General features: G+C 39.3%; 9 protein-coding genes and 1 pseudogene across 10 annotated transcripts; 7 read left to right on the top strand and 3 right to left on the bottom strand.

Moving 5' to 3' along the window:
• Positions 1–14,827: 14,827 nt before the first annotated feature.
• Positions 14,828–15,736, top strand: LOC121043869 (olfactory receptor 140). The gene has a single exon (XM_040495869.1). The coding sequence runs from the start codon at positions 14,828–14,830 to the stop codon at positions 15,734–15,736; it is 909 nt and encodes a 302-aa protein (XP_040351803.1).
• A 10,373-nt stretch (positions 15,737–26,109) lies between these two features.
• Positions 26,110–27,018, top strand: OR4C3 (olfactory receptor family 4 subfamily C member 3). The gene has a single exon (XM_040495868.1). The coding sequence runs from the start codon at positions 26,110–26,112 to the stop codon at positions 27,016–27,018; it is 909 nt and encodes a 302-aa protein (XP_040351802.1).
• Positions 27,019–34,362: 7,344 nt separating this feature from the next.
• Positions 34,363–35,307, bottom strand: LOC121043867 (olfactory receptor 4C45-like). The gene has a single exon (XM_040495867.1). It carries the CDS (start codon positions 35,290–35,292, stop codon positions 34,363–34,365), a length of 930 nt encoding a protein of 309 aa, XP_040351801.1. The 5' UTR covers positions 35,293–35,307.
• Positions 35,308–44,972: 9,665 nt separating this feature from the next.
• LOC121043866 (olfactory receptor 4C5-like) lies at positions 44,973–45,965 on the bottom strand. The gene has a single exon (XM_040495866.1). It carries the CDS (start codon positions 45,900–45,902, stop codon positions 44,973–44,975), a length of 930 nt encoding a protein of 309 aa, XP_040351800.1. The 5' UTR covers positions 45,903–45,965.
• Positions 45,966–60,137: 14,172 nt separating this feature from the next.
• Positions 60,138–61,357, top strand: LOC121043865 (olfactory receptor 4C12). 2 transcript variants are annotated; one of them, XM_040495865.1, is made up of 2 exons: positions 60,138–61,046; positions 61,340–61,357. In XM_040495865.1, the coding sequence occupies exons 1-2, from the start codon at positions 60,138–60,140 to the stop codon at positions 61,355–61,357; spliced, it is 927 nt and encodes a 308-aa protein (XP_040351799.1). The 2 variants fall into 2 exon arrangements, with proteins under 2 accessions (XP_040351799.1, XP_040351798.1); XM_040495864.1 differs by lacking the exon at positions 61,340–61,357 and having other exon boundaries at positions 60,138–61,067.
• A 5,448-nt stretch (positions 61,358–66,805) lies between these two features.
• LOC121043864 (olfactory receptor 4C46) lies at positions 66,806–67,738 on the bottom strand. Its single transcript, XM_040495862.1, has one exon. It carries the CDS (start codon positions 67,733–67,735, stop codon positions 66,806–66,808), a length of 930 nt encoding a protein of 309 aa, XP_040351796.1. The 5' UTR covers positions 67,736–67,738.
• Positions 67,739–89,371: 21,633 nt separating this feature from the next.
• On the top strand, positions 89,372–90,286 carry LOC121043863 (olfactory receptor 4C12-like). The gene has a single exon (XM_040495861.1). The coding sequence runs from the start codon at positions 89,375–89,377 to the stop codon at positions 90,284–90,286; it is 912 nt and encodes a 303-aa protein (XP_040351795.1). The 5' UTR covers positions 89,372–89,374.
• A 10,549-nt stretch (positions 90,287–100,835) lies between these two features.
• Positions 100,836–101,768, top strand: LOC121043862 (olfactory receptor 4A47). The gene has a single exon (XM_040495860.1). The coding sequence runs from the start codon at positions 100,839–100,841 to the stop codon at positions 101,766–101,768; it is 930 nt and encodes a 309-aa protein (XP_040351794.1). The 5' UTR covers positions 100,836–100,838.
• A 26,962-nt stretch (positions 101,769–128,730) lies between these two features.
• Positions 128,731–129,657, top strand: LOC121043860 (olfactory receptor 4A47-like). Its single transcript, XM_040495859.1, has one exon. It carries the CDS (start codon positions 128,731–128,733, stop codon positions 129,655–129,657), a length of 927 nt encoding a protein of 308 aa, XP_040351793.1.
• Positions 129,658–130,484: 827 nt separating this feature from the next.
• Positions 130,485–131,609, top strand: LOC121043954 (POU domain, class 5, transcription factor 1-like; annotated as a pseudogene).
• Positions 131,610–132,029: the final 420 nt, after the last annotated feature.

The raw sequence follows: 132,029 nt of genomic DNA, 5'->3' as shown, positions 1-132,029 counted from the left end.
AATATAGGTCATAAACCTATGGGTAATCTAATCCTTGGTGACAAAGTGCCGGAGCCAAGATCTCAAGTCACCAAGGCATGTCTGGCATGAGCTTCTTTCCCCAGCAGCCCAGTTTGGCCGACTCTGGAAACATCCTCTCCCCGCCTGGGCTTCTGAGCTCTGCTCAGCTGTCTGCGCAGAAACTACATCCCAGGGAGATGGAGAACTGAGTCGGACCACGTTATTGTTCATTTTCTCGCCGGTGTATCGTTTTAGATCTTGCTCCTCAGGCTTGCTCTGCTTGTGTTATGAACAGGAATCTCCTCTCTCTGCGTGACCCCCACTCCCATTCTGGAAGCCGGCCACGGGTGGGCAGCAGGAGAGAGGAGAGTGATGCAGGTGTTGGGAGGAAGCCCTGGAGCCTGGTCTAGTCCAAGCTCTGCCCAAAGGGCCGTGTGATTCTGGGTCCAGATTCCTCTTCTGTGGAAGGAGGATTCCATGAGCTTCCTTCCAAATCAATCAGCTGATGGTGGCTCAGTGAGGGAGCTAGCAGGAGAGGCCCGACTTGACGCCTCTGGTGAGGGCTATTGTTGGAGGAAAAGTGGGAGAAAAGGATGCTGGAAAAGGCTGGTCAGAGCAATATTATTTGTCAGAATCCACAGAAGGAGGAGTTCCATGGCAGAAAGGTATAATGAGAAGTCATGAGGTGGGGCAGATATATTGTGGAGATTTAAAAAATGTTCACTGAAGTTGTTTATCGGGGCCACTGTGTTTAGTATTTCTTTTTCTTGTTTTAAAGTTTCTTTATTTATTTTTGAAAGAGAGAGAACAAGTGGGGGAGGAGCAGAGAGAGGGGGAGAGAATCCCAAGCAGGCTTCATGTTGTCAGCACAGAGCCCAACGTGGGGCTCAAACTCACAAACCGTGAGATTGTGACCTGAGCCAAAGCCAAGAGTTGGACACTTAACTGACTGAGCCACCCAGGCACCCCCCTGTTTAGAATTTCTTAACCATAAAGCCTGGAAAGGTGTGGTTACTTGATGTTTAAGAACACACACTTGTCTTTCAGAGTCCCTTCCTTGGCCCTGCCAGTTAAAGAGTCAGAATTAAAGTCACCCTGCAGGTGACATGTTACTGCACTGTGAATGGTTTACTGGTCTGATGACCTCTTTATGCAATTACCTCTCGAATGTTTGCCATTTTGATTTAGAGTTTCATTTTTTTAAGTTTTTTTTTTTTTATTTAAATCCCAGGCAGTTAACAAAAGTGTTAAATTGGTTTCAGGTGTACAATGTCGTGATGCAATACTTTGATACATCAACCAGTGCTCTTCACAAATGCCCTCCTTAATCCCCTTCGCCTATTTTGCCCATCCCTCCCCCCACCTCCCCTCTGGTAAACATCAGTGTATTCTCTACAGTTAAGAGTCGGTTCCTTGGTTTGTCTCTCTCTCTTTTTTCCCTTTGCTCATTTGTTTTATTTCTTAAACTACACATATGAGTGAAATAATATGGCATTTGTCTCTGAGTGACTTATTTTGCTTAGTATTATACTCTCCAGCCCCACTCACATCATTGCAAATAGCAAGACTTTGTTCTTTTTTATGGTTGAGTAATATTCCATTGTATAATATACCACATCTTCTTATCCATTCATCAATCGATGGATAACTTGGACCGTTTATATAATTTGGCTATGGTAGATAATGCTGGTATAAATATTGGGGTGCATGTATCCCTTTGAATTAGTATTCGTATGTCCTTTGGGTAAATACTTAGTAGTGTAGTTGCTGGATCGTTGGGTAGTTCTATTTTTTTTTTTTTTTGTCTCAGACTTCTCACCTTTTATTTTTGATTTTTTAATTTAATTTTATATTTTTTAAAATTTACATCCAAATTAGTTAGCATATGGTGCAACAATGATTTCAGGAGTAGATTCCTTAGTGCCCCCTACCCATTTAGCCCACCCCCCCTCCCACAACCCCTCCAGTAACCCTCTGTTTGTTCTCCATATTTATGAGTCTCTTCTGTTTTGTCCCCCTCCCTGTTTTTGTATTATTTTTGTTTCCCTTCCCTTATGTTCATCTGTTTTGTCTCTTAAGGTCCTTATATGAGTGAAGTCATTATAACTTTTGTCTTTCTCTGACTGACTAATTTCACTTAGCATAATACCTTCCAGTTCCACCCACGTCATTGCAAATAACAAGATTTCATTTTTGATTGCCGAGTAATACTCCATTGTATATATATACCACACTTTCTTTATCCATTCATTCATTGATGGACATTTGGGTTCTTCCCATACTTTGGCTATTGTTGATAGTGCTGCTATAAACATGGGGGCGGGTAGTTCTATTTTTAACCTTTTTGAGGAACCTCTGTACTATTTTCCAGAGTGGCTATGCCATGAAGTTAATAATTATAAATGGCCCATTATTGTTAGTATTTTTTGCTCCTGTTTATGAAATACTGTGTTAGGTCAAGGTCAGGAAGATATTAATGGATATTTTATTTCAAATGTGTAATGTGCCTTTTTCATTTAAATCCTTATTCCACTTAAAATTGATTGTTAGGGATTATGTGACGAAAGGCTTCAATTTTATTTATTTTTTCTTATATGGAACACCAAGTGTTCTATCATATCAGATTTCTATATTCATATGATTCTGTTTGGGGCCAATCCTATACTCTCTTAATTACTGTAGTTTATGTCTAGATATATGGTAGGGCATGTTTCTCAAGTTTTTTTTTTTTTAAAGAATATCTTGTCTGTTTTGAGTCCTTTTATCTTCTAGACAGTTTTAAATCTAAATTGTTAAATTCCACAAAATAACTTACTGGGATTTTGTTTGTATTGTTCTATAGATCATGTTGGGAAGAACTTATGCTGTATGAGATCATGTCATTATTTTCACTGGTATGAGATAAGCCTGATTTGGTTATGTGTTACTGTAAACCAAGTCCTCTGAAAAATATAAAGATACAGAGTTCTGTGACTGACAAGCGACTTATGAAACTTTTATTCCCAGGGAAACTGTTAAGGGAGTAGAGGAAGCAGAACAGAGGAGTAAAATATAAATAGAATTCAGGTGAATTCTAGCAGAGGGTCACTTTAGACTGATTTTGCAGAACTCTGGAGTGTAAATTATGCCTAGAGTTTGATTAGAAGCAAGTGAGTGGAGTTTTGATATCCAGACTATTAATATATATTTTTAAGTTTATTTATTTTGAGAAGGGGAGAGAAAGAGAGAGGAAGAGAGAGAGAGCACACATGCAGGCAGGCAGGGAAGGGGCAGAGAGAGGGGAGAGAGAGAGAGAGAGAGAGAGAGAGAGAGAGAGAGAGAGAGAATCCCAAGCAGGCTTTCCATTGTCGGCACAGAGCCCGACACAGGGCTCGAACTGTGAGACTATGGCCTGAGCCAAAATCAAGAATCATATGCTCAACCAACTGAGCCATCCAGGCACCCCGATACTCCCAGATTCTTTAGACATTAGCTAAGGGCTTCTCTGGGTTTGGGTTGGTTATAAATTCCCAGACACTTTAATACAGGGAAAATGGACTCTAGTAGCCCAAGGGCAGCATGTGCTAGCTGTTGACAGTAAAGACACATGAAGTTCATGGGTTAAAAAAAAAAAAAAAAGAGAAAGCGATATGGACAGGGATATGGGCAGACCTTTACATTCTTTGTCATGCTCTCCTTTATTTTGGTGCTCTTTATTTTTATTATTGTTTTTAACTTTGGTGGTTTTTAAAGTGTTAGAGACCACCGGCTCCTTTGATTAAATTTATTCTAGGAAACTTATGGTTTTGTTGCTATTGTAAATAGGGTCCTTAAGAATTGCATCTTCTAGGCACCTGGGGGGGGGGTTAGTCGCTAAGCGTCTGACTCTTGATTTCAGCTCAGGTTATGATCTCATGGTTTGTGAGATAGAGGACCGAGTTGGGTTCTGAGCTGACAGCGTGAAGCCTGCTTGGCATTCTCTCACTCCTTCTCTCTGCCCCTTTCCCACTCACTCTTTCTCTCTCAAAATAAATAAAAAACATTAAAAAAATCTTTAAAAAAAGAATTGCATCTTCCAAATTATGTCATATAGAAATGTGATGATTTTTTTTTGTTTTTAATTTATATTACCAAAACTTTATTATTGCTAATGATTTTTCTGTAAACACTTTAGGGTTTTCTAGTAGACAATAATATCATATGGGAACGCTACTGGTGTTCTATCTTCCTCTCTATTTTTTTGAAAACATCTCTGGGTAAGAATTATAGCACAATGTCAGATATAAACAGTGATGATAAGATTCTTGTTTTTAATTTTAAGGGGACTATTTCTAAATTTCCCCATTACGAATGATGCTTGATATAGATATGGACCATATGTGGCTTCCACGTAGTGTAATGTTTTCAAGATTCATTTATATTGTAGCTTGTATCATTACTTCATTTCTTTCTATGGACCAATAATACAGGGTTACTGGAGGAGTTGTGGGTGGAGTTGCTGTTCCCTTGGCTACCCCGGTTCTAGGGTATGAGGTATATGGTAGGTAGGCAGTTAAAACTTCACAGCCCTATATTACAGCAAAACAACTGCCTCATTCCTCACCAAGCTTTTCCCTGGCGATCATTGGGTTTTTACTAAATTCCAGGGTTCTGCAAAACCAGTTTTTACCATCTCATTAGTTGTTCCTGGTGGTAGGGGGATTGAGTCCTAGAGTTCCCTGCTCTGCTATTTTCAGTGATACTACTCTTGTAATCATCATAATTCTCTAATTCAATATTATCTCCATTTTACCAGTGTGTACGCTGAGGCACAGAGAGGTTAAGTTACTGGCTCAAGATCATAGAACTATAGGGGCACTTGGGTTGCTCAGCTGGGTAAGTGTCTGACTCTTGTTTTCAGCTCAGGTCATGATATCACAGTCATGAGATCAAACCCCATGTCAGCTCTCACATTGTGCATGGAGCCTACTTAAGAGTCTCTCTATCCCTCTCCCTTTGCCCCTCTCCTGCTCTTGTGTGTTGGTTCTCTCTCTCTCTCTCAAAAAAAAAAAAAGATCATAAAGCCATAAATAGTGGAGTCTGGGTCTAGAGGATGAAATTTCTACTATACTCATGCTAGTAGTTTCTTGATAAATATTTATGACTACAATATTGCAGGATATGGACATTAAACTTTCTTTTTGTGTGATAATGATTTTGACTCTGGTTTTTATTTGATCATGAAGGTCTACTGAGATTCAGAGGCTTCTTGAGCAGAGTAATATATAAATTTTGAAGGGAAAAGGGGAAGGAAAAAGGCCAAAAAATGAAGAGGTATGATTCAGACAATGTAATGTGTTTATCAGATCATTTAATTTTTTTCTCTTGGGCACACAGACTACGTTTCCTAGCCCCCTTACATCCATGTGGGGTCTTATAAATAATGGGTAGAAGATGTATCCCAGTTTAGGCTTGATTCATAAAATGTCCTCAGTGATCCTTAATCTCTGTGTGGTCATTGGCTAGGTGGGTGTAGATGACCTAGAAGATGGTCCTGAAGTTTCAGGAGACTGGAGGCATCACAAAATGGGAATGGGTCTGTATGCGGGGTTCATGGCTTGGTGGAGAGTTGCATGTGAGACATTCCTGATTAGCCCAATCTGTATTGGATTCAGTGTGAATGACTTTTACTGGGATTATGCCACTGAGATTTGGGGCTGTTCTGTATTATTAAAGCATTACTAACACGTGCTAATTAATACAGAGAACTAATAGATAGGGTTCCTAATGAATTTATTCAAGAAGATGAGGGATGGAAGAGGTAGGGATGGGGCCCCTATAGGGGGGCTGGATGAATGGACCATTCTCAGGAGCACTATGCAGGGGGCCAGCTGTCCTGGGTAGAGCCCCTGCCATACTGTACCTCAACCTCAGGATCGCACTGATCGCCATCCTTCTAACATTGTGGATACCTCCCCACAATGCCCCCAGCCACCTGGAGCCCAGAGGATGTACTCTGCACACAAATACTGCGTTAGGGGTGGAAGAATATCACGACTTGACTTGGGGGGGGGGTTCTGAACTTAGGAAACTTGAGATCCCTAAGCTGGGTGAGTGGTTAGTGGAGCAGCTGCACATTATAGAATAAATGAATGTAAAATGCTGCTAATTACATCTGCTCTGTCTTCTACATGGCATTCTGATGAACGGAGATGGTAATGGATGAGAAAATCCTCTGTAAAATGGAATGCACGAATAAGAGCAAACACAATTCTTCCTGTTAACGGTCTTCAACTCTAGGCTGCCCCTGAGTTATGTTGTTGGATTACTGAGAAAGCTTCCCGATCCTACATCATATTCTCAAAATGAATTGTTATATCTCCTAGCTTGACTGTGCCATGAGGTAAGGAGATATGTTGTGTGTGAGTGTGTGTGTGTGTTTTCTATTTAATTTTCCTGAATCCTAAATCCCGCCATGCATAGTGTTCAGCTCAGTGGTGTTGGTTCTCTTGGATGGAAGAACGGACAGATGGACTGAAGGCCAGAGAGGTGAAGTGGTTTGACAAGCCTGTAGATTTTTTGAGCTGGATCCTACCTCTTGATTTCCATCATTCCCCACCACCCGTCCCTTTCATCGACTTCTCTGAGCTGCTATTTTCTTTCTGTGAAAATGATGCACTAGATCTATATAAACTTTTCATCCTCCTTACCAGATTTTATATTTCATGATTTCAAGAAAAATTTAATAGGTTTCCTAGAGTTTCCTTCTCACAGTTCTCTTATGCACCCTCTGGGTGATGAATGACCAGTGGGAGGAAGAAATAGACAAATGCATGAAGCAGGTGACACCATGCTCTAGCACACTGGAGTTTAGACCCAAACCTCACAGAGCTTCATTTAAGAGTTGGGGTGCTGAAAACACTGTGGAGGGATGGGGGCCACTGGGTGCTGTGGGGGAAGGTTAGGGTAGGTGAAGGGAAAACTTTAGATTTTTGGAATCGCACCAGAAAAAAATGACACCTGAGTCTTTTCAGCGTACTAAGAACAATGGCAGAATTCATCTTAGGCTTTTTAAGAAAAACATTTTCCTAATCATTTGATTTTTATAAGGCAAGGTTCTGAGTCTCTGGAGAGGAGGAGATTTAGGCAGAGGAGAGAACGAAGTGGCTTTACTTAGTAATGTAAATGAATATAAAACAATAAAAGGGTGACTCTCATGAGTGAAGAGTTGTAGCGATGCTGAGTTTTGCTCTCTCCAGTGGGCTTGGGACAGACATCTGGGGCTCTGAGTAGGGGGGAGGAGAAGACCTGGCAAATGGATGGACCTGAGTGGAAGCAGGACCCCGGGAGATGGAGGCAAGATGGTCCAGAGACTCCCTGGCAGGCATTTGTGAGTTGGTGGCCACTGGGAGTGTGGGTACCTGCTATTGCAATTTAGGATTTTCCTTATAGCTGTACTTCCTTTATGACATCCTCAGTTTCTGTAATTCAGCCAAGTGTCCGGATGCAGAAGAGAAGGAAGGGAGGCACTGCAGTGGCACAGGAGTGGTGATGAGGTGGCTGGATGCACGTGGTTAGGGAATAGTGACCTTGGCAATGATAATGATGGTGGCAATAACAGTAGTAGTGATACCAATACCTACACAGCACATGCTTGCATACTACGTGCCGGGCATTGTTCTAAGCATTTATAAGTGAACTCATTTTATCCTCGTCTTGGCCTTATGAGGTAGGCACTCTTTTTTTCCATCTTTCCTGAGAGATTATTGACATACGACATATGTAAGTTTAAGGTGTACCACGTACAGTATGTGATGATTTGATATATGTATATGTTGAGAAGTGATTACCCCAGTAAGATTAGTTAACACCTCCATGCCCTCACATAATTACCATGTTTTTGTGTGTGTATGGTGATAACACTTAAGATTTACTCTCTTGGCAACTTTGAAGTATATAATACAGTACTGTTAATCATAGTCACCATGCTGTACATTGCATGCCCAGCTGGACACTATTATTAGCTCCATTTTACAGAAGAGAAAACTGAGGTAGAGAAGACTTAGGGTTAAGTAATTTTCCCAAAGGGGAAAACCTGAGGCAGAGAACTTGAGAGGAGTGACTTCCTGCTGGCACCCAAGATAGTGTGGCAACCTATTTGTCCTTGGTTACCTGTGGTAGCCAAGTATGCCCTTGGAAGGCTTGAAAATCTGGATCCAGAGTTTCAACATTTGTGACAAACTTTGTCCACTTCTCTGTATTTCCCCACCTTGGCTCTGGGCCATGTCAGTAGACCTGGTTAGCCTCTGAGACAGGGTCTCACAGGACTATGGTGTTTAAACTCCTGGTCCAGTGCCAGCTACTTCCAGCTGGCTGGGAGGAGAGAGTCTCTTTCAGGAGCCAACTCTCCAGCTCAGACACTCAGGGAAGTCACTTTCAACTTGTTCCAGTTTTCAGGGCAAGAAGGACGATAGGATTTAAGTGTTCCCAATATGGTTGGGACATAGTTTTTGATTTCATCCAAAAGACCTGACATCAGGGCATTAGAGGATCATCTAGGGGATGGAGCAGCCATCTCACCCTGTCACCCGCCTCCCCACTCTGACCCCAGAGAGCCATCAGGGACATAGGACCCACTTTAGGTGAGTTCAGTGCTATGGTGGTTGCAAAATGTGGCATGTCGGGATCTGCTCTTACAGGTGGAATCCAAAATTTCAACAGGAATTTCAGAAATTTTAAATCCTCCTGATTTTTTCTAGAGGAAAGGTCCAAGCAAAATAATAAACTGCACATTATTCAAGTACTTCACCTTGGCTGTACAAGTAAGTTTTCTCAGTGTTGATTTATTTTCTGATAAATTCAAATTTTCTATTGTTTTCTATGTAAAGAGACAATGAAATAACCCACTTGATTTTTGGTAATGCTCCTAATTTCATCCTTCTTTTTTCTGAATTTTGATGAAGCTTTCCAAAATCCTACTTATTCTTGGTATTTGGGTCTGAATTGAGAACAAAAGCCTTACAAATAATAACAACTTACGTTTTTTCCCTGGAGCTTTATAGTGTCCACAGTCTGTTCGTTTACTTTCTTATCTGACTTCTCAACACCCTTCAGATGAAGTATTGACATCACTGTTTTAGAAATGAAGAAACTGAGGCTCAACGTGGCTGAGTGGAAGAGCTGAGACCTCCACGGTTTGTTTGATGGCAATTTCAGACTCTCAGGATCCAGTAGCGTTAAGAACATGCCATCAGACCCAGACCCAGAATGTCTCAATCTTGTGTCATGAGTCCCCCACCCATTTAGAATTGCAATAAATTTCTTTTTTTAAATATAATTTATTGTCAAATTGGCTTCCATAGAACACCCACTACTCATCCCAACAAGTGCCCTCCTCAATGCCCATCACCCACTTTCCCCTCTCGCGATAAATTTATTTTACGTGATTTCTTCACCTGTCTTCTGCCAACCCTTTTTATTCATAAGACTATAAGACTGATAACATGGAGTATTCTTAAGCTCTTTCCTAGAAAGACTCAGCTTCTTTTTAATAAAAAATATATCTTCAGTCACCGTTATCCACGAGGATCAATGGGTTTACCTGGCAATTGTACGGCACTTTCTTCTGAGATTCTGCAGCCTTCTGAAAAAGTAACTCTTTTGATTTCATTTGACTTTCTCTGCTCACAAATCTCACAATTATGGTTGGGGAATGGAAGCATCAGCACTGGCCAGTGTGTTGAAATTTACAAGCCCTAATCAATAATTTAGATGTCAGGACTGGAGCTTAGATATCTAGAAGGACATTGCTGAACTTGAAATACAGGGATCCAAGGTCAGGAAGGCTGGGCTGGGGTGGGGAAAGTCATGGAGCAGAGGCATATCAGTGGCGGGGCAGGATGGGGCCGATGGTGGGGAGGCCTGAGCGCTACCAGTAAGGGGCCATGAGGTCGTGGGTGGCAAGGGGCCCAGGTGAACGTTAAGCTTATCTGTGCAGTGTGAGACTGACAGTGTGTGGTGTGAGGGAACTGTAGGTAGCATTGTGACAACTGAGGGTGGTTTCCACCCTAAATTGCATTCAAGTTAGGGTGGGGCTCTTCTTCATGTTCATAGAATTCCTTGGGCAAATTTATCTGGATACCATACACTCTGTGAGAATGGGGACCATGCTTGCTTCATTTGCTTCCTCAGCCACCAGCCTAATATACCTGACGTAACACTTGTTGATTGAATGAATGAGTGCGTGGACCCTTAAGCCTGCTGTGAATCCAGGGACCTGAGGATGTACTCCAAATTTATATGGCTCACAAATAATTTGAATGTAAGAGTTCCTTCATGGGATAGTAGCTCGTCTTTGAAGGTTCAGTGGGTTGGTGGGCAGGACCTTAAAGGAGTGATCGGGACCACAGAGGTCCCTGAGGAGCATTTCTGTGGGGATAGCTGGGGAAAAAGTGAACATGGATTTTATTCTTCTAGATAACATACGGAAGAGGAAATGAAGTGTAAAGAGGTTAAAAACCAGCTCGAGTTCACATCAGTAGGAAGTGTCAGATTATGGGGAGGTTGTAAAGGGAGAGCAGCGGCTCACAGATGGCAAGGGAAAAGTTGCGTTTGCTAACAGGCTCAGCCAGTTACAGCTGACAGCGCTGTTCCTCACCTCCAGCTCTCCTCACTTGACAGGGGAGAATACTACGGCTCAGGAAGATGATGTGAATTTCCAAAAGTCTCACAGTTACCTTATGGAAGAGTCAGCACTAGAACCCAGACTTCCCGACTCCTGTTGTGCTACTTAGGAAAGAAAGCAGCTAGAAACTCTCAGGAGGTTTGACTAATGTTCATAGAATGGTGCAATGAACAGTGTGTAGGTTTGAGGTCAGGCCTGGCTGTGGTCAGATTCTATTTTCTACCACCCACAGCCCTAGGATAGTATGTAGGAAAAGAAAATTCACTGACATTTGATTTTATGTGCTCACATTCTGTTCTACCACTTATAGCCCTGGGATAGTAGGTAGAAGAAAATTCATTGATACTTAATTTTATCATCTATGAAATTATTTTTCTGCCTCATGTAATGATGAAACAGTATGGTACATAATAAAGCACTGAGTTTTACATTCAAAGGGACCAATTATAGGAACATAAAATTTTCTCTACCAGTTCCAACAACTTCTTTGACAAGAACCCTCAAGAGCTGGCATCTAAGAGACTGAGATTGAGAAACACTGATCATCCACAAGTGACTTCTCAGTTCCCTCTAAATTACTCTTTATAGCTTTAACAATTTCTGAAAGGGAGAAGTATATTGGATAGAAAAACATGGGAAGTTGTTCAACATTAGCCGTGGTCAAACAAATATAAATTTTAAAAAGTCAGATGAAATTTAGCCAAAAATAAATCCTGATATCCATTACTAGCTAGGGCGAAAGAGGTAACCTCCATTTTGGTGTTAGTTATGTAAACTGGGGACTGTCTTTTTGGTGAGAGGTATCAAAAGTCTTTATAATATCTATACCTCATTGTTTAGTATATACATCTGAGAAATTATCCTAGGGACCTAGAGATGACTTAGTGCATGATTAAGTTTTCTGTGGTATTAGAAAAAAAAATGGACTTGTTATTAGATACATCTACTTGACAGAATAATAGGCAATCATTAAAAACAGTGCATTATAATGATATGGGAAACATTTAAGTTATATTGATCAGGATAATATATAAACATATGGTGTGATATGTGTTATGGTGTGATAATATGTAACATCTATAGATGGAAGAAAGGATAAAAGAAAAATACATTAGAAAGTAAGTTTTTCTTTTTGGATGGTACTACTCAATAATTGTTTCTCCTCCTTTAAATATTTTCTAAGGGGCACCTGGGTGGCGCAGTCGGTTAGGCGTCCGACTTCAGCCAGGTCACGATCTCGCGGTCCGTGAGTTCGAGCCCCGCGTCAGGCTCTGGGCTGATGGCTCAGAGCCTGGAGCCCGTTTCCGATTCTGTGTCTCCCTCTCTCTCTGCCCCTCCCCCGTTCATGCTCTGTCTCTCTCTATCACAAGAATAAATAAAAACGTTGAAAAAAAAATTAAAAAAAAAATAAATATTTTCTAAACTCTGTCTCATCACCGTAGGTTATGTTTGTAATTACTTTCCCCTCCTTTTCCTAAGAAGATCCGCTGATACCCAGCTTAGGCAAAACCCTGGAGCCAGCAACTGTGTCTTTCCTTCTGTTGCTTTTGTCTGCTCTGTGTCTGAGTAATCTGGGTTTTGAAGGACACAATGGGATAGGAGAGAAGGACAGACTGGGGAGTTAGAAGACTCCCACAGACTGGGATCTGTGTTCAGTCTCCCACAACCTAACTTCTGAGTTGGGTTTGCTCTTTAATACCTCTAGGGCAAAATGTTAGCATCTGAAAGTCAAAGATCTTTGCACCCGCTTGTATAAAAAACCCCATCCTTAATAGCTTTTTAGCAAGAAAAAAGGTACTCTTATAGTTCATAAATGGATAAAATTCCTTATTTGGCTTTTGAACTCAGGTCACTTAGGTTTGTGGGAATTTTCCAAATCAGAGAAGAGATTATGAAACATTTTTTTTTTCCCCTGCAGGAACTTTCTTTAATCCTGTCTAGGCATTCAACATACGCATCATTCAGAGCAGCGGAAGGAGGACCAGATGATGCAGAAGGAAGGACCAGATGACATGTGATAAGAATACTATTGGTTCTGTTAATTTACCATGTTAGAATGTAAGTAATTCTGATAAGAAGCTATCGACCTCCTTGGATCCAGGTATTGTACGTTTCCTATATTATTTGGTTTTATTTTTTTATTCATTCAACACATAGTCATTGACTACTGTTCTAGGTCTGGCAATAATGACAATAGACACAAAGAATCTTCTTTCAGGACACTCTAAGTGTAGGGTGGGAAGGTGGAGGGAGACCAATACAACATAGTGTGTGCAAAGAGCTAGGGTAGAGATGCAATCTGAGTGCTGTAGGAATACAGTGAAAGTCCTTGTAATCTAGCCTGGGTTGGGGGAAGAGGCCATCTTCCTTGTGGAGATAATAGCTGAGCCTATTTTTGGAGGATGTATGGGAGTAAGCCAGGAAAATTGGGAAAGATTGGAGGAATAGCATGTGGATGACAATGAGGTGTTGGTGAGCATGACTTGATCAGGGGATTGAGAGTAGTTTCATATGGTTAAAGCACATGGTAGTGGACAGGGATGGATAACATGGTAGGGCAGTAAGATCCAGGGACTTGCAATGAGACTAAAATGCTTAGATTTTTATCTTGAAGGTAAAAAGGAGCCATTGGAGGATATGATTGAATGATTGAATTTTATGTGCAATACTAGATGCAGTGTGGATGATTGAGCAGGTGTCTGCATGAGATATGAGGTAGGAGAGAGGGATGACCTTGTTGGAGCAACCGTCAGATTATTTTGCTAATTGATCTCAGTCTAGTGCTGAGAACTATGGTTGGGGCATGATAGGTGCTCAAAATGTTTCTGGAATAAATAAATACATGAATGAATGAAAGGATAGATGAATGTTAAGGTGTTGCAGACTCTGAGTCTGGAGTTCTCTCTTGTCCAGCAAGAGAGCAGATGTAGAATCGAGAGAGAGGCTAATGTCGCGGAGTGGACAAGAACCCCGAGTAAGGGTCCTTGCTCTGTTTTTATTAGTGTCAGAAGGCTTACACACGTGATGGATGTGCAGAAAAAGACAATGAATCCGTGAACATTAACTCGTGTGTTAGAGAAAGGAGGTTTCGAAGATACCTGGTGTTAGGGATGTGGGTCAATGCAAAACAAAATCCTGGCTCTGGGCAGATGGCTGTTTAAAGCAGGCACTAAGCACTGCCTACGGTTATCTTATCTTGCCTCAGGGATAAGACAGATAGAGCATGCTACCTCAGGGTCAAGAAGGCACCTTTCTTTTGCTAATTAGCTCCCCTCTGGGCAGCTTCTCCTGCTGTGGTCTATAGCCCTGTTTACCTGTTTACCTATATTGGTCCTTCCCTCCTGTGACAGCAGCTTTCTGCTTCTGTACTATGTTGGCGGTGCTTCCCCCCAGTTTTCCTAATCTTGGATGCTTTCATCTCGTGGCTTCCTAATCCTATGCCTTTGTTCTAAACTGGGGGTGCTTTCGCCCTGTTTACCTAATCTTGGATGCTTTCATCCTAAACCTTGTTAACCCATGGGTGCAAGCTCAGGAAATTCCTAAACTTATTCCCCCCAGTAAAGAACAAGACTTGATAAGGTGTGGTGACTAATTTTGCAATCATGAGGTGGACTAGTGAAGGGAGAAGTCAAGGATGACTCACTCCTGTGTTTGTAGCGGGTGGTGGAGGAAATGCGGAAGGGGGAGCAAGAGCTGAGTTGGGCTTGAGATGAGGAAGTCGGTGCCCATGTGCATTGAGGAGTACAAATGGGAGTTGGAAGTGTAGCTCCAAAAAAGCAACTGTAAAAAAAAAAAAAAAAAAAATTAGAGGGATTATTTTCCCAGAAGTGGTTATTTTCAGTGAACTAAAATTTATATTATCCTTTTATCACAAAAAAACTTCCATGAAGGTATTTTCAGTCAGAAAACAGAATTCATACTTATCGGTTAAAATGCAAGAGAGGTAATATTTCGGGAGTTGTTTATTTTATCTGCTATTTAACTTTGTACTGTGTCAAAATTATTAATTAGAAACGCAGAAAATGATTTTCAGTATTAACAGGTTCTTTCTTTGGGATTCAGGATTTGGGATAATGCTATTCCACAAACACTGATTTCCCCCAACTTGAAAAAATTTCTTGAAAGAGGCAGTAATACATTTTTCTTGGGAAATCTCTTTTCACCCAAGTCCTTGCTCATGGATTCATGGATAGTCCACGAAACATCACGGAATTTTTCCTGCTGGGACTCTCGCAAAACTCTGAAGTGCAGAGAGTTTTGTTTGTGTTCTTTTTGATTGTCTACCTTGTCTCTGTTGGGGGCAACCTACTTATCATGATCACCATTATCTTCAGTCCCACCTTGGGCTCCCCTATGTACTTTTTCCTCTCATGTTTGTCCTTTATTGATACTTGCTATTCCTCATGTATGACCCCCAAACTCATTGCAGACTCCTTGTATGAGGGGAGAACCATCTCTTTTGAGGGCTGTCTGATTCAATTCTTTGTTGCCCATTTACTGGGAGGAACTGAAATCATTCTGCTCACGGTCATGGCCTATGACCGCTACGTGGCCATCTGCAAGCCTCTGCACTACACGACCACCATGACCAAGCATCTCTGTGCCCTGCTGGTGGGGGTGGCTTGGCTGGGGGGCTTCCTGCATTCACTGGTTCAGCTCCTCCTGGTCCTTCAGCTGCCCTTCTGTGGGCCTAACGTGATCAATCACTTTGTCTGCGACCTGTACCCCTTGCTGGAGCTCGCCTGCACCGACACATATGTCATTGGCGTCCTGGTGGTGGCCAACAGTGGTGTGATCTGCCTGTTGAACTTCCTCATGCTGGCTGCCTCCTACATTGTCATCCTGCGTTCCTTGAGGTGCCACGGTGCCGAGGGGAGGCGCAAAGCCCTCTCCACCTGTGGGGCCCACTTCACTGTTGTTGCCCTGTTCTTTGTGCCTTGTATATTTATTTACATGCGGCCATCGTCTACTTTGTCCATGGACAAAATAGTGGCTGTGTTTTATTGTATTTTGACACCCATGTTCAACCCCCTGATTTATACACTGAGAAACGCAGAGGTGAAAAATGCCATGAAAAACCTGTGGAAAAAATGAGCAATTGTGGATAGAAGATACAGGTACCGTAAGGAAAGAAATAATGAGTCATTCTCAGTAAAAGTTCATATTTTCATGATGAGAGCTGAGAGACTATTAAAAATTTCCAGAATAAAACTGACTTGAATGTTTGAAATTATGTCTAGTCTATCCATGTCCTGTGATACTGGCCAGACAAATTATTATACACAACTTCAATTTCTTTTAAACAGTTTACACTGCATTGCAGAACATGGAAACACCAACTCTCCCTCACCTTTGTCTGAGCTGGAGCCTTCATCAGCCTGGGCTAGTAAGAGTCTGTGATGAGTAGGACCCCTTGTTGGAGTGAAAAGTATGACCCCTGGTCCTCCAACTCTGCACATCAGAATATGATCAGAGTAGTTACTGATGGTTCACCTATGCCTGATTCTATCTACAATTTTTTTTGAAATTTTACTGAAATGGAGTTTAATGTGATTTTATTCCATTTAAAAACATTCTGCTGTTTTTAAAAATGTTTGTTTATTTTGAGAGAGAGAGAGTTAGAACTTGAGTGGGGGAAGGGCAGAGAGAGAGAGAGGGAGACAGAGAATCCCAAGCAGGCTCTGTGCTCAAACCCATGAACCATGAGATCATGACCTGACCTGAAATCAAGAGTTGGACGCTTAACCAACTGAGCCACCCATGTTCCCCCTCCCATTCTGATACACTTACAAAATTGCCAGGAGTCCACAGCAGAAAAAAGGTCAAGACCAGCTTTATCTGGCATGTTCCAGACAGAGGCTGCTCCACTGGGTGGGTCCTGGACAGAAGACCACAAGGCACAGACTGACTCTGGGGGACACTGGGAGGGGTTGAGCAGTCTTCAGTTGCCCCTGAGATGGACATTGTCCTCACAGCCTAATCTATATTCTCTATCTGCCGTGTGGATTCTTAGACAGTGGTCCAAATCTTTTATGCCATAAGTAGTTTTGAAGCGGCATCTTGGATAGCAGCAGTTGAATGTCCTTTCTCTGAGAGTCCCTGTTTGCTTCTTTGGCTCTGAGGGAAGAGCCAAAGCAGGGGCCTTCTGGGCATCATTGGGGTCCATGAAGGGATGAGTTGGTTTTGGAACAATACCGGAAATAATCTATAGCTTGGGACTATGAGAATGCAGCAAATACAATTAGGAATTACTGAATTCAAATCCTGGAAGTGCACAGAATAGGTTTACACTAAAATGAATGTAACTATAGTATGTTGTGAAATTATGCAATAAATATCTAAACGTTGTGTACATGTGACCACACACACACACATGCGCGCGTGCGCACAAATAATTGAGCATTGGTTTGGTGCATCAGCTTAGAAGTAGGATCTCATATTCTCATAAGAAGTTGACATGGTTTTATTTTTAAAAATGAAGAAAATGTATTCACAGGGGCTGATTTACTTAGCCAAGAGTGAGCTGGAATTTAAATCCGTATCATTCTGCTTTCAAGTATGATCTTGCCAAAATGCACAGTGCTTTACTATCTACTGATCTTCCTCTGCATGTTTTATTTTGTGTTTCCTGCTTGTGAGCTTCTTGTTATCAACGTCCTTATTGTCAATCTCTGATATGAACTTGCCCAGATTTATTTAAAATCTGAAGTCACTATCCAGTATATCATCCGGGAGGCTTTGATTCTCTCTAATCCACACGGTAAAGTGCTTTCTCCTGGTCACTCGTTACTGTGGGATGGCTTTGCTTTCCATTCGTATGTCTTAGAACTTCAACCTTTTGGGTCCTCTGGTCAGGTGACCCCCATATTCCGTTTGAGGGCTGCATTTTATTGATAACTCATTGCCGCCTACATTGGGTACATGTGGGAAGACCTCCAAGAGAACCTCTTCTCTTGTTGGTCAGACAAGTGGGCTAGAGAGTGAAGGGGTGGATACTTTCCTTTTCTTTTTCTGTCTTCTTTTTTTTTTTTTTTTTTTTTTTTTTTGTCTTCTGTTTTTTACTCTCCTAGACCCCAGACAATCCGATGGCAGAGAATCAGTAACAAGGGTAATAATGGTGGTGTGACAGGTGCCTTAAACTCTCAGGGAGTGAAACTTTTTATTTGGCCATTGGAGCTGTGATCTCAGGTGCCTGGAACAAATCCTTTTTAGTCTCTCTGTCCTCCTGAATCTTGGCCATTGACACAGACTCCGTTGTGGGAAGTGTGTAGCACGGAGAAAAAAAAACAACCAAAGCCAAATTTCCAGGGCCAAAGGCACCAGGGAGATCAAGGAGAGGAAGGGCCCAAGACAGTCCTCTCATTAAGTTGTGTATGAATTCCAGGGCTCTCCGCCTTGAAGCTGCAAACCCGTGGATCTGAACTCAAGCAGCATACCAAGGTCTTTGAGACCAGCATTACAGGACAGACCACTATTCGAGTCCCAGACTGGCCACTGGGTGGCGTATATGTGGGACAGAGCTGAAGAACACTGCAACGGATTTGGTAACTGAACTGACATTGGAACCACAGCCCACAGAAGATGGGTTAGAAATTGGGACCTGAAACTAGCAAAGTTAACTGCCTGCTAAAATTAAAAAATCCAACATTCTCAATTTAAAAAAGATAGAGTATCATTACATGATATTCAAAATATCCAGGATACAAGCTGAATTTGCCCAGTATATGGAGAAGCAGAAATCTCAACCTGCCAAGGGAAAAATACGACCAGCAGAGGCAATGATACAGATGTTGGAATTTTCAAAGACTTTAACCATTATAATCATGACCTATAAGTAAGGGTAGGCATACTGGAAACAGATGGAAAGATAGAAAGTGTCAGCAAAGAAATGGATATTATAAAAAAGAATGAAATTGAAAATGGAGAACCAAAAGATTCAGTGGCCAGAATAAAAAAAATCTCTGGCTGGGCTCAGTGGCACAGTAGAAATATAAAAGAAAGGTGAACTTGAAGGTAGATTGACAGAAATTATCTAGTCTGAACCACAGAGAGAAAAAAAAAAGATAAAAAATATTGGATAGAGTCTCAGGGCTAGTGAGACAATACCAAAATGTCTAACATCCATATTATTAGAGTCTCAGAAAAAGAGGAGAGACAATATGGTTTAGAAATACATTTAAAAAAATTTGGTGACATATATAAACTGATAGGTTCAGGAAGCTCAGCAAGTCTGAAACTGGATGATCTTAAAGAAAACCACCTGAGGGATGCCTGGGTGGCTTAGTCGGCTAAGCCGACTAACACAGCTTAGAAGTAGGATCTCATATTCTCTCATATTCTCATAAGAAGTTGAGCTTGTGTTCATGAGTTTGAGTCCCGCGTTGGGCTCTATGCTGACAGCTCAGAGCCTGGAGCCTACTTCGGATTCTGTGTCTCCCTCTCTCTCTCTGCCCCTCCCCCACGTATTCTCTCTCTCTCTCTCTCTCTCTCTCTCTCTCTCTCTCTCTCTCTCTGAAAAATAAATATTAAAACAAAATGAAATCCACCTGAGACACATCATAATCAATCAAAAAACCAAGACAAAGAAAATCTTTACATTATAAAGTGGAATACCTATGTAACCGTGAAGCAGTTCAGAAGTAGATTTTTAACTCTCCAGGATCCCTCATGTCTCTTTCCAATCCTACCTCTTTCTCTCCCTTGAAGGTCAACACTAATGTGACTTTTATGATAAAACTTCTTTTCTTTTTTAAAAAATTTTTTTAAAATGTTTATTTATTTTTGAGACAGAGAGAGACAGAGCATGAATGGGGGACGGTCAGAGAGAGAGGGAGACACAGAATCCGAAGCAGGCTCCAGGCTCTGAGCTGTCAGCACAGAGCCTGACGTGGGGCCCGAACTCACGGACCATGAGATCATGACCTGAGCTGAAGTCGGATGCTTAACCTACTGAGCCACCAAGGCGCCCCTTCTTTGCTTTTCTTTATACTTTTTACATTTACCACCTATGTACCCGTCTCTAGATTGGCCTATTTGACATTTTAAATAAATGCAATCATACTGAATATAATCTTTTGTGTCTAAATTCTTTGGCTCACCATTGTGTTTGTGAGATTCCTGTTCTTATATCTGCCATTCACCTACTTTCATTCTGTTAGTCCATTGTATAAATATACCAACCTTTTTTTATACATTCTGTTAATTATGGACATTTGAGTTGTTAACACTTTTATGCTGTTACCAATAGGTCTCTTGACATTCTTGGTGATGTATCTTCCGGCGTATGGCTACATAACTTTCTCTTGGGTTTATACCTAGGAATAGGGCTTCTGGGTCATAGGTTATGTGTATATTTATGTTTATCCAATGTATACTTTGGAAAACTATTATACATGGTCACCAGCAGCATACGAGAGATACTGTTCCTCCATATTGACAACAAACACTCAGTATTGACTGTCCTTTTAATTTTAGGCACGTAGGGGAAGGATTGCAGTGGTATTTTATTGTGCTTCTGTGTCCTATTTGTCAGGTGATAAAAGAGGGGAACGCTACTCCCTAAGATGTTTACTGACCACTGGATGGCTTCTTTGCAGAAATGCTGTTCCAGTCTCATGTGGTTGCTTTTGTCTTATTGATTTGTAAGAGGTCTTTATATGTTCCACATCAGTCCTAGTTCTCTGAGAAGCAGAAGCTAAGACAGAGTCGATGTGCAAGAGATTTACTGGGTGAAACACTGGTGAGGGAAAGTGGGAGGGGCCGTCCAGAATGATGCAGCTCCCGCTGCTGTGAAAGAGAGCAGAGGAAAGGAAGGAAAGAAGTTCATGGACTGCAATGTAGCTCTAAGAGACAAGACCCAAGGAGTTCTTGACTTAAAACAAGAGTAGAGATTGGAAGCTGGGGAAGGGAGTTTTGAAGAAAGTGAGGTTTTATTAAAAATGTTTTTAATGTTTATTTTTGAGAGAGAGAGAGAGAGAGACAGAGGTTGAGCAGGGGAGGGGAAGAGAGAGAGACACACAGAATCTGAAGCAGGCCCCAGGCTCTGAGCTGTCAGCACAGAGCCCAACGTGGGGCTTGAACCCACGAACCCTGAGATCATGACCTGAGCTGAAGTTGGACACTTAACCGACTGAGCCACCCAGGTGCCCCTTGTTTTATTTATTTAAAGTTTATTTATTTATTTTGAGAGAGGGAGAGAGTGTGTGTGCATGTGTGCCCCCTCCCCCACCATGAACAGGGGGAGAGAGGGAGAGATAATCCCAAGCAGCCTCCACACTGGCAGCAATGAGCTTGTTGCAGGGCTCAAACTCATGAATCACGAGATCATGACCTGAGCTGAGATCAAGGGTCAGATACTTAACCCACTGAGCCACCCGGGTGCCCCAAAGGTGAAGGTTTTAAATGGTCCTTGCGGAGAATTGGAAAAATGTGTCGATTACAGAAATAGAGTAGGATCCCTGGGTGATGTTGATGAGCCTTTCGAAGGTGGTTACGTGGATTTATAGTGGACTAAATTCTCCCTGTGTTGTGACTCTTGATAGAAACTTTCAGGAAACTGGTTGGGGGAAGGCTTAGAATAGGATTCATTCAGCCCTGGGCAATTGCTGAGCACATGCCAAGCAGGCAAGGGTGCTGGGAAGGCAAACGTTTACAAAATGTTATGGAGGAAAACTTGCCCCACACGTCAGTTAAGTATTCTACATGTGCATCTCTGTCAGTATTTATCAGCGTTAAAAATATATAAAATGAACCCAACAGTTCCATTTATTTGATTTTGATTTGGTGATTCTATTTGTTTATGCCCCTGCTTTGTTTTGGAGGAGGCTACTGCTCCATGTAAATATAAGTTCCATGCTGCCAAGGACTGTGTCTGTCTCACTCACCAGGGTACTCCTGACATTTAGCAAAGTACTATCTGTTATTAAGTGGGCCTGGAAAAAAATCCTTATTGAATGATTGAAATGGCAGAGGTACAATTCTGATTCACATCATTTTGGTCTTTTGGCACACCACGCAGGAGAGGAATGGATGAAGGACAGTGATACTCTTCTCTCAGCTTTAAGGGAGGAGATGAAAGGCCCCCCCTTCTGAGCACAGAAGATGCTCAGTAAATGCTGTTGATTCTTGTTGGTGTTGTTCAGCCAGCAATTTCTCTAAAGACGCTGACCCTCCAGTGTCAGTTCCTGAAATACCCTAACTCCCCTTTCCTCCTGACAATTTATAGTTTCTCTGTTGAGACACTAGAAGGATACTGGGCACTTGTAAGAGGCACAATAGAAGCCACTTCCTTGTGAGACCGAAATTGTAGTCGGGAGACTAATTAAATGATGGTGTCAACGTTGTTCTGACCTGTGAACGAGGCACAAACTCCAGTGAGTGATCCCCATGAGGGAGAATTAGTCTCCCCTAGAGAGGCAGAAAGCACATGGCACTGACTGTCCCTGTGCTGTCACTCCCAATTCCCTTATAAAAACCCTGTCCAGTGGAAGGAAAAAGCTTTTCTCGGAGACTGTGCTGGTGAATATCCTTAGCAGAAAGCAGAGTTAATGAACCGGTTACTCTGTCTAAAGAAGGCAGACAATGGAAAGTGGTGGTTGCATTGGAAAGGGCATAGGCTGGGGTGAGGTGTGACCTGGGTTCCAGCCACACCTCTGTCACGGGTCACCCATGTGACCTTGGCTCAGTGCATCTATATCTAAGATCTCTCTGAGTCTGAAATTCACCATCTTTAAAATAGAGAATTGGAAACGATGATTTTAAATCCCATCAGGTTCTTAGGCAGACAAAAGGGAAATGGATGACAAAACAATTCCAGCTTCTTGTAAATGAATGACCATCATTTGTGTTTTCACTTCGTACTATTGTAAGAAACCTTCAGGGGCGCCTGGGTGGCTCAGTTGGTTGAGTGTCTGACTTTGGCTCAGGTCATGATGTCACAGCTTGTGAGTTCAAGCCCCGCATCTGGCTCTATGCTGTCAGCTCAGAGCCGGCTTCAGATCCTCAGCCTTTCCCCCTGCCCCACCCCCCGCATCTCAAAAAAAAAAAAAAAGAAACCTTCAGCTCAGATGAGTTTCGGTAATTGATAGCACCTGCTTCGTCTGTGCTTTGCCTCAATGTATAAAACATGCTAATCTCATCCAGCAGTTTAATCACATGAAACAGTGAAATTTGGGATGATACATTGGAGCTGATCTGGATGATCCTTTAAGAACTCTTCCAGATCCACCTTTCTGTGATGTTAGGAGGTAAAAACAAAGCACAACACAACACCTGGAGACCTGTTGTTGTCCTCAGATCCAGTCAATGTAAGTTTTCTGTAATCTGTTTTTGAAAACTAAAGAAAAATGCAACTCAAAACTGTGGTGGGATAATTTTACTAAAATTCTCATTACTTTCCACACAATAATTTTGTTTCTCACAGGAGACTTTTTTTTTTTTTCTGGCTAGCTTTTTAACAAATAATTTATTTTGTATTCCCACAAATTGCAGAGAAGAATCAGCTTAACATTTTTATTTTTGGGCTGAATTCTGTGCTATTCATACCAATTTGCATTTTCTCTATTGTGTTCTGTATGGGGATCAGTATTAGCTCATTTTTTAAAATATTTATAATATTATAGTTTTGAATATAATTAGCTATATTCAATATAACTAATTTAGTTTTGAACGTATCCACTTAGGTCCTTGGGTATTTAAGCCACATAATGAGTTTGTTGTCCATGGTGTTAATGATGGTGATTTTAGAGATGCCATTTTTGAATGTATATTGCATCCAGGCTCTGTACAAACACCCGGCATGCCCTGTTATCATTTACTGCTCTCTGCAACTTCAAGGTATAGCAGTTCTTTTGTTTTCATTTTATTTTTATCTATTTATTAAATTTTAAAAATGTTTATTTATTTTTTTAACGTTTTATTTATTTTTGAGACAGGGAGAGACAGAGCATGAACAGGGGAGGGTCAGAGAGAGGGAGACACAGAATCTGAAACAGGCTCCAGGCTCCGAGCTGTCAGCACAGAGCCCGACGCGGGGCTCGAACTCACAGACCGCGAGATCACGACCTGAGCCGAAGTCCGCCGCTCAACCGACTGAGTCATCCAGGCGCCCCTAAAATGTTTATTTTTAAGAGAGAGAGAGAGAGAGAGAGAGCGCGAGCGAGCGCCTGAGTGGAGGAGGGGCAGAGAGAGAGGGAGAGAGTGAATCCAAAGCAAACTCCAGGCTCTGAGCTGTCAGCACAGAGCCTGACGCGGGCTTCGAACCCGCAAACTGTGAGATCATCACCTGAGCCAAAGTTGGACACTTAACTGACTGAGCTACCCAGGCGCTCCCATTTTCATTTTATAAATAAGAAGATTGAGGCTTTGAGAAGTTGTTCGCAGAGGAAGGCAGAGGAAGGATTCACACCCGGATAAGCCTCCGTGACAGTATAGTGCGGTGAAGCCCACAGCATCTATATAGTAAGACTGCCTGGGTGCAAGCCCCAGCTCGGCCACTTCCTAGCTGAGCATGCTTCTGTGGGTTGCTCATATGTGTTTCACTTTCTTCCTCTGCAAAAGGGGGGTGAAAACAGCAGTCTACTTCAAGGGGATGATGTGAGGATTAAACGAGCTGATATACGTAAAGCACTTAGGAACGTGCTTGGCAAAAACTGCATGCGACCCAGGGATTTGCTCTTATCACCCCTGTCTGTGTTCTTGGCCATCACGTTTTACTCTGAAAAGGTCCCCATTTGACTCGTCACTTACAGAAGCAACTTTGCCTTCTTGAACTAAAACTGGGAGAGAGAAAAGGAGGGGGCAGCTTCCAGATCAACCCAGGAATCTACTCCCCAGTATTTCTTATATCTCGTATATCTGGCTGTCTCTTCCTCTGACACTTAAACGTTCTCCCTTAATTCTTATCATACTGAACATCAGGTTTCCAGCAAGCTGGAAGATTTAGCTACTTTAAGGAGGCCTATGTTTCCAGGAGAGTAATAGATTGCTGGTGGGTAGGCTTAGTGTCAGTTTTTTGTTTAAAATTTTTTATAAATGTTTATTTTTGAGAGAGAGAGAGACAGAGAGAGAGAGAGAGGGAATAAGTGGGGGGTGAGGGGCAGAGAGAGAGGGAGACACAGAATCCGAAGCAGGCTCCAGGATCTGAGCTGTCAGCACAGAGCCCTATGCGGGGCTCAAACCCACGAACCACGAGATCATGACCTAAGGCAAAGTTGGACGCTTAACTGACTGAGCCACCCAGGTGCCCCAGGTTTTTGTTTAAAACCAGGGTAGGCATAGGCATTTTCTTACTATCACTAAGAGAAGAAAGGGTGAGTAGGAATATTCTACCTTGTAGCTGGTTAAGAGGGAGCATCTGTTCTTCCTGCCCCTGGAGCTTCCTTTAGTGAATAGGCAGATACTCAGTACTTAATAGAATCTTCCACAGATGCTCAACAAACTTTTACTTTAAAGGAAGTCCTTCCTACAGATGCGGAAGGACTAGTAGCTTTTAACTAGAAGGATTTCACTGAGCCCAGGGAAAGCAAAACCAGAAGCATATAAAACGTGTAAAGCAAGGGGGCAAGAGTAATTTAAGTTTGGCCTCCTGGACATGATGCTGCCCACAGCACGGGTTCTGAGTGGGAGGGGTGAGCAGGGAAAGAACCAGGAAGTTGGGGAGGTCTTCAGCTGCAGCCAATCAGCTTGTCTCAGATTTGCTTCTGTTTTACATCGGTTTGTGTTGCCATCAGAAACACTGACAGAGGGGCGCCTGGGTGGCACAGTCGGTTAAGCGTCCGACTTCGGCCAGGTCACGATCTCGCGGTCCGTGAGTTCGAGCCCCGCGTCGGGCTCTGGGCTGATGGCTCGGAGCCTGGAGCCTGTTTCCGATTCTGTGTCTCCCTCTCTCTCTGCCCCTCGCCCGTTCATGCTCTGTCTCTCTCTGTCCCAAAAATAAATAAACATTGAAAAAAAAATTAAAAAAAAAAAGAAACACTGACAGAAAGTGTAGCAAGCTTCATTGAAAAGTTCAAGAAGAAAGACTGAATTCAAAGGATGTGGACTAAACATGCAGAGTTTTCAGGAGATCCTAAATGTTCATGGTTTTCTCAGGTGCCATTGCATCTATGTGGAACCATCCTGAAAATTGTCAGAGGCATACTGTAGTGGAAAATCATGGTCTGCCAAATGTTCAGTTTTAGCAGTAATGAAACTAATATTTAGTTGTTTTCATGTAAGAGCTTAGAAATCTACTGCCCAGTGATGCAAAAGTCAACAATAGGCATATGCTCATATTTTGTGGTTAACAAAGTGAATTGATACAAAAATATTGGAATGGAAAGAGTTAAGAGGGACAAAGGGAAGCGAGTGTGTCTGAAGAAAATCTGGAAGCACCTTCCCCCACCCTGTAATTAGTTCTCTTATGGTTGTGTTTTTCTCTTGACTTTATAGGCAATACCGTACCTGCATTCTCATTGTCCTTGGGCTATATGGAAATGCCACACAATATCACAGAGTTTTTCATGCTGGGACTCTCACAGAAGCCAGAGATACAGAGAGTCCTCTTTGTGGTTTTTTTTATCATCTATGTGGTCACCATGTGTGACAACATGCTCATTGTGGTCACCATTACCTCCAGTCCCACCCTGGCTTCCCCCATGTATTTTTTCTTGGCCAATCTGTCCTTTATTGATACCTGTTATTCTTCCTCTATGGCCCCTAAACTCATTGCGGACTCCTTGTGTGAGGGGAGAGCCATCTCTTTTGCGGGTTGCATGGCTCAGCTCTTTGGGGCCCATTTCTTGGGAGGTGTTGAGATTATTCTGCTCACGGTCATGGCCTATGACCGCTACGTGGCCATCTGCGAGCCTCTGCACTACACGACCACCATGACCAAGCATCTCTGTGCCCTGCTGGTGGGGGTGGCTTGGCTGGGGGGCTTCCTGCATTCACTGGTTCAGCTCCTCCTGGTCCTTCAGCTGCCCTTCTGTGGGCCTAATGTGATCAATCACTTTGTCTGCGACCTGTACCCCTTGCTGGAGCTCGCCTGCACCGACACATATGTCATTGGCGTCCTGGTGGTGGCCAACAGTGGTGTGATCTGCCTGTTGAACTTCCTCATGCTGGCTGCCTCCTACATTGTCATCCTGCGTTCCTTGAGGTGCCACGGTGCCGAGGGGAGGCGCAAAGCTCTCTCCACCTGTGGGGCCCACTTCACTGTTGTTGCCCTGTTCTTTGTGCCTTGTATATTTACTTATATGTGGCCATCGTCTACTTGGTCCATGGACAAAAACATGGCAGTATTTTATGGTATTCTGACGCCTATGCTGAATCCACTCATTTACACCCTGAGAAATGAAGACGTGAAAAATGCCATGAGAAAGCTCTTCGTTCAGTAAGAAACTACATGTATGTAATGAGTGGTAAAGCAGGAAGTAGAAATGACTTTATTTCTGTAAGTGTAACAAACCAAAACTCGTTCTGACTGCTGAATATCACCTTATTCCGTTATGTCTATCTGTTCATCTTCATAGGCTTTTAGGGTTTAGTCTTTTTACCTGAATTGCCTAGTTTGGTTATAAAACGACGGCATAAGACGTATGTGGCATGGATCATTATTATCCCTGTTTTAGAAATGAAGAAACTTTGTCTCTTGATGTGATTGGTTAATCAAGGTTATCTGGCTGTGAAGTACCTAAGCCAATACCCCAAATCGGTTGTTTTTGGTCCGTCATTCAGCTCTTTCACTAGCGATCCATGGTGTATCATTCCACTATGTGTGATAATGGAGCTGTAGAAATGTGAGGCAAAATACAACGTAAGGCAAATAACTTCTTGCTTAGCTGTGGCTAGCAGTCTGTATGCATCCAGGCAGGCTTCTCTTCCTTCTTATCACCCTGTATGACATCCCTGGCATAGCTGCTGTTCTAGAAGACCTTCACTCTGGAGACAGATCAACCTGAGTTTCTGTCCTATTTCCCGTTCTTACTTGTGGCACGACCTTGAGAAAGTGACTAAATATCTAGCAGCCTCTGATGCCTGTCTTTAAAATAAAGATATAGATAATACATATCTAAAGTGTTACTGTGAGAATTAAATTAGAAAATCGATGTCAAATTCAGAATCCAGTTTCTGGCACATGTTCCCACAACGTTTTATTTTATATGTTCCTCAACCTTTCCCTAATCTTCCATACAGAGGCTGCCTTCCTTCACTTTTCTATCTCTGCTAGGTGTGAAAATAATGCTGTGCTTAGAGTAGATGACTTTGTTTTTGGCCAGTGATTATTTTTCCTAACTCCCTGTTTCAGATTCCAAGGGATGCTGGGGTTCTGGAATCTGAAATGTACATCCGTGTTTGCTCTGTTCTTTTCCTAGTTTTATGAACTCTGATGAGACCCTTTCTCAGGCTTCATTCTTTAAGAGTGTAGGCTCTCATAATTTCCAAAATGCTTTTGTTTCACAGTATGTAATTCACCGTGCTGCAACATACTCACTTTTTATGCTTGTACCAAAAAAGAAACTAGAAGTTAATATGAAAGTTTGTCTACTATAAGTATGCACAATTAGTCTCCAAGAACTGATTCAGGAGCTCATTAGGAAATAGTTATTGCTTTACCCTCAAACTTCTATGTCTCACAAAAATAACAGTTGCCGAGTTCTTAGGGAAAATAAATGTTGCCTTCTTTCATTTTGTCCCATTCTGATAGTCTAGTTAAAAAATTACGTATAATGAGGGGTGCCTGGGTGGCTCAGGTCCGGCTTCGGCTCAGGTCATGATTTTGTGGTTTGTGGGTTTGAGCCCCGCATTGGGTTCTGTGCTGACAGCAGAAAGCTCAGAGCCTGTTTCAGATTCTGTGTCTCCCTCTCTCTCTGCCCCTCTCCTGCTCATGCTCTGTCTCTCTCTGTCTCTCAACAATAAATAAATGTTAAAAAAAATTTAAAAAACTAGGTATAACGAGACCTTGAACTTTATACCTATTCATTTCTGCTGTTAAGATAATAAAAGTATGATTGAGCCTGTATTCCAATTAGCTAATAAATATGAAACCATGGTGAGGGTCACTAAAAACAGCCTATTGTTTTCTCGAATTTGCCACAATTTTATCTAAAGGAGACTTTCTAGAAAAGCATACTTACTTCAGTTGAAATTTGATAAGCACCTTTTAGTACAGTTACCAACTAGCATAATGAATTGATCCAAGTGCTCCCCCCACTTTTTTTTAATCCCTTGTTTTTATTGTCTGAGTCATGATTAATAATGGCCCAACCAACTTACAAGTGCTGCTTATTTCTGAAAACATTTCAACTTGCTAGAATAAATACATGAATAAATATCACCAGAAGTTTTCTATATGATTTCAAAATTATAACTAATCTTGTTCACAAAGGTAGCGGTGTCTCCATCTTGGAGTCTATGATAAAACCTCTTTCTCCCCAAATACATATTTATTTTAAAATTCAGAATGTAGGAAAACAAAGGTGAACAATACACACATGTGCGCACACACACACACACACACACACACACACACATGCATGTGTAAATCCACCTATAAGACATTACCCAGTGAGAGTTGCCATCAGTGTTTTGGTAGATATCCTGGTTGTCAGCTTTTCCTCCTCCTCCACCTCCTCCCTCCAGTCTTCTATTAACTTGGTTAAGCCTCTGCCATCCTAAAGCGTACCCTCTGGGGCTAAATGATTTCTTTGTTCACTTATAAGCCATCTTAAACTTTTCGGATCCTTGGTTTCCATGTCCAAGAATAAGCATTTTAATCCTTAGTGCATGCCCTTGTGAAAGTACCATGTGCGTGAAGACCACAGCACCTGACAGGTTGATTGGCATCTAATAAATGATGGTGCCCCTGCCAGCGGGCAGCAGAAGAAGAAAGGCTGGAGCTAGTATAAGCTTCCAAATTTTAAGTACTGTTGAAAATATCCATGTGGTGTCAAAACAGAACTGCATGTGAGATTTTATTCCACAGCTTATTGTTAGTACTGGCAAGCTACTTAAAAAAGTAGTATTTTGGGGGCGCCTGGGTGGCTCAGTCGGTTGAGTGTCCGACATTGGCTCAGGTCATGATCTCAGAGTCTGTGAGTTCGAGCCCCGCAGTGGGCTCTGTGCTGATGGCTCAGAGCCTGGAGCCTGCTTCCGATTCTGTGTCTCCCTCTCTCTCTGCCCCTTCCCTGCTCATGCTGTGTCTCTCTCTGTCTCAAAAATAAATAAAAACATTAAGAAAAAAAAAGTAGTATTTTGGGGCCTTTGGGTGGCTCAGTTGGTTGAGCGTTCACTCTTGATTTTGGCTCCAACCCTTTGTTTCCTAATTCATGAAACAGGGAAATCAGGTCATGATCTCATGGTTTGTGAGTTCAAGCCCTGCCACGGAGCCTGCTTGGGATTCTCTTTCACTCTCTCTCTCTCTCTCTCAAAATAGACAAAATAAAAATAACAATCATAATAAAAAGTAAAAAGTACCAGGTAAAATTAATTAAAAAATAGTTTGTCACCTCTTGAACTTTCTTCCCTCAGTGAAGTTTTTCCTTTTTAATAGATGACAGCAGGATGAGTACATATTCATATCAAACATATTTACTATTTTTTATCTATTAGAGGAAAGTACTACTATATAAGGCACAAGCCACTCCTTTATGTACAGACTATTGCAGATGGAGGAAAAAATAATTGCAAAGAAATTTCCTGTTATGTGGGAATCAAAACACTCACGTGGTTACAAATTATTGACCAGTGCTTAGCTGGTTCTTTGTGGACTCGTACATTTTCAGCCTGGCCTATCTATGAAGGCAAGTCCACTTTCAAAAGAGTTGGACTCTGCAGTTACAGACTCCCTCAAAAGAGTTCAAACAATGGAGGCCAAATGGTTTCAAGAGGAAAATTCCAAATATTAGAATAAAAATTTTAGTTTGTTGTCTGGTTATGTTAAAGAGATACAAAATGGCTTTGGTAACACACAGAGGCTGTGGGTCAGACAGGCTTAGATATGAATTCTGATTCAAGCAAATTTTATTTATTTATTTATTTATTTATTTATTTATTTATTTATATTTTTAAATTATTTTTAATGTTTTATTTTTGAGACAGACAGAGACAGAGCGTGAGCAGGGGAGGGGCAGAGAAAGAGCGAGACACAGAATCGGAAGCAGGCTCCAGGCTCTGAGCTGTCAGCACAGAGCCCGATGTGGGGCTTGAACTCACAAACCGCGAGATCATGACCTGAGCCGAAGTCGGACGCTCAACTGACTGAGCCACCCAGGCGCCCCGGATTCAAGCAAATTTTAGCTAATTGATCTTGAGCTATATAATTACCCTCTCCAACCCATGGCTTCCTAATTCATGAAACAGGGAAATCATTGCCGTTACAGGGCTGGAGTGAGAATTGAATAACAAAATGTGAATACAAAACACTTTGCACCTAGTAAGCAGTCAAAATGGAAAAACCTGTCACAATTATATACTAGAATTGTTTTATTGCTGTTCACACCATCCTGTGGGTAGGGTCACCATTGTGTTCAAATTATGAATTGTTTCAAAAGTGGGAAGTCCCACAATTTGAGGGCTAAAATAAATTGACGAAAGAAAGAATGGCAGAAATTTGTTGCCTCCAAAACATAAAATGAGTCCTTAGGTCAGGATGTTATTCACAGAAGGTGCTCAATAAACATAAGCTGTCATCACCATCATCCTCATGAGAATCGTCCTCCTTATTTTTACTTGTTCCTATTCCATCCCATCTTTCTTGGGAATGACAGCTAGATCTTTAAAAGAGAAGTTTGACATTTTATTTTATTTTATTTTATTTTATTTTATTTTATTTTATTTTATTTTATTTTTTTTCAACGTTTATTTATTTTTGGGACAGAGAGAGACAGAGCATGAACGGTGGAGGGGCAGAGAGAGAGGGAGACACAGCATCGGAAACAGGCTCCAGGCTCCGAGCCATCAGCCCAGAGCCCGACGCGGGGCTCGAACTCCCGGACCGCGAGATCGTGACCTGGCTGAAGTCGGACGCTCAACTGACTGCGCCACCCAGGCGCCCCGAAGTTTGACATTTTAAACATACCTATTTCTTGCATATATTTACAAGTTGGTCACTCACAGGAAACTATGGCAAACATCTGTTTTTTATAATTTACTGTTGAAGAATAACTGGAATACAATGTTATATTAGTTTCAGGTATACAACAGGGATTCAACAGTTCTGTACATTACTCAGTGCTCACCACAGTAAGCATGGTCACCATCTGTCACCATACAACAGTATTGCAATATTATTGATTATATTCCTATGCTGTACTTTTCATCCCCGTGACTTATTTATAGCTGGAGGTTTGTGCCTTTTATCCCCTGTACCTATATCACCCTTCCCCCACCCATCTCCCTTCTGGCAACTACCACTTTGTTTTCTTAAGAGTCTGCTTGTTTCTGGGCACTTGGGCGCCTCATTTTGTTAAGTGTCTGACTCTTGATTTCAGCTCTGGTCACGATCTCACAGTTTGTGGGTTTGAGCCCCGCATCAGGCTCTGCAGCGACAGTGAGGAGCCTGCTTGGGATTCCTTGTCTCCCTCTCTTTCTGCCCCTCTCTCACTCACGCATGCTCTCTCTCAAAAATAAATACATTTTTAAAAAAGAGTCTGCTTGTTTGTTTTGGAAAAACATTTTTTGAAGGCCTGCATATAGAGTGAGATCTGACCTGATATAAAGTTCTGAGAACATGAGAAATGTCAGCATCACACGATATTCGAATCCCTGATTGTGAAATCACCTTCTGAGGTCAAGTTTCTGAGCTCTTCCTTGGGCGTCGCAGGCTCTGTACAGAGATAGGTCTGTTGGTCACTGCCGCTGGGCTCTCCCTTCTCCGTTTTTCAGAGCACAGGGTCCCTCATTAGTGAGAGCATTTGAAATAAGTTCTGCTCAGGCATCTCACAATCGCTCCAACCGGCTCCCCTATTTGTAACTGCAGAGATGTTTAAGGGCATTTTTATTCCAGAATAGGGAGTCGGTGGTGGGCTAGCTTCTAGTGTCCAGAGATCCTCACCGGTCCTGTTAGTTTCCTTGCTGGGATGGTAACTCACCATTATGCTGTCCCTACTCATAAGTGGATGCCATTTATGACTTATTTTGAAGTAACGTGGGGCTGCGGCTGAAGTACAGATGTTTGGTCCTCCTGTGATCATGGTTGGTGAATGAAAGTGGCGGTGTTCTTGGGCTCTGGTGAGCAACTGTAGTCCCTGGCACACTTTCTGTGCTGGTGACATCTCTGAAGGCTGTAACCGTGTCTGAGCAATTTCACTAATTTTCAGCTGACTCTTTTTTTTTTTTCAACCGAAATCATTTAATGCTTACAATTTAAGAAAGTATGTAATGTTTTTTGTCCATTTTACAGGCCAAAAAAATCAGTAGAGAGATGAAGTAACTTGCTTCCATTTACAAGGCTAATTAACGCAGCAGACAAGATGAGAAATCAAGCCTATTTGATCTAAAGCTCTTAATCTTTGATTTCAAATCATCTGACTATTTCTGAATCTCTCTTAGAATTTCATTATGTACATGTTATGAATTCTTTTCTATAATCTGGATCTGTGGTCATTGTTGTTCGGTTTTGCTACACAAAGTTGGTTCATATATCACTGGTAATTTCCTGCCACAGCTGTTCAAAGTCATCGTTTCCTTTGTCCACATCTAAAAGACAACTTTAGGGGCACCTGGGTGGCTCAGTCAGTTAAGTGTCTGACTTTGGCTCAGGTCATGATCTCAGAGTTCATGGGTTCGAGCCCCGCGTCGGGCTCTGCACTGACAGCTCCGAGCCTGGATCCTACTTCAGATTCTGTATCTCCCTCTTTCTCTTCCCTTCCTTCACTTGTGCTCTCTCTCAAAAAATAAATAAACATGAAAAAAAACATGACTTTAATGTACAGGTAATTTCTGCCTTAACTCTACAGACTTGATCAATTATATTTCTTTTGCACCAGCCAATTTTTCCTCCAATTGTTTCTGCAGACCATTGTATATTACAGAAAATGGTGGCAATGTAATTTCTCAAAAGGTACCTTTGTGTGCCAGTATTCTCTTCTTGGGATTGTGATAAGTAAAGAGATTTTTATTGCTGTGGTGAGAGAACATCTCTGAACCTCTTAAATTTACTACGATAAGAAAAAGTATACTTGGATGAAAGTACTTGAAGACTCCCTGCTGTTGAATACTTTTTTTCACATGCAGTTTCTTTTTGTCTTTTAAACTAAAACTTCATTCTAGCTGTAGCACTGGCTGTAAAGAGTGTTCAGGACTATTGACACTGATCTGTTTCACACCTCCGATCAGGGCAACATTATGACTTCTGTGGCCTACTGGTAATTTTGTCCTCATGAGCCCTCCTCCTCCATTAAAAATATTAAAAATTATATTTTATAACTCCATTGATATAAAGATGACTATAGTCCAAGTTGGATTTGGATTACATTCATTGTTTCCTTATTTTAAAAGAAATTGAACATTTCAAAGGCTCCTAAAATTATTGTAGGCCCTAGGCACCATGCCTACTGTGTCTTAATGGGTATGTCGACCCTGCCCACGACATACGTGCTCCTGAAGAAATCTGATCCAGGCAGCAAAATTGACTGCCCCGAGTTTGATCAGGGAAATAAATCTCTATTTATTTAAGAAAGGGAATAAATGTCTATAAATCACCACTAGATATTTTTAGGTAAAGACTCTAATCACAAACTTCATTTATCGCTGTTTTTCATTATTTGCCCCCAGAGTTTCCTCATGACATTTTTCACTTCTGCATTTCTGAGGGTGTAGATTAAAGGGTTCAGCATGGGAGTGACTATCGTACAAAACACAGTCACAGCTTTGTCAGAGGGGAAGGAGGTCACGGGTCTCAGGTACAGGAGCGAACAAGGTACAAAGAATAAGATGACAACGGTGACATGAGAGGCGCAGGTAGACAGGGCTTTGCGACGCCCTTCAGAGCTATGAGTCCTCAGTGAGTGCAGGATGACGACATAAGAAGCAACCAGCATAGAAAAGATGAGCAAACACAGTGATCCACTGTTGGCAGCAATCAGGGGCCCCAAAGTGCGAGTGTCTGTACAGGCTAGCTCCAGGAGAGGTATTAAATCACACATAAAATGGTCAATAACATTGGGGCCACAGAACGGTAACTGGGCCATGAACAAAATCTGGATTCCTCCATGAAGAAAGCCTAAAATCCCAGCCATTCCCACGAAGAAACCACAGACAGGTCGGCTCATGATGGTCATGTAATGCAAGGGCTTACAGATGGCTACATAGCGGTCATAGGCCATGACAATTAACAACACGATCTCAGCTCCAGCGAAGAAATGTTCTGCAAAGAGCTGAGTCATGCAGCCGTTGAAGGAGATGGTGTTCTTCTCAGAGATCAGGTCATAGATCATTTTGGGTGCTATGGAAGAAGAGTAGAAACCATCTATAAGAGACAAGTAGGACAGGAAAAAGTACATGGGAGAACCCAGGGCTGGGCTGATGAAGATGGTGACGGAGATGAGCAGGTTACCTGCCAGTGTGATCAAGTAGGTGATTAACAACACAGCAAATAAGAATTTCTGCAGTTCTGGATTCTGGGTCAAGCCCAGCAAAATGAATTCTGTTACATTGCTCATCCTTTCCATGGATTCAGCTTGGGTTGTGAGCACATGGTCCATCTGGAGAGATCACAGAATTTCTGAGTAATATGTTTAATTCAACACTAAAAGTTTCCATCACCTCTGTAGTCCTGGCCTCTGGGATTGATGGAACCACAGCTTCCACTCACCCCTGCCACTTCGGAGACAGTTATAAAGAAGATTAGAAAGAGGTTAGATTTCTCTTATTCATATAAATTGAATATTAACAATATGTTACAAACACCAGAATAAAAGCAAAGTGTTAATATGTATGTTGACTTATGATGGACTTCCAAACTCTCTTTCTGGGTCTAAACCCTCACAGGTGGCTTTCTTTCTCTGTTTTTGGACAAAGTTTGTCAATAACAATTATTTTGAAGTTATATTTGCCCAGTGGCACGAATATTTATAGATATATGGACACAATATTCTTTAAAAAGTCAACTGTATATCAGATAGGAAAGTGCCAAGCCTTACTATATCTGTACCAGCAGTGTTCTTTGAGGTATGATTCCTTTCTGTCAAATGAATGCACGTACACACAGAGAGCTGCAGATGGGGTTTTCCCTCTTCAAAATGCCAAGGAACTGTCTGCATAACAGCTCATTGAGCAGCATTTCCTCAGTAGCCCTGGATGTTGTATCTGGCTCCAAATGGCTATTACACAGTCACCCTTCCCACATCTTTGGATATAAATATACAATTGGTACAAAGTTCCCTTAAAAGTTCTCAATATTTCTTAAATGGATTTTCTGTGTAACTGGTCTTTCATTACATAAAAAAATGAGGCTCTGGATTGGATATATAATACCACTCACATTTTACAAATGGAATTAGATGAGTCATAAAGTTTCCCTGGATTTCCTATTGATGAGACAGAAATGTTAAGGTCGTCTAAGATAATACAATTTTTTTCTTTTGGCATAAGTTTAATCAATTAAGATAAATTTGAAATTTTCACTGCTAATTGGTGGAAAAAGTGGAATATATACAAGCATATATTCTTTTTTTTTTTTTAATGATCTGTACATGGATTTTCAAAAGTGATTCCATGTTACAAAAGATCACAGGATATCTTATTCCTTCTCCCCCTCTTTTTCTCCTTTCTCAAATCCCTGCCAAAAAACATAACATATTTTTCCTCAAAACTTTCTGGACACAGAAACCAGCATCATGATCATTCAGCTTCCATAAAGGTGAGGAAGGATATCTTTATCTTTAGTTTTACAGAACGCTGTCTCTTTAGTCGTTTCTTCTCTACCCAGGGCTCCTATAGGTGGTAACTATGTGCCTAATCATTCTTAATTTAATTCACAAATTCTAACTTCAATGTGGCAACATGGAAGTCACGAAAAGGGGAAACAATTTCAAATAATCACATATAAAACCTACCGAAGCAATCTATTTCTACATACACGTTGACCACAATGTTGTTACAGTGACCTTAAAAGACTCTCAAAAGACGCTTAAAAGACGTCTTAAAAGATGTCTTAAAAGACGCTCTCAAAAGCGCCTCGTCTGGCAGCATCACAGATCGTGTTTTCTACTGCTATTTTCATGTCATCAAGCTCAAATTCATTTTTAGAGAATAAGATTACCTTCAGTTCAAAGAATCTAATTGTAAAACCTATTCAGTGAAAATAATTTGGCTTAATTAAGTTAACTCTCAAAATTTGGGGAAAAAGATTTAGTTATTACTGACCTGGATCTAGTTGAGTGTGAATTCCAGTTTTTAGATTGAAGTCAGTCATTGTTTTCTTCCCCTGGGGGCATAGCCCCCCAGCTGCAAATGCACTCTATAAACTAACAAGTGGGACACTGGAATTCTCTCTCTAGACAGCTCTTCCAGTCTTGGACATTTTCATTTATTTTCGTTCCCATTATCCATCTGAATTTACTCAGAAAATGGGCTGTTTGAGTTAGGAAACTGCAGTGGCTCTAGATTTAATTGCTATTCACGTTCTTGGCCTCCTGTGGAAGTATAAACACATCTCCAAAACACATAAGTTTTTCAGATCTCAGAACTGTGTTCAGTCTGTATTAAAAACAATGGGAACAATGAAAAATTCTTCAAATCAGAAAAAGCGAGTGTATGAAATTATTAAATGTATAAGTGCATCAGATCCCGTTGATTGGATGTTGTTTTTTTCCCCAAATCCTGCCAAATTTATGTTTCCCAAGAAGTCCATGAACAGTGTGGTGAGAATTCTTTCTATTCCTGATTTAAGCTCTCCTTTTAACCCTAAGGGTGGGAACAGTGTCTCCCATATAGACCTTAAGTCTATTAGTTAACGTGCTTGGCTGTTGTCATTTACTTAAATCTCCTGTAATTCTTCATTGACTCTAGAGAAATATTTAAATAGACATTCACAACGGGCAGGATTTGGTAAGGCATTGACCTCTCAAGTCCTCAGAGGATTCGTAATTGGTCCTGTTGGAATCTTCGCTGGAAGCAAAGCATCCACAAACATCATTAGAGGCCAGTTTATTTTTGTATCTTTGTTTTATTTTATTTTTTCTCCAACTTTTTGTTTAAATTCTAGTCAGTTAACATACAGTGCAGTATTGGTTTCAGGAGTAGAATCCAGTGACTTATCACGTATAACACCCAGTGCTCATCATAACAAGGTCCCTGCTTACTACACTTCACCCATCAAGCCCATCCTCCACCCACCTCCCTCCAGCAAGTCTCAGTTTGTTCTTTCATTTTCGATCTTTAAGGGTCTCTCACAGTTTGTTTACCTCTCTTCCCCCCACCACCATATGTTCATCTGTTTCTTAAATTCCACATATGAGTGAAATCATATGGTATCTTTCTTAATCTGACTTACTAATTTCGCTCAGCATAATACACCCTAGTTCCCTCTACACCACTGCAAATGGCAAGGTTTCATTCTTTTGACGGCTGAGTAATACTCCATTATATGTATATGTGTGTGTGTGTGTTTATATATATATTTGTGTGTGGGGCGCCTGGGTGGCTCAGTCGGTTAAGCGGCCGACTTTGGCTCAGGTCATGATCTCGCGGTCCGTGAGTTCGAGCCCCGCGTCAGGCTCTGGGCTGACAGCTCAGAGCCTGGAGCCTGTTTCAGATTCTGTGTCTTCCTCTCTCTCTGCCCCTTCCCCATTCATGCTCTGTCTCTCTCTGTCTCAAAAATAAATAAGCATTAAAAAAATATATATATATATTTGTGTGTGTGTGTGTATATATATATATATACAGATATATATATACACACACACATACATGTATATATATATGGTGTATATATATGCCATATCTTCTTTATCCACTCATCAGTTGATGGACATTTGGGCTCTATCCATAGCTTTGCTATTGTTGATAATGCTGCTATAACCATAGTGTTTCTGGCTATAGTTTAGGACGAGAGTGATAAGGTAAGTTGGAAAGCTTCATGATAAAACTTTGTTCTTCATTTTGATATTGGTGAGCCTGGCACAGGATAGGGGATGGTTTTAGGCACAGATCGGAGTTCAGAGAATGGATTTCTCTCTGAAAACCTGACTGTTCTAACTAATATGGTTGTCCTAACAATGGAAATACCAATTTTCAAGGTTATGTGCCATGTTACCCTGGGAAACTGTGCCATTTTTAATTCTCAGCTACCAAAGATTGGGTAAAGATTGTCATGATGAGTTCAGGGGAATATAGCTTTTCTCTCTACCCCACACAGAAGGAATTGTGGAGATTTACAGTAAAGTATAGTGCCTCCACATGGTAGCCATTGAAAAAATCACACTTAGCCAAACATTATGTATAAAGACATTCAGAAGTAAAGGTTAGAAACACTATAAAAAGGAGGCTCCACTCTAATCTCTCCCTCAGCTTCTGAGGTGTTGAAGAGTTGGCTGAAATCCTGCACAGAATCACCTTTTAAAAAAATCAACCTTTACCTTCAAAGCAAGCTGATATGCTCCTGAAGTCCAGAACCAAAAAGGGAAGCAGTGCCTTTAGCTCTGTCCTCAGCAGCTACTTTTGTTCCTTTGTTTCCTGCCAACCTCACTCACAGTCTGTCCCTCTCCCTTGTTTTTTTTTTTTAATTGTGGTAAAATATACATAATATAAAAGTTGCCATTTTAACCATTTTCAAATGTACAGTTCAGTGGCAGTAAGTACATTCACACTCTTGGGCAAACATCGCCATCAACCATCTCCAGAACTTTTTCATCTTCCCACACTAAAAATCCATCTCCATTGATCAATCACTGCTCATTTCTTCCTTCCCTCAGCCCCTGGAAAAACGCTGTCTGCTTTCTGCTTCTATGAGTTGAACTATTTTAGATATTTCATGTAAATGGAATTAGGCAGTGTTCTATCACTGGTTTAGTTTACTTAGACTAATAACCTCAAGTTTCATCCTCAAGTTTCATTTGTCACAAATGACAGAATTTTGTTCCTTCTAAGGCTGAAAAGTATTCTATGCAGTATATCTATACTACATTTCTTTTTTTTTAAAGCATTGCCTCTCTTGATGGACATTTAGGTTGTTTCCACATCTTAGCTATTGTGAACAATGCTGAAATGGACGTTGGGGTGCAAATAATTTCTTGAGATCCTGATTTCAGTATTTTTGGATAAATACCCAGAAGTGGGATTGCTGGATTATATGGTATTCTATTTTTAATTTTGTGAGAAACCTCCATACTGTTTTCCATAGTGACTCTGGCAATTTATATTCCTGTCAGCGAACAGAGGTTTTCTTTTCTTCATATCCTTGCCAATACTTGTTATCTCTTGTCTTTTTGACAATAGCCATTTTAACAGGTGTGAAATGATATATCATTGTGATTTTGATTTGCTTTTCCCTGATGGTTAGCAATGTTGAGCATCTTTTCATTTGCTTATTGGCCATTTTTACAAATTCTTTGTGGTAATGTATATTCAAGTTCTTTGCCTTTTTAAAAATTGGGATATTTTTGCTATTGAGTTGTACAAATTCTTTGTATATATTTGACATTAACCCCTTATTAAATATATGGTTTGCAAATATTTTTTCCCTTACGTGGGTTGCCTTTTTACTTTTTTGTTCCCTTTGTTGTACAGAAGATTTTTAGTCTGCTGTGGTCCCATTTGTCTATTTTTTGCCTTTGTTGTCTGTTCTTTTGGTGTCATACCCAAGAAATCATTGCCCATCCCATGTTACAAAGATTTTCTGCTGTGTTTTCTTCTAAGAGTTTTATAGTTTTCGGTCTTTTGTTTTAAGTCCATTTTGAGCTGACTTTTGTGAAGGTGTAAGATAAAGATTCAGTTTCATTCTTTTGAAAGTGGTTATCCAGTTTCCCCAGCACCATTTATTAGGAAAACTGTTCTTCCCCCATTGTGTATTCTTGGCACCCATGTCGAAGATCAGTTGACCATGTGTATATGCATGGGTTTATTTGTAGGTTCTCTATTCTATTCCATTGGTCTCTATGTCTTTATGCCAGTACCATACTATTTTAATTACTATAGCTTTGTAATATAGTTTGTGATCAGGAAGTGTTGTGCTTCTGGCTTTGTTCTTCTTCTTTCTTTGTCTACTGTGGTTCCATATGAATTTTAGGATTGTTTTCTCTACTTCTGTGAAAAATTCCATTGGGATTTTGATAGAGATTGCACCAGTGCTTGATTGCTTTGGGTAGTATGGCATTTTGATGACACTGAATCTTATAATCCATGAACACAGGATGTCTTTCCGTTTATTTGCCTTTTTTTTGTTTTTACCTTCTTTCGTAAATGTTTTGTGGTTTTCAGTTTACAAATTTTAATCTTTTTAGTTAAGTTTATTCCCAAGTATTTTATTCTTTTTGATACATTTGTAAATGGAACTGTTTTTTTTTTTTTTTTTTTTTTTAGTTTCCTTTTTGGAAAATTCATTCTTAGTTTATAGAAATAACTGATTTTTGTATGTTGATTTCATATTCTGAGACTTTACTGAGTTTGTTAAATAGTTCTAACAGTTTTTGAGTGTGTGTGTGTGTGTGTGTGTGTGTGTGTGTGTGTGTAATATTTAGGCTTTTCTACATATAAGATCATGTCATCTAAAATTAGAAATAATTTTACTTCTTCCTTTCCAATTTGGATACCTTCTATTTCTTTTTCTTTCCTAATTGCTCTGGCTAGGACTTTCAGTATTATGTTGAATAAAATTGGTGAGAGGGAGTCCTTTTTTGTTCCCAGTGTTAGAGGAAAATCTTGTAGTCGTTCACTTGTTGAAGAAAGAAGTTGTTCACTTGTTGAGTATGATGTTTCCTGTGGGCTTGTCATATATAGCCTTTATTATGTTGAGATAATTTCTTTTTAATCTTGGTTTATTGAGACTTTTATAATAAAAGGGGATTAATTTTGTCAGATGCTTTTTTTTTGCATCTGTTAACATGATCATATAATTTTTATCCTTCATTCTGTTAATGTGCTGTGTGTCATTGATTGATTCTTGCACGCTGAATCATTCTTGCATTCCAGGAATAAACCCCATTTGGTTATAGTATATGGTTTCTTTAATGTGCTTTTGAACTCAGTTTGCTAGTATTTGTTTAAGATTTTTGCATTTATGTTTATCAGGGATATTGCCTATAGTTTACTTTTCTTGTGGTATCTTTGGCTTTGGTAACAGAGTAAATCTGGCTTTATAAAACAAGTATAGACATGTTTTTGGGGTGCCTGGGTGGCTCAGTCAGTTAAGTGTCCAACTCTTGATTTTGGCTCAGGTCATGATCTCGTGATTTGTGGGTTTGAGCCCCACTTAAGGCTCTGCACTCAGTGCAGAGCTTGTTTGGGATCCAGTCTCTCTCTCTGCCCTCCCCTGCTTGTGTGTGCATGTGCACTCTCTCTCTCTCAAAATAAATAAATAAATAAATGTAAAAATTAGAAGTGTTTTTTCCTTTTCAAATATTTGGAAGTATTTCAGGATTGGCATTTATTCTTCTTTAAATGTTGATTGTAAATTTCATCAGTGAAGCCCTCTGTTTTGGGGCTTTTTTTTTTTTTTTCGTTAGGTTTCTAATTATGGATTTGTTTTCCTTGCTCATTATTTGTCTGGTCAATTTACCTATTTCTTTATGCTTTAGATTTGGTAGATTGTATGTTCCCAGAATTTATATATTTCTTCTAGGTTATCCAATTTATTAGCGTATAACTTTGTATGAGTCTTTTATAATTCTTTTATTTCTGTGACATGAGTTCTAATGTTCCCTCTTTCATTTCAGATTTTATTTATTTGAATTTTTTCTCAGTGTGGCTAAAGTTTGTTAGTTTTGTTTTGCTTTAAAAAAACAAATCTTAGTTTCATTGATTTTTTCTATTGTTTTTCTAGTCTTTATTTAATTTATTTCTGCTGTAATCTTATTTATTCCTTCCTTTGCTAATTTTGGGCTCAGTTATTCTTCTTTTTCTCATTTCTTGAAGTATAATGTTAAATTGCTTATTTGAGATCTTTTTAAATGTAGGTGTTCATTGCTATAAAGTTCCCTTTTAGTGTTGCTTTCGCTGCATCCCATAGGTTTTGGTGTATAGCTAAAAATTTTTGTTTTGAAATGTTTCTTTTTAAAAAAATTTTTTTTTCAATGTTTATTTATTTTTGGGACAGAGAGAGACAGAGCATGAACGGGGGGAGGGGCAGAGAGAGAGGGAGACACAGAATCGGAAACAGGCTCCAGGCTCTGAGCCATCAGCCCAGAGCCCGACGCGGGGCTTGAACTCACGGAGTGCAAGATCATGACCTGGCTGAAGTCGGACGCTTAACCGACTGCGCCACCCAGGCGCCTCTGTTTTGAAATGTTTCTGAATCCCCTTTTGGTTTCTTCTTTGACCCATCGGTGATACATAAATATGTTGTTTAATCTCCACGTATTTGCGAATATTCCAGTTTTCTTTCTGCTTTTGATATCTAGTGTTACTTCATTGTGTTCAGAAAAGACACTTTGTATGATTTCAATATTCTTAAGTTTTTCAAGACTTGTTTTGTGACCTAATATATGATCTAGGCCGCATAATCTTCCATGTGCACTTGAGAAGAATGTATATTCTACTGCTATTGGATGCAATGTTCTATATGTCAGTTAGATCTATTTGGTTAATAGAGATGTTCATATCCACTGTGTTCTTATTGATTTTCTGTCTATATGTTCTATCCATCATTGAAAGTGGAATATTGAGGTCTGTTACTATTATTTTATTGTCTATTTCTGTCTTTAGATCTGTCGATATTTGCTTAATACATTTAAGTACTCTGATGTTGGGTGAAATCTATCTATCTATCTATCTATCTATCTATAGATATATATATTTCTAATTATATCTTCCTGGTAAATTGACCCTTTATCATTATATAAAGTCCTTCCTTACGAGTTTGTGTTTTAAAGTCTATTTTGTCTGACATAAGTATAGTCCCTGCCCTCTTTAGGTTGACATTTGAATGGAATATCTTTTTCCATCACTTCACTTTGAACCTACGTGGTCCTTAAATCTTAAGTGAGTCTCTTGTAGACAGCATATGGCTGGATTAAAAAAAAAAAAAAACATTTAATCACTCTATGTCTTTTGATTGGGGAGTTTAACCCATTTACATATAAAGTAATTATTTATAGGTAAGGACTTCTTCTTGCCATCCTGTTTTGTGTCTTATAGTCTTTCCCTCTTTTTCTTTTTTACTGCCTTCCTTTGTATTTTGTTGATTTTTTGATGTTGATGCTTTGATGATTTTCTCTTTTCTTTCGCAGGGCTTCTGTCCTGGGCCAGAGCTGGATCTCCTTGTATTTGAATTCTTTCTCTTAGAATGGCACTGTGTCTGTATCTCAAATTACTTCCCATTGCACTGGTCTGCAGTTAGCCTGAAGGTTGCCATTCAAATTTGAATGTACAGACTTTCTGTCTTACTCCAATTACTCAGTTATTATTAACTCCTTTTTGTACCAGATACTTATGTTCCTATCAGCTAAGGCATAAATCCATATAATAATAGCTACTGCAGAAGTGAAGTGATGTATAGTACGTCTTTGACCGAAAAAAATGCTCCACCTTCTGCCTGGGAATCATGTGCGAAATTGCTCTATGGCTGTACCTCGCAGAATTTTATCCCTTTTTGTCTTTAGGCAGAGAAAATAACTTATTCTAAGAGGAGCCCAGATCATAATGTAAATGGTACTTCTGGAATTGCACAACAGGGCAGCATTAATCTGGGGATGAGTCCTGCTTTGATAACTCTCTTGTTCCTCAAAACCTGTTCATTTCTGGTTGATCTTTATTTCTTATGATAACGACTCTACTTTGGCTACGTGGTTGGGATTGAAACTATGCATTTTCAGCAAAATAATTCGCCATTAGGCTTTTTGTTTAAATATTTTAATTGTCCTGTTGGCTATATAATCTGGACCCAAAGCTTTACAGAGAATTGTTCCACTGAATACATAAACTCCGAGATTTTCTATACATTGTGACATTTTTATGTTGTTCAGCAGTGTCCCTTTGATCAATAATTTGTTAATGCAGAGAGGTTTCTAAATGGAGGAGACTTTCATCATTTAATTCAATATCGCTGTTTTATGAAAGAAGAACCATTAAAGATTAGAGAAAACAAGGGGAGCAAAATATACTTAAGCTCGTATATTTTGATTTCAAGACCATTATCCTTTCTATTAGTCATACTTGTTCTTAATATATGAATAAATTTTGTTTTTTCCCTTCTCTAATCACATGAATTGTTACCCAAGGTTACCGTATGGCTCCAGAGTTTCCTCATGGCGTTTTTTACCTCCGAATTTCTGAGGGTGTAGATTAAGGGGTTTAACATAGGTGTTATCATAGTATAAAACACAGCCGCTGTTTTGTCAATGGGGAAGGTGATCATGGGCCGCAGGTACACAAATATACAGGGTACAAAGAACAGGACGACTACAGTAACATGGGAGGCACAGGTGGAGAGAGCCTTACGCTGTCCTTCAGGGCTGTGGGTTCTCAGGGAGTAAAGGATGAGGAGGTAGGAGGTGATAAGAATAGAAAAAATGAGCAGACACATCAGCCCGCTGTTGGCGGCAACAAGAAGTCCAAAGATGTGGGTGTCAGAGCAGGAGAGTTTCAGCAGAGGGAAAAGGTCACAGATGAAATGGTCAATGACGTTGGGGCCACAGAAGGGCAACCAGACTATAAAAAGAATTTGAATCAGAGCGTGAAGAAATCCCCCGGCCCAGGCCGTGGCCACCAGGAGGCCACACGCTCGCCTGTTCATTGTGATCGTGTAGTGCAGGGGCTTGCAGATGGCCACGTAGCGGTCATAAGCCATGACCGTGAGCAGGATGATCTCGACTCCCCCAAAGAAATGCTCTGCAAAGAGCTGAGTCATGCACCCACCGAAGGAGATAGTTTTCTTTTCTGCGAGTAAGTCAAATATCATTTTGGGAGCCATGGCAGAAGAGCAGCAGCTGTCTATGAAGGCCAAGAAAGACAGAAAAAAATACACGGGGGAGCCCAGGGCTCGGCTGGTGGTGATTGTCACAACAATGAGTAGGTTGCCTGCCATGGTGAGAAAGTAGATGACTATAAACACAGCGAACAAGAGTTTCTGTGCGTCTGGGTTCTGTGTCAGGCCAAGCAGGATAAATTCCGTCACGTTGTTCATTCGCCCCCGTGAATCTACCTCGGCGTCTGGATGATTGATCTGTCTGTAAATAGCACAGGGACTGCAATTGTGGCAGATACATTTTGACCAAGCAAATCATTTCTTTCAGGAGTGTTTTCCGTCAGACTGATGGAAACCCCAAGCAGATGAACTCAGATTTAAAGTTGGACCTTATTGCCAGTTACCTAAGGAACTCGTAGCCTCTTCACCCTCTCACGTCCACAGACACACAGACACTTGAGCCCACACATTCACGGATACACTCGTCCACTTTCACAAGTACGGTTTGATGACTGCAGGCCCCTCCCTGTAATTGTACGCGGGCGGATATTCCCTGAACGACTGCCATAGTATTTTCTCCCACAGAAAAACAGGAATGAAAGGAGGGCCTGTGAGGAGCAGGAGGCTTGAATTCAGGAGAGGCTGCTGCCCTGTGTCTTTTCTCTTGTCACCTGTGCTGATGAGGCTAATTGGCAGTTTCTGTTTGGTATTTAAAAAAAATTTTTTTTCTTTAACGTTTATTTATTTTTGAGACAGAGCATGAACAGGGGAGGGGCAGAGAGAGAGGGAGACACAGAATCTGAAACGGGCTCCAGGCTCTGAGCTGTCAGCACAGAGCCCAACGCGGGGCTCGAACTCATGGATTGTGAGATCGTGACCTGAGCCAAAGTCGGCCGCTTAACCGACTGAGCCACCCAGGCACCCCTGTTTGGTATTTTTAACTTGTTTCAAGTCGACTAGAAAACATCAGGTAAATTCAATCTGAAATTAAGAATGATGTAGTGACATCTCAGAAAAAAAAACTGAACTCAGTCAATGTTTGAGGCTTCAGTAAGATTTGTGGCAGTTAGATTTGTGAGCTTCTATTACTTTGAAACTGAATTGTCTAAGAATATCATCAAACCGGAAAAAGGAAGAATATCCTGAAGGGGATGAAACAGCCAGCCTGATGCAATGCAAAATTCTCCAGATTTATTTGAAACTTTGGAATTCACTGGAGGATTTATGTTTAGTTTTTAAGGATATTTTGCATATAAAAACTCTGTTTAAAGAAGACTATGAAAAATTCTCTGGATGCATTCAGAAAACATATTTTAAAGGTGAGGAAGCAAAAGCGCCATAATTTGTTGGGCAGAGTACGTTTGTTATAGTCACATAGACTAGTTCTTTGCTCTGCTTTCACGGATTAGCTGCCATGTAATGATATGTACACACCATAGTCTTACTGCGTCTAAACGTTCTCATATATGAAATAGGAAAAATAATGAATAACAGAGAGGAATTGAAAAATATCATTATTATATAGACCAAAGTTTTATCCCAAAGGTAAAACACACAGCTTTCCACACAATCCAAATTCTTGAAAGGAGAATAAAAATGAATCATTATTCTTATCCTTGAAAGATCTGATTGTTATAATATTAAGAAAGAACATAGACGAAGAGAAAAATGAATTAAATATTCAAGAAGTTAAAAAATAACCAATTGATTCAGAAAAAGTTGAGTGTAGCAATCAGTATATCAGGCAACAGAAAAATATTAGACTTGATAAATACATTAAAAAGTTATTAAAGAGTCTCTTATGGTTTGCTTCTCTCTCTCTCTCTTCTTAAAAATTTTTTAATGTTTATTTTTGAGAGAGAGAAAGAGAGTGGGGTAGGGGCAGAGAGAGAGGGAGACACAGAATACGAAGCAGGCTCCAGGCTGTGAGCTGTCAGCACAGAGCCCGACATGGGGCTTGAACTTATGAACTGAGAGATCATGACCTGAGCCGAAGTCAGTCGCTTAACCAAATGGGCCACCCAGGCACCCCATCTCTCTTAAATACAGAGAACAAAATGAAGGTTGCTGGAAGAGAGGGGGGTGGGGGATAGGCTAAATGGGTGATGGGCATTAAGGAGGGCACTTGTTGGGATGAGCACTGGATGTTATATGTAAGTGATGAATCACTAAATTCTACTCCTGAAATCATTACTACACTATATGTTAACTAACTTGGATTTAAATAAAATTTAAAAATTAAAAAAAAAAGGAAAAAGAATTTTTTAGTATTTCAAAAATATAAATATAACTAAGCACAAATATAACTGATGATGGGATAAGCTTAATAAGAAGCAAGTATGGTCAAATTGCAAAAGAACATTATTTTTAAAGAATATTTAAAAGAATATAGTTCATAAAATATTTGTCAACAACTGGATAAGTATTTTTCAAAATACAATAAATCTCTTCATGCCATCACTGAAAAGAAAAAACAAGAAAGAAAAAAAGAAAAAAAAAGAATAGAGTGTCTTAAAGCCTTCAAATAAAATATAGATTTGTTTGAAAACAGAAAAACAAACAAATACGTACCTAATCTCTGGATGGGAAAGAGCGTGTTAGGCAAAATGCAGTGGTATGAGATACAGGACAAAACTAATTGATTCAATTCCATAAAGATCCGGAACACATTGGAAAAATACTTGCAACAAGTATAACAAGTAAACATCATATAATGAAATGGTTTTTACAGAAAGGTGTACTCCTAGCATTATAAAAATAAGGGCAATACTAATAAAAAGAAACCTCCCAGGAAAAAACATTAGACATCTAAAACAATGCTCTGTTGGACAAGCCATCAAAGAAATACCATTTAAAAACGGAAATATTTTCAACTGGCAAATTGGCAAAGATTTATGACTGCTATATTACCCAGTGCTGATGGCTGTGTGGTGATCTGAAATATTCTGGAAAGAAGTTTGACTTCATAGGATAAGGGTTTTATAACTGGTCATGTCCCTTGGTCCAGTAGGCCTTAGGCTTGGGAATCTACTCTAGTTAAAAAATACGGACAAACATGCATACATTGTTGTATTCCACAATTTTTATGATAATGAATAATTAAAAATCGAAATGTCTGTATACAAGAGGAACAATGACAGGAATTATATTTATGAAATATCAGGTGGGCAGTGAAGTATTTGCCACAAGAATTAATAGTTTGGAAAGCGGGCGCCTGGCTGGCTCAGTCGGTTAAATGTCCTACTCTTGATTTCAGCTCAGGTCATGATCTCACGGTTCGTGAGCTTGGGCCCCACAACAGGGTTTGCACTGATGGTGTGAAGTCTGCTTGGGATTCTTTCTCCCTCTCTCTCTGCCCCTCCCTCTCTCTCTCTGTCTCTTTCCAAAATAAATAAATAAACTTAAAAAGCAAAAAAAATAACATGGATTCTTCCAGTATGAGTGGAAAACACAAGATATAAAACAGTTTACATATTATGATCAAAATTGTCCAAAATGGCATATGTACATAGAAAAGTATCTGAAAAAAAGTACACTATAAAGACTAATAGTGCTTACTTGAATTATAAGTAAAGGGGAATTCTTGTGTTTAAAAAATGTTTTTTGATTGAAGTTTTCTACAAAGAGAAAAGATTACCTTTGTAATTAGTGAAATAAATTAGTAGAAGAAATATTTTCTTATATCAAATATTATTTTCTTATATATTTTCTTATACTATTATATTATGGGTGCATAAATCCTAAGTGACTGCTTTTCTTAATAGACTAAATATGGTCATTGCTCATAAAAATTTGTGACAGTAGATATACATATTTAAATCTAACTCACCTTAAATTGGAGACCCTCGTATCACCTTGAGAACAAAACACTAATAAAGAAATCACCGATTGTACCTACCTTTCTGAATGCAGTAGAGAAAGAAGTAGCAGATTCATTCCAGAACAGGTATCTTATTTGAGAGCACATTTGGCGTGGATGTAGCAATCACCCATTCCTAGCGGCTGCTTTGCAAGTTCATCCATTTTTCACTTAGTGACTTGCAAATGATTGCTGAGAGACATCCTAAATAATTCTTGGTTCATGGGCTAGGTTTAGTTTTGCTTCCTAGGGTCACACTTCCCTGTGAATGTAACACACAAGCATCCCAGCTCAGATAACAGATTTCTTCCTTAGCTTCCAACGTGTTAGGCTTCATAAGAAATTGATGGGGAAAAAAACCCTAACCGTTGGAGGACATGTCTCTCCAAGCCACACATTTGCCAGTATTTTTTGGTGACAAGATGAGGTATATTATAAAAGCCACTTGATCTGAGATCTACACTGATTTAAAGCCCTGAAGATAGCAAACTATGTTAAAGCAGAAAAATTAGGGATTGAAAGTACCATACAATCAGCAAAAATGGAAAAATGCTTTGGAGTAGCAGGCAAGTTAGCTAAAGTTAGCTCTTTTAAGCCTTTCTCTTAGGAAGCCCGTGCTTAGCCCAGAGATATTTCCTTTGGTCCTTGGGCATCTGGATCCAACTCTGTTGGAAAATCAGAACCAAACAGCTTCTGTCATGTGTGGCTGGTTACTGTTATGTGGTCTTCCTGGGTCCATCTACATCAATATTTTCATGTGTGGTTTCAAGGGAGTATTTAAATGGTCATTACTCAGGTGTAAGGAGTTAAGGAGGCTCTGACCTCTCAGCTCCCAGAGGACTAGAATTAGCAGCTTCAACCAAGATGGCAGCCAGACCAATTTGTCATTTCTCTCTTGTGGCCAAGGCATCTGTGACCAAGGAGGTGGGAGAGAAACAGCTGGGTTGGGTTAGGAGTCCCTCTGTGACTGTGTTTAGGAAGTGATCTTAGGGTCTGGGATGTAAGGCACAGAATGTTCTAGTCATGGGGGTATGGGTGCATGAGCCAGTCAGAGTCAGTAAAATAGCCTAGGTAACACCTCTCTCACAGAGCTCTAGGGGAGATTGAGCAAGATAAAAGGGAAAACCTCTAAGTCAGTGAAAAACTGCTATTCTACTGCTAATGCCCCAAGGATAGACAAATGTAGGCTAGAGAAAGTGCTCTTAATAATAAAAAATCTGAATCATGCTGAAGAGAAAGAGTTTGGTTGGCTGCTGTATCTGCTAACTGTGTGACTGGGCAAGTTACTCAGCCTCTTTATGTGTGAGTTCTCATATCTATAAAAAAGGGAGTGATGATAGCACCTATCACAGGACTCTTGTGGGGGTTCTACAAGAAGATGCATGTGAAGTGCTGAAATGGTGCCCAGCATACAGCAAAGGCTCACTGCTGTCCTTTGTCATTTTCTGTACAGAACATCAAAGCTGGTGTGACCAAAGTGGTGTGACCAATTTGGTTTTCTGGAAAGAATTGTCTCTATTTCTCTCTGTCTCTCTGTTTCTCCCTCTCTCTGTCTCTGTCTCTCTCTGTCTCTGTCTCTGTCTCTCTCTCTCTTATGGTTGCTAGAATCTGGCCACATACAGAAAGGAGAGAAGTAAGTTTTAAAGTTTTAAAGTTTTAAAGTATTGAATACTGATTCATAAGTCCTTGTAATTCCAAAATCTTTCTATGAATACTTGATCTTGTGACTAAAAAACCTGACAGTAATGTTGGGAGTCCTTGAAACGGTTGTAGGAGTAAAGGAAATGTGTTTACAATGAGAACTGACCAACAATAAATTTATGTCACTCTTCTAGGTATGGTATTTCATACAATTCTTACATAATCCCCATGAAGAAGGTATTAATAATTCTCTTATGTGTAGGAAGTTGATGCTCACTGTGAGCATCACTTGGTCAAGATCAGAAAAGCTAATATTTGGTGGAGCTTGGGTTTAAATACAAATGGATCTAATTCTAAGCCTGAGCTCTAACAATTATGCTATGGTAGCAATTAGACACTGACTCTGTCATGTGTCTCATGTATTAGGAATGATAGGCAAGGGGGTTCTGATTCAGACCATGGTGGATTAGTTAGAGGCTCTAGTTCTAGTGGTAGGCATTACACATTCCTCAGACAAATCCTATGTGCAGCAGTGACCATAAGAAGAGCCACAGAGAAAGGAGAAATTTTTTTCTTCCTTTCCCGTCTTTGGCCCTAATCTGGGAGATCTGCCTGGGTATTATCTTGGAAATGTATTTCTGGAAATTTACTTATGCCTGCAGAATAGAAGAAGGAAGACCAAGCAGATGTTAAGACTTAGGACCAGGGACATCCTCTACACAAATGGGACATGGTAGGGTCCTAGAGAAATAATACTCCAAAGACATGAACCTGGGTACGATACCCAATTCTATTTACTACGAGATTTTGTGCATGTCACTTCACTTACTAGAGCCTATGAAACAGCCCTAAATAAATTGGAATTATTGGGAAGAATACTGAAAGATTGCATATAAAAATCATCCAACTAGTATGTTATGCATAGAAAATAGTTGGAAAATATTTTTCTGAAATGAGAGAAAGTTTTGCATTTTTTACTACTATGATACTATTGGCTATTATTTATTGAATCCTGCCTAAGCTGTGTGATCTTGGCTATGTTACTCACCTTCTCTGTGCCTCAGTTTCCTTTTCTGAAAATTAGAGATAATATCTCATAAAGTTTTTATGAGGACCAAAATAGTCACTGAGGGGGACATGGGATTAAGGGTGAATATTTTTCAGGATGGGAGAACCTTGATCATGTTTAAATACCAAGGACAGAGCTAAGAGAGATAGAGAAGGGTGGGGATAGGAGAGGCAGAGAGAGATTGATTACAGATACAGGAGCAAAGGGAGAGTAGTTGGTGGAGGAACAGTAGGTGTGACAGACACTCACCCGGAGCGGGTATTTCCTTGCTTCTTTCTTTCTAATAAAACACCCTTCCTCTGCTGTTAGGTGACCAGGTGTTTGGGGGGGTGGGGTGGGCAAGTGTGGTCCATTCCTTGACCATGGATGTGAATCTGGATTAGTCTAAAGCAATTATGGTAATGCTCTTCTCTTTTGGACAAGAATTTTAATCCCATTTGGTCTCCAGCTCTAGATCTCACTCCACGTGAATATATATCAATACTTTTCATAAAGTTTAAATTTTGGTGGTGGTAGGAGATAAAATAACCAAATTTGAGCGTGATTGTGAAAACATTAATACATATTGATCAAATTGTGTTTGTTCCAAGAAAGAAAGATGGTTTTAGTTTTAAAAATGTAATCAATATAATTTATCACCTTAGTAGAATAAGTGAGAAAATATGTAGAATTATTTCAATAGATGTGGGAAAAATGTGATAAAATTAATGACTGTGATAAAATTAATGACTGTTTTAGATTAGAATCTTCAGCAAATACTAGAGATTTATAAATGCTCCAAATGGCGGTACTTGGGCAGGAAGAAAAAAGGATGAAGAAATAAAATGAACTGAGCCTCAGACACCTGTGGAACACCAGCAAGAGTACCAACAGGTGCATAATGGGAATGCCAGAAGGAGAGAAGAGAAAGAAGCAGAAAGAGTATTTGAAGAAATAGGGGCTTGTATCTTCCTAGAGCATTAATCTACAATTCAAAATACACTAAAGTCAAAGTAGGGTAAACTCAGAGATATGAGATCACAGTCAAATGACCAGAATCCAAGGACAATCAGAAAACCTTGAAAGCAGCAAGAGGGAGGCAACTCACCATGTACAAGGGAATTCTCATTGACATGAACAGCTGATTGCTCATCAGAAATGGGGGTCAGAAGACAATGGGATTATACATTCAAAGTGCTGTCAACTAAGAGTTCTATATTTAATAAAAGTGCCCTTTAAAAATGAAGGAGAAAACTAAGCAATTCTGAGATAAACAGAAGTGGAAGGGTCTCATCACTAGCAGACTTGCTTTGCAAGAAATACTGAAGGAGTCCTTCAGGCTGAAATGAAGTGACACTAGGCAGTAATTTGAATCTACATGAAGAAATCGAGAGCTCTGGTAAAGGTAACTACATAGGTAAATATTAAAGATGCACTTTGTATGGCAATAACAACACAAAGAAGGAAGGAAGGAATAGAGCCACATAGGAGCAAAGTTCTTATGCAGTATTACAATTACTATTCTTTTAATCTGAAACTATATTAAAATTAAAATGAACTGTATTAAGATCAAAACTGTATTGCTATAACTTAAGATGTTAATTATATTCCCCAGAGAAAGCAAAATAACTTAGTTATAAAAATAGTTCAGTTAAAAAAATAACTGAAAATAAAGTAAAAGAAGCAATAAGAGAATTAAAATAGAAAACTATGAAATATCTAGTTAGCCCCAAAAAAGCAGTAATGGAAGGATAAAGAAATAAAAAAGGACAATAGAAAACCAATGGCAAAATAGATGTAAATTCTATCTTATCAGTAATTACATAAAACATACATTTTAGAACTCCAATTAAAAGGCAGAGATGCACATTACAGTTGCAAATATATGATCTAAATACAGTTAACCCCTGACCTACATGGGTTGGAACTGTGTGGGTCCACTTATAGGCAGATTTTTTCAATACAGTACATTTCATAAATGTATTTTCCCATCCTTATGGTTTTATTAATAACATTTTCTGTAGCTTACTTTTTTAAGAGGACAGTATATAATGCATATAACATACAAAATATGTGTTAATGGACTATGTTGTCAATAAGGCTTTTAGTCAATAGTAGGCTCTTGGTAGTTAAGTTTTCAGGGAGTCAAAAGTTATACATGTTTTTTTGATCGTGTGGGGAGGGGGTCAGTGTCTCTAACACCCAACTTTGTTCAAGGATTCAACTGTATACTTTGTTGGTAAGAGACATACTTGAGACTCGTAGACACAAATGAGTGGGAAGTGAAAGTATGGCAAATGTATACCATACAAATGGTAATCAAATGAGAGCTAAAGTGGTTATAGTTCATCTTATAGTAATATAAGACTTTGAGATATAAATTATTACTAGAGACCAAGACAGGCACTTAATAATAATGAAATAGTCTATCTGGATATAATAATCATAGATTTATGTGCAGCTAACAACAGAGCCCCAGAATTCATGAACACATGTGTAATACTGACACAATAGAAAGAATATATAGACAATTCAACAATAATAGTAGGGGACTTTACTATCCCACTTTCAATAATGGATAGTCAGGATACCACAAGTTGAACAAACAAACAGAAGACTTAATGCTATAAATCAACTACACCTAACAGATACCTAATAGAGCACTTCAACAACAGCAAACTATAAATTCTTCTCAGCTTCACATGGAACATTCTTTAGGTTGGGCCATATGTGAGCCCATAAAATAAGACTCAAGAAATTTAAAAGTATTGATCATACAAGTATATTCTCTGACCACAGTGTAATAAAATTGAAAATCACAAAAGGAAGAAATTTGGGAACTTTACAAACATGTGGAAACTATACAACATACTCCCAAGTGACCAATGGGTCAAAGAGGAAATCGTGAGGAAAATTAGAAAATACTTTGAGATGAATGAAAATGAAAATGCTGCATACTGCGACCTATGGGGTGCTTCTGAATCAGTGATTATTGGGAAATTTGTACCTGTACATACCTATATTAAAAAAAGAAGAAACGTCTCAAATCAATAATCTAACTTTTGCCCTTAAGACACTTGAAAAAGAAGAGCAAACTAAAACCAAAGCAAACAGAAGGAAATAACAAAGATTAGAGCAGAAACAAATGAAATAAAGAAGATAGAGAATAGAAAAACAAACAAAACCAAAAGTGGGGTCTTTGAAAAGATCACCAGAATGACAAACTTTTAGCTAGACTGATTTAATAAAAAAGAGAGACTGAAATAACTAAAGTCAGGAATGAAAGAGGGGACATTACTATCAACCTTACATAAATAAAAAATATTATAAGGGAATCCTATGAACAGTTCTATGCCAACAATATATAATTTAGATGAAATGAATAAATTCTTAGACACGAACTACTGACTCGAGTGAAATAGGTGATCTGAATATATTTCTAACAAGTAAAGAGATTGGATTATAATAAAAAAAATTCCACAAAGGAAAAAACAGGCCAGGATGGCTTCACTTTGAAGTGAATTTTATCAAACATTTAGGGAAGAATTAACACAAATCCTTCACAAACTTCAAAAAATTGGAGAAGAGAGAACACATTCTATGATAGTAGTATTACCCTAGTATCAATAGTAGACGATGACATCACAAGAAAACTGTAACCAACATCTCTTATGTACATAGACACAAAAATCCTCAACAAAAATACTACTAAAACTGCATCTGGTAGTCTATAAAAAGAATTATACCAAAAACAATTGAGATTTATCCCAGGAATGCAAGGTTGGTTCAATATATGAAAATCGATCAATGTAATACAACCGAAGTAAGGGAAGAGGGGACATAGTGCTCAGTAATGATAGCTGCTATTACTATTTTTCCCAGTCTGCCATCTACTGCCTAGCTGTATGTTTAAATACAGCAGCAGCTTCAATTCTCATAAGTGATTCAATTCTCATAATGGTGTGTGTTTGCAAGATGGCAGAATATATTTGGCTGTTCCAATCTCCACTGTCCTGAGGATACTATGTATGATGAAAATTTAAAGATATCTGTTTTCCTAGGTAAGGCTTCTTTTGTCAAATGGCCAGCAGAATTGCTAGATTTCTAGAAAGTCTTTGAAAAGGCATACAAATCTATCTTTTTAGATTTCTATATCAGACAAGTTGGACAAGGATTTTAACCTCCATTTGGTCTCCAACTCTAGATCTCACTCTGCCTGAAAATATATCAAGTCCCAAGGTTCTTACAAACAGAGTATATCCTTATGTGTTTATAGTACAGTTGAGAGATTAACTCAGTATCTCAACCTCCTGTGGTGACCTCAGCCAAGGAGGAGATTTCCTCAGGGATATGCAATCTAAACAAAATCCCATGTTATTTTTACAGCAGTTAGAATCCTTCATGTTCCACTTGGTGATACCCAAGGGTGTGGAGGAGGAGTGCTTTATCATATAATTTTCTAGACCAGGAATGTAGGCTGTTATTACATAAATTTAAGTGCAGGGAAAAGAGCCATTCAAATAAAGATGTGTTGTTCATGGATGAATTCTCCCAAATATCTATTTGTAAGGCAAAATCTTTAAAAAACAGGGATAATTAATTCCTGAGAGAGCAAAGCCTTAGATGGAAAGAGAGTTCCTTTGATGTTCTCAGTATCATCTCTAAATGTTATGATTCAAGAGGAAGCTCTTCTCATTTTAAGGGCAGAATAAGAGGGGGATGTTAAACGATAGAAATATTTGTGTCTTTCATTCTGTAACCTTAGAGCCAGGTGCTGAAGATCAGAAGATTCACTTTAGTATCTAAGGACTTTGGATTCCAAATCCTATGTAGCATTTTATTTTCCTTTGACTTGAATTTCTAAGGCATTGGAGCTTTGCAAATGCCATCGTCCAGTCAGTGGGGACTTGAGAAATATACATTTATATGGCATGGTGTTTGAACAGTTACATATAATGGTTATTTCTTTTTCCTGACTACATTGGGCATTCTCCTTAACTACAGAGGGAAACCATGGTAAGTTAACTAGAATTGCTGATTTTTAATCCAGTTTCTTACATTTCCATTTTCTCTCAAGGGGTTTGTAACTAAAATCATTGAAGCATTACCTTCTGATATATTATGGGGGATCCCTTTGAGATGTTTTAGGATATCTTGCAGAAATATTTGTTCTCACTATATATGGATATATTTATAATACACCAGGGATAAATTTACATTTCATGGATTCTTGAGTCAATTGGTAGGCTTTTGAATATGGGGACAGTGCAGTAGGGCAGCAGGTGGGAGCTGGATGGTCACTGAGGGTTTCCTTCAGGGATAGGGTGCATGGTGTAGTGGTTTGGATAGTTAGAGATTATGTGCAGTCACTCATTTCCTTGAGGCAATGCTCTGATTTTGATAATTTCCAGGGTTGAAGGGGAGACAAATGTTGTAGTGATAGGAGCAGGTATGAGAGGCAACTGAGCAGAAAGAAAGACAGATGTGACGTGAAGCTGAGAGGGTATGTGACTTTCACTGTGGTGGTCAAGATAGGTCAGCATGGGAGAGAGAAGAACAACATTAGGATTCTCTTTCTTGAAGGAAATCTTCAGCCCCAGAACTGAGATCCATAAGGAGAATTCATTAATATGTAAGATCTGCAAGAAACAATGTACCTCCTGCTGTGTTTGGAAAACTATGCTAAACTCCCGGCTTAAGGGCACTTTTATTCTGATTCCGTTCAATTTTCTTGGATTTTGTTCTAACTAGGTAAGGCGTTACTTCTGCTATCATGGATGTAATCCCAACGATATGATAGAATTTTTGCATCCCTAACTCAGCCCATTTTCTTTGAGATCCAGGACAGGTTTTGCTAAAGATAAGAGATGAAAGTTAATTCTCTTTGTCACCTTATGGTGATTTTTCCTCGTAAATTCATCTCAAGGCATCTTAAGGGAGGCGAGACGTGATGGTGGGAAAAAAAGTCACTGTATTGGGCCTTAGAAGACTTTTTCTTATGGTCTGATACTAATCAATTAGCTGTTTTCTTGGACTTCAGTGTCCTCATCCCTAAAGAGCGTATATGTTGATAAAATGCAAGGTACTGGAACATTTTCGGTGTACAGCAATTCTAGGGTCTTGTCCAATGGACCCTTGAATTCATTAACTTCTGACTCTACATTTCATAGCTTAGCAAAAGAACTGCTATGGAATTTATATGGCCACAGGTGGTGACTTTAGGTACCAACCCACTTGTCCAACCAACCTCTGACATTGGCTGATTCCCAGAAGTAAATCGGATCTGCCCTGGAGGGGCACTTAGTGCCAGACAAACATCCTGGGTATAAAAAGTCTCCTCTGTTTGTTTGTTTTTAATCACTATTACTTTGAGCAAGTCCTTTACCTCTTCTTAAGCAGAGTTTCTTTTTATTTAAAACATGGATAATAGAGTACCTAAGTCATAGCACTGTTGTGAAGATTAAGTGAAAGAATAAATCTCTGCATGCTTTAAGAATGGAGAAAACCGGAGCTATAACAAAAGTTTCCATTTGAAAATGTCTGAGTATGTGGAGTTTAAACAAGTTAACAAAGATTTCTGTGCTTGGAGGAAGTTTGGCTGCTTAGGTCCTTACTTTCAATTGCAGTCTGAGGGTTCTTTTATGGAAGATCAGGGTCATCCTGCTAGATCAACACTTCTCTCCATTTCTCACGTATCCCCAAATATGGATTTTAGAGGGTTTGAGTGGTAATAGGTACACTATTGGTCTTTGGACTAAGACAAAGAAAGAAACTGACCTGTGCTTGAGTCCATCAATTAATAGAGGACATCAAACACATCAATTCTGACAAAAGACCAAGTTGTTTTGTTTGTATATTTATTTCCACATGGTATGAAACACAAAGGGGCAGAGGAACATTGTAAAAGGGAATCATTTAAAATATATGCTCAAATTCAAGATCTGCAAGAAACAAATAATAAGGGAAATAGTGATAATGAATGAGTCAAATTTGGAGTTTTCTGTCTGATTTTGATCATAAAACCCAACTTTTGGCCTAGACCTTCAGGAAGCTATCAGAACATATTAGTTCTTGGTTCTCCCAAAGGCCATCTACTCTAGAGAAGAGTTGGCAATTAGAAGCACACTTAACTTTCTTCTTAAGGGTTCTTGTCCCTGGAAGGATTCTCTGATGCATTGGGCTTCCAGAAGGGAGACTACTATCTTGGGGCTTGGAACTCTAAGGCTAGTGAATGCATTTGTGGGATCGTATGGAAGAGGTATCCTTTCCATATATCTTATTATGAACCTTGCCCAATGTGTAACAGGGACAATGTGTCTTACCCTTCACTGCCTTTGTGGTTTAAGAATACATTAAAATACAGAGGATAAAGCAATCTGAAGTCCAGGAATAAGTGAGGATTAATAATAGCAAAAGTTAGATTTAAATACTATATTGAAGTTTGAGTGCCCACTAAGAGCAGTTTTTTAAAAAGTTTGTTTGTTTGTTTATTTATTTATTTTGGTGTGTGTGTGTGTGTGTGTGTGTGTGAGAGAGAGAGAGAGAGAGAGAGAGAGAGAGAGAGAGAGAGAGGCACAGAGAGAGAGGGAGAGAAAAAATCTCAAGCAGGCTCCATACTGTCAGTGCAGAGCCCAACACGGGGCTTAATCTCATGAACTGTGAGATCATGACCTGAGCCAAAATCAAGACCCAGATGTTTAACCCACTGAGCCACCCAGGCATGCCAAAAGAAGTTTTGAAGTACCTATTCCTAGAGAAGAAAGAGAAGGAATCACTGTGAGATTGTCAGAGTACTGCTAAAAGTCAGAGTTTTGGACTCTTATGATTTTATGGTTCCTTTTCTCTTTCTTTTTATCCCAAAGGTAAAGTATTTATTCCTGGAGTTTTTATCACCCACACCACAGAGATGGAGAATAAAAGAAATGTGACTGAATTTATTTTAATAGGTCTTACACAGAACCCCAAGATGCAGAATATAGTGTTTCTGGGATTTTTGATTCTATACATGGTAACACTCTCAGGCAACCTGCTCATTGTGGTTACCATTACCACCACCCAGACTCTGAACTCCCCCATGTATTTCTTCCTGACTCATCTTTCCTTGATAGACACAATTTATTCTTCTTCTTCAGCTCCTAAGCTGATTGTGGACTCCCTTCATGAGAAGAAAATTATCTCCTTTAATGGGTGTATGGCTCAGGTTTATGCAGAACACATTTTTGGTGCTACTGAGATCATCCTGCTGACAGTGATGGCCTATGATCGCTATGTGGCCATCTGCAGACCTCTGCACTATGCGACTGTCATGAGCCACAGGCTGTGCTTTCTTCTGCTGGGAGTGGCCTGGACTGGAGGATTTCTTCACGCGACCATTCAGATACTCTTTACAGTCTGGCTGCCCTTCTGTGGTCCCAATGTCATAGATCATTTCATGTGTGATTTGTACCCTTTGTTGAAACTTGTCTGCATGGACACTCACACCCTTGGTCTCTTTGTTGCTGTCAACAGTGGGTTCATCTGTCTTTTAAACTTCCTCCTCTTGGTGGTCTCCTACGTAGTCATTCTATGGTCCCTAAAGAGCTATAGCTTGGAAGGGAGGCGCAAAGCCCTTTCCACCTGTGTCTCTCACATCACAGTAGTTGTCTTATTTTTTGTGCCCTGTATATTTGTGTATCTGCGCCCAGTGACCACTCTGCCCATTGATAAAGCTGTTGCTATCTTTTATACTATGGTGGTTCCAATGTTAAATCCCTTAATCTATACCCTCAGAAATGCTGAGGTAAAAAATGCTATGAGGAAGCTCTGGAGAAAAAAAGTGACTTCAGATAATGATTAAAGAGAATCTTTGAGCATTACCTATAGAAGTAATAGAGGTAACCTAGCTCAAGCCTCTTGATTTATAATTGAAGACATCAACTCTAATAAGGAGTTGGATAACACTTGCAGATAGCCACTTAAGCGCAGAGCTAAGACTAGGACTGGAATCCAGACTTACTGTCTTCCATCCCATACTCTTGTCATCACGACATACTGCTTCTTAATCCATAAATATTTACCTATTACTTGGAAATCTCAAATATCTGTAGTAGCTAAAGGATATGAATCTAGAATATTGGATTGGATTAAAATAATCTGATGTGACATGGAGATTTTGGTTACTACTGATTTTTGCAAATAACAAGTTTAATGATACTCCTTTACTTTGGACTTTGGCATCAGTATAAATTCTTTTGTGAAATTTTTTTGTTCATTAAGTCTTGGTTGTATGGCAAAAAGAGATACTATTTATGAAATGTCTATAAAACTGGTGTATTAGGTATTTTCCATATTGTATCACTCAGGGTTCAATTAGGACACAGATCACACAGTAATTTGAACAGGAAAGTTTACTTACAATTATTCATTGTATCAGAGCATTAACTGGAAAGGGCTAGTGAATACACTAAAGAATGCCCTGGTACTGGTAAATGAGTATCAATGGAAGGAATACATTTAGAAGGTGGAATCCCTCCCCAAGGCTGGGATTCCAGTCTTTTGGAGAATGATTACTTGTTGCCCATTGGACGGTGAAGTTCACTAGGTTGCCTTGGTCCAGAACTAGTTCATGGTAGCTGGAGAATGAAAAGCAAAAAAAGGGACTGGCAAGCTGGAGCCTCCCACTGGGAATTGGTAGCTTGAGGCAGAAGAACAAGGGACTATGGTCTGGACTGGCAAGCAGGAAACAACAAACAAACCTCTAAAGTGAAAATGGACCAAGATCAGTGGAAAACACCCCACTGTGGTGCAGATCAACTGACTTGAGAACCTGATCTCAGGGTACCTATGAGATTCACTGGAATCTGCCTGCAGAGGTTGCATTGAAACTCCTTTGGATTCCGTCCATGGAGGTGGCCGTGTCAGCACCACTAGATGTCTCTCCAGCCCCCTCCCCCAAGCACACACTGTTGGAAGCTATATAGTCAGAGCAAGGTGAGATGAGAAGCATACCCAAGCACTCATTACCCAGAACAATGCCAATGAGCTTTCCCCCCATGTTTTCTTCTAGCAGTTTTGTGGTTTCAGGTCTTATGTTTAAATCTTTAATCCATTTTGAGTTGGTTTTTTGTATGGCACAAGATAAAGGTCCAATTTCATTCTTTGGCATGTGAATATCCAGTTTAAAAAAAACTTTAAAAAAATGTTTATTTTTGAAAGACAGCACAAGTGGGGGAGGGGCAGAGAGCCAAAGCAGGCTCCATGCTGTCAGCACAAGGCCCGCTGTGGGGCTTGAACCCACTAGCTGTGAGATCATGACCTGAGTTGAAGTTCAATGTTTAACTGACTGACCCACCTAGACACCCCTCCTAGTACCACTGTTTGAAGGACTGTCCTTTCCCCAATGAGTAGTCTTTTTTTTTTAAATTTAATGTTTATTTTTGAGAGGGAGAGAGAGACAGAGCATTAATGGGGGGAGGGGCAGAGAGAGAGAGGGAGAGGCAGAGAGAAAGGGAGGGGTAAGTAGGCTCCAAGCTCTGAGCTATCAGCACAGAGCATGATGTGGAGCTAGAAACCATGAACCATGAGATCATGACCTGAGCCGAAGTCAGATGCTTAACTGACTGAGCCATCCAGGTGCCCCTTTAATGAATAGTCTTGATACCCTTGTCAAATATTAATTGGCTATATATGTAAGGGTTTATTTCTGGGCACTCAATTCTATTCCATTTATCTAGGTATCTGTTTTTATTGACATGGATTGGACATTCTAATCCATGAACATGGGATATCTTTCCATTTACTTCTGTCTTTTTCAACTTATTTAATCAGTATCTTATAGTTGTCAATATGGAGATTTTTCACTTACTAATTACATTTATTCCCAAGTATTTTATTCTTTTTGATGCTATTGTAAATGGAATTATTTTCTTCATTTCCTTTTTGTATAGTTTATTGTTAGTGTAAAGAAATGTAAATAATTTTTGTGTGTATCTTGCATCTTTAGTGAATTCACTTTTTAGTTTCAATTTTTTTTGTGTGTGCATGTGTGTGGAAGTTTTAGGGTTTTCTCTATATATGACCATGTCATTTACAAAGAGATAATTTTACTTCTTTCTTTCCAATTTGGATGCCTTTATTTATTTATTTATTTATTTATTTAGTCTGATGGTTCTTGCTAATACTTTTAGTACTATGTTAAATAGAAGTGGCATAGGCTTCCTTGCCTTGTACTGGATCTTAGAGGAAAAGCTGTTAGTTTTCCCCCATTGATTATCACATTAGCTGTGGGCTTTTCATAAATGGCCTTTTTGTGTATGTGTTGAGGAAATTTCCTTCTAAATCTATTTTGTTGAGATCAACTTTTTAGCATGAAAGATTGTTGAACATAATGACAGATATGTTGAATATAAATACATTTTGTGTCTCTATTGAGATCATCATGTGGTTTTAATGTGTGTATCACATTGCTTTATTTGCGTATTTTAAACTAAACTTGCATCCCAGGGGTTAATCCCACTTGGTCATCATGTGTAATCTTTTGAATGTGTTGAGTTCATTTTGCTGAGATATAATTTTTGACTGATAAAATTTATGAGTCTTGGCATGTCTGAGAATGTATTTCTTTTATTCTTATTTTTGAATTCTATATTGCACGATACAGAATTAGTGGTTTTAGTTTTTCCCTTGAGAACATTAAAGATTTTTTTCATTAACTCCCAATTTCTAGTTTTGCTAACAAAATTATGTTGCTAGTCTGATTTTTTATTTCTTTGATAGCCTGTTTTTATTTTATAGGTTTGTATCCTATTGAATTTCTAATATACCAATTGACATTAGAGTTATATTTTAGAATCTGTTTTTTTGTTTGTTTTCTTTCTAAGAATCAAAATGGCTATCTTATAGACCATGAAGACCACCTATAGGTGAAGTAACACTCTCCATAGATGATATCTAATACTTTTATGGCTTTAATTGCCATCTATATGCTCATGGTTCCTACATTTCTGTGTCCTACATCTTTCTGATATCAGAAACATATACAGTATTTAATTGTACATTGTTACTTAAACGTCATTCAACACATTAAAAAACATTCATCTTTTCTCTGTTCCACCCATCTGGTAATCTACACTAGAAACTGGGTGTCATCCATGACTTCTCTCTCGAATCTTTATCCTAAATCAAGTCCTTTTGTTTATAGTCCTAAATAGGTCTTGAACCCTTCTCTCTCTCTCTGTGTTAGTCTGGGTTCCCTAGATGCAGACTCTGAGATGGGGACTTTTATGAAAATGACTCATATGGTGAAGGGTTGAGGGAAACTGACTATAGTAGGGGAAGAAAGAATGTGGTCCCAACTGGAGCTTGGCTTCAGGCTGGAGCCATGGGAGCTCTGGGGTGTATGTTGTAAGACAGGACTGGTTCTACCTTGAGTCAAAAGAACCAGCCTTTTTTTTTTTTTTTTTTTTTTTTTTACCCTTTTTCCCATCATTCATTGGAATAGAATGGACCCACTGGTGGGTCCTGGAATGATGACTCTGTGGACTGTTAGCAACCCCACCACACAGCATCAGGGGCACGGGTGCACAGGCCCAGTGCAGGGGAGTGGAGATGGACACAGTCGTGTCTGCCATCTTCATCCTCACTGGCACCACCAGTGTTCAGGCTTCCATCCTTTCATAACCAAATCATCTCTGTTACCTCTAACTGCTCTCCCGTTGCCAGTCTTATCTCCTTCAGCCCATTTCCCACACTCTAGCTAGAGTAACCATTCTAAAACTCAAATCTAACTGCACCACTCGCTGGCTTCCAAGAACTTCTGATGTTTTTGAATTGATTAGCCATATTGAATTGATCAGGTTTCCTGTGTATTCTTTTCCACGTCCTAGCCTTTGTTATGTATTCTGTCTTCTAGGACACTCTGCCAACCCCATGCCTAGTCACTCTACTGACTGACTTTTTTCCATCCATTGGGTTCTAATTTTAGGTCTTTTCTGTCCGCTGGTTTCTAGTTTTGTGTCTTTTCACTAGGAACCTTCTCCGGACTCTGAAGTCTTTGTTGTATGTCCCTCCATTGTGGTTTCATAGCACCCTGTGATCCCACTGTCTTACCATTTATAACACTTGTAATTTTCTGCTTCCTCCTGGGAGTCTTTCATTGGATGCTAAGCTCTGTGGAGGCAGAACCTTGTTCTCCTTTTATTCACCACCGAAGTGCCAGCTGCTATCAACTTGCCTGATACATTTCTTGGGCCCAAAAATATTTGATGATTAATGAAGGGAGGACAAAGAATGAAGGGAATATGTTTTTCCTGAGATCGCTTTTTGCATAGAAAGAGCCACATATTAAAAAAAAAAGCTTTTAATGATGATACCAAAAAGTATACTGATTAACAGAGAAACATAACATAAGCAGGCCACACTCAAAAGATAATAAAATATCACTGAAAGCAGGAGAATATCAAGGTAAACTATTTGCTCATACGCTGAGAACTGTAGTTTCCATTCCTTTCTCATCCTTAGCAGAAGCAGGAGTGAAAACAAATCGAAATTTCCCCAAGAGGTTTAGCCAGAATTCTCCTTAGAGTTGAATCAGATAAAAGCGGGAAAGAATTCCCTAGCCTCTAGTACTACTTTCTTTTTATTTTTGAGTTTTTTCATCTTCCTTTATACTCTCATTCATTCATTCATTTGTTCATTCAATATTTATGGTGCATGAGACGTTGTGCTATCTTGTAGAAACTATTGTTATATAGTAGGCAAGTGCTTTACAGAATATGACTGTATAATAAACAGAAGTTTCTGTCTAACATCAACATGGTCTTTGAGTCATTACTCTTTCTGATGGGGTATTAGCATATGAGTGATATGAGCAGTACAAAATTGTTCTGAAGCTTACAAGGGAACTTGGAAACATGGTCTAATCTTCATTACCTACTCCTCAGAGGTTAAATGGCCAATGCTTTTATGGCCCTAAATGTTAAATACCATAATGCTACAGGCAAGACGTGCAAGCAGTTATTAATGAAAAATTATTAGCTTTTTGCTATAGCTAATGAACTTATGTATATATTGTGTCCAGCGCAGTCTCTGGTTCAGTAAATGGTAACTAGTATATTCATCTGATTTTTTGATTATCATTGCCTGTTAACAGCAGTTAAGGACATGATCTGGGAAGTCAGTCAATTCTGATTACTGGCTTTCCAATGTATCCATTTTGGTAACGTCCCCTTTCTATTAGTTTGTTTACCTGTAAAATGGTGATAATAGCCTATACCTCCTTAGACTGTTATAGAGATAATTGCTCAATAACAATACTATTATTTCTTTATTATTGGAAGAAAAGCTTACAAATCCATATATATGATTGAAGCCAGTAAAACTAAACCCCAAATTGGTAGAATTTTCTGTATATTCAAAGTGGTCCTGGGTTACATTTTTTCTCTTTTCTTGCATCCATTTCAGCTACGCTTAATGCAGATTTTATGATTCATAGTGGGTAATTTATTTCTCCATCCCTTAGGTATTCTTTGCCAAGATCATCCAAAATGTCCTTTTGACCTTTGCTTCCATTGAATCACTGTTGAGCTCCAGGCACATTTATTTCTCCCCTGAAATAGCTTTCCTGCGGCACAATTTACTAATGGCATTTTTCATCTGGGCATTTCTCAAAGTATAGATTAGCGGGTTTAGCATGGGAGTTATAATAGTGTAGAACACTGCCACTGCTTTATCAATAGATAAAGTAGCTGCAGGCCTCATATACACAAATATGCAGGGCACAAAGAATAAGACGACCACCGTGATGTGGGAGGCACAGGTGGAGAGGGCTTTGCGCCTTGCCTCCAAGCTGTGGTTCCTTAGGGAGCGCAGAATGACCACATAGGAGACCATCAAGAGGAGGAAGTTTAACAGACAGATGAATCCACTGTTGGCAGCAACGAAGAGCCCTAGAGTGTGGGTATCAGTGCAGGCAAGATTGAGCAAAGGGTTCAGATCACACATAAAGTGGTCTATGACGTTAGGGCCACAGAAGGGTAATTGGAAGATGAAGAGTATCTGTATAGTTGCATGAAGAAAGCCTCCCACCCACACCACTCCCATTAACAGGCCACACACCCGCCGATTCATGATGGTCATGTAGTGCAATGGCTTGCAGATGGCCACATAGCGGTCATAGGCCATCACAGTAAGCAGGATGCCTTCAGCACCTCCAAAGAAATGTTCTCCAAATATTTGAGTCATGCATCCATTGTATAGGGTAGTCTTCTTTTTATGGAGGGAATCTATGATCAGTTTAGGAGTATTAACAGAGGAATAGCAGGCATCAATAAAGGAGAGATAGGCCAGGAAAAAGTACATGGGAGACCCCAACAATGGGCTGGCAGTGATAGTGACCACAATGAGCATATTACCTACTACAGTGATGGTGTAGATGACAAAAAACACGACAAATATAATTTTTTGCATCTTTGGATTCTCTGTGAGTCCCAGTAGAACAAACTCTGTCACATTGTTCCTCTTCTCCATGCACTTCACCTGACAGTCACATTACCTGAAAAGAAAAGAATTTTTATTAATGCAACCTTGAATTTCTTAAACTTTCCACTCTAATATATAAAAACTTATTGGATTCTATTCAGTTGTGAGTTCTTTTGAGGTTGTGTATGTGTTGGGAATAAAGATTCTGGGTTCTTGAGAATTAATTCAGATTGCCTCCCAGCTGAACTCTTTGTTACGATTGTGGACCTGGGGAACATTTGTAAACACACAGGCAGGAGACCACATGTGCACACTTAAGTCATCCCAGATGACTGAGAATCTAAGTCGAAGTAGTAGCTTGTACACATCGTAGTAGTAGCCGAGCCTGAAACAGTGGTAGTAGATGGATGTAGTCTACAAATGCAAGCTTTGGAATTTTCCCTTTATCTCTAGGAAATGGGGAGCCATGGAAGGTAATTGAGAATATGAGTGGGAGGATGAAGAAGAATGTGAAGGGGGGATCTTGGATATTATTCTCATAAAGATCTTTGTGTGCTTTGGGTGAAATGGACTGAGGTTCGGAGAAGAGGTGGAAGGAAGACACAGGAATCCCAATAGCAGACTATTCACAGTAGTTGAAGAAAGAGTAACAGGGCATTGGTTATGGGAATGTCAAGATTGGATACAAGAGCTATTTAAAAGTAGTCACAATGCATGTTTCCTGAGTTCAATGAATTTATCATAGCCAATAATATATACTTTTGAATGATTGATTGCTTTGTCCATGGCTTATAGTAGATGCTTTGCCTACATGGTCCGTTTTCATAGTGTAACCTGTGTGTTTGGTATTTTTTCATTCATTTTGAAGATGAGGAAACAATCTCAGAGACTAATGTTAATAATTATCCCCATGATGGTAGTATTAACTAAAGCTTACTGAGCACTTAGTATGCTCTAAGTGTTTTTGCAGACCCCTTTCATTTTTAATCCTCACTGCAAACCTACAAGAGGGGTGCTACTATCATTTTTATCCCTATTTTACATGTTAGGGAATAGAATCATAGAGAAGTTAAGGATCTTGCCCAGGATTGAGTAGCTATTAAGGGCTGGAGCCAAGATTAGGTCGGGTTATACCTGTTAATTGTTTTCCCTCCCAATTTTTAATCCATGCCCTCTATTGTTACTTTATAATAAACAATGTCGAACTAGTAATCTCTTTTTGATATGACCATGATACTTATAATTACCTCAAGGCTACTCTGGGGAAAGCTTATGTGGAGCAGTTTCATCAGCAGGCACAGACACAGCACACACAGTGACATATTGGATCTCGCAAATGTTAAGAAAAATGTGGTACTGCTTTCACTGAACAGCCCTTTTATAGGGGCCTCTCTGCTAACCCTAAGTGTTTCTTACTGGGTCCCCTTCCAAAAAAATGGGCCCCCAGACTCTGTTGCAAAATATCAAAAATAATTATTGCAGTGGTTAATTGCATTGGTTTGAAAATCAGAAAGACCAGAGTAGAAGCCTTGTTCTTCCACTTGCAATTTCTTTTATCTGGGGTCCATTACTTTCATACCTTATGTCCTTGTTTCCTCATCCATAAAGCAAGAATAATAATGTCCACCTCACAGGTTGCTATGGAAATTATTTGAGACACCGACCACACCGTTGGGGACACACATAGGACTTTCATTTAATTTTATGATGGTGAATGCCCCTAGGAGATAGGAAGAGTTGACAGTTTGGGCAATGAAACAGAGAAGCATTTAACTACGTAACGAATTTAGGAAGGATCATTACCAATTTTACTCTCAAAGAAGCAACAGAGACTCACGTCATGCATAGCAGTTGATCCCAGCAACTGTTCTCCATGCCTGTGCTTAGATGAAACAGCTGATCTATATCATTTATTTTTCATATTTGTGTGTTTGAAATCTAGTAAAATTTTGTTTTCGTTCTCGTGATTTTTCTTCATTATGAGCAGGTATCTCATGGCCAAACCATGGTGCCTGGTGTCAGAGAGCTGGGTCCTACCATTTGCTCAGTCTCTCTGAACCTAAAAAATTTTTTTGATTTTTTAAAATTTTATTTCTTTTAATTCACATCCAAATTAGTTAGCATATAGTGCAACAGTGATTTCAGGAGTAGATTCCTTAATGCCCTTTACCCATTTAGCCATCCCCCTTCCCACACCCCCTCCAGTAACCCTCTGTTTGTTCTCCATATTTAAGAGTCTCTTATGTTTTGTCCCCTCCCTGTACCAAAAATGTTTTAACTGTAAATTTGGCAAGTGATATTCATGAATTATCTTTTGAAGCATTGAGATAAGGATAAATTATTCTATTACTATGTCTTAAAAGGGTTGAAAAATAATGAGAAGTATATGTGGAAAGGAACAACCTTTAATAAAGCATCAGCACTATTAGAAAACTTACCTTATCTGTCTTAGATGATCTTAATGATATTTGGGGGTATTCAGGAACAGTCCCGTCTTCAAACTGACCTCTTCTTGTAATAAGTAACTTTCAATATGAAAAATATGTCTTTGGACACTTTGGAAGAGCCTATTCAGACAATTCACTATCAACTCAACAGTTATGAAGAAATTATATACATTGAATGTATACCATTTTTGGGGATATATCATTTATACCTCAGCGAGCCTACTAAAATAAAAGAAAGTGTTCATATGGGTCTAAATCTTTCCATCTAGCCTAAAGCCTCAAAACTTTTTCATAGAAAATCTGTTCAGTGTTTCTGGTTTTGAATTTAGAACGGACTCACTTGAACCACTATGGAGAAATGATCTATCTATGGCTTTGGTTCTGCAGGGCAAGAGGCAGACACTGTGGAGAAAACGCAGTCAAATGGTACACTCCGTCCATGACGAATCTTGTCTGGGGAGGTGAATGACAACAAAAAAACGTTTTCACCTTGCCCTGTATGGGTATTTAAAGAGGTTTCCAGCAAGGTTCAGGGACCTTGCCTGGTGGCTCCTGCTTCCTCTCCCAGGAATTAATTATCCTCTTTGATGGAAAGGCTTTGTCTGAGAAACAGGTATTCTAAGGAGACATGTTAAGAAACACTCATTCTTAAGTGGGCAATTGCATTCTTAAGTGGGAAATTGTAAACCTAAGCCTGTGAGTCTCCTCCTTGTCTGTATCCTGGGTTGTTATGAAAGCAGAATGGCATATAAATAGTAAGGTGCCATAATTCCAGTGGAGCTGTGATGTAGGTTCCCTGTAGGCTCATGTCACATAGTTTCTATTTTCTTATCAATATTACACCTTTATTGGAAAACCACTACTGATTGTTTGAGAGCTAGAGCAGTGAGGGCATAAAGTCATTTTAAAGTTCTTGGCTCGGGGCGCCTGGGTGGCGCAGTCGGTTAAGCGTCCGACTTCAGCCAGGTCACGATCTCGCGGTCCGGGAGTTCGAGCCCCGCGTCAGGCTCTGGGCTGATGGCTCAGAGCCTGGAGCCTGTTTCCGATTCTGTGTCTCCCTCTCTCTCTGCCCCTCCCCCGTTCATGCTCTCTCTCCCAAAAATAAATAAACGTTGAAAAAAAAATTTTTAAAGTTCTTGGCTCTAAAATCTTTTTCTTTGATCTATGAAAGTATCATGAACTAATAAGATTGTGTGTATTTAGATTTATAATTTGAGGGGCACCTGGGAGGCTCAGTTGGTTAAGCACCTGACTCTTGATTTTGGCTCAAGTCATGATCTCATGGTTCAAGGGTTCGAGCCCCACGTTGGGCTGTGCACTGACAGCGTGGAGCCTGTTTGGGATTCTCTCTTTCCCTCTCTCTCTGCCTCTCTCTGTCTCTCTCAAAATAAATAAATAAATGTAAAAAAAGATGTATAACTTGTTATGTTGACAAAATTGCGAAATAATCACCACAAGCAAGCTATTTACCATTTTCATCACTCACTGTTACTACTTTTGTGTATGTGTATGTGTGGAGTGAACACTTAAGATCTACTCTCTTAGGAAATTTCAAATATACAATACTACTGTATTGTTAACTACAATCACATTGCTGTACAATTATCCATCTTGCATGACTGAAACTTTGTTCCCTCTGATCAATACCTCTCTATTTCTTACTCCCCCAGCCTCTGGCAACCCACATTCTACTCTCTGCTTCTGTAAGTTTGACTATTCCTAGTATAAGTAAGGTCATGTAGTATTTCTCTTTCTCTCTCTGGCTTATTTCGGTTAGCATAATGCTCTTCAGGTTCATCAATGTTGTTAAGAGGCAAGTTTCCTTGTATTTAGACTATATAATCCATTATGTGTGTGTGTATCACATATTCTTTATCCATTCCTCTATCAAAGGACATATAGGTTATTTCCATCTCTTGGCCATCATGAAAAATGCTTCAAAATACATGAGTGCAGATACCTCTTTAAGATACTGATTTCAATTCCTTTGGTTCCATACCCAGAAATGGGATTGCTGAATAAAAAAAAACAGTACTTTTTCAATGTTTTTGAGGAATCTTCATAGTTTTCCATAATGGCTGTGCCAATTTACATTCCCGATAGTAGTGCACAAGGGTTTCCTTTTCCACACTTGTTATCTTATCTTTTTGATAAGTACCATTCTTACAAATGTAAGGTGATATTTTTGGTGTGCATTTTTCTGATGATTAGTGACGTTGAAGACTTTTTCACATACCTGTTGGTTATTTGTAGATCTTCTTTTGAGAAATGTCTATTCAGATCCTTTGCCCATTTTAAAATCAGGTTGTTTGTGTTTTGTTATTGAGTTATATAAGTTCCTTCTCTATTTTGGATACTAACTGCTTATCACATATATGATTTGCAAATAATGTGTGACTTTCTCACATTTGTTGGTTATCTTTCCCGCTTGATTGTTTCCTTTGCTGTGCAGAGGTTTCTTAGTTTGATGAAATCCCACTTGTCTGTTTTTGCTTTTGGTATCATACCTAAGAAAAATCATTGCCTAAAATAATGTCAACAAGCTTTTCCCCTGTTTGCTTTGAAGAGTTGTATGGTTTCAGATCTTATGTTTAAGTCCTTTTGAGTTGATTTCTGTATGTGATGTGAGATAAGGGTCTAATTTCTTCCTTCTGTGCATGGTTACCCAGAATTCCCAAAGCACTTATTGAAGAGAATCTCATTTCCGCATTTGGAACTCTTGCCAAAGTTCAGCTGAATGTATATGAGTGTGTTTATTTCTGAGCTCTCTATTCTGTTCCATTGATCTGTATGTCTGTATTTTTGCCAGCACTTACTGTTTTGAGATAGTAGCTTTGCAGTATTTTTGGAAATCAGGAATTGTGATGGCTCGAATTCTATTCTTCTTGCTTGAAATGGCATTACATATTTGGATTCTTTTTGTTTTATGTGAATTTTTATGCAAAAGCTGTTTTTTCACTTTTCTGAGAAGGCTGACATCAAAGTAGCCAGAAATTTTAGAAGGCTCTAGATTCCAGGCATTTCTGGAACTTAAGGGCTGGTCAGAACGGAATACTGGTCCATGCACTGTGCTTTTATTTTTAGAAATGACAACATCTGGGTTACCTGGCTGGCTCAGTTGGAAGAGCATGCCATTCTCTATCTCTCTTTTTTTAAATTTTTATTTATTTATTTTGAGACAGAGAGAGGGCGCACAAGCAGAAGAGGGGCAGAGAACCAGAGGGAGAGAGAGAATCCCAAGCAGGCTCCACATTCAGCATGGAGCTCGATCTCAGGAACTGTGAGATCATGAGCCAAAATCAAGAGTTGGATGCTTAACTGACTGAGCCACTCAGGTGCCTCAGAGAATGGCATTCTTGACCTCAGGGTCATGAGTTCGAGCCCCATGTTGGGCAGAGAGATTACTAAAAAATCAGTAAATGGCAACATCTGTTGAGGAGATTTAAAATTTTGATGAAGTCAAATTTTTCATTTTTTTCTTATGTTTCATGCTATTGGGTCACATCTGATAAAAGTCAACCCCAATTTTTAAGTATACATTATTATTTTTAGGTTTATCTTTGACATGTAGGTTTCTGACTCATTTTGAGTTATTTTTTGTGTATAGTGTGAGGTAGTGGTTAGTGTTTATTTTTTTATATAGATATCCAATTGATACAGCTTTATGTATGTATGCATGTATGTATGTTTGCATGTATGTAAATATGTTTATTTATTTTTGAGAGAAAGAGAGACAGAGTGCAAGTGGGGGAGGGGCAGAGAGAGGGGGAGACACAGGGTCTGAAGCAGACTTCAGGCTCCAAGCTGTCAGCACAGAGCCGGACATGGGGCTCAAATTCATGAACTGTGAGATCATGACCTGAGCTGAAGTCGGATGCTTAAGAGACCGAGCCATCCAGGTGCCCCAAGCATAGTTTATTTAAAAGTCTATTCTTTATCCATGTCAATGAAAATGGGAAGATTTCATTCTTTTTGTGGCTGAGTTCTAGTAATATTCCATTCCACACACACACACACACACACACACACACACACCCCACATCTTCTTTATCCATTCATCAGTCGATGGACATTTGGGCTCTTGCCATAATTTGGCTATTGTTGATAATGTTGCTATAAACACCAGGGGGCATATGTCCCTTCAAATCAGTAATTTTGTATCTTTTGGGTAAATACCTAGTAATGCAGTTGCTGGATTGTAGGGTAATTCTGTTTTTAATTTTTTGAGGAACCTCCATGCTGTTTCTCCGAGTGGCCACACTAGTTTGCCTTCCCACTAATAGTGTAGCAGAGTTCTCCTTTCTCCGCATCCTTGCCAACATCTGTTTCCTATGTTGTTCATTTTAGCCATTCTAACTGGTGTGAGGTGGCATCTCATTGTAGTTTTGATTTGTATTTCCTAGAGCGTATTATGCTAAGTGAAATAAGTCAGTCAGAGAAAGACATATGCCATATGATTTCACTCATGCATGAGATTTAAGAAACAAAGCAGATGAACATGGGAAAAAAAGCAGAGAGATAGGCAAACCATAAAATAGACCCTTAACTATAGAGGACAAACTGAGGGCTGCTGGAGGAGAGGTGGGCAGGGGGATGGGCTAAATGAGTGATGGGTATTAAGGAAGCACTTGTGATGAACACTGGGTGTTATATGTAAATGACGAATCTCTAAATTCAACTCATGAAACTAATATTACACTATATATCAACCAACTAGAATTTAGATAAAAACTTGAAGCAACAACAAAAATATAAAATCTTTAGGGCAGAGATAATTTCCTGTAGTTATTTGTACATTTCGTATATTTAGCTCTTATTCTTCAAAGGCTGGCATAGTGCTTAATAGATGTTTGCATTTTGAATAGAAAAAAAAACATTCTTAATCTGTTTTCAGATAAATGCCACAAGATCAAGAAATTTTCCATAAAAGTCTATTCTTTAACCATTAAATTACCTTGATATCTTTGTAAAAAATTAATACATTTAGTTTATTTCTTAACATTCTATTATGTTTCTGGACATATCTATATGCTTGTACTAATGCCTGTAAGGACACAATGTTGATTATAAGAGTTTAAGTGTAAGTCTTGAAATTAGTTGTAGAGTAAGTTCCCCAAGTGTGTTCTTTTTTTGAGAGTGATTTGCTATTCTAGGCATTGTCAAATTTCTACATTTCTGTTTAAATTTCAGAACAGGTTTATCAGTTTCTCCAATAATCCTGTTGGGTTTTGGTTGAAATTGCATTTTGCAATGACATGGATGGAGTTCAAATGTATTATGCTCAGTGAAATAAGTTAATCAGAGAAAGACAAATGCCATATGATTTCACTCATATGTAGAATTTGAGAAAAAACAGATAAGCATATGGGAAGGGGAGGAAAAAAAAGAGAATAGAGGGAAACAAACCACAAGAGACTCTTAAAGATAGAATACAAATTATGGACTAATGGAGGTGCATGGGAGATGGGCTAGATGGGTGATGGGTACTAAGGAGGGCACTTGTGATGAGCACTGGGTGTTGTATGTAAGTGATGAATCTCTGAATTCTACTCCTGAAACCAATATTGCACTATATGTTAACTAACTAAAATCTAAATTAAAAAAAAAGAAAAAAAATTGCACTGAAAATTGAGAAATTATATGGTAACAATATTGAGTTTTCTATTCCATCAACATGATACATCTCTCAGTTTATGTATTTAATTTTCTTAGCGGTGTTTTCTACTTTTCATGCACAGATGTTGAATATATTCTTAAAGTGTAATTCCAATATTTCATCTTTAAAAACAGTATTAGACATAATATTTTGTTTCTAATTTCAATTTCTAATTGTTTAATGCTATTGCTGAAATATAGTTGATTTTTAAAATATAGACATGTATAACTGTGACTTGGCTAAATTCACTGATTAGGTCAATTATTTATGTTATTGCCCTTAACATTTTCTCTGTGTACAAAATGATGCCATTTGCACAAAAATGTATTTTTACAATTTTGCTTCTCCCTTTCTAATCTCTGTGTCTTTTATTTCTTTTTGTTTTCCTGTTGCAATGGCTAGGACCTAGACTACAATACATAATAGTAATGGTGAGTGGATATCTCTATCTTGCCCCCAATCTTCGAGAGAGAGTATTCATCATTAATATGATGGCCATTATAGATTTTATATATAGATGCTCTTTGTCAGGTTGAAGAAATAATTTTCTATTGCATTTGCTAACATGTAAAAAATCTTAAATCTGGGTCAAAATTTTTCGTTTTTTTAATGCATCTTTTCACGTGATCAAGTGATTCTTCTCCTTTATGCTGTAGTGACTCATATTGAGTTACATTTGAATGTCAAACCAACTTTTTATTCTTAGGACAAACTCCACATAGTTATGGTACATTATTATTTTTAGAAATTACTGATGGATTTGATTTACTGGTATTTTGTTAAAAGTCTGTTGCTCATGTTCAAAAAGGATATTTGTCCAATTTTTCTTGTAATCTCATTTGGTATTTAGGCGCAGTGCAGGGTTCATATAATGAGTTGCATAGTGTTTTCTCCTCTATGTTTTGAAAGAGTGTGTATAGGATGTTTGTTTATTTATTTAGTCAGTCAGTCAGTCAGTTTCTTATTGAACGTGTTACAAAAGAGGTTTAGTTAAAAAGACCAAAGCTCATGCATCATCACACTCCTCAGATTCTTCTCTCCTTGTACTTTCTTCTCCTCAGCTGGGGCAGTGATGGCAGAGGGAGCAGAACCTCCTGCTGGTGCAGCAGGACCTGCTGGGCAGGCTCACCAGCCCCTGTGTGTTGCAGGTGAGCCTCCTGATGTTGACATTGGCCAGGGCCTTTACAAATAAGCCTGGCCAGAAAGGTTCAATATTTACACTGACTGCTTTAATGATGGCATTGATCTTATCCTCCGTAACATTCACCTCACTGGGTGCAGGATGAAGGCTGAGGAGATACAGGTGGGCTTGGGAACCAAGGTGAGGGTGTGGGCAAGTGCTGGGCAGGCCCTGCTGGGCTTGGTGCTAGTTGCTGGATGAACTTAGGGCCTCACCCCAATGTGGCCTTACCTTCTTTGGAAGGACTGAGAACCTTAGTGGCAGCTAAGGAAAAGCAGTATTATTTATTTTTAGTGAGAAGTGAAGCCATTGGGCCTGGACTTACTTTTGAGAAGGATTTTAACCACAAATTTAATTTTTAAAACTGATATAGGACTATTCTGGTTTTCTATTTCTTCTTCTGTCAGATTTTGTAATGCTTTTCCCCAAATAATTGGGGAGTATTCTTTTCCCCAAATAATTGGCTTTTAAGTTGTCAAATTTATTGGCTTTAATTTGTCATAATATTTCGTACTATCCTGTTAATGTCTGTAGAATTTGTAATGCTGTGTTATCGTTTACTCTTGATATGAGTGATTTGGCTCTTTTTTTCTTTCTTATCCTTTCTCACCCTCCCTTCTTTCTTGTCCCCCTCCTCCTTATTATTCTAGCTAAGGCTTTGTGAATTTTATTCAAGTTTTTCAAAGAACCAGCTTTTTGTTTCATTATTTCATTTTGGTTTTCATCTTCTGTTTCATTGATTTTTGTCCTTATCCTTATTATTTCCTATCTTTCATTTTATTAATTTCCTCTTATTTCTCTACCTCTGTAGGTCAAAATCTTTGATAATGGATTTTATACATTATTTCTTTTCTAATATATACCTTTTATGGTTCAAATCTTCTTCTAAGGACTTTTAGTGCTTTTAGATATTCTGATATGCAGTGCTTTAAATTTCATTTGTTTCAAAGTATTTTTTGTTTTGTGATTTCCTTTTTTAATTGAGGTAAAACTCACATAAGATAGAAGCTACCACTTTAATCATTCAAATATTTATAATACATTGTAAATTTAGTACATTTACAGTGTTGTGCAATCATCACAACTACCAGACCAGCACAACCACCCATTCCAAGGCACCATCAGACAACGGTCCGGCGGTTTTGCATTTTCTGATTTGATTTTTGGTCAATATTTACTAGATAGATAGATAGATAGATAGATAGATAGATAGATATTACATAAATAGATAGATTTTTTTTCTTTTCTTCTTATTTCTTCCCTCCTCTACTCTGGTTTTTGGTTTGTTTAAGCAAGCATTTTTAATCTATTCTTTTAACACCTCTTCTGTATCTCCTTATTCTTTAATTTCCACCCCCCCCTCTCTGGATTAAGCCATACAGTTTCTCTGAATCTCTGCCTGGCCATTTTTCCCCCCACTCCTGTCATTTCTCTCTTTGTATGAGATAAGACTTCTTCTACCACCACCCCCCTCTTTTAAATTTTTTCTAGGGTTACTTCAATGAAAAGATAAAAGCACACCTGGTGGAAGGTCCAAACCACCACTATGAGTAGGGAGATAAAACATCAGAGTCACAACAACAGAGAGCACACAACGCACTCCAAAAACACCTCCTGAAGCATCAGGCCCTGGACAGTGTATGACTGCTTTTTAATATAGTAGTGCTCACAGGTGCAGGACACATAACAAGCTATTACAACACATAAATGACAAAAACTAGCAGACCTGATCACTGAAACTTGGCACTTCAGAAGGGAGTGGCAGGAAATATTCAGTGTGCTGAATAGGAAAAATATGCAGCCAAGAATCCTTTATCGAGCAAAGCTGTCATTCAGAATAGAAGGAGAGATAAAGGCTTTTCCAGACAAACAAAAACTGAAGGAGTTTATGACCACCAAACCACCCCTGCAAGAGATCATAAGTGGAGGACTTTGTGAGTAGAATGTTGCAAAGACTACAAAGGACCAGAGACATTACTACAAGCATGAAACCTACAGATAACACAATGACACTAAATCCATATATTTCAATAACCACTCTGAATGTAAATGGACTAAATACCCCAATAAAAAGACATAAGGTATCAGAATGGATAAAAAAAACCAAGATCCTTCTATATGCTGTCTATAAGAGACTCATTTTAGACCTGAGGACACCTGAAGATTGAAAGTGAGGGGATGGAGAACCATCTATCATGCTACTGCAAGTCAAAACAAAGCTGGAGTAGCCATACTTATATCAGACAAACTAGATTTTAAACTAAAGGCTATAACAAGAGATGAAGAAGGGTATTATATCATAATTATGGGATCTATCCTTTAAGAAGAGCCAGCAGTTGTAAATCTTTATGCCCCCAACTTGATGGAACCCAAATATATGAATCAATGAATCACAAACATAAGCAATCTTATTGATAAGAATGTGGTAATTGCAGGGGATTTTAATACTCCACTTACAAAAATGGACAGATCATCTAGGCAGAAAACCAATAAAGAAACAATAGCCTTGAACGATAGACTAGACCAGATGGATATGACAGATATAGTCAGAGCTTTTCATCGAAAAGCAGCAAAATACACATTCTTCTCAAGTGCACATGGAACATTCTCCAAGATAGATCACATACTGAATCACAAAACAGCTGTCAACAAATATAAAAGAATTGAGATAATACCATGCATATTTTCAGATCCCAATGCTATGAAACTTGAAATAAACCACAAGAAAAAATTTGGAAAGACTCCAAATACAAGGGTTAAAGAACATCCTACTAAAGAATGAATGGATCAATCAGGTAATTAAAGAAGAAATTAAAAAAAATATATGGGAACAAATGAAAATGGAAACATGGCAGTCCAAAACCTTTGGGATGGAGCAGAGGCAGTCATAAGAGGAAAATACATTGCAATCCAGGCCTAGCTCAAGAAATAAGAAAAATACCAAATAAAAAACCTAACCTTACACCTAAAGGAACTATAAGCAGAGCAGCAAGGAAACCCCAAAACCAGTAGAAGAAGAGAAATAATAAAGACTAGATCAGAAATAAACAATATAGAATTCCCACAAAAAACTAAAACAAACAAACAAACAAAAAACAACCATATCAATGAATCTAAGAGCTGGTTTTTTTGAAAGAATAAACAAAATTGATAAACACCTAGCCAGATTTCTCAAAAATAAAAGAGAGCACCCGAACAGATACAATCATGAATGAAAGAGGAGAGATCGCAACCAACACCACTAGAGAATTACTAGAGAATACTATGAAACATTACTAGAGAATACTATGAAAAACTATATGCCAACAAACTGTGCAATATGTAAGAAATGGACAAATTCCTAGACACCCACACACTACCAAACCTCAAATGGGAAGAAATGAAAAATTTGAACAGACCCATAACCGGTGAAGAAATTGAATTCGTTATCAAAAATTTCCCAACAAATAAGAGTCCTGGGCCAGATGGCTTCCCAGGGGAATTCTGCCAGACATTTAAAACAGAGTTAATACCTATTCTTTTCAAGCTGTTCCAAAAATAGAAATGGAAGGAAGGCTTCCAGACTCATTCTGTGAAGTCAGCATTACCTTGACTCCAAAACCAGACAAGACCCCACTAAGAAGGAGAATTACAGGCCAATATCCCTGATGAGCATAGATGCAAAAATTCTCAACAAGATACTAGCAAATTGAATTCAACAGTATATTAAAAGAATTGTTCACCATGATCAAGTGGGATGCATTCCTGGGCTGCAGGGCTGGTTCAGTATTTGCAAATGAATCAATGTGAGACATCACATTAATAAAAGAGAGGGTAAGAACCATATGATCCTATTCACAGATTCAGAAAAATTATTTGACAAAATACAGGATCCTTTCTTAATAAAAACCCTCAAGAAAGTTGGGATAGAAGAAACCTACCTTGACATCGTAAAAGCCATATATGAAGGGTCCACAGCTAATATCATCCTGAATGAAGAAAAACAGAGCTTTCCTCCTAAGGTCAGGAACACATCAGGGATGTCCACTCTCACCACTGTTGTTCAACATGATGTTGGAAGTCCTAGCCTCAGCGATCAGACAACAAAATGAAATAAAAGACATCCAAATTGGCAAACAAGAAGTCACACTTTTTCACTTTTTGCAGATGACATGATACTCTATGTGGAAAACCCAAAAGACTCCACCAAAAAACTGCTAGAGCTGATACATTAATTCCACAAAGTCCCAGGATATAAAATCAATATCCAGGAATTGGTTGCATTTCTATACACCAATAATTAAGCAACAGAATGAGAAATCAAGAAATTAATCCCACTTAAAACTGCACCAGGAACCATGAAATACCTAGGAATAAACCTAAGCAAAGAGGTGAAAGGTCTGTATGCTGAGAACTACAGAAAACTTATGAAAGAAATTGAAACATTCTATGCTCATGGATTGGAAGAAAAAATATTGTGAAAATGTCGATACTACCCAAGGCAATCTACACAATTTATGCAATCCCAATCAAAATTGCACCAGCATTCTTCTCAGTGCTAGAACAAACAATCCTAAAATTTGTATGGTACCACAAAAGACCCGAATAGCAAAGTAACGTTGATAAAAACAAACAAACAAACAAACAAACAAACAAACACAAAAAACAAAAAAACAAAGTGGGAGGCATCACAATCCTGACTTTAGCCTGTACTACAAAGCTGTAATCATCAAGCCAGTATGGTATTGGCACAAAAACAGACACATAGACCACTGGAATAGAATAGAGAACCCAGAATTGGATCCACAAATATATGGTCAACTCATCTTTGACAAAGCAGGAAAGAATAGCAAATGGAAAAAATACAGTCTGTCTAGCAAATGGTGCTTGGAGAGCTGGACAGCAATATGCAGAAGAATGAAACTGGATTACTTTCTTACACCATGAACAAAAATAAACTCAAAATGGATGAAAGACCTAAATGTTAAACAGGAAACCATCAAAACCTTAGAGGAGAAAACAGGCAACAACCTCTTTGACCTCAGTCACAGCAACTTCTTAGTTGACACATCTCCATAGGCAAGGGAAATAAAAGAGAAAATGAGCTATTGGGACTTCATCAAGATAAAAAGCTTCTGCACAGCAAAGGAAACAATCAATGAAATTAAAATGCAACCAATAAAATGGGAGAAGATTTTTGGTAAAAAGATATCAAAGGTTAGCATCCAAAATCTATAAAGAACTTACCAAACTCAACACTGGAAAAACAAATAATTCAGTGAAGAAACGGGAAGAATACAGGAATAGACAGTTTTCCAAAGGAGACATCCAGATGGCCACCAGACACCTGAAAAGATGCTCAACATTTCTCATCATCAGGGAAATACAAATCAAAACCACTCTGAGATACCACCTCACGCTGGTCAGAGTGGCTAAAATTAACAACTCAGGAAACAATGGATGTTGGTGCGGATGTGGAGAAATGGGAACCCTCTTGCACTGTTGTGGGAATGCAAACTGGTGCAGCCACTCTGGAAAATAGTGTGGAGGTTCCTCAAAAAATTAAAAATAGGAGTGCCTGGATGCTTCAGTTGGTTAAGCTCCAACTTTGGCTCAGGTCATGGTCTAGCAGGTTTGTGAATTTGAGCCCTGCATTGGGCACTGTGCTGACAGCTCAGAGCCTGGAGCCTGCTTGGGATTCTGTGTTTCCCTCTCTGTCTGCCCCCCCCCCCCCCCAACCAGGGCTCTGTCTCTCAAAAATGAGTAAAACGTTAAAAACAGTTTTTTAAATAAAAAAGAATAAAAATAGAATTACCCTATGACCCAGCAGTAGCATTGCTAGGAATTTATCCAAAGGATACAGGAGTGCTGATTCATAGGGGCACATGGACCCCAGTGTTTATAGCAGTGCTATCAACAATAGCTATTATGGAGAGCCCAAATGTCCATCAACTGATGAATGGATAAAGAAGATGTGGTTTATATATATAATGGAATACTACTTGGCAATGAGAAAGAATGAAATCATGCCATTTGCAGCAATGTGGATGGAACTGGAAGTATTATGCGAGTTAAATAAGTCAGTCAGAGAAAGACATATCATATCTTTTCATTCATATGTGGAATTTGAGAAGCTTAACAGAAGACCATGGGGGAAATGAAGGGGAAAAAATAGTTTCAAACAGAGAGGGAAGCAAACCATAAGAGACTTTTAAATACAGAGAACAAACAGAGGGTTGATAGGGGGGTGGAGGGGAGGGGAAAATGGGTGATGGACATTGAGGACAGAACCTATTGGGATGAGCACTGGGTGTTGTATGTAAGTGATGAATCATGGGAATCTACTCCTGAAGCCAAGAGCACACTGTATACACTGTATATTAACTAACTTGATAATAAATTATACTTAAAAATAAGATAAAAACACAACGAGAAACAAGCAAAAAGAAGAAAAACTTCAGAAAATTAAATTGAAAAACACTGTTGACATTAGATAAAAAATAAAAATACTCAGGAGTAAATCTAACAGATTATGTGCAAGAGCTCTGGAAAGTTTATACTACCTGATTTTAAGACTTCATATAAAAATACAGTAACTGACATAAGATAAACATATAGTTATGTGGAACAGAATAGAGAGTCCAAAAATAAGCTAGCATGTACAGAATTAATTGATTTTCACAAAACATTGTCAAAGCAATAATGGAGAAAGGAAAGTTTTTTTCAACAAAAGGAGCTAGAATAAGTGGATATTCATATGGATAAAAACGAATCTCAGCTTGTAAGTCACATCACATAAAAATTAGTTTGAGATAAATCCTATACCTAAAGGTAAGAGTAAAAAATATAAGTCTTCTAGAAGAAACTGGAGCATATTTTTGAAGACTTGGGTTTAACAAAGATTTCATAGTTAACATCAGTTAGTTTTAACTTAAATATCAATAAACAAGCATCAAATATTTAGAAGAAAATATAGTTGAATATTTTTGTGACCTTGAGGCATGCAATTATTAAAGGAAACAGAAAAATCTTTTTTCCCATAAATAAAAGCTATATGAACACCAATATTTGAATTATGAAGTGCTGTTAATGAGAAGAACTTTAGTATAAATGCAAAGACTAGAATACATTTGCAAAAGATATGTTAGGATTATTGCTTACAATACATAATGAACTTCTACAACTTGAAAATAGAGTCAATGGAAAGTGAGCCAAATTTCAACCAAAAGAAAGATGTGGAGTGATAATCAGCTTATTATCATTTTGCAATGCCAAGGAAACCTGCAATGAGATAACATTCTACAGTCATTTAATTTGCAAAAATGAAGAAATTTGGGACTAGTATGCGATGTAGAAGATATGATTCAATGGGATGTATGTTGTATTGTTGTGGGAAGTGTATACTAGTACAACTACTTTGGAAAATAATTTGGCCTTATCTAGTAATCTTGAAGATTCACATAACCTCAATTCATAGTTTCAACTCCTAGATACATACTCAGCAATGGTGGGCATGTGTACATCTGGAATTGTGTACCAGTCTTTGTGGCAGACTCTCAGTAATACTGAAAATGTGGAAATACCCATAAATCTATCAACAACATCAGCTGTGAAGCACCAGCGGGAGCACTGCCTGAGCCCAAAGAATGTACCTCAATACACAGGAGCTATAGACTTGAATACTGGAGTTCTAGAACAAGCAGTTCCAGAGAGAGAAGGTGAGCATTTTAGTTATTCTGTGATGGGAAATAATTCACGAAGAATGTCTGAGAAGGTAGATTTCTCTAGTAACTTGAAAACAGATTCTTAAAAATTTTGGTGAAAATTTCATCTCAAGTTTGAGATCTTGTTTTTTTTTTTTTTTTTTTAGTTAGTAGAAATATGGCTGCCATTTATTATTCATTTGTTCATTCCTTCATTATTTCTCGTGGGTCAATTTAATTCTCAAAACAATGATATGTAGTCCTTTTTTGAAGATAAGAAAAATTGAGTCTGAGGACGGTAAATAAGTTATTTCAAGGTAGGAAAACATATTCCTGGTACTGCTTAGATTGGAGGCTGAGTCTGTGTTTATGTGATGTCTAGGTGCTTTAAGTTGTCTTTGCTCCTCTTTGTTTTAAAAAAATTTTTTTAAAGTTTATTTCTTTATTTGGAGAGAGAGAGAGGTGGGGAGGGGGGGGGGGAGAGAGAGAGAGAGAGAGAGAGAGTGAGAGAGAGAGTTCTAAGCAGACTCCAAGCTGTCAGTGCAGAACTGATGTGGGGCTCAATCCCATGAACTGTGAGATCATGACCTGAGAGGAAATCAAGTCAGACACTTAACCAACTGAGCCACCCAGGCACCCCATCCTTTTTTAGTCAGTTATAACTGTTTTTTTTCAGTTGCTCAATGCATTTTTACTATTCTGCTCGAGTAATTTCCACCTACTTGATCATGACAATGAAAGCATACAGTCAATTTGTCTTATACATTTGGAAAAATAATTGATTGTACAGAACCACAAATACTCTCACTGAGATCTTGTTCATTGTTCATGTTCACCCAATGATATAGTCTGGCCCAATCTTCTCTCTTATGTATCTAGTCTAGACCTTGGGTAATGTTTTTCTGGCTTCAACTTCAACATCACTTCCTTGAGAATACCTTCCCTGAGCATTCCACCTCCATCCCAGTTTAAAGCATGTTCCCATTACACAGGCATATGGCACTGTGTTCTTTTTTTATAATGCTCACCACTCTCTCCCTCTCTTCATTTTTTAATAGTTGAATTCTTGCATATGAGAGCAGATACACTAGCTGGGCTGTGAAGGCAGATTTGTCTTCTGCCACTACTCACATCTGATCCTGTGTAAATTACCTATACTCATAATACCTCAGTTTCCTCATTTGTAGAATTAAAATAATAATAGTGCCCATCACAAAGGGTACCTTGTATAATGTGTTGGATACAGGACCTGGCATATAGCATTCAATAGTTAGTTATTGTCATTATTATTATTGAACAATACTGTGCCTGGTATATTTTAGCTGTTCTACGAACATTTACTGGACAAAAAAAACAAACAAACAAACAAAAAAAACAAAAAAGGAAATGTAGAATCCACCTTCTGCCTGTAGCCTGATAATTATCCTATTCCTGTAGATGAATTCTAACCCTTGTCAAAAATGTCGTTCTGTAGTCAGAGGGACTATAGGAGGAAGGGAGAAGCATTTAGCTGCCGTTTTGGCAAGGACTCCTAAAATTAACTACTCTTCCCTAGGGGAAATAGCGTAGAGGTTGAGTCACTGCTTAAATCAAACTGGTGCCTGTCTTGTGAGAACTGAAGGAGTTGAGAAGCAGGGCATTTCTTAGCAGAGCGAACCACAAAGGCAGTGCCTCTCCCTGACTACATCTGTGGTTAGCCACGGGGAGCTGGTGAAATGATGTGAGAAAGTGGATGCGTCCCAAAGACCAAAGTATGTGTGGCTCAGCACTGAGTATAGATGCTCTGAAAAAAAAGGCTCAGAAGACTAGGCTTCAAGAGATTCCTCATCTCAGAGACTTCTAGTCAACTGCTGATGTTTTGGTAATTGGATTTACTTTTCTGGCTTTAACAATGGCTGCCATGTTCTTAGGGCCTGTAAGTCTCACACCAAGTTCTATAGAAAAAACTTAAAACAAACCCTAAAGATAGATTTATGTGAATCCCACAGAAATAGAAATGTGCTAAGCTGCTGAAAATCTCCTCTCCAAAACCCAAATTCCTCTCAAATACAAAGTGAGTGTGTCTACTATCTGAGATAGTTTGTTTTCTGAACAAGTCAGGCCATGGGGAGAAATCCCAGTCATACACTACATGGGGAGTGTTGGTATGTAAGAGAAGCACATTTTCTTCTTTTTGATTTTACTTCAAGATTTTCTTTTCTGGAAACACTGTGCTTGTTTGTTCGTTTTTTCAAACAGTAAATTTACATAAATTAACATGACCATTACTATGGTTTCTTACATCTCTGTTTGAAGAAAGCCCTTCAGTTTAAGTATTGTTGAGTCTGCAAAGGACCAGCTCTTGACAAGACTGTAGTTTATAACCCTCAGCACTGAGTTAGGCAAAAATAACTTTTTTTTCTGACCAGTTTGTATGTCAGGACTTACTGATTTGTTGGCATTTTTCTGTGATGTTGATCCTAAGGGCCATAATCAGCAGATGAGTTTGATAAAAAGTTCAGATTTCAAGTGCCGTACTTGTTGGAAATATTACAATATACTTACCAAAGTCTTTCTTAGATGACTTTGTAGTGTGTCCGCTTTTCTCCTCTTGCCTTTTTTCCTCTTTTCCTTTTTGGTTTTATATTTTCTCCTCTTTATTTCTCTTCCCTTTCTCTCTCCACTTCCCCTTTGTTGCTCTCTCTCAAATGCTTTATAATACCTAATATTAGCTATCACTGTGGGTATAAAGTTGAATAGGTCCTAAGACAAGTAAGACACAACAGTGTGCAAGGTATTTATTTCAATAGTGAACAAGGTTTACATAAAGTTTCCTATTTCCTGGAAAAATCCATACTTGGTTGTAGAGTCAAGTTTGAGAGGAGTACATTATTTTAAGCTTAGAATATATCTTTAGCAAATCAATTAGTGAATAGACAATAAATCCCACAAATAAAGCAAGCCAACTAAACCAATAGTTGAAAATTTGTGTTAAAGTTTCTTCTAATCACTTGCTTTAAAATTGTTCTTTTTTATTTTTTTATTTTTATTTTTATTTATTTATTTATTTTTCAATGTTTATTTATTTTTGGGACAGAGAGAGACAGAGCATGAACGGGGGAGGGGCAGAGAGAGAGGGAGACACAGAATCGGAAACAGGCTCCAGGCTCTGAGCCGTCAGCCCAGAGCCCGACGCGGGGCTCGAACTCACGGACCGCGAGATCGTGACCTGGCTGAAGTCGGACGCTTAACCGACTGCGCCACCCAGGCGCCCCAAAATTGTTCTTTTTTAAATCTGATGGCCTTTCTTTTTGACACTTATCATGGTTTTGCTTAGTCTCCTGTTTCCTCTCACTTGGTTAGCTTACATTTTCAGAATCTTTGCCCTTTAGAGACGTTCAGAGACAATTTTGAAAGTTTTCTTTACTGATACTCCCACGAGAACAATAAAACAATATTAACAACAATAGTAAATTTGAACTGATTGTATCTTCACAACACTCCTAAATATAGGTATATTTATTCCCTGCTTTAACAGATGAAAAAACTGAAGCACAGAGAGATGAAATAAATTGATGTTATGTAGTTAATAGGGGTGCATTCCAGTTTCCAATCTAAGTCTTTGGATTTTATTTCATTTCATTTTATTTATTTTTTTATTTGAGAGAGAGAGAACATGAGTAGGGGAGAGGGGCGGAGGGAGAGGGAGAAGGAGGGAGGGAAGGAGGGAGGTAGAGAGAGAGAGAGAGAGAGAGAGAGAGAGAGAGAGAGAGGATCTTAAGTAGGTTCCATGCTCTGCGCAGAGCCTGATGTGGGGCTCGATCCCATGGCCCTGAGATGGCAGCCTGAGCTGAAATCAAGAGTTGGATGCTCAACCAGCTGAGCCACCCAGATACCCCTATGTCTGGATTTTAAACCCATTTCTCTTTGTTCTTTAATGCATTTCTACTTTGTCCTTTCTCATTTATTTCTCCCTCTCTTTCTTTTGCCTCTCTTTTTGTTTCCTTCTGCCTCTCTCAGTGAATGCTTTATGAGTGTTTACTTTTTAGCCAGCATTGGGAATACAAAACTGAGAATAAGATTACAATTGTGAAGGCACATTTTTGCCTTCAAAGACAATTTGCCTGTTGAAGAATGAGAGAAGAGTATGAGACAATGTGGCTAGTGCCGTAATGACCATTTACTAGCTTTTCTGAGATTGGGAGAAGGTAGCAGTGCCATTTTTAGTCTTGAGGAAGCTGAAAAGTTTCCAGACAGGTAAAATAGGATAAAGTATGGCTTGTGAAAGAATCTTTACGTGTCTTTGAGTCTTTTTTTGTAAACTCAATTAGAACAAATTGGATTTTCACTGGTAAACGGGTGCAGCCATTTTGGGGATAAAATACCTATATCTTTGGGTATTTTGAATGTGCCTCATGTATGGCTACATCATGGATTGGCTCTTCCAAATTAATGCATGGTATTTTTTCTTTTCTGATTTTAAAGGTTACACAATCTTGTAGAAAATTAAAACAAATCAGGAAATTATAAAGAACAAAAAATACCACCTATATTGTCACTTGTAAGAATATATAAAATGAAATCATTGACATGGTCTTGTGCTTGTTTTTGCCTTCTGTAAAACTAGAAAAAATAAGGCATTCCATGAATATTCATTAGAAGAAGGCATCATTATTGAGGATGACTTTGAGTATGAGTATGACTTTCTTTTCAGGGAAGTCACTTGTCACCTGAACTGAACTGATGAAGAAGATGAATAATGTGACAGAATTCATCCTCCTGGGCTTGACTCAAAACGTGGAACTTCAGAAATTCTCCTTTTTTGTGTTTTTAATTGTCTACTTGGTCACCTTGGCGGGCAACTTGCTCATCATGATCACCATCAGTACCAGTAGTGCCCTCGAAACCCCCATGTACTTCTTCCTGTCTTACTTGGCCCTTATAGATGGCTGTTGTTCTTCCTCCATGACCCCTAAAATGCTCGCTGACACTCTTACTGTGAGAAAAATCATCTCTTTTACGGGATGTATGACTCAAGTCTTTGCTGAACATTTTTTTGGTGCTGCTGAGATTATCCTTCTCACAGTAATGGCCTATGACCGTTATGTGGCCATCTGCAAACCCTTGCATTACACAACCATCATGAGTCACCAGGCGTGTGGCCTCCTTGTAGGAGTGGCCTGGGCTGGAGCCTTTGTCCATGCAACCATTCAGATCCTCTTCACAGTCTGGCTGCCTTTCTGTGGCCCCAATGTCATAGATCATTTCATGTGTGATTTGTACCCTTTATTGAAACTTGTCTGCATGGACACTCATACCCTTGGTCTCTTTGTTGCTGCCAATAGTGGGTTCATCTGTTTGTTAAACTTCCTTCTTTTGGTGGTTTCCTATGTGGTCATCTTGCTCTCCCTAAAGACCTATAGCTTGGAGGGGAGACGCAAAGCCCTCTCTACCTGCGTCTCTCACATCACCGTGGTCATTTTCTTCTTTGTGCCCTGCTTATTTGTATATCTGCGCCCAGTGATCACCTTTTCCATTGATAAAGCTGTGGCTGTGTTTTATACCATGATAACTCCTATGTTAAACCCTTTAATCTATACGTTGAGAAATTCAGAGGTGAAAAGTGCCATAAAGAAGCTCCGGATCAAAAGGTGACTTCAATGGAAAAATAATCACAACAGCATAAAATCACTTCATATTTTATTTTATTTTATTTTATTTTATTTTATTTTATTTTATTTTATTTTTTTTAACGTTTATTTATTTTTGAGACAGAGAGAGACAGAGCATGAACGGGGGAGGGGCAGAGAGAGGGAGACACAGAATCTGAAACAGGCTCCAGGCTCTGAGCTGTCAGCACAGAGGCTGATGCAGGGCTGGAACTCATAGACTGCGAAATCATGACCTGAGCGGAAGTTGGCCACTTAACCGACTGAGCCACCCAGGCGCCCCATAAAATCACTTCATATTTTAAATGACAAAAAGAAAATAATATAATTTCTATGGTTCAGGGCCAAGTGGACATTATATATAAAAGTAGTTGATGTTGGCACATAAGTCCTAAGAGGAAAGGCCCAGGCAGGAAATCATTTATCATTTAAAAATAGCCCATTTAGGGTCGCCTGGGTGGCTCAGTCAGTTTAGCGTCCGACTTCAGCTCAGGTCATGATCTCATGGTTTGTGGGTTCAAGCCCTGCACCGGGCTCTGTTCTGACAGCTCAGAGCCTGGAGACTGCTTTGAATTCTGTGTTTCCCTCTCTCTCTTTGTGTTCTTCCTTTGCTGGTTCTCTGTCTGTCTCTCTCTCTGTCACTCAAAAATAAATAAACATCAAAAAAAAAATCCCATTTAGATTTATTTATTGGTCATTTGGTTGTCAAACTTTACTTACTTTCAGAATCAGCTGGAATTCTTGTTAAAATGCACATTTCCAGGATACAGCTGTAGTGATTCTAATTCAATGGGAATGTTCTTGAATTGCATTTTAAACAAATTATGTGGATGTTTCTAAGCAGGTGATTTATACATACCCTTTGAGCAACAATGCTATAGATTATGCTTGTATCATCAGCTTATTAATGGATGATCTTGTTAAAGCAATTCCTAGGAAGTAACGAAACTCAGTTCTTCGTAAGTCATGAAATACAAGCTCACTACCTTTGTAACTGCAAAACAAAAATGTAATACTCTGTGAAGATAGAAAAGCTCTCTATATTCTTTATCTTCACTTTCAATACTTTCAAATCTTTTGCTACATCTGATCTGATTCTCTCTTTTCCTCTCTTGCTTCCAGAGGGAAGGCCTACTATCTATCCTTACTGAATTATTTGGATTACAATTCATTGTTCTTGTAATACTAACTAGTCATTTACATCAAGAACATTATTTTCATGAGTTTTCTATATGAAGGAGATCTTATGTATCATTTCTATATGTATATTTGGAGGTATGTTATTGTCATTAAGAAAATAGTCTCTAAGTAAGATAGTTCTGAGATCAAAACTTACTTTTGCCACATACAATGTGGACTTTAGCAAACTACAATTCTTTGAGTGAAAGGAGAGTGATAGAGATATTATCAAGATTAATAACGAATCCTTGTAGATCTTTTATTACCAATCACTTCTCAATAGGTGTTAGTCATGAAATTTATTACTGGAGTCACTATAACAGTACAGAGCCACTTAATCTATTTTTTGAGCATCAGAAAGGATAATACATTGTTTCTTTGTACCTTCTGTGAAGTATAGTACTCTGAGCTCCCTGGCCTTGTAAAATTCTGGGGGGGCTGGAATGCTTCCCAACATCCTTGGCTGTTACTTTCCCATACATTTCTATTTTTCTTATTTCTGTTGGCCTCATGCTTCCTAGACCTTGGGGCCGATCCATTTATGGGTATGATTTTTTTTTTTCTGACAAGTCTGACTTGAAGAGCCACACATTCATTGTTTTATGAGCCCAAGGTCAGTATAGCGGGCAATCAGAATATGAACAGAATTAAGTGAGATATTTAATTGAGATATTTGTTAAGAGTAGATGGTATGGTAGGGTGGTGAAGGTAGACTCCGGAGTACATTTCCTGGGCGGAGTGTGACCTGGGAAAGTTATTTTACCTTTCAACGGTAGTTTTTTTTTCTGTAAAAAATGGAAACAATAACACCCATTTCATAATGTTTTGGGGTCTTCTAAGTGGGATTATATATGTTAAGTGCTTATGAAAGTTCATGGCACATAGGAAACATTATAAAAGTATACTGCAAAGAAAAAAATTCACTGGTGATGATCCAATTTTTAATACAGATAGAATTTTGCTTCTCTCTCTTCCTGAACTAGCAAGGCCCTTGTTATGTCTGGGACAGGACCTCTATGGATCTTACCTTGGTTCCTGTCTCCTTCGTGAAAAAGACATCTCGTATCATCAATACTATGTCAGATAACTTTTCCCTTGAACTTTAGCTAAGAGTGTTATTGGCTTTTAAGTTATTATTCAGCAGCTGGAAGTCACTAACACTTTAGTGGCAGTTTTGGGTGATGTGGGAAGATTTGGCTTATAGAGTGGAGAGAATTAGTATTGAATTCTATCTTGTTAGTTTATGTAACATTGTGTGAATTTCACAGCTCTCAGAATCTTATTTTAATCTTTGTTCACATGTACAGTGAAATGGTAACATTTTTCAAAGGGTAGTTTTAATCATTAGTTGAGATACTGTATGCCAAGTATCTAGTGGGTACTTGTCACTCAGTGGGTACTTAATAAATGTCGCTGTCTTTGATGCTCCCTCACTTCTTTGTTTGGGTCCTATTTCTGCCTGATTTAAAAAAGCCCTCTGATTTATACATATTATTGAACTCTAGGTATTTCTATTAGGTCATGAGGCACTTTGAAAATTCTAAGAATAAAGCCCTCAAAATTAATGCAAGATGGATGAGATTAACTCTCTAAAAAAAATTCACCTTAAAAATGTGAATGTCTCCAAAGGCACAGTTAGGTTAAGGAAGACTCCCAAATTTAATAAACTTTTTATGACCAACAAAAAAATCTGTAGGACAATAATTAGTAATTGTAGTAAAAGCGATTGCTACTTATTACGATATGGCTGGTGCTACAAAGGCAAGTTACTGTTTACTCCCCTAAGATCCCTATGAAATAGATAATGTTATTCCTGCTTTCCAGGAGAACTGAAGTGTGGAAAACTGAAATAATTTACTGTAGGTCGCAGAACTAGAAAATGCCTGAGGTGGGATTTGAGCCTGTGTAGTTTGGCTTTAGAACTTGCACTCTTAAACACTGTGGCATACATCATAATAATGACACGGATCTCATAACACTTTCTAGTGGAGGGACATAGGCGATAAGTAAGTTAATGTATATATAAAAAGTTTCGTTCAAGGAGACAAGTGCTTAAAAATGAAAGGATGTGAGGTGATAGTGCCTCAGAAGGCAAGGGACCTCTAGGTTTCGCATTCAAGGAAGACCCAAAAGCAAGATTTTACAGCATTTATCTATGTCCAAGAGTGAGAGACAGTGAGCTGAAGATCATGAGTAAAACCACCAGAGAGGAATTTCTGTACACGGGAAGGAGATTTTTATCTCATACGGATGAATGTCCTTAACAGCTCTCTTCTGACTCAGAGATCACCAAGCGACCTTAACCTTACAATTAGTTCAGCTCTAATTAAAATCAGGATGAAGTGAAATAAAATATCGGTGCTCGAGCAACCATCTTTTCCCAGAACTTGCATGTGCTCCCTGGAAGGTGTCTACTCTGGTGGACTCTGTGGTATAGCCAACAGCATGGATCTCCACTTTTTCTCCTCCTTGTTTCTTTAACGTCTACAATTTTTTTCCCATGTGAAAGCATTTGCTTAAGTTGTACAGCTCTGTACAATCGTCCAGCCCAAACACCTCTCTGTGACCCTCTCCTGTATCGATCGTTTTTTCCCTTGTCACCAGCTTCAGCTGCAGTGGCCTCATTTTTGCCTATGGGCCTTTGAACTAGTTCTTTATACCCCAAGGGCTCTCTCTCTGGACCTTCCTCTGCCTGGATTGTTGTCCCCACTCAGTCTGCAACTCAACTGCCACCTCCTTAGAGGTCTTCTTTAACCACCACGTAAAGACACCATCTCCCTGAGTTGTTCTATGACGGCACTCACAATTTCTCTACAGCATCTTCGCCATCCGATTATCCGATTCACCTGTTGATTCTCTTTTCCAATTAGAACATAAACTCAAAGAAGACGTGTATTTCCAGCACCCGGAATAGAAGAGTCACACAGTAAATGCTTCATACATACTTACTGAATAAAAGGCCATCATCTCCACTTAACCCTTCTAAGAATAAGTGCGTTCTTAAAAGGAACCCTTGTCAACTGGAAGCTCCTGGAATTGATGACTTTTCATTCTTGGTGATAAATTGAAATGGAGAACTTTAGGTCAGTTTAATATATCAGCCGGGGGTTCTTAGCTGATGATGCAGAACCTCTGTAGCTGGCTTAAGTAGAAGGGATCTATGATACGTACTTAAATAGCTTAAGGATATTCGGAGGAGTGGGAATCACAGATTCTAGGTTGAGTTATCAGGAATAGCTTCCGGAAGCACACCTGACTGGACTGGCATGCCAGGGGAGCTGCTGCTTGTGCTGTAACCAAGGTTGCCCTGCCCTGGCTAGACTGCAGTGTGGTACTTCATTCCTGACCTCAGAGCCACTCTGATGCCTGGAACCACTTGTCCCCAGATAACTGACTTCCACTCAAAGACTTGCACAGATGCACCCGGTTGGCAGAACCCATGACATGTCTGCACCCAAGTGCAGAGGGACAGGCAAATGGAGTTCTTTGGATTCTATCTTGGGAACGTGGATACATACTTTGGAAACTAACACGTGCAGGATGCTTTTGAGAGATTTTTGGGCAGCCACACACTCTGGGTGTTTACAGTTGGGGTTGGGAGATCACAAAATGGGTTTCATTCCTCCCATAGATAGTTTTAAATGTCCACAAAATTAAAGGGTGTCCTAGTCTCTGTCCTACACGAGGAGAAGCAGAGATAAAGGACCGCAAGGAAGTTGAGAGCAGGAAAATTGTTGGTACCATAGAGTTATTCATATGACTTATTTTTACTGAACACCTCCTCTGCTAATAACTGTGGTTGCTGCTGAAGTAGAAACACAAATGGGTGGAATTGTCCTTAACCTTGTGGCATTAGCATAGCACAGCATGTGGCTCAGTAGCACTTCTCAAATACCTCTTCTACCTTAATTTTGAAGGAAGCTCTCCTCAATAATACACAAAAATGCTTGTCTTGCTTTAGTGACTCTCATCCTTTTAAAAAGCCGCCTGAAAATGTATTGTGGACTATCATGGATCTGGCACCATGTGAAGCACTTTGCATACATTATATCATTCAGTCATCATAATTTCTTGAAGTTCATATTATTCCTTTTATGTGAGAGGGAAAAAATAAAGCTTAGAGATGTTTAATGTCCTCAAAAGTCATGCTACTGTTAAGTAAGAAGACTAATCCTCGTCCCCTCTGTCCAACATATTGGGAATTCTGTTGAAAATGCACAGTTGGCCAGGTTTAAAATGGTGAGCTCATTCCATTGTACCTCATATCTCTGTTTGGATCTTGGCTCCAAATGCAGGACCCCAGGTCATCCAGCTTATCCACATGCATTTGCGTGCTTCCTCTTCCTGGACAAAGGTCACGTTGAAACAAACTTTGTTTTTAGAAAAGTTTTCAGTTTACAGTTTACAGCTATGTGAGCAGAAAGTATGGTGAATTCCCACATAACCCTTGTCCCCACATATGCAAATTCCCCCCACTATGGACATCTCACCTGAGAGCGGTACATGTGTTACAACTGATGAACCTTTAGTGAAACATTAGTATCACACAAAGTCCATACTTTACGCTAGGGTTCCCTCCTGGTGCTATTCATTCCATGGGTCTCAACAAATGTATAATGACATGTATCCACCATTACGGTATCATACAGAGTAGTTTCACTGTCCTAAAAATTCTTTGTGCTCTGCCTATTCACCCCACCCTCTCCCCCAACTTCTGGCAGTCATTGGTCTTTTCACTAAGTTTATAGTTTGCCTTTTCCACAGTTTTGCATAGTTGGAATCATACAATATGTAGCCTTTCGAGAGTCTTTCATTTAGTAATCTACATTTGAGTTTCTTCCATGTCTTTTCCTGACTTGATAGCTTATCGTTTTAGTGCTGAATAATATTTATTGTCTGGTCATGCCATAGTTTACTTTTTTCTTCCAAGATTGTATTCAAATTCAAGTTAGGTCACATATAGTGTAGTACTGGTTTCAGGCGTAGAAATGACATATTTATCCACTCACCTACCGAAGGGTATCTTGGTTGCTTTCACGTTTTGGCAATTATGAATAAAGTTGCTAGAAACATGTGTAGGTTTTGTTTCTTCTCAGCTTTATTAAGATATAATTGACATATAATATTTTATAAGCTTCACATGTACAATGTGATGATTTGGTACATGTATATATTGTGAAATTATTACCACAATGAGGTAAGTGAAAACATTCACCACCTCACATAGTTACTTTTGTTGTTGTTGTTGTTTTTTCGTGAGAACGTTTAAGATCTACTCTCAAGTATATAACACGGTATTGTTAACTCTGGTGCCAAACTGATTATTAGATACTGAGAATTTATTCATCTTAAACTGAAAGTTTATGCTTTTTGACCAACACTCCCCCCTTTCACTACCCCTAGCTCCCACCAACCACTGTTCTAGTCTCTGATTCTGTGAGTTCAACTTCCCTTCTTTCCTTTTGAAGGATAATTTCACAGAGCACAGAAATTTAAGCTGGTGTTGTTTTTTTCTCGCTCTCAACTCTTTAAATAGTTGACTCCATTCACTTCTTTCTTGCGTGGCCTCTGAGGAGAAGAAGTTGGATGTAGTTCATTCCTCTTCTCCTTGGGGTGGTGGTCCCAGCCTATTGACAGAAATGTTATTGCCTAGGAATGCCTGTGGCACACATCTGGGCCTGTATTGCTTATAGCAAGTCCCCACAGACATTTCCCCCGCTGAGGCCAGAGTTGTGGCTGGATTGGCCCTTGTGGTTCTTATTATGATTTCAGGACACACTTCACTGCGGCAAAGACGATCAGGGAACTTTGAGGAACAAGATTTTTTATGCACTGGTCCTGGAGCCTCCAGGGCATATCGAGGGCCACACCTGAGGAGGTTGTAGGTAGAGGGCAAAAGAACACAGACCTGGGGCTCTGCATTTATTAGGGTCTGGTGGAATGGGGTGGGTATCTAGGTTTCGTGGGTTCACTATTTATTGACTGCTTTAGAGCATGAGAGTGGGAATTAGAGGATGGAAAGGGAGAAGCAGGGCTACTCAAGTGGTCAGTTATTGAAGTTACCCAGAGCTTCCTGAAAGAGGGAACTTCATGAGTGGGGGTGACTTAATTCCTTGTCTGGTAGCTTTGTCATATAGCTGGCAATATGTTTACTCACGAGGGATGCCTTTTGAAATATGTCTTTGGCAATCAAAAACTTAATGTCAAGCACTTACACTATAATCAAAGAGCTTAATCTCTGGGATACTCAGTCCTCTGTAGGTAAGATGTTTTTTCCTCTGGCCTCCGTCAAGATTTATAAGTTTATCTTTGATTTTCTGAAATTTGAATATGATTCCCCTCCATATGGTTTTTTTTGTTTGGCATTTGTCTTATGCGGTATTCTCTGAGCTTCCGGAGGCTTGGTGTTTGACATTAATTTGGGGGGGAAATTCTCAGTCATTATTATTGCTTCAAATATTGCTTCTGTTCCCTTCACTTTTTCTTCTTATTCTGGTATTCCCATTACAAGGATGTTACCCCTTTGGTAGTTGTCACACAGTTCTTGCATATTCTGTTCTGGTTTCTTTGTTTTCTGCTTTTTTTTTTTTAATTTTTTTTTTCAACGTTTATTTATTTTTGCGACAGAGAGAGACAGAGCATGAACGGGGGAGGGGCAGAGAGAGAGGGAGACACAGAATCGGAAACAGGCTCCAGGCTCTGAGCCATCAGCCCAGAGCCTGATGCGGGGCTCGAACTCATGGACCGCGAGATCGTGACCTGGCTGAAGTCGGACGCTTAACCGACTGCGCCACCCAGGCGCCCCTGTTTTCTGCTTTTTGTTTTTCAGCCTGTTTTCTCTTTGATTTTCAGTTTGGGGAATTTCTATTGCCATGTCCTGAGGCAATGTCTAGTCTATTAATGAGCCCTGTCAAAGGCATACTTGATTTCTGTTAGTCTTTTTGATCTCTAGCATTTCTTTTCGACCCTTCCTTAGAATTTATCTCTTCTTACGTTATCCACCTGTTCTTGGCTTTAGTGACATAGCGGGGCAAGTGTTCTGTGGTGTATCACAGAGTGTCAGTCTTTGGGTGAGCCTGTGCCCTGGGACTGTATAGTTCACCAGGGTTTCTTGTCCAACTTCCCCATAATGTGATAGGTCTAAAAGTATCTTTACATAGAGATGTCCTTTTCAAATTTTAAAATTTGGTTGAAAACAGCAAGAATCAGTCTTGGACACAATGCAGTTGCACGACTTGATGATGTATCTGGTTAGAAGGCAAAAAGTGGCCAATGACTTTGCCTCTACTGGGGAGAAGATGCTACTTTCTTCAGAACTCTTACAACTCTTTTAGGAGGGTTGATAAATATTTCAAGAATGTCCTCTCGAGATCTTGGTACAATTAGTTTTGCCCTAGTACCAGAATAAGATGGCCAGAAAATTGGAATAGTGATTTTTCTTTTTTGAAGTCACTAGAAAAGAAGTTAGTTTCTAGAGAACAGCTTCCCTTTTAAAAAAACTTGTTGCTGACTTCTTATGTCAGATAGGTTTGTTTGCCATGATGAATTACCCTAATGTGGAAAATTTTTGTTTTTCTGTTTGCATCATGGAATTCCTTTTAAATAGGTCTACAGTCAAGTAATAATAATTTTCTGAAGTGATTAGAATGTGTAGAAAATGGATGGACATAGTCATGTGAAGTCAAATTAGTTCTTAAGAACTAATGCAGATTTTGTCCTCAGTGGTCACACTGGATGGAAGAGGCATTTCCAGGACTTTATGAGTTAGTTAAAAAGTCCTCCCACTGATTGTGAACAAGCCTTCAAAAGGTAAGTCTGTAAGAGTTAATGGAGGAAGCCAGGCTTTTCAATTGTGTGACTTACTTTATTATACAGGAAATTCTTATAAACTTGAGTTTGTAAAAAATTGAAAAGTTGGAAACTTCTTCTGGAATCACAGATTTGAAGTCAGTCAAAGTTTATAATTACATTTCTGTCACGGAAGGGTGTATGACTTTGAGAAAATTAAGTATTCAAGCCTGTTTTTTCAACTATAAAGTGGGGATAACAGTGCTTGTAGTTGTAAAGACAAAATGTTATACACTGAATGTGATTCTCTATATATGTGCATATGTAGATATATATGTATGTGTGTATATGTACATATACATACATGTGTATATATACATATATATATAAAATGTCTATGTAAATATGGAAATAGCATGTGATATATGGTTGTACATAACAAGTAATAGATGTTCTTCTTGCAGTGTTAACATTTCCTCTCATCAAAATATTTTGTGCCATGTAATGAGATGGAGGTCGTCTAGGAAGGAATAGGTTTATTGTGGAAAAGTAAAAATTTATATTTTTTTAATGTTTATTTATTTTTGAGTGAAAGACAGCACAAGCTTGGGAGGGACAGAGAGAGAGGGAGAGAAAGAGAATCCCAAGCAGGCTCCACACAGTCAGCACAGAACCCAGTGTGGGGCTCGAACTCACGAACCATGAGATCATGACCTGAGTTGAAGTCAGACGCTTAACCTAATGAGCCACCCAGGTGCCCCCAAATTTATCTTAATACTTAATTGATACCCATTTGGAAATGTCATTTAGGTAGTTGTATACAGAGAACCATTCATAAATTTTTCTTCCACTTTGAATATGTAAATTACCTTAAGTGATTCTTCACTTAGGAAGCATACTTTATGCATGACTTTAGGTGTGTGTGTCTTTCATGGAATTCTCTTTCCTCCTCTCTTGTTCTCTCCTTTGTCCTTTAAAACTCAGCTAAAGTACTGCTTTCTCTGGGAAGCCCTCCCAGATCCCATGGTGATTAATGTGTTCTGGCCCAGGGCGCCCATAATCTATGTGACTATACTTATAGTGACACTTATTAAATTGATCTGTAATGGTCTGGCCACCTATGTATGAAATCACTGAGAGTAACAAACTATGTCTTATTCAACTGGGTGATATCAATGTCTTTGACAGGTTTGACATCAATAGTTTTCCATGTGCATTTAAAAAAAATTTTTTTACATTTATTTGTTTTTGAGAGACAGAGACAGAGCACAAGTGGGGGAAGGGCAGAGATAGAAGGAGACACAGTATCCCAAGCAGGCTCCAGGCTGTGAGTTGTGAGCACAGAGCCCGACATGGGACTTGAACCCACAAACTGGGAGATCATGACCTGAGCCGAAGTCGGACGCTCAACCAACTGAGCCACCCCGGCGCCCTTCCATGTCCATTTTGAATTGGATAAATAAAAAAGATTAAGCTTATAATGCACTTAAAACTTTTCCCCTTTGTTTTAAAGGCAAAACTGTTTCTAATAACTGAAGGCAGCACCTATAAGGAATAGAAGAACTAAGTAAATGGAACCAAAGAACAATGTGACTGACTTTGTCCTCTTGGGCCTCACACAGAATCCAAAGGAACAGAAAGTACTTTTTATTATGTTCTTGCTCTTCTATATTTTGACCATGGTGGGCAACCTGCTCATTGTCTTGACTGTTTCTTTTAGTAAGACCCTGGACTCACCTATGTACTTTTTTCTTGCTAGCTTATCATTTATGGATGTCATTTATTCCTCTTCTATTTCTCCTGAACTGATTTCAAATTTGTTCTTTGGGGAAAATACCATATCCTTCCATGCTTGTATGACCCAGCTATTTACAGAGCACTTTTTTGGTGGATCAGAGGTCTTTCTTCTGCTGGTGATGGCCTATGACCGCTATGTGGCCATCTGTAAGCCCTTGCATTATTTGATTGTCATGAGGCAATGGGTGTGTGTTGTGCTCCTGGTAGGGTCCTGGGTTGGGGGTTTTATGCATTCAGTAATTCAACTTAGCACTATTTATAGGCTCCCATTCTGCGGTCCCAATGTCATTGATCATTTTTTCTGTGACATGTACCCATTACTGAAACTGGTCTGTACTGACACCCATGTCATTGGCCTGTTAGTGGCGGCCAACGGAGGACTGATCTGCACAATTGTGTTTGTGCTCTTGCTCATCTCTTATGGTGTCATCTTGCACTCTCTAAAGAACCTTAGTCCGGAAGGGAGGCGGAAAGCCCTCCAGACCTGTGGTTCCCACATCACTGTGGTGGTCTTCTTCTTTGTGCCATGTATTTTCATGTATGTGAGACCTGCTAAGACCTTCCCTATTGACAAATCATTGAGTGTGTTTTATACAGTCATAACCCCCATGCTGAACCCCCTGATCTACACTCTGAGAAATTCTGAGATGACAAATGCTATGAAGAAACTCTGGAGGAGAAATGTCACATATTGTAGTAAATGAGCACATCATCCACCATGAAGAGAGTTACTTGACATTAGGGTTCATTTCTTTAGAATTCAGAAGTCTTCTAAAATCTGATTCTGACTTTCCTTTCTTCAAAGAATTTATGAAAATTATAATTAACGAACGAAGTAGATGACTGTGCTGTAATAAGTGTCCCTCCCTGCTAGAATGTAAGGTCTATATCATATTGTAGATCTCTTCACTTAGGAATGAGTAATGGCTTTCCAGCAACGAATCCATAAGAGGTAATGAATTTGTGAGGAAATTTTTATACGATTACACTAAGTTTTAATCATTTATGCACTTATATTTTATATATTTTCTGAGACTTAGTATTATTTTTAATTAGATTCTTGTCATAGAATTGTTTTTGTTATACTATTTAAAATATTTAATGATGTATAAGATGTCTTCTTTATTAAATTTCAGTTGTCTTTTTTTTTAATTTTTTTTTCTTCAACGTTTATTTATTTTTGGGACAGAGAGAGACAGAGCATGAACGGGGGAGGGGCAGAGAGAGAGGGAGACACAGAATCTGAAACAGGCTCCAGGCTCTGAGCTGTCAGCACAGAGCTGGACGCGGGGCTCGAACTCACGGACCGCGAGATCGTGACCTGGCTGAAGTCGGACGCTTAACCGACTGCGCCACCCAGGCGCCCCTCAGTTGTCTTATATAAGAAAAGTTGAAGTGTAACAGGTTATAATAGCAAAAATGAAAACCTTACAGAATAGGATAAATTTCCTACTTATCTCTCAACACGGTCTCTAGTCCTCCCCCTTAGAGGCATCACTTAATCAGTTTCTTCAAATTAATCAGGTAATAATCTTTACAAATGCATGTGCAAATGCAAATACACATATGTGTGTTTTTTCTGTATATGTAAATGATTGCTTTTACTATGCACAATTTTTAAAAAATAAGATTTCCATTTTGCAATAGTTTTTATATAGTTTTTATTTTCTTATTTAATTGAAGTATAGTTGACATACTTTATTAGGTTCATGTGTACAACATAGTGCTCTGACAGTTACAGGCATGACAGAAAGCTCACCATGATAAGTACAGTTACCATCTGTCACCACACAAAGGTTTTACAACAGTATTTACTGTATTTCCTATGTTGTACTGTACCCTTTGACTTATATATTTTATAAGTGGAAGTTTGTACTTCTTAATCACCTTTACCTATTTCGCCCATCCCCGCGGTAATCATCACTTTTTTTCTGTGTATTTGAGTCTGTTTCTGTTTATTTGATTTTTAGATTTTACATGTAAGTGAAATTATCTGCAACGTTGAAGATATTCCATACCAGTCCATGAAGATCTAATTCTTAGCTTTTTTTTTTGTACTAGGTAATACACCCTTATAAATATATACTAAAATTAATGTATGCATTTCCCTTCAGATTGTTCCTAACCTTTTTGTATGACAAAGAATTTTGCAATAAATGCATGTCTTTGAAGAGGTGAAAATATGAGTTGCTAGGAGAGGAATTATTGATATGTGTGTTTGAGTCCGTGATCAGGGAGTTAAATGTCAATATTTGTAGTTATTACCAAACTGAGGTTCTACTAACAGCCACACTGCTGCTCACAGTCCGTAAGTTCTTTCCACATTCTCAACCACCTGTACCTAATAAATATTTAAGGAATAGAACAATCTGATTAAAGGTATTTTATTTCATTTTGATAGTTTAACCAAAATCCTTTTTCTTTCAAAATCTTTTGATATAATTGAGTTGGAGCATTTTCTCATATTTAATATGGTATGTATTTAGTTTTCTGTGGATAGTCTACTAATATCTTTCTCTGGTATTTTCCTTGCTGATTTTTATGCACTAAAGATGTGATCCATTTTACTATTGTGTAAGTAATTATTATTTTTCTGGCTTGTGATATTTTTAACTTTTTTATTCTATTTTTTTAAGTTCATTTATTTATTTTGAGAGAGATTGAGAGCAAACAGGGGAGGGTCAGTGAGAAAGAGGAAGAGAGAGAGAGTATCCCAAGCAGTGCAGAGTCCAGTCCCAGGGCTCGAACCCACAAACTGAGATCATGACCTGAGCCAAAATCAAGAGTTGAACGCTTAACCAACTGAGCCATCCAGGCACCCCTTAACTTTTTTTATACTATGTAGAATACTTCTGTCATGTAAACAATTTTGTCTTACATTTTATATTTAATATATATATTTTTGTTTGTATCTTGCTTAAAAAGACTTTCCTCACTTCATTCATACCAAAGTATTCTTCAACTGTTTTTTAGCACTTAATTTTTAAGCTCTTTTTTTGGTTCTATATTAAAACTGTTGATCCATTGGGAACTTATTTTGATATAGGAGTTAAATAAGGATTGAATTTTAGTTGTGTTTCTTAATTTTAGTAATTTTTTTTTATGGTCACATAATTATCTTTTTACCATTGATTTGAAATCCTCTTATATTCTTTTTTTTTTTTTTAATTTTTTTTTCAACGTTTATTTATTTTTGGGACAGAGAGACAGAGCATGAACGGGGAGGGGCAGAGAGAGAGGGAGGCACAGAATCGGAAACAGGCTCCAGGCTCTGAGCCATCAGCCCAGAGCCTGACGAGGGGCTCCAACTCACAGACCGCGAGATGGTGACCTGGCTGAAGTCGGACGCTTAACCGACTGCGCCACCCAGGCGCCCCAAGAAATCCTCTTATATTCTAACATCTCATTTGTGTACCCAATTCAGGATGATTCTGTTTCATTGATCTCTTTATTCATGTCCCAAATGACACACAATATAATTTTCATGATATATAACACATTTTGACATGTGATGAGACTAGTGGTCTCTCATTTCTCTTCTTTTTCAGATTTATGCCTTGTCTTGCATATTTATGTTTTGAATTCAAGTTTAAAATAAGTTTACATGTAAATAAGATAAATCATATAAGTTTAACATTAAAATAAGTTTAGAATGAAGTTAAACAGGTTTAAAATAGTTTGGTTACAAAACAAAAGTCAGTTATTAATTTAGGAAGTTTACTGCTTCCGAGTGCTGAGAACTGTTATCCCCGAGCAGGTCTTGACATTTAACAGGTCATCTCTCCTGCCCTTGGGTACTGCTTCTGTTTTCCGCCTGTGTGACTTCTCCCTTCTAGAAGTCTGCTATTCTTCCTCCATGACCCGTAAAATGTTGCCTGGCACTTTTGCTGTAAGAAAACCATCTCTCTGAGGAAGTACATGACTTAAGTCTTTGCTGAGCATCCATGTGGCCATCTGCAAACCCCGGCACCATGACATCATCACGAGTGACAGGGATATGACTTCCTCTTTCAGGTGACATGTAGTAGAGGCTTTGTCCTTACAACCATTTAGGTCCTCTTCACAGTGTGGCTGCGTGCAGGTGGCTCCAATGTCATAGACCATTCGTGTGTGATATAAACCCTTTGTTGAAACTTGTCTGCATGGACACAATTATACCCTTGGTCTTTTTTGTTGCTGTCAACAGTGGGTTCATCTGCCTGTTAAAATTTTCCTCCTGAAAGTCTTCTTGGTGGTCATTATATGCTTCCTGAGGACTGATAGCTTGGAGGGAAGACAGAACTGTGTCCATTTGTGTCTCTCATGTCACTGTGGTGGTCTTAGTATTGTGTTCTGCATATTTATATATTTGTACCCAATCACCATCTTTTCCACTGATTAAGTCGTGGCTGTGTTGTATACCGTGGTGTCACCATGGTGACTCCCTTGTTAAACTTCTTAAATGTGTGCACTCAGAAATTTGGAGGTCAAAAATGCCTTGAGGAAGTTCTCGTGGAAAAAAGTAACTTTGAGAGATATCCATAACTTCATAAAATATGTTTGTCTTTTTAATGGAAAAAGAGATAAAAAGATAATTTCTATGGTGCAGAGACACATGAACGCTATTTGTTACAAGTGCGTTTGTTGTAACATACAGACACTATGAATAAAGATCCAGGTAGGGAATTATATATCATTTAAAAAATATCCTATTTAGGTTTATGTATGTCTAATTGATTGTCAAAGTTCAATGTACTGTGAGAATTTAGAGTTCTTGGGGCGCATGGGTGGCTCTGTCGGTTGAGTGCCAACTTTGGCTCAGGTCGTGATCTTGCAGTTCATGATTTAGAGCCTCGCATCGGGCTCTGTGCTGATATCTCAGACCCTGGAGCCTGCTTCAGATTCTGTGTCTCCCTCTCTCTCTGCTCCTTCCTCACTTGTGCTCTCTCAAAAATAAATAAACATTAAAAAAAATAAAAAAAAAAGAGTTCTTGTAAAATGCAGATTATCAGGGCACAACTCCGGAGATTTTAATTTAGTAGTTTTGTTTTTGGATGACATATCTACTTTTGGACAAATTACCCAGGTGTATTTTTGCATACACTCTAGGTATTGTGCTATAATTTATGTTCACATCATGAACCTAGTTCTTTAAACAATTTTTATATATATAACAATTTATATATATATATATATATATATATATATATATATTTTTTTAATTCCAGTGTTAAGACACAGTGTTATATTAGTTTCAGGTGTATAATGTTGTGGTTCAACAATTGTATACATTGCTCAATGCTTGTCACGATAAGTGTACTCTTAATCCCCTTTACCTGTTTCACCCCTTGTCCCACTCACCTCTCCTCTGGTAACCATCATTTCTCTGTATTAAAGAGTCCATCTTTTTTATCTCTTTTTTCCCATTACTCATTTTTGTTTTCTTTCTCGAATTCCACATATAAGTGAAATCATATGGTTTTTGTCTTTCTCTAACTTATATCACCTAGCATTATACCCTCTAACACACATACCATCTATGTGTTGCAAGTGGCAAGATTTCATTCTTTTTTATGACTGAATAATATTCCATTGTATACACATACCACATGTGTATCCATTCATCTGTCAATGGACACTTCCATAATTTGGATATTGTAAATAATGCTGCAATAAACACAGGGGTAAATATATCATTGCAAATTAGTGTTTTTGTGTTCTTCATGTAAATAGCCAGTAGTGGAAATAGTACTGAGTCATATGGCAATTCTATTTTTAATTTTTTGAGGAGCCTCTATACTGTTTTCCAGAGTGGCTGCACCAGTTTGCATTCTCACCAACAGTGCACAGCATTCCCTTTTCTCCACATCCTTGCCAACACTTGTTTCTTTTGTTTTGATTTTAGCCATTCCGATAGGTGTGAGGTTATATCTCTTCGTGGTTTCGATTTGCATCGGCCTGATGATAAGTGATGTTTAGCATCTTTTCATGTGTCTATTGGCCATCTGGATGTCTTCTTTGGACAAATGTCCGTTCATGTCTTCCGCCTATTTTTATTTGGATTATTTGTTTTTTGGGTGTTGAGTTGTGTAAGCGCTTTATATATTTTGGATACTAACCTATTATTGGATATGTCATTTGCAAGTATCTTTTCTCATTCAGAGGTTGTCTTTTAGTTTTGTTGATCGTTTCTTTCCCTGTGCGGAAGATTTTTATTTTGATATTGTGTCACTAGTTGATTTCTGCTTGTTTCCCTTGCCTCAGGAGACATATCTAGAAAATGTTGCTACAGTCAATGCCAGAAAAATTTACTGCCATTGCTCTCTTCTAGGGTGTTTTTTGGTTTCAGGTCTCACATTTAGATCTTTAACCCATTTTGAGTTTATTTTTGTGTATGGTGTAAGAAAGTGGTCTGGTTTCATTCTTTTGCATGTAGTTTCTGCCGAGTTTCTAGCACCATTGTTGAAGAGACTCTCTTTTTTCCATTGCATATTCTTGCCTCCTTTCTTGTAGATTAATCGCCCAAATAATCATGGGTTTATTTCTGGGCTCTTTATTATGTTCTATTGATATAGAACATAACATATATATTGATATAGAACCAACATATATGGTTGGTTGTGTGTGTGTGTGTGTGTGTGTGTGTGTGTGTGTGTGTGTGTGCGCGCCAGTATTAAACTGTTTTCATTGCTACAGCTTTGTAGTATATCTTCATATCTGGGCTTGTGATACATCTGGTTTTGTCCCTTTTTTTTCAAGATTGCTTTTGCTAATGTGGGTCTCTTGTGGTTCTGTACAAGACTTGTTCTAGTTCTGTGAAAAGTGCTGTTGGTATTTTGATACTGATTGTATTAAATGTGTAGGTTGCTTTGGGTAGTATGGACATTTAAACAATATTTCTTCTCCCCATCCATGAGCATGAAATATCTTAACATTTCTTCAATTTTTTCATCAGTATTATATAGTTTTAAGAGTACAGGTATTTTACCTCGTGGGTTGAGTTTATTCCTAGGTATTTTATTATTTTTGATGCAGTTGTAAATGAGGCCGTTTCCTTAATTTCTATTTCTGATACTTCATTATTAGTGTATAGAAATGCAACCGGTTCCTGTACATTGATTTTGTATCCTGCAACTTTAGTGAATTAGTTTATTAGTTCTAGTAGTTTTTTTAGTGGAGTCTTTAGGGTTTTCATATGTATAATGACTATCATCTGCAAATAGTGAAAGTTTTACTTCTTCCTTACCAATTTGGATCCTTTTTTTTTTCTTTTTGTTTTTGATTTCTGTGGCTATGACTTTCAGTGCTATATTGAATACAAGTGGTGAGAGTGGACATCCTTTTCTTGTTCATGATCTTAGGGGATAAGCTCTCCATTTTTCACCATAGGGTATGATGTTAGCTGTGGATTTTTCATGTAAGGCCTTTATTATGTTAAGGTATGCTCCCTTTAAATATACTTTGTTGAGGGTTTTTATCATGAATGAATGTGGCACTTTGTCAAATCCTTTTTCTGCATCTATTTAAATGATCACATGGTTTTTATCCTTTCTCCTGTTGTGATGTATTGTGGATTGATTTATGAATGTTGAACCACTTGATCATACAGAATGATTTTCTAAGTGATTTATTTATTTATTTATTTATTTATTTATTTATTTATTTATTTATTGTTAGATCAGGATTGCTAATGTTTTGTTGAAGATTTTTGCATCTATGGTTATCAGGGATATTGACCTGCAGATATGTTTTTTATAGTGTCTTTATCTGGTTGTGGTATGAGGGTAATGCTGGCCTCATAGAATGACTTTGAAAGCTGTCGTTCTTTTTCTGTTTTTTGGAGTCGTTTGAGAAAAATAAGTATTAACTTTTCTTTAAAAAAATTTTTTTTAATGTTTATTCATTTTTGAGAGAAAGACAGAAGGCGAATGGGTGAGGGGCAGAGAGAGATCAGGAGAAACGGAATCTGAAACAGGCTCCAGGCTGAGAACTGTCAGCACAGAGCCCCAGCGTTCAAACTTAGGAAGTGCGAAACCCTGACCTGGGCCGAAGCAGACGCCTAATGGACTGAGCCATCCAGGATCCCCTGTATTAACTCTTATTTTTTTTTTTTTTCAACCTTTATTTATTTATTTATTTATTTTGGGACAGAGAGAGACAGAGCATGAACGGGGGAGGGGCAGAGAGAGAGGGAGACACAGAATCAGAAACAGGCTCCAGGCTCTGAGCCATCAGCCCAGAGCCTGACGCGGGGCTCGAACTCACGGAGCGCGAGATCGTGACCTGGCTGAAGTCGGACGCTTAACCGACTGTGCCACCCAGGCGCCCCTTAACTCTTCTTTAAATGTGTGATAGAATTCACCTGTGAAGTCACCTGGTCCTGGACTTTTGTTTGTTGGGAGTGTTTTGATTACTGATTCAACTTCATTGCTTGTAATTAGTCTGTTCAAATTTTCTATTTCCTCCTGATTTGGTTGTGGGAGGTTATATGTGTCTAGGGATTTATCCACCTTTTCTAGGTTGTCCAATTTGTTGGCATAAATTTTTCATAATATTCTCTTATAATCCTTTGTATTTCTGTGCTATTGGTTATCATTTGTCCTCTTTCATTTCTGACAGTAGGTAGTTATTGCCATTTTGTTACTTGTTTTGTGATTGTTTTTGTGATTCTTCTCTGTTCCTTTCTTCTGCTCCCTTCTGTCATGGTTTGTTGGCTTTCTTTAGTGATATACTTGGATTTCCCTCTCTTTATTTTTTCCATCTTTATTACCAGTTTTAGATGTGTGTTTATCATTAGGTTTATATATAACATTTAGGCTTCTAGCTGTCTATATTAAGTTAATGGTCACTTAAGTTTTAACCCTTTGTAGAAAACTAAATTTTTATTCCCCTCCCAGCCATGTTTTAGGTATATGCTGTCATATTTTCATCCTTTTTTTTTCTTTGTGTGTGAAACCCTTGACTGATTTTTACAGGTATACTTAATTTACTGCTTATGGAAGTTACCTTAGTTTATAAATTTAGCTTTAAAATTGTGGCATGTATACCTAACAGATTTACGATTTAACCATTTTTAAGTTCACAGTTTGGTGGCATTAAGTTAATTCACTTTAATGAATGATGTTATAACAACATCAACACCATTCGACTCCAATACCTCTTCATCTTCCCAAACTGAAACTGGACACCTGTTAAATATTAATTTGCCATTACCCTTCCCTGAGTCCTAGGCATCCGCCATTCTACATTCTGTTAATTTGATGCCATAAGTAACACATGTAAGTGGAAGCATACAATATCTGTCCTTTTGTGACTGCCTTATTTCACTTAGAATAATGTATTGTAGGTTAATGAATGTTTTGGCATGTGTCAGAATTTCCCTCATATTTAAGGCTGAATAATATTTCACTGTGTCCATATGTCTCATTTTTTTGATACATGTATCTATCTGTGGATTCTTTGGTTGCTTCTCCTTACTGATTGTTGTGAATACCACCATGGAGATGAGTGTAGAAATATTTGTTTGAATTCCTGATTTCCATTTCTTTGGATATATACCTAAAAGTAAAATTGCTAGATCATATAATTAATCTTTAAGTTTTTGAGTAACTACAATAACATTTTCCATAGGAGCCACATCATTTGCCATTCTCACCAGTAATGCACAATTATGCCATGTTCTCCATAGTCTCTCTTACATTTGTGTGGTGTGTGTGTGTGTGTGTGTATCTCTTAATAGTTACCTTAATGGGTCTGAAGTGGTATTTCATTATGGTTTTGAAATGCATTTCCTTTTTTTTTTTTTTTTTTTTTTATAATTATTTTATTTTTTATTTATTTATTTTTTTGTTTTGTTTTGTTTTGTTTTGTTTTAATTTATATATGAAATTTATTGTCAAATTGGTTTCCATACAACACCCAGTGCTCATCCCAAAAGGTGCCCTCCTCAATACCCATCACCCACCCTCTCCTCCCTCCCACCCCCCATCAACCCTCAGTTTGCTCTCAGTTCTCAACAGTCTCTTATGCTTTGGCTCTCTCCCACTCTAACCTCTTTTTTTTTTTTTTTTTTTTTCCTTCGCCTCCCCCATGGGTTCCTGTCAAGTTTCTCAGGATCCACATAAGAGTGAAACCATATGGTATCTGTCTTTCTCTGTATGGCTTATTTCACTTAGCATCACACTCTCCAGTTCCATCCACGTTGCTACAAAAGGCCATATTTCATTTTTTCTCATTGCCACGTAGTATTCCATAGTGTATATGAACCACAATTTCTTTATCCATTCATCAGTTGATGGACATTTAGGCTCTTTCCATAATTTGGCTATTGTTGAGAGTGCTGCTATGAACATTGGGGTACAAGTGCCCCTATGCATCAGTATTCCTGTGTCCCTTGGATAAATTCCTAGCAGTGCTATTGCTGGGTCATAGGGTAGGTCTATTTTTAATTTTCTGAGGAACCTCCACACTGCTTTCCAGAGCGGCTGCACCAATTTGCATTCCCACCAACAGTGCAAGAGGGTTCCCGTTTCTCCACATCCTCTCCAGCATCTATAGTCTCCTGATTTGTTCATTTTGGCCACTCTGACTGGCGTGAGGTGATATCTGAGTGTGGTTTTGATTTGTATTTCCCTGATAAGGAGCGACGCTGAACATCTTTTCATGTGCCTGTTGGCCATCCGGATGTCTTCTTTAGAGAAGTGTCTATTCATGTTTTCTGCCCATTTCTTCACTGGGTTATTTGCTTTTCGGGTGTGGAGTTTGGTGAGCTCTTTATAGATTTTGGATACTAGCCCTTTGTCCGATATGTCATTTGCAAAGATCTTTTCCCATTCTGTTGGTTGCCTTTTCGTTTTGTTGGTTGTTTCCTTTGCTGTGCAGAAGCTTTTTATCTTCATAAGGTCCCAGTAATTCACTTTTGCTTTTAATTCCCTTGCCTTTGGGGATGTGTCGAGTAAGAGATTGCTACGGCTGAGGTCAGAGAGGTCTTTTCCTGCTTTCTCCTCTAGGGTTTTGATGGTTTCCTGTCTCACATTCAGGTCCTTGATCCATTTTGAATTTATTTTTGTGAATGGTGTGAGAAAGTGGTCTAGTTTCAACCTTCTGCATGTTGCTGTCCAGTTCTCCCAGCACCATTTGTTAAAGAGACTGTCTTTTTTCCATTGGATGTTCTTTCCTGCTTTGTCAAAGATGAGTTGGCCATACGTTTGTGGGTCTAGTTCTGGGGTTTCTGTTCTATTCCATTGGTCTATGTGTCTGTTTTTGTGCCAATACCATGCTGTCTTGATGATGACAGCTTTGTAGTAGAGGCTAAAGTCTGGGATTGTGATGCCTCCTGCTTTGGTCTTCTTCTTCAAAATTCCTTTGGCTATTCGGGGCCTTTTGTGGTTCCATATGAATTTTAGGATTGCTTGTTCTAGTTTCGAGAAGAATGCTGGTGCAATTTTGATTGGGATTGCATTGAATGTGTAGATAGCTTTGGGTAGTATTGGCATTTTGACAATATTTATTCTTCCAATCCATGAGCAGGGAATGTCTTTCCATTTCTTTAAATCTTCTTCAATTACCTTCATAAGCTTTCTATAGTTTTCAGCATACAGATCCTTTACATCTTTGGTTAGATTTATTCCTAGGTATTTTATGCTTCTTGGTGCAATTGTGAATGGGATCAGTTTCCTTATTTGTCTTTCTGTTACTTCATTGTTAGTGTATAAGAATGCAACTGATTTCTGTACATTGATTTTGTATCCTGCAACTTTGCTGAATTCATGTATCAGTTCTAGCAGACTTTTGGTGGAGTCTGTCGGATTTTCCATGTATAATATCATGTCATCTGCAAAAAGCGAAAGCTTGACTTCATCTTTGCCAATTTTGATGCCTTTGATTTCCTTTTGTTGTCTGATTGCTGATGCTAGAACTTCCAGCACTATGTTAAACAACAGCGGTGAGAGTGGGCATCCCTGTCGTGTTCCTGATCTCAGGGAAAAAGCTCTCAGTTTTTCCCCGTTGAGGATGATGTTAGCTGTGGGCTTTTCATAGATGGCTTTTATGATCTTTAAGTATGTTCCTTCTATCCCAACTTTCTCAAGGGTTTTTATTAAGAAAGGGTGCTGGATTTTGTCAAAGGCCTTTTCTGCATCGATTGACAGGATCATATGGTTTTTCTCTTTTTTTTTGTTAATGTGATGTATCACGTTGATTGATTTGCGAATGTTGAACCAGCCCTGCATCCCAGGAATGAATCCCACTTGATCATGGTGAACAATTCTTTTTATATGCCGTTGAATTCGATTTGCTAGTATCTTATTGAGAATTTTGGCATCCATATTCATCAGGGATATTGGCCTGTAGTTCTCTTTTTTGACTGGGTCTCTGTCTGGTTTAGGAATCAAAGTAATACTGGCTTCATAGAATGAGTCTGGAAGTTTTCCTTCCCTTTCTATTTCTTGGAATAGCTTGAGAAGGATAGGTATTACCTCTGCTTTAAACGTCTGGTAGAACTCCCCTGGGAAGCCATCTGGTCCTGGACTTTTATTTGTTGGGAGATTTTTGATAACCGATTCAATTTCTTCGCTGGTTATGGGTCTGTTCAAGGTTTCTATTTCCTCCTGATTGAGTTTTGGAAGAGTGTGAGTGTTCAGGAATTTGTCCATTTCTTCCAGGTTGTCCAATTTGTTGCCATATAATTTTTCATAGTATTCCCTGATAATTGTTTGTATCTCTGAGGGATTGGTTGTAATCATTCCATTTTCATTCATGATTTTATCTATTTGGGTCATCTCCCTTTTCTTTTTGAGAAGCCTGGCTAGAGGTTTGTCAATTTTGTTTATTTTTTCAAAAAACCAACTCTTGGTTTCGTTGATCTGCTCTACAGTTTTTTTAGATTCTATATTGTTTATTTCTGCTCTGATCTTTATTATTTCTCTTCTTCTGCTGGGTTTAGGCTGCCTTTGCTGTTCTGCTTCTATTTCCTTTAGGTGTTCTGTTAGATTTTGTATTTGGGATTTTTCTTGTTTCTTGAGATAGGCCTGCATTGCAATGTATTTTCCTCTCAGGACTGCCTTCGCTGCGTCCCAAAGCGTTTGGATTGTTGTATTTTCATTTTCGTTTGTTTCCATATATTTTTTAATTTCTTCTCTAATTGCCTGGTTGACCCACTCATTTGTTAGTAGGGTGTTCTTTAACCTCCATGCTTTGGGAGGTTTTCCAGACTTTTTTCTGTGGTTGATTTCAAGCTTCATAGCATTGTGGTCTGAAAGTATGCATGGTATGATTTCAATTCTTGTAAACTTATGAAGGGCTGTTTTGTGACCCAGTATATGATCTATCTTGGAGAATGTTCCATGTGCACTCGAGAAGAAAGTATGTTCTGTTGCTTTGGGATGCAGAGTTCTAAATATATCTGTCAAGTCCATCTGTTCCAATGTCTCATTCAGGGCCCTTGTTTCTTTATTGACCGTGTGTCTGGATGATCTATCCATTTCTGTAAGTGGGGTGTTAAAGTCCCCTGCAATTACCTCATTCTTATCAATAAGGTTGCTTGTGTTTATGAGTAATTGTTTTATATATTTGGGCGCTCCGGTATTCGGCGCATAGACATTTATAATTGTTAGCTCTTCCTGATGGATAGACCCTGTCACTATTATATAATGTCCTTCTTCATCTCTTGTTACAGCCTTTCATTTAAAGTCTAGTTTGTCTGATATAAGTATGGCTACTCCAGCTTTCTTTTGGCTTCCAGTAGCATGATAAATAGTTCTCCATCCCCTCACTCTCAGTCTAAAGGTGTCCTCAGGTCTAAAATGAGTCTCTTGTAGACAGCAAATAGATGGGTCTTGTTTTTTTTATCCATTCTGATACCCTATGTCTTTTGGTTGGCGCATTTAATCCATTTACATTCAGTGTTATTATAGAAAGATATGGGTTTAGAGTCATTGTGATGTCTGTATGTTTTATGCTTGTAGTGATGTCTCTGGTACTTTGTCTCACAGGGTCCCCCTTAGGATCTCTTGTAGGGCTGGTTTAGTGGTGACAAATTCCTTCAGTTTTTGTTTGTTTGGGAAGACCTTTATCTCTCCTTCTATTCTAAATGACAGGCTTGCTGGATAAAGGATTCTCGGCTGCATATTTTTTCTGTCTAGCACACTGAAAATCTCGTGCCAACTCTTTGTGGCCTGCCAAGTTTCAAAAGAGAGATCAGTCACGAGTCTTATAGGTCTCCCTTTATATGTGAGGGCACGTTTACCCCTTTCTGCTTTCAGAATTTTCTCTTTATCCTTGTATTTTGCCAGTTTCACTATGATATGTCGTGCAGAAGATCGATTCAAGTTACGTCTGAAGGGAGTTCTCTGTGCCTCTTGGATTTCAATGCCTTTTTCCTTCCCCACTTCAGGGAAGTTCTCAGCTATTATTTCTTCAAGTACCCCTTCAGCACCTTTCCCTCTCTCTTCCTCCTCTGGGATACCAATGATGCATATATTATTTCTTTTTAGTGTATCACTTAGTTCTCTAATTTTCCCCTCATACTCCTGGATTTTTTTATCTCTCTTTTTCTCAGATTCCTCTTTTTCCATAACTTTATCTTCTAGTTCACCTATTCTCTCCTCTGCCTCTTCAATCCGAGCTGTGGTGGTTTCCATTTTGTTATGCATTTCATTTAAAGCGTTTTTCAGCTCCTCGTGACTGTTCCTTAGTCCCTTGATCTCTGTAGCAAGAGATTCTCTGCTGTCAGCTATACTGTTTTCAAGCCCAGCGATTAATTTTATGACTATTATTCTAAATTCACTTTCTGTTATATTATTTAAATCCTTTTTGATCAGCTCATTAGCTGTTGTTATTTCCTGGAGATTCTTCTGAGGGGAATTCTTCCGCTTGGTCATTTTGGATAGTCCCTGGCGTGGTGAGGACCTGCAGGGCACTTCCCCTGTGCTGTGGTGTAAAGCTGGAGTTGGTGGGCGAAGCCGCAGTCAGACCTGATGTCTGCCCCCAGCCCACCGCTGGGGCCACAGTCAGACTGGTGCGTGCCTTCTCTTCCCCTCTCCTAGGGGCGGGATTCACTGTGGGGTGGGGTGGCCCGTCTGGGCTACTTGCACACTGCCAGGCTTGTGATGCTGGGGATCTGGCGTCTTAGCTGGGGTGGGTAGGCAAGGTGCACAGGGGCAGGAGGGGCAGTCTTAGCTTGCTTCTCCTTAGGTGATCCACTTCAGGAGGGGCCCTGTGGCAGCAGCCGGGAGTCAGATCCGCTGCCGGAGGTTTGGCTCCGCAGAAGCGCAGAGTTGGGTGTTTGCGCGGAGCGAGCAAGTTCCCTGGCAGGAACTGGTTCTCTTTGGGATTTTGGCTGGGGGATGGGCGGGGAAGATGGCGCTGGCGAGCGCCTTTGTTCCCCACCAAACTGAGCTCTGTCATCCGGGGGCTCAGCAGCTTTCCTTCCCTTTGTCCTCCAGCCTTCCTGCTTTCTGAGCAGAGCTGTTAACTTATGACCTCCCAGCCGCTAAGTCGCGCTTGCTGTCGGAACACAGTCCGTCAGGCCCCTCCGCTTTTTGCAAGCCAGACTCGGGGGCTCTGCTTGGCCGGCGAGCCGCCCCTCCGCCCCGGCTCCCTCCCGCCAGTCCGTGGAGCGCGCACCGCCTCGCCGCCCTTCCTACCCTCTTCCGTAGGCCTCTCGTCTGCGCTTGGCTCCGGTGACTCCGTTCTGCTAATCCTCTGGTGGTTTTCTGGGTTATTTAGGCAGGTGTAGGTGGAATCTAAGTGATCAGCAGGACGCGCGGTGAGCCCAGCGTCCTCCTACGCCGCCATCTTCCCTCCTCTATCGAAATGCATTTCCTAATGATTAGTGACGCTGAGATGTTTTCATGTGCTTAGAGGTATATCTTTATATATCTTTTTCTGAGAAATGTCTATTCAAGTCCTTCATTTTTAATCAAGTTGTTTCTTTCATTGTGTTTTTAGATGTAGAAGTTCTTTATGTACTCTGGATATTAGCATCTATTCAAATATATTATTTGCAAATATTTTCTCCAATTCTGTCAATTACCTTTTTACTCTGTTGGTGTTGCTTGATGCACAAAAGTGCATAATATTGATAAAGTATAATTTATCTATACCTTTTTGGCCTGTGCTTTTGGTATCATACTCAAGAAATTACTGTCAAATCCAATGTCATGGTTATTATTCTATGTTTTTTAATAACAGTGGTATAGTCTTAGCTAGGTCTTAAGTCTTTGGTCCATTTTGAGTTAAATTTTATATATGGTATATATTAGGATTCAAATTCATGACTATGTGGAGATGAAGTGTCACAGCACCATTTTTTGAACTGTCTTTAACCCACAAATACTCTTGACCCCCTTGTTGAAAACCATTTGAATATGTATGCAAAGCTTTATTTCTAGACTCTGTTTTATTCATTAGTTTATCTGTTTTTATGTCAACACCATATTGTTTTGATTATGATAACATTGTATTAAGTTTAGAGACAGGAGAATTTTCTGACTTTGTTCTTTTTGTTTCATTTTGCTTTGTTTTAAATATTAGCTTGGCTGTTTTATTCTCAGTTTATTCTTGGTTCTTAAGAGTCTCTCATGGTTTGCCTCCTTCCCCCTCTGTAACTTTTTTTGCCCCCTTCCTCTCCCCCATGGTCTTTTGGTAAGTTTCTCAGGATCCACATAAGAGTGAAAACATATGGTATCTGTCTCTCTCAGTATGACTTATTTCGCTTAGCATAACACTCTCCAGTTCCATCCACGTTGCTACAAAAGGCCATATTTTATTGTTTCTCATTACCAAGTAGTATTCCATTGTATATATAAACCACATCTTCTTTATCCATTTGTCAGTTGATGGACATTTAGGCTCTTTCCATAATTTGGCTATTGTTGAAAGTGCTGCTATAAACATTGGGGTACAAGTGCCCCTATGCATCAGCACTCCTGTATCCTTGGGTAAATCCCTAGCAGTGCTATTACTGGGTTATAGGGTAGATCTATTTTTAATTTTTTGAGGAACTTCCATGCTGTTTTCCAGAGTGGCTGCACTAGTTTGCATTCCCACAAACAGTGCAAGAGGGTTCCCGTTTCTCCACATCCTCTTCAGCATCTGTAGTCTCCTGATTTGTTCATTTTAGCCACTCTGACTGGCATGAGGTGATATCTTAGTGTGGTTTTGATTTGTATTTCCATGATGAGGAGCGATGTTGAGCATCTTTTCATGTGCTTGTTGGCCATCTGGATGTTTTCTTTAGAAAAGTGTCCATTCATGTCTTCTGCCCATTTCTTCACTGGATTATTTGTTTTTCGGGTGTGGGGTTTGGTGAGTTCTTTATAGATTTTGGATACTAGCCCTTTATCCGATATGTCATTTGCAAATATCTTTTCCCATTCCATTGGTTGGCTTTTAGTTTTGTTGATTGTTTCCTTTGCAGTGCAGAAGCTTTTTATCTTGATGAGGTCCCATAGTTCATTTTTGCCGATAATTCCCTTGCCTTTGGAGATGTGTCAAGTAAGAAATTGCTGCAGCTGTTGTCAGAGAGGTTTTTTCCTGATTTCTCCTCTAGGGTTTTGATGGTTTCCTGTCTCACATTCAGGTCCTTCAGCAATTTTGAGTTTATTTTTGTGAATGGTGTAAGAAAGTGGTCTAGTTTCATCCTTCAGCATGTTGCTGTCCAGTTCTCCCAGGACCATTTGTTAAAGAGACTGTCTTTTTTCAATTGGACATTCTTTCCTGCTTTGTCAAAGATTAGTTGGCCATACTTTTGTGGGTCCAATTCTGGAGTCTCTATTGTATTCCATTGGTCTCTGTGTCCGTTTTTGTGCCAATACCATGCTGTCTTGATGATTACAGCTTTGTAGTAGAGGCTAAAGTTTGGGATTGTGATGCTTCCCGCTTTGGTCTTCCTCTTCAATATTACTTGGCTATTTGGGGTCTTTTGTGGTTCCATATGAATTTTTGGATTGCTTGTTCTAGCTTCGAGAAGAATGCTGGTGCAATTTTGTTTGGGATTGCATTGAATGTGTAGATAGCTTTGTGGGTACATTTTAACAATATTTATTCTTCTAATCCATGAGCACAGAATGTTTTTCCATTTCTTTGTATCTTCTTCAATTTCTTTCATAAGCTTTCTATATTTTTCAGTATACAGATCTTTTACATCCTTGGTTAGGTTTATTCCTAGGTACTTTATGATTCTTGGTGCAATTGTGAATGGGATCAGTTTCTTTATTTGTCTTTCTGCTGCTTCATTATTAGTGTATAAGAATGCAACTGATTTCTGTACATTAATTTTGTATCCTGCGACTTTGCTGAATTCATGTATCAGTTCTAGCAGACTTTTGGTGGAGTCTGTCGGGTTCTCCGTGTATATTATCATGTCATCTGCAAAAAGTGAAAGCTTGATTTCATCTTTGCCAATTTTGATGCCTTTGATTTCCTTTTGTTGTCTGATTGCTGATGCTAGAACTTCCAACATTATGTGAAACAACAGCGGTGAGAGTGGACATCCCTCTTGTGTTCCTGTTCTCAGGGGGAAAGCTCTCAGTTTTTCCCCATTGAGGATGATATGAGCTGTGGGCTCTTCTTAAATGGCTTTTATGATGTTTAAGTATATTCCTTCTATCCTGACTTTCTTGAGGGTTTTTATTAAGAAAGGATGCTGAATTTTGTCAAATGCTTTTTCTGCATTGATTGACAGGATCATAGGGCTCTGTTCTTTTATTAATGTGATGTATCACATTGATTGATTTGCGAATATTGAACCAGCCCTGCAGCCAGGAATGAATCCCACTTGATCATGGTGAATAATTCTTTTTATATGCTGTTGAATTCGATTTGCTAGTATCTTGTTGAGAACTTTTGCATGCATATTCATCTTTTTTTGCATGCATCATATTTTGGGGGGGGGGGATTCAGGATTGTTTTTATTTTCAGAGCCTGCAACAGTTGGTCAGCAATGCTAGCTAAGCTGGTACAATCTGAAGACCATCCCACCTCCCTTTCCAGGCATTCAACCAACATAATCCCTATAAACAAGATTAGAGACCAACTGAGATGTGTCTCAATGTGTGGTGAGAGAGGGAAGAGGGCTTCCTCTCTCCTCACGTTCCCCTCCTCCCCACTTACTTTTCTAACAAGATTATTTTTTGGCCAAATGCAACTCAAACCCAGAACAGCAATCAGCCATCTCCAGTACGACTGTTTCCCTCCCCACTTCCAGAGCAGGAAGCGAGGAGAGGAGACTGGCACTTGTGTGTAAGAAAAACCTGGCTATGCCCAACAGAGCAGAGATGGTGAGGAGGCTGGTGCCTGTGGGTGGGCATAAGCAGGAACCAAATAGGCCTGTCCAGCATCCACCAACACATCCCCAGCTCCTTGGATAGGAGGTGTTCCTTTGAGACCCCCATTTCCATGGGGTTAGAAGAGGGGGCAACTAGTGATGAGCCATCACTCCCTGTCCCTCAAATTCCAACATGATAAACTCAAAGTTTTACCTTCAAAATCCACCACGCTGCCTCCTGAGAAACACATTCTATATGGTCATCTGTATGCCAGCATCCATATCCCTCTCTTAATGCCCAGGGCTTCCAACCCATCTTTTCATCTTTGGGTGGCCCAGCCAACACTGATTTGATATTCTTTGACTCATAAAATGACTATTTTTAGAAAGTTAAAAGCTATTCAAGAGTATCAGTAATAGAAGACACTAGGTGGGTTTTTTTTTTGTGTTTTTTTTTTGTTTGTTTTTTGGTTTTTTGGTAGGTGGAAGTTTTAATAAGCAGTAGCACATACAAAGTTTAGTTAGATTGGCTGCAAGAGGAGTAGATGAGTAGATCTCTGGATCCTCTCACGAAAATCTTAAAGTTTACATAGCACATGACTGGGCTCAGTCATGCACACCATCCAGATGACCTCAAATACACTTTATTCTCCAAAGCTATGGCCCTTGAACTAGCTCCCACCATAGGATTGGTGTAGAATGTACTTTCCAAAGACAAAAAGGGTGAGGAGTCTCTAAATGTCCAGTTGTGGCTCACAGGTCAACCAATAGTCCTGTCCTCTTAATGACCTCCTCCAACAAGCACTATGATTTTTTTCAGCAGAACCTTTGCAGGCCAGAAATCATGGTATGACATATTCAAAGTGCTGAGTCCTTCCAATCAGCTGGAATTATAGTTTGGAGTTTTAAACGTTGACAGACTTGGCTGGCATAAAGGCCCAACTCCTGGAGGGAAAACAGGCAAACACTTGGGGCAGACATGTGGAAACAGCAATCATGATCGGAGGATCCAAGATGGCGGAACAGCATGGAAGTTTTTTTTGTGTCTCGTGTGCATGAAATACAGCCAGACCAACACTAAACCATCCTACACACCTAGAAAACTGATTGGAGGATTAACACAACAATCTGCACAACCTGAACCACAGAATTCAGCAGGCACCTGGTGTGGAGAAGTGAACTTGGGGAGAGAAAAGCCTGCGGCGGGCAGGGAGCCACTTTTGCAGGGGAGAGAAGATATAACTCGATATTGGCCTGTAGTTCTCTTTTTTGCTGGATCTCTGTCTGGTTTGGGAATCAAAGTAATGCTGGATTCATAGAATGAGTCTGGAAGTTTTCCTTACCTGTTTTTTGGAACAGCTTGAGAAGGATCGTTATTATCTCTGCTTTAAATGTCTGGTAGAATTCCCCAGGAAAGCCATCTGGTCCTGGACTCTTATTTTTTGGGAGATTTTTGATAACTGATTCAATTTCTTCGCTGGTTATGGGTCTGTTCACTTTTGCTATTTCTTCCTGTTTTGTGTGGGTGCTTGGGACTTTGTCCATTTCTTCCAGGTTGTCCAGTTTGTTGGCATATAGTTTTTCATAATATTCCCTGATAATTGCTTGTATTTCTGAGGGATTGGTTATAATAATTCCATTTTCATTCATGATTTTATCTATTTGGGTCATCTCCTTTTTCTTTTTGAGAAGCCTGGCTAGAGGTTTATCAATTTTGTTTATTTTTTCAAAAAACCAACTCTTGGTTTCACTGATCTGCTCTACAGTAGTTTTTAGATTCTATATTGTTTATTTATGCTCTGATCATTATTATTTCTCTTCTTCTGCTGGGTTTGGGGTGCCTTTGATGTTCTGCTTCTAGTTCCTTTAGGTGTGCTGTTAGATTTTGCATTTGGGATTTTTCTTGTTTCTTGAGATAGGCCTGGATTGCAATGTATTTTCCTCTCAGGACTGCCTTCGCTGCATCCCAAAGCATTTGGATTGTTGTAGTTTCATTTTCATTTGTTTCTGTATATTTTTAAATTTCTTCTCTAATTGCCTGGTTGACCCACTCATTCTTTAGTAGGGTGTTCTTTAACCTCCATGCTTTTGGAGGTTTTCCAGACTTTTTCCCATGGTTGATTTCAAGTTTCATAGCATTGTGATCTGAAAGTGTGCATGGCATGATCTCAGTTCTTTTATACTTTTGAAGGGCTGCTTTGTGACCCAGTATGTGATCTATTTGGAGAATGTTCCATGTGCACTCGAGAAGAAAGTATATTCTGTTGCTTTGGGATGCAGAGTTCTAAATATATCTGTCAAGTCCATCTGATCCAATGTATCATTCAGGGCCCTGGTTTCTTTACTGATCCTGTGTCTAGATGATCTATCCATTGTTGCAAGTGGAGTATTAAAGTCCCCCGCCACTACCACATTCTCATCAATAAGGTTGCTTATGTTTGTGATTAATTGTTTTATAAATTTGGGGGCTCCCGTATTCGGCGCATAGACATTTATAATTGTTAGCTCTTCCTGATGGATAGACCCTGTAATTATTATATAATGCCCTTCTTCATCTCTTGTTACAGCCTTTAATTTAATGTCCAGTTTGCCTGATGTAAGTATGGCTACTCCAGCTTTCTTTTGACTTCCAGTAGCATGATAGATAGTTCTCCATCCACTCACTTTCCATCTGAAGGTGTCCTCAGGTCTAAAATGAGTCTCTTGTAGACAGCAAATAGATGGGTCTTGTTTTTTTATCCATTCTGATACCTTATATCTTTTGGTTGGAGCATTTAGTCCGTTTACATTCAGTGTCATTATTGAAAGATGTGGGTTTAGAGTCATTGTGATGTCTGTAGGTTTCATGCCTGTAGTGATGTCTCTGGCACTTTGTAGTCCTTGCAACATTTCACTCACAGAGTCCCCCTTAGGATCTCTTGTAGGGCTGGTTTAGTGGTGAGGAATTCCTTCAGTTTTTGTTTGTTTGGGAAAACCTTTATCTCTCCTTCTATTCTGAATGACAGACTTGCTGGATAAAGGATTCTCGGCTGCATATTTTTTCTGTTCATCACATTGAAGATTTCCTGCCATTCTTTTCTGGCCTGCCAAGTTTCAGTAGATAGGTCTGCCGCTAGTCTTATGGGTCTCTCTTTATAAGTTAGAGCCTGTTTATCTTCAGAATTTTCTCTTTATCCTTGTATTTTGCCAGTTTCACTATGATATGTCATGCAGAAGATTGATTCAAGTTATGTTTGAAGGGAGTTCTCTGTGCCTCTTGGATTTCAATGCCTTTTCCTTCCCCAGATCAGGGAAGATCTCAGCTCTGATTTGTTCAAGTACACCTTCAGCCCTTTTCTCTCTCTCTTCCTCTTCTGGAATTCCTATTATATGGATATTTTTCCGTTTGATTGCATCACCTAGTTCTCTAATTCTCCCCTCATACTCCTCGACTCTATTATCTCTCTTTTTCTCAGCTTCCTCTTTTTCCATAATTTTATCTTCTAATTCACCTATTCTCTCCTCTGCCTCTTCACTCCAAGCTGTGGTCGCCTCCATTTTATTTTGCACCTCATTTACAACATTTTTTAGCTCCTCATGACTATTTCTTAGTCACTTGATCTCTGTAGCAATAGATTCTCTGCTGTCCTCTATACTTTTTTCAAGTTCAGCGATTAATTTTATGACTATTATTTTATATTCATTTTCTGCTATATTGCTTAAATCGTTTTTGATCAATTCGTTACCTGGAGTTTCTTTTGAGGAGAATTCCTCCATTTCATCATTTTGGATAGTCCCTGGAGTAGTGGGGAACTGCAGGGCTCTTTTCCTGTGCTGTCCTGTGCGTTGGTGGGCGGGGCTGCAGTCAGACCCGATATCTGCCCCCAGCCCACCGCTGGGGCCACAGTCAGACTGGTGGGTACCTTATCTTCCCCTCTCCCAGGGGCAGGACTCACTGTGGAGTGGTGTGGCCCCTGTCTGGGTTACTTGCACACTGCCAGGCTTGTGGTGCTGCTGTGATGGGATATGACCAAGGGCATATTAGCTGGGGTGGATCCGCAAGGTGCAAAGGGGTGGGAGGGGTAGGCTCAGCTCACTTTGTGATTGGTGGTTCCCTGTGGGAGGGGCCCTACAACACTGGGAGGGAGCAGACCCATCGGAGGGATGGATCCACAGAAGCACAGCATTGGGCATTTGCACGGTGCAAGTAAGTTCCATGATGGGAACTGGTTCCCTTTGGGGTTTTGACTGGGGGATGGGAGAGGGAGCTGGTACTGGCCACTGCCTTTGTTCCCCGCCGAGCTGAGCTCTGTCTTCCGGGGCTCAACAACTCTCCCTCCTGATGTCCTCTTGCCCTCCCACTCTCTGAGCAGAGCTGTTGACTTTTAACATTCCCGATGTTAAGTCCCACTGGCTGTCAGAACTCACGCAGTCTGGCCCCAATGTTTTTGCAAGCCAGACTTGGGGGCTCTGCCTTGCCCAGCGGGCTGCCCCTCCACTGCCCTGGCTCCCCTATGCCAGTCCATGAAGGACGCACCGCTCTCCACCCTTCCTACCCTCTTCCATGGCCCTCTTGTCTACGCTTGGCTCTGGAGAGTCCATTCTGGTAGTCTTCTGGCCATTTTCTGGGTTATTTAGGCTGATGTGGTTGGAATCTAAGCGATCAGCAGGACGAGGTGAGCCCAGCGTCCTCCTATGCCTCCATCTTTCTCTCTCGTCAGCATTTTATAGCTTTTAAGTGTACAAAAGTTTTTGCCTCCTTATGTAAGTTTATTCTTAAATATTCTTTTTGATGCTGTTGTAAAAGGAATTGTATTTCCTGTCTGAGTTGTTCTTTGGTAGGATACAATTTCAATGTTTTTTCATGATACAAGTAACCTCGCAACAAATTGGGTATAGAAGGCATGTACCTCAACATAATAAAGGCTATATGTGACAGATCCATAGCTAACAGGACACTCAACAGTGAAGTTTGGAAGCTTTCCCACTACAATCAGGAAGTTGATGAGAGTGCCCACACTTACCATTCCTTTTCAAAGGGCCCTGGAATAAAAATCTGTGTGAAGTTTTTACCATTTTCTATACATAGGTCATGCCATCAATGAAGTGAGAACAAATTGCTTATAATTAATGTTTACTTAATTTTACTACCTGTAGGTGTTTCCAATGGTAGCTGCCTTCTGTCCTGTGGATCTCAGTAAGCATCATCTTTGAAGAAAGACCTTCCCTGGTCACCTTCTCCATAGTAGAATTCTCCCTGAGTACCCTGTTTTCTGTCTTATTAGCACTGATGAAGACTGTAATTAGTTTCCTAAATTGTCCTATTACGTACTGCCTGATTCTGTTATGAGAATAGAAGGTCCATGCAGGAAGGACCTGTTGCATAATTTGCCCCCCTATTTCATTAATTGCTGTGTCCACTCTCATAGCATGGTTTCTGGAAGTAACCAGGAGCCCCAAATTAAGGAAAATAATAATTGGATAAATAGTTTTTCTGTCTAAATCTGTGAATAAATATCTACAATATCTACCACAGTTCAAGGTAGAATAAATTGAGTATTAAATACAAGGCAAGAAAAACTTGCTATGGCAAGTGGGGAAATACATGATAAATTAATCTTCCCTAAAACAAAATGGGCTGAAATTTTATTTTTGTCTGGCAGTAGTTTTACAATGGTTCTAAAGCTATTTTTTTTTGTTATTCTTACATCTTCCTAATTATCTGATTTCGCAAAATAGGATCTTTATATAGATATTTTTGAAAGTTTTTGCAAAAATTCCCAGTGAATTTAATTAAGCAAGAATCAGTCTTGGACACTTCCCAACTCTAGGACTTAATGAAGAATGTGGTTAGAAAGGATAAAATGTCCAGTGATCTTTGCCCTACTGGGAAGAAGATACTATTAAATTGATACACATTTTTAAAGAAGGTTTCTGTTAGGCTTAAAGAATTGCCTACAGAGTAGCACAAGAATGCCTCTTAAAATATCACGTCAGCTAATGTGACCAAAGCAACACTATAGAATGAGGATACCTAAGCCTTTGAATGGTATTTTTCTGTTTAGAAATCAGAGGGAAAGAAGTTACTTGAGAAAAATCTGCCTGGGAAATGACTCGTAGCTATTTTTCTTATGTAAGGATAGGAATTTCTTGTCTTTTTAATAAATTATCCTAATGTGATAAATTTTTGCTTTTCTATATGGCCCTGGGAATTCCCAGGAAACGATCTGCAGTGCAAATAAAATCAACCTTCTGAATATTCAGGAGACTCCATGGAGAAAATGGATAGACAGTCAAATGAAATAAAATATGTCCTCAAGTAATAATGCAGCTTTTTTGCTTTCTCTTGTCAAATTGGATGACAGATGAAATCCAGGTTGCTGTGAATGAGTAAAAGGTGTTCCTTCAGATTGCAGACTTGCCTTCCCAAGGTAAGACTAATAGTAAATAGTGGAAACCAGCCTTGCGATTGTGTGACTATCTTTAATAAGAAAAAGTGAGAACACTTTGAGTGCAAGCAAATTTTGATTCTAATTCTAGTTTTATCACTTAAAAATGGGTGACCCTGGGAAAATTATTAGATGACCTGAGCCTTAGTCTTTTCACCTATGAAATAGAGATTATAGTTCCTGTTACTGTAAAATGAACTGTGATTCATTAACTTGTGACTATGTGGGGGCGCCTGGGTGGCGCAATCGGTTAAGCGCCCGACTTCAGCCAGGTCACGATCTCGCGGTCCGTGAGTTCGAGCCCCGCGTCAGGCTCTGGGCTGATGGCTCAGAGCCTGGAGCCTGTTTCCGATTCTGTGTCTCCCTCTCTCTCTGCCCCTCCCCCGTTCATGCTCTGTCTCTCTCTGTCCCAAAAATAAATAAAACGTTGAAAAAAAAAAGTTGTGACTATGTGATTAGAATCCACTGTAGGTGTTGTGAGCAGTGGAGTGATGGATCCGATTCAGATTTAAAAAGGATCATTTGGTCTGAGTGAGGAGAATAAATTGATGGAGGCCAGAATGAAAGGGGAAGGACCTGGCAGGCGGTTAATGTAGTAGGGTAGAAGTTGTGGGGAGTAGGGGTGGGGGAGGGAAATGATCTTATTTGTGATATGTGTGTGTGTGTGTGTACACACACATTTTGTGTTTTGGTTTTAGTGAGAGAGCGTAAGTGGAAGAGAGAGGCAGAGGGAGAGAGAGGGAATCTCTATCAGACCCCATGCTCAGTGCTGAGCCCAACTGGTGGCTTGATATCGTGATCCTGGGATCATGACCTGAGCCAAAATCAAGAGTCACAATGCTCAACTGACTGAGCCTCTCAGGTGCCCATAATGTGATATGTTTTAAAGGGCTTCATAAGGCTTGTTAAAGGTATCAGTATGTGATACAAGAGTAAGAAAAAGAATTGTGATATTTCTTGTCTGAGCAATGACACGGAAGGTGGTACTATTTAATGAGGTGGGGTACGCCTATATTTATTGCTGAAAATTAAAAATTTAGTTTCATAAGCACTGAACTGATATTAACTTGGAGCTGTCCAAATTTGCAGATGTTACATATATGAAGTTTAAAAATTAAGGGAGAGACACAACACTGAAGTGTTTCCTCATTTATTGGTCAGGAAAAGGAGACATATCCAAGCAAAAATGCTGAGAAAGAGGTCTCAGTGAAGGAAGAAACAACCCAGGGCAGTGACCTTCCATTCCTAATTTGAACTACTCATTTTGAATATGTCAGTTACTTTACATGGGTCTCAAGTATTTCACTTTTGGGACTTTATAAACTGTGTGCCTTTTCATGGAATTCCCTTGGCTTGTTTTTGTGGTTCTCCCACTTTTCCTTTAAAACTCAGCTAAAGTATTGCTTCCTCTGGGAAGCCTTCTATGATTCCTGTTTGGTTGATAAATTTCTATTCCAGGATCTTCCCATTGTGCAGCCATTTGTATTTTCATTTCTTTAATTTTTTAATGTGTGTTTATTTTTCAGAGAGAGAGAGAGAGAGAGAGAGAGAGAGAGAGAGAGAGAGAGAGAGAAAACAGGGAAGGGCAGAGAGAGAGAGGGAGAGACAGAATCTGAAGCAGGGTCCAGCTCTGAGCCATCAGCACAGAGCCCAGTGCAGGGCTAAAACCCCCAAACCATGAGATCATGAACTGAGCTGAAGTTGGACACTTAGCCAACTGAGCCACTCAGGCACCCCTGTTCAGCTATTTTTATAATGGCACTTATTACTTTGTGATTATTATGTATGATATCACTGAGTATAGGAAACCATAGCTTATTCAACTTGGAAATCACAACATTGGTGAAGCATGTGACACAAACATCTATTTCCACATTCTTTTAATTGTTTGAATGAATAAAAGATTGATCTTCTAATGCATTTAAAAGTTCACCCCCTTGTTTTGTAGATCACCTGCTTCTAATATGAGAAGTCAGCTCCTATGCAGACTAGATGGAACCAAGGAGCAATGTCACTTACTTTGTCCTCTTGGGTCTCACACAGGCTCCAAAGGGACAGAAGGTCCTTTTGGTTATGTTCTTACACTTCTATATTTTGACCATAGTGGGCAATTTGCTCATTGTCATGACTATAACTGTCAGTAGGACCCTGGACTCACCTATGTACTTTTTTCTTGCTAGCTTATCGTTTATGGATGTCATTTATTCCTCTACTATTTCCCCTAGATTGATTTCAGACTTGTTGTTTGGGAAAAACACCATATCCTTTCAATCTTGTATGACCCAGCTGTTTACAGAGCACTTTTTTGGTGGATCAGAGGTCTTTCTTCTGCTGGTGATGGCCTATGACCGCTATGTGGCCATCTGTAAGCCCTTGCATTATTTGGTTATCATGAGACAGTGGGTGTGTGTTGTGCTCCTGGTAGGGTCCTGGGTTGGAGGTTTTCTGCATTCAGCCATTCAAGTTAGCACTATTTATAGACTCCCATTCTGTGGTCCCAATGTCATTGATCATTTTTTGTGTGACATGTACCCCTTACTGAAACTGGTCTGTACTGACACCCGTGTCATTGGCCTGTTAGTGGTGGCCAACGGAGGACTGATCTGCACAATTGTGTTTGTGCTCTTGCTCATCTCTTATGGTGTCATCTTGCACTCTCTAAAGAACCTTAGTCCGGAAGGGAGGCGGAAAGCCCTCCAGACCTGTGGTTCCCACATCACTGTGGTGGTCTTCTTCTTTGTGCCATGTATTTTCATGTATGTGAGACCTGCTAAGACCTTCCCTATTGACAAATCATTGAGTGTGTTCTATACAGTCATAACCCCCATGCTGAATCCCCTGATCTACACTCTGAGAAATTCTGAGATGACAAATGCTATGAGGAAGCTCTGGAAGAGAAATATATCTCTTAGTAGATAAATATATAACCCACCATGAGGAGACTTATTTTTCATTGGACCCCCTTTTTGAAGAATGCAGAAGTCTTAAAATGATTCTGATTTCCCCTTTTTCAAAGAACTTAAGTTAATTATAATTAAAGAAAGAACTGGATGATTGTGCTATAATAACAGTTTCCCTTGTTGCTAGAATGTAAGGTCCATAACATCTTGTAGATCTCTTCATTTAGAAATGTGTAATGCCTTTCTAGTAAAGAATCAATAATAGGTAATGAATAGTGAGGGATTATTTATATGATTACACTAATTCTTAATTAAAAAAATTTAAAAACATTTTTTTCTGAGACAGTATTATTTTTAGTAAGACTCTGTTAGTTAACTTCATTCTTTTTATATTATTTAAAACATTCATGCCATATAGACTTTTCTTTATTAATTTTTGGTTGCCTTATATAAAATATTGGTTAATACTTTTTACATAAGAAAAACTGAAGTGTAATAGGTAGTAAATAGTAGTAATGAAAACCTTACAAAATGAGATAAAGTGTAGAATAAATTTCCTATTTATCTCTGGAATAGTTTCCAATCCTTTTCCCCAAAGGCAGTTTCTTTAGATTCATTAGGTAATAATCTTTACAAATGCACATGTATTTAAATGTTTATATGTGAGTTTTTCTCTGTGTATGTAAATATTTCCTTTACTGTAGAATTTCTTTTTATAAATAAACTTTTAAGTTTGTAATAGTTTTATTGATTTATTTTTAGTGTTGTAATTGAAGTATAGTTGACATAGAATATTACACTAGTTTCAGGCATATATAACATTATGATTCAAGAATTATGTACAGTATGGCAGTGGGTGGGTTTGGGGAGGGAGGGAGGTGTTGAGCATTCCCTTGGAGAGCCCTCATTTTTGCAGGCCCCCAGGCTTGGGGCGCCTCTGTTTCCCGTGGCAGGGCACCTGGCTTTCACTTGGCATTGTTGCACCCACACGGTAGGGGTGGTGTGGAGATGATGGGCCACAGACCCGCTGGATTGACCCTGGGACCTTGACTGAGCTTCCAAGGCCCTTCTGATGGGTCAGGAATTGGGCCAGGTGTCGGGCAGGGCGCTAGGGTGTGGGGGATGCCCCGGTGCCTCCTACTGTGTGAGTTCTATCGGGGGATGGAGTACTGTGGACCTCAAGTAGGTGTATGGCTGGTGCCCCAAGGCAGCTTGGAGACCTCTCTTGGAGCCGGTCGCAAGCAGGGAGCCCAGGTAGAGAGAGCCAACTCTGAGGGCGTCTTTCCAGAGCAGTGCGCTACCCCGCCTGGGGCCCTGAAGCCTGACCAGGAAAAGCGGGAGCAAAACCCCGAGGAATCCCAGGAGGAAAGACCTGGAACAGTTCGCCAAGCTCCTGAAGCGGAAGAGGATCACTCTGGGATATACTCAGGCCGCAAAAGACCCTCTGCCATTTCTAGGCTCTGCCGCTCAGTTTCCAGAATGTGTATACGCCGCGGCGCTGCTGCAGAATTCGGTGGAGGAAGCTGACAACCAGGAAATCTACAGCAGACTGGCAAAGCGGGGACCCTGCGCACGCCCCAGAGACCAGGCGAGCAAATATGGAGGAGAGAGTGAGAGGCAGCCTGGAGGACACGTTCCTGCAGTGCTGGAAACCCAGCCAGCAGCACAGCGGCCACAGGGCCCAGCAGCTCGGGCTACAGCAGGATGTGGTCCCCGTGTGGTTCTGCAACCATGGCCAGAAAGGCAACAGATCAAGCAGTGACTGTTTCCAAGGAGAGACCGCTGAGGCTGCTGGGTCCCCTTTCTCAGGGGCACCAGTATCCTTTCTTCTGGCACCAGGACCCCATTTTGGTACTCCAGGCTCTGGGGGCCCCCCTTCACTACACTGTACTCCCTGGTCTCTTTCCCTGAAGGTGAAGCCTTTCCCTGGGGTCTGTCACCACTCTGGGCTCTCCCATGCATTCAAACTGATGCTGGCCCTTCCCAGGAATGGGGAGCAGAGGAAGGGGGAGAGCTATGGAAAGAGAGCCAGAGCCTTGGGATAGAGTTCTTCACTAAGAACGGATTGGGGAACACAAAGGGTGTGGGGGCAGGGAGTTGGGGGAGACTAGCTGGAGTGAAGGGGAAGTTCAAGGATACTCTTGTTTTTAATCCCCACATCACTCATCACTTTGTTCTTTTTTAAATTTTATTTTATTTAAAAAAAATTTTTTTTTCAACGTTTATTTATTTTTGGGACAGAGAGAGACAGAGCATGAACGGGGGAGGGGCAGAGAGAGAGGGAGACACAGAATCGGAAACAGGCTCCAGGCTCTGAGCCATCAGCCCAGAGCCTGACGCGGGGCTCGAACTCACGGACCGCGAGATCGTGACCTGGCTGAAGTCGGACGC

The sequence above is a fragment of the Herpailurus yagouaroundi genome, unplaced genomic scaffold, assembly GCF_014898765.1.
Source record: "Herpailurus yagouaroundi ecotype Mexico unplaced genomic scaffold, PumYag 187, whole genome shotgun sequence".
Classification (NCBI taxonomy): Eukaryota; Metazoa; Chordata; class Mammalia; order Carnivora; family Felidae; genus Herpailurus; species Herpailurus yagouaroundi.
The sequence above is the reverse complement of the archived record's forward strand: the minus strand, read 5'-3'. Positions and strand labels throughout refer to the sequence as shown.

Bases quoted from the DNA above. Each gene is read 5' to 3' on its own strand.
- LOC121043869 (XM_040495869.1), top strand. From the start codon at position 14,828: ATGGATAGTCCACGAAACATCACGGAATTTTTCCTGCTGGGACTCTCG.
- OR4C3 (XM_040495868.1), top strand. From the start codon at position 26,110: ATGGAAATGCCACACAATATCACAGAGTTTTTCATGCTGGGACTCTCA.
- LOC121043867 (XM_040495867.1), bottom strand. From the start codon at position 35,292: ATGGAAAGGATGAGCAATGTAACAGAATTCATTTTGCTGGGCTTGACC.
- LOC121043866 (XM_040495866.1), bottom strand. From the start codon at position 45,902: ATGAACAACGTGACGGAATTTATCCTGCTTGGCCTGACACAGAACCCA.
- LOC121043865 (XM_040495864.1), top strand. From the start codon at position 60,138: ATGGAGAATAAAAGAAATGTGACTGAATTTATTTTAATAGGTCTTACA.
- LOC121043864 (XM_040495862.1), bottom strand. From the start codon at position 67,735: ATGGAGAAGAGGAACAATGTGACAGAGTTTGTTCTACTGGGACTCACA.
- LOC121043863 (XM_040495861.1), top strand. From the start codon at position 89,375: ATGAAGAAGATGAATAATGTGACAGAATTCATCCTCCTGGGCTTGACT.
- LOC121043862 (XM_040495860.1), top strand. From the start codon at position 100,839: ATGGAACCAAAGAACAATGTGACTGACTTTGTCCTCTTGGGCCTCACA.
- LOC121043860 (XM_040495859.1), top strand. From the start codon at position 128,731: ATGGAACCAAGGAGCAATGTCACTTACTTTGTCCTCTTGGGTCTCACA.